Below are 143,791 nucleotides of genomic sequence, written 5' to 3'. Positions count from 1 at the left end.
AGTTGCAAAATGTTAGCTTGAGCCTGTGAAGTGGTATATTTAGCTTTTGTTCCATATGTTCAAAAGCTGAAAGGAGCTGTCCACAACACTAGAAATGACGTTTTTAAGGCTGAGAATGCATCGTCAAGCAAGGCTCGGGGGTTCAAGTGAAAATTTAGTTGCTCGGGAGGAGCAAACAGGGTTGCTCATAATGTTTACTCTGGGGAGGAGCCGCCGATCAGAGCTGTAACTCATAGGGAAGTCCGTCTTTTCAGAGCTAAGAAGCTTTACTGATGTTTAATTCAAAGGTTGGTTCACTCGGGGGTTCACTCGGGGGAGAGGCTGGGGAGGTTCCAAACCATCATCCAACGCGTCCCAGCTAGCGAAAGGCTCTTAATGCCGCCTATGAAGTGTTGGAAATTATAGTTTGCAAATTCATTGGATTTTATTAATGGGTCACTTAGTGTGATTCATGAGTACTTGGACGAATTCGGGTTACGAAGTGAAGGTTCATATATTTAATGGATACATTTGAGTGCAAGACAAGTAATGTATATGGAAGTGACCATACATGGGTGATGTTTCATCTCAGAGTTACGTCTAATACGAAGGGTTCTGACTCTTCAATAGTGTCCATTCATGGGTGATGTTTCATCTAAGAGTTATGTCCAATACGAAGGGTTCTGACTCTTCGATAGTGTCTATTGAGTGCATATAAATAGAGATGCTATAGTGCTCAAATGATTAATCAAAAAAAAATTCCAGAAATTAGAGTGAGAGTTAGGAAATTCCTCGATTTTGCTAATTGAAGGAATTCATAAGACTTCGTTGTATCCCGGGAGAACCTTTGCCTTAACCCTCTAGCAACTAAAGTGTGAGGGCAAATAGTTCTCTTTGAAAAACGTCATTCACGCCTCGAATCATATCGTGTTAACCCCACATCGCATCCGGATCGATCGTCTCAACACATATCTCCAACAATCAAAGAGAACTATTTAAGATGGCGACGGAGGCTACCACCGCATTCAAAGTGATGAACCAAGAGTTCGTGAAACTCGATCGATTTGACGGCACAAACTTCAACCGCTGGAAGGACAAAATGTTGTTCCTCCTTACCGTCTTAAATGTGGCGTACGTTTTGGACCCGAACTTGCAACCCTTGGACGATCCCGCCCCCGATGCAACCCCCGAGGAAATCGCAAAGGTGACCGAACTCAAGAAGAAGCGCGAGGAAAACAAATTCACATGTCGTGGACACATCCTCAACACTTTATCCGATCGACTGCACGATCTCTACATGTCGATGCAATCCCCGATGGAGATATGGAAAGCTCTTGAGGAGAAATACAATACCGAGCGGCAAGGTACCAATAAATTTTTAATGATGAAGTATTTCGAATTCAAAATGCTCGATAGTGTCCATATCATGGATCAAGTCCATGAACTACAAATCCTTGTAAGCAAGCTTCGTGACTTGAAAGTTATTATTCCGAAATCGCTACAAGTCGGGGCTATCATCTCTAAGTTACCCTCGTCTTGGAACGATTACCGGAAGAAACTCCTGCATATGGCGGAGGACTTCACTGTGGAGAAAATACTTAGGCATTTGCGTATTGAAGAGGAAACTCGGAAGTGCGATGCGGTGTATCTTCCCTAAGGTTCTAAGGTGAACCATGTGAGTGAGTACAAGAACTCCAAAAAGGCAAGCGAAAAGCTACGTCCGAAACCAAGGACATGCAAGACAAGAAGAGAAAGTCTCGCAATTGCTATCATTACAATAAGAAAAGGCACTACATTAAGGATTGCAAACTTTTCAAAAAGGAGAAAGATGCCACAATTTCCAAAGCCAATATGGTTGAGGACATAGACTTAGTAGCCATGGTTACAAGAGGAATCGAGAGCTTAGAGATTGGTATGATTACCGAACTCAACATAGCCATGACCGATAAGTCCTATAATTGGTGGCTCGACTCCGGAGCTACTGTCCATGTGTGTAACGACCGGCAATAATTCAAGAGCTATGAACCAGTGGCAAACCGTGAGCTACTTATGGGCAACCATCAATCGGTCAAGGTGCTCGGTTAAGGGACAGTGGAGCTCAACTTTACATCCGGGAAGAAATTGACCTTAATCAATGTGTTGCATGTTCCCGATGTAAGAAATAATTTACTGTTCGCGAGTCTTTTGTGCAACAAGGGGTTCAAGGTTATATTAGAATTCGATAAGTTAGTCTTGCTTAAGGGTGATATGTATTTGCGAAAGGGATATTGTAGTGAGGGCATGTTCAAGTTGAGCATTGATATGAATAAAGCTAATTCTTCTGCTTATATTGTTGAATCTTATCCTTTATGGCATGCGCGTTTAGCACATTTTAATTTTAAAACATTACAATATATGCAAAAGAATGGTTCCATCAATTTAAGTGATGATAAACTTGTGGATAAATGTGAAATTTGTGTTCAATCAAAAATTACCAAAAAATCATTTTTTAAAAATTGTGAAAGAAATTCACAAGTGTTAGATTTGATCCATTCGGATGTTTGTGAATTAAATGGAATTCTAACAAGAGGTGGAAAACGATATTTTATCACTTTTATTGATGACTTCTCAAGATTTACTTATGTGTATCTCATGAGGAGTAAAGACGAGGCTTTTGGTATGTTTAAACGTTTCAAGAATGAGGTTGAGAATTTGTTTATCAAGAAAATCAAAGTGCTTCATAGTGATAGAGGTGGTGAATACTTTTCCAATATATTTGATATATTTTGTGAGGAATAAGGTGTGGTACATGAGTGTTCCGCGCCGTATACTCCGCAACAAAATAGTTTGGCGGAAAGAAAGAACCGTACCTTAGTGGATATGGTTAACTCAATGTTGTTAAATACTAAACTTACATATAACCTATGGGGTGAAACATTATTGACTGAGTGTCATATCCTTGATAGGATACCATCGAGAAAATTCAAGGTATCTCCATATGAGTTATGGAAGGGTCGGAAGCCAAACTTAGATTATTTTAAAGTGTGGAGGTGTTTGGTTTACTATAGAGTTCCCGACCAATAGAGAACAAAATTAGGACCAAGAGCCATTAAGGGTGTATTCGTTGGATATGCCCAACATTCTAAAGCTTATCGTGTTCTTGACTTAGTGTCAAATACGATAATTGAAACGGGAGATGTTGTATTCATTTAAAGTAAGTTTTTCGATAATTCAGTGGATTCGGAACAAGAATATGAATCAATGATCTCAAGTGATCAAAACAAGAGACCTCTTTGTGACAATAAGGATACTGAGTCGAGGAAAAGTCAAAGAGTGAGAAAAGAAAAAGACTTTGGTCCTGATTTCATATCCTCGCAATCTCTAGCGTATCTCGTTGAGGGAGATAGAAAATCCATAATTAGGAAGATCCCCATAATGCTTAATGTGGAAGGTGATCCACAAACCTATGGTGAAACCATGGCTTCTAGGGATGCAGCATTTTGGAAAGAGCCGATCAATAATGAAATGGATTCAATGTTGTTCAACAATACTTGGGTCCTAGTTGATCTTCCTCAAGGATCGAAGCCTATCGGGTGTAAATGGGTGTTTAAAAGGAAGAATAACCCAACCGGGGGTTCTCCGACTTTTAAGGCTAGATTGGTGGTAAAAGGATTTAGACAAAATAAAGGCCTAGATTATTTTGACACCTATGCACCGGTGGCTAGGATGACTTCCATTCGAGTCCTTATGGCACTTGCATCTATCCATAAGTTACATGTGCATCAAATGGATGTTAAGACGGCCTTTTTGAATGGTGATCTCAAAGAGGAAGTCTACATGGAGCAACCGGAAGGCTTTGTGCTTCCCGGGAATGAACATAAGGTATGTAAATTGATCAAGTCATTATATGGCTTGAAACAAGCGCCTAAACAGTGGCATGAGAAATTTGACTCGGTTATTTTGTCATATGATTTTTCGCATAATTGTGCGGATAAGTGTATTTACACTAAATTCACTTATAGGTACGGTGTAATTATTTGTCTCTATGTGGACGATTTGTTGATCTTTGGGGCGAATTTGGAAGGTGTTCGTGAGACCAAAGAGTATTTAACCTCGAATTTTAAGATGAAAGATCTCAACGAGGTAGATACGATCCTAGGTATAAAGGTGCAAAAGCATGAAAGGGGCTTTGCACTAAGCCAATCTCACTACATCGAGAAAGTATTGGAGAAGTTCAAACACTTGAATATCAAGGATTCAAACACTCCATTCGATCCGAACTTCAAGTTAAGTGAGAATAATGGCAGGGCTATAGCGCAATTAGAGTACGCTAGCGCAATTGGAAGTCTAATATATGCAATGCATTGCACTAGATTCGATATCGCATTTGCTGTGTGCAAATCGGCGAGATTTACAAGTTGTCCTAGTACCGATCATTGGAAAGGAATTTGTAGGATTCTTGATTATCTTAGGAAGACCAAAAATTTGGGATTATTCTATGGTGATTATCCCGCGGTACTAGAAGGTTACTCAGATGCAAGTTGGATTACGAGTCTAAGTAACAATAAGTCCACATCATGATGAATTTTTACGATTGGAGGTGGAGCCATTAGTTGGGCCTCCAAGAAACAAACTTGTATCTCACATTCAACCATGGAGGCTGAATTTATAGCCTTGGCGGCTGCCGGCAAGGAAGTGGAATGGCTAAGAGATCTCTTGCTAGATATAAAGTTGTGGCCACAACGTAGGTTCGCCATTTCCGTATATTGTGATAGTGAATCCACCATGTATCGAGTGTACAATAAGGAGTATAATGGAAAGTCTAGACATATAAGTTTGAGACATGAGTATATGAGACAATTGATTAGGGACGGTGTGATAACTGTTATCTATGTTATGTCAATTAATAATTTAGCGGACCCATTGACGAAAGGTTTGTCAAGGGATTTGGTTAAGAGTACCACCACTAAGATGGGTTTAAAACCATTCTAATCGCGTCATTGATAATGGGAACTCTACCTCATTCTAGCCAAAAGTTAGTTTTGAGGTTCAAAGGGTAATAACAAGTTATCGAATGACACCGTGCACTAAGAATTATGATTTAGTGCTTGAGTTTTAGGAGGATGAGTTTTACTCTTAATGGATGGACATGAAGTGGTGCCGCTTCAACGAGAGTTTTCTTTATGGTTTCTCTAGTATATGTTCATGAAACGGGATGAACACATGGCCATAACGGTGCTAAAGCAAATAAAACTCTTACTCAAATACTTTACGATTATGTGTGCGATTTTTCCGGTATTGACTTTAAGAGTGATGGTTCAAGTGACTAGCCACCAATCACTTTGTTGATACTTTGAGAGTTTGCACTAAGGGAGGGTTCAATCTGTGGACACCACTTCTTTATGCATGATCGTTGTGTACTAGTGTTATGGAATTAGCAATCTAGTGGGGGATTATTGGAAATTATAGTTTGCAAATTCATTGGATTTTATTAATGGGTCACTTAGTGTGATTCATGAGAACTTGGACGAATTCGGGTTACGAAGTGAAGGTTCATTTATTTAATGGATACATTGAGTGCAAGACAAGTAATGTATATGGAAGTGACCATTCATGGGTGATGTTTCATCTAAGAGTTACGTCCAATACGAAGGGTTTTGACTCTTCGATAGTGTCCATTCATGGGTGATGTTTTATTTAAGAGTTATGTCCAATACGAAGGGTTCTGACTCTTCGATAGTGTCCATTGAGTGCATATAAATAGAGAGGCTATAGGGCTCAAATGATTATTCAAAAAAAATTCCAGAAATTAGAGTGAGAGTTAGGAAATTCCTCGATTTTGCTAATTAAAGGAATTCATAAGACTTCGTTGTATCCCGGGAGAACCTTTGCCTTAACCCTCTAGCAACTAAAGTGTGGGGGCAAATAGTTCTCTTTGAAAAGCGTTATTCGCGCCTCGAATCCTATCGTGTTAACCCCACATCGCCTCCGGATAGATCGTCTCGACACATATCTCCAACATGAAGTTCCCCGAAAAGAGGTGGCAAAGGGTCCAATATCCAAAGAATCCTCGACGTTTAACTCGTACACAAAAATGCCATGAACAACGGCGACGACAAATGGCGAGACTCGTGGTCAGCCAACAAGGTCTCCCCGAGCATGGAGAGCGCCAAGGAGAGAGGCTTCCAGCGAAGATGGAGCTAGATATACACTAGCAACCAAGTAAGGAAGAGGCATCCCCGGTTAGCAAGACTTCCGCGGCTAAGGAGTCGAACAAAGGGAAAGGCCATAGCTTTGTGTTAGAGCGAGTCACAAAGATTTTGATCAACAACGGAGTTATGATGCCTATGAGCTCCGTGGCTAGACTCAACCACACAGACTAGGATCTCGTCAAGGCAGGAGTGGCGATCACAGACTTTAAAGAAACTGTGACCAGTACTCAAGGGGCTCTTTCGATTGACATCAAGGTAGGATCAAAACTGGTCTTATGGAATGAGAGGGCTCCCCGAAGTCGTCCTAGCTGAGCTTAGGAAGTCCTAGCTGAGCTTAGGAAGGCAGATCAGAGTTACAAACATGAGAAAGCTTGATCATATCAAGTATCCTTCAGCCCCATTAATCTATGTCTCGGCCCACATTGCTTGTTGCACCCCGGCTGATGAGTATGCCCATCATTGAGGAGGAAGAATGAATACTCATGGAGATAAGATGGCGGCCGAAACCACAACTACCATTTAACGTCTTTTGAACTTCTATGAAGAGGAGGCTCGAGAGACTGAAATTTCGAAGCCACAACCAAAGCGGATATGGAACAAGTGGATTCAGAGATTGGGCCGAATCACAGCCTTGATAATGCTGCCAACTAAAATTGTCTTTGCTACCATGTGATCACAGGCGCTACACATGCTTAGTAAGGCCACGATCAAGAATGAAGTGGCCGATCGTCTTATTCTCGACCATTATTTTTCAGATTCGAGCAGTTTTGCGGGAAAATTGATATCATTTTCTGCAGAGCTTGGATTTTGATGATTCAAGATGCTACGGAAAGCTATTTTCATGATCTACAAATTTTAAATTTTGAGTTTTTCCCAGTTCAGATCAGAATATGCTTGAAATTGAAGTTAATGTCGAGCCAAAACAGAGAAAAAAAAAACAGAATTAAGTGCAACTCGCTTGTTATGCCCAACTCATCTACAAGGCTATGCTACTAGCCATGAGGTATATCATCCTTTCCCTCAAGTGTTCATCAAGTTTCATTCATCATGAGGTCATGCCGCAAATTATTATTACACATGTCAAGTGCCACTCAATTCAGTTCCGCACGACTAGACTTGTGGGGGCTATTGTTTACATCCATCTTCCATAATTCATGAAGATTGACGAGTCATGACTTGGAATCAATAATTGTGATGATTTTCCCGAGCTTTTGGATGTGTTGATCCGAGTTCGGTGAGCGGGCTGTGAGCATCATGTGTAGGCCGGGTCGGATTGAGGTCCCAGTAGCAGAGGAGTTTGGGCCCAAGACTCGTGTGAAATTGGCCCAGTGCGAAAAAGCCCAAAGGGAGGTTCATATTCAAGAGCCCATCATTCCAATTACGTATGTATGGGTGCGCGCTTTACATTCAACGGAGGCGGCGATGGGAGATTATTTTGCTCGGCGACCGAGACATTATTCTTGGAGAGCAAGCACGGAATATTATCCTGGTATTTCTGCGTTATCTTTGATTTTATTGAGTCGAATGAGTCGTATATTGCTCCGATTTTATTTGATATCTTATCTTCTAGTAATTTAAGTTGTCTAGGAATCTATTCCCTATTTGATTTTATCTTGATATCTTGTAATTATAGGCGTATCCATTTAGAGATATTTTCTAGGATTTTATGTACGTGCCTATAAATATGTTTGTCGAAATTCGTTGTAAAGGTCCCGACCAACACGTCAATCGTATCATTTACTTGTCTTTTCCTTCCTCGCACTTCGTTTTTACCTATTCTTTATTTTCCTTCCACTTTTATATTCCAAGCACCCTACTTTTATCGCACTTTACTTTATCTCCAACTTTCAATTCCTTGCACCTTACTTTACCACACCTTTCAATTCCCATACTGTCTTTCTTTCAACTGATCCCTTGGGGATTGAAGTAAATTCGTCCTTGGAGCTTCCGAGCATTCAAGGCGGGGATTTTCAACTTCTTCGGCAATGTTTGCCAAGGCTACTCTAAAGAATTGGGGTTCACTTATATAGGTGGACTTTCTCAACTTAAGACTCAGCTTCTTGAGTTGAGTTTTTAGCCGAGATATTAATAAGCAGGCTCTATAGCCGCTTATTTTGTTTCGGACTCGGATTCATGTTTGTGCGCGGATATTTGGTGGAGATCTCAAAACGGCTAAATCCAAGAGGCGTGAATTGTCTGAGGCGCACTATCCTTTTGGATTTGGAAACTTAGTGGCCGTTCAATTCCGTGGACTTTCTAGGGCCATGATACACGCTTGTATCGGTGGGGCGAGTTAGTGATACGTCAATTCTTGGAACCACTTCCTGGCACGCTTGCAATAACCACACCCGTAGCTGAATTGGTGTCTTGACGTTTTTTATGTGATCAACACCTCCTTTAGCCCAGTGTCACCAAATGATTTGCTATAATAAAATATTTTTAAACCCCCCATCTCTCTTTTTCTGTTTTTCATAGTAAAAAGAAATAAATGACTTTACCTACCAAAAAGAAATAAAGAAATAACTTTGCTAATTGGAACTTATTTGGTTTCATTTTATTTTTTTTGAATGTGTAGTATGGTATTCGAACTCAACGGTTTTCGACTAATTCAATTCAAAGCCATGTTGGTCCATTAAGATTGTGTATCTTCTTTATTGGCAAGACTCGGATTTGAACTTTATTTAAAGGGAAGCACTGGTCCACTTGAATCAATTTATATTAGTTCACATTCCTTCTTTACTAGGACGTTCTTTTTTAAAAATTTTTTAATCATCATTTAATATACCTAATCATTTATAGCTTTTATTACTTTTATTATTAACCAATCCCACAAAATCCTCAATTTCTTATCAAGCGCTTTTCATTTTCAATCAAATTATTTTTATTTTCTTATTTAAAAATAATTTAAATTTAGTCAAAATGAAAGACCACCATGTTTTAGTCGTAAAATATATAATTTCTAATTAATAATACATGATATGATACAATAAGAATAATATTGTAATTTAATTGTAAGATATGATTATTCGAAAACATTATCATATAGTCCAGCGAAGCGCAGGTGTACCACTAGATCATCTCATAGTGCAGATAGCCACACTATTCTCTAACATCGTCACATAGCATAGCATAGCAAAATTAACAGGAAGAATGGCTAAGCCCTCTGAGATCATCGTAATTCGGCTAGTTGGGTTGATGTTCACAGGTATCACTGCAGGTGCCATGCCTGTGAGAACCCAAATTTCGTCTCGTTAAGGCCCGCATGCGCGCGATCCGATCGCGGGGCTTGGGAGTGTCCACCTTCCCGTGAGGACGCGTGACGAACACGCATGAGAAGAAGTCGTCACTACCTGTTTACGACCCGGAGGTCGAGGGCTGATGAGCTACCCAGGTCTAGGGGTATTGGATATACCTAGTTACTAAAGCATATGGTCATGCGGAACCCGAAGTTCCGAGCTTGGGGGTTCTGTTACGTGTAGGCCTATATCCCGCACGCCCTTTCGATAATCTGTTTGCCTAGGGCTTGTCGTTTTTACTTATTTACCGCGTGAATTAGGTTGCGGTCTCCTTACCCGTTTTGACACCGTAAATTCGATTAAACGATCAATTGGATCAGTTCTACTCTCGAACCATTCGCTCATCAACCAGGGTCCTTACAGTTGATAAATGAAAGTACAAATGACACCCTCACACTGTGTTCTCAAAGAAATGCAAAATACAGACACGATACAATACATGGGCTTGGTTGGTTTGCATTAGGCCAAATATTCCGCTCGTGCTCACCGTGAGTTTTTTTGAATGACCGAAAAATAAATTAAAGTAACGCGGGCTCAAAGAGCTGGGGGTCGGCTTTGACCAGACCAACAGATAGTAAAAGAGTCACTCGACTCTCGAGATAGCCGTGGGATTGGTCGAGCTCCCGTGTAATGTTCGACCACGACTCGCTTACTCGATCCGAATCGTCTTTCACATATACACTACTAGAAGCAAAGTAGTGAGTTGAGGTAAGACCACATTCCGTACTCGGGTTGCGCGCGCTCGATGTGTATGGGCGTTGGACTCGTGATCGATGGTTTTGGGGCGTTGAACACCGTGCAAGTTGTTTCCTATTGGCTCAGACCCGAACCGCAATCAAACAGCAAGCAGCAGACAGAAACAAATAAAAACAGATAAAAATAAACAAAAACTAATAAAAGCAAATGGATACAGACAAGTGGTGTGCTTAAGTCGTGTTTACGCGATTAATTAGTTATTAGCCGGGGTTGCTTAGCAAACAATTCCCTAGCCTAAATAGAACAAGAAATGCGTGGTGCTAAGTCAACTAAGAGAATGTGAGTTTGTTTTAAACTGTTCGGCATGATGACAGTGCGGCTTTTACAGATTATGCCAAGAACGTGTTGTTACCTGAAAGCCTAAAATCTATCCATTTTTGCCTAATTGCCCGTGTTCGATTATGTTAAGTGCACAATTAGTCCAATTTTGTGTTTTATGATAGAAGAACCCGTTATAAGTACAAACTCAACGAAACAGGGGCACGAAATGCCACGAATGTACCAAGGCTTACAACCTTTCATGGGCCATCCTCGCTCGTGCCTCTAACCCGATTCCTTAAGCGCTTGGAGCTATGTTATGATAACAGAAATACTTCAATTGGGTGAAACGGGTAATGCAGATGAACCTGCGCCTACACAGGCCACTCGACTACTCCCAATTGGTAATGCTTCAATTATGCTAACCCTAGGAGTGTTAGTAAATTAAAAACCGATGACATTGCCCTTGGATTTTAAAGAAGTTTGCGAAAAGTGTGAGATTATGTAATGCGAGCCACCTCGGCATATAGTTGGCGTCAACCAGTCCCTTGGATCTTTCAGGGTTATGGTTGAACCTCGAGAGAGCCAAAAGAGCGATTTGTCTGCTTGGGAGTTATTCGAAGAAGATTCCCATATCACGACCTGAGCAGCCTGAAATTAGGTACGTTCTCGAGTCACGATACGCAAGTCTACCCAGGATCCCATGCTACATCGGACCACGTGTCTCGCTTATTTGCAAAATTTGGGTTCAGAAAAGGGCACAATCACCCATTCTTAATCTATCGACTCGGTTACCGGATATTTAGCCAATTTACTTGCCTTGCTTAAAGTCGAGTGATTTTCTTAGCCGAATTATACATCCCATTTTCCATGTGTGAAATTATTTTAACGATTATGGACTTGTGCTTTGAGCGCACAGGTTCACGAAGCGATTTGTGACACGAGGATCGAGACAGGTCCTCGATGGCCAAGAATGCTCGATGCGCTCTTGGGCCCTCGTGGGCCTGAGACGGTTCTCGATACCCAAATCCATGCAACTTGTTTAAATTAACGTGCTCAATGTGCAATTTTATCGTCTTGTTATCGATAAAATGGGAAGTACAATCATAACCAATCCGAGCAAAGACTTTAAACCGAAGAAAAGAGGCCGCTCTAGACCCGAGATGGGTCAAGGAGCTCTCGGCCCACCTACTCTTGAGAAAGGCCGGGATGGTCCTTGACCCGTAACGGGTCTCGCTCTGTCTCTTTGTCTCGGTTTTAATCGTTTCTCGCATGCATCATGTGTCAAACGCGATAATAAAGCATATCAACTAAGTCGGTGCTGGTTTCAATCGTTTCTCGCGTGCATCACATGCCAAACGCAATAATAAAGCATATCAACTAAGTCGGTGCCTCCATGCTCACGGGAAAACACAAGCAAACGATCAAGCATGCTTAAAAACACGATATTAAACTGAGTCGATAAAATGATACTGACTCATGCATCGACAAAACGTAAAAACACGAGAAAATGGCTAAGTTCGAAGAAGATGAGGCCACTGTTGGCTCAAGAGAGCCATGGAAGCTCTTGGCCAATCTCCTTGGAGGCATGGTCGAGAGGCCACTTGGCTTTCTTGAGCCGGGATGGTCTCTTCGACCTCGAGTCCCGTCATGCAAAACATATTACACGCATCCACACACGCTTATACATCATTACAAGTTGAGATAACCAAAATAAAAAATGAACTAAACGAAACTTGCAAGAAAACCAGTCGGGGACCTCCTTATCACCCCACAAACCTAGGCAACTAAGAGTCCTAACTTCTCTAAGTCATAAGAGTGTTATACCTGTCAGCACCCCATTTTGACCCACCGGCTTCCTACATGAGAATCCCCGATCAAAGCCAGGGTTCCTATTCATCACCCGGCAATCGAAGGCGAACGTGCAGTCACAGAGTCATGAACGACAGGAGAAGAGCTGGGTCCATTAGAAAAGCAGAAGAGAGCAGTCAGAAGAACTTACAGGCAAAGAACCCCGACAACAGCGGAGCCCGCACTGTGGCACTATTCATCACCGAATCACTGAACCACCGAAAGGTGCCCAATATGGGACTTTAAAAATCTCTCTCAGTACCAAAATGACCAATGACACATCCGGATGTATTTCGGAGGTGTCCTGCTCAAATCGGGACACCCCAGTCCTTCACAAACGCCTTTTCTAACAGGGCTCCCGGGGCTCGCTCCACTGACGAGTAAACGGCACCCCAAAACAGGCCTACAGGCACCCAGGGACCACTGGGGTCGTGGAACGAGCCTCAAACGACCTTTCGGAACTCTACGGGGCTCCTTGAATGACGTTTCAGTGGTAGCCAATGCCTCCCGGTGAATCTTCAGGGCACATTCACGGAAAACAGAGATCGCAACGATTCCCGAACACCTCGAGACATTCAGCGAGCATTGAGAAAACCCCCGTCACAAGTCCCTAGGCCTTCTCAGGCTAACGGTCTTCGGCCGGAGGCGACAAGCCAATGATCTCCCACGGGGCAAAAAGGGTCACCGAAACGAATATCAAGATGTACAAAGAGCAATCGGGGACCGGGGGCATTGAACTCCACTCCGAACGTCCGAACAGGGCAAAACCGGCCCTCGAGGAGCCGAGTCGCCCGAACATTCGTTCACACGACGTATGGAGATATTAGACTCATTCAAATCCTCTTCGTTCAAGCATTCCAAATCTATAAATTAATCGGACATCGGAGATCGGACGCGCGTTCAATCAAGTTTTAAGTTTTTTCCGGCTTTTCTCTTAATCGAATGGGACCCACAATTCAGCCATGCCAAGCCACTAAGCCGCGGCTCAACCCCAAGCCACGGCTCAATCCCTAAGCCACGACTCAATCCCAAAATTCGGTGGCTCAAACTCAAGAAACTGCCTCCACCACACAAATTCAAATATCTCTTACACCTTCTTACACCTATCTCCCATCCATCACTTCCCATCACCTCCCATCCACTTTTCCCTAACTTCCCCTACACTCAACATGACAATTTCCCCACCCTCATCCATTTCCAAAATTCGGAACCCCCTAAGCACCCCCTCTAATTGCACTTAAACTCATTAATTTGGCTCATTAAGGCATCCTATAAGTGCCTAATTGCAAGGCACTTTAATCACAACTCACCATCCATTCTCTCTCAAGCTCTCTCACTCTAGAAAATCCTCTCAAGCCCCTTAGAGCTCAGCATTTTTCAGAAATTCATCCAGTTTTCCCTCAGCCAGAAACCAAGGGAAAATTGCCGGAAAACTCAACCGTTTTCCGACGACTGCCACTCAACCCGAACCAAACTAGACCAAACTTTATATCCCACATGTATTCGACCTCCCGAGTCCATTTCCGGTGTTAGTTTCGGCATTTGAAGCTTCCAGCATGCAGTTCCAGCCCAGTCCAGAATCGGGTCCCTAGGGAGTTTCCCGGTTTCTAGGCGAGTTCTTCCTTCCCGACTTATCCGAGCCTCAAACAAACTACATATCCCACATGTATTCGACCTCCCAAGTCCATTTCCGATGTTAGTTTTTCAATTTGAAGCTCCCAGCAGCCCGAACCAGCTCTGTCCAGAACCGGGTTCTGTAGGTGTTTTCACGGCTTCCCGGGCTTCACGGACATTTCCACTACCTCACGACTATGGCGAGTCGTGCCATCATTTCCTAGGGGTTCCTCATGACCCTCACTCTCCCCCGTGACAAGGTGGTCGCGTGCCGAGAGCCGCTCAACCGCGCACCACCGCCATTTCTCACTTTTCTCCCTCCACAGATTTTTTCCAGTTTTTACCGGTTTTCTTTGCATCTCTCAGGAAAATCGACATGTCAAATCTTCACGAAACCACTGCAGGCATGATCCTCAGTCAGTTAGGAGTCCAATGCCACCGGTCTTGCATCAAAAGACCACCGGAAACCTCCCGTAGAGTCGTTTCTTCATCGGGTGCCAGTCGGGTCTGTTCCTCTGGTTTTCTTTTCTAACCCGAACTTTGCAGGAACGTACAGGTCAGCTCGGGTTGAATCTCACTACGAGCCACCTATCACCGTGATCTTCACTCAGTTAGGAGTCCAATTCCACCGATGTTGCACCAAAAGACCACCGGGAACCTCCTGTAGACCCGTTTCTTCGTCGGGTGCTAGTCGGGTCTGTTTCGTCCCGACTGGGTCTGTCATTTTTTTACTAACCCGACTTTGTTTTTGATTTCCGGAAAATCTACACATGCTCTTCTCCCGAAACCACCACAGACGCGATCCTTAGTCTCTTGGGAATCCAACGCAACTGGCCCCGCGCGAAAATTCCATCCCGATCAACCGATACGGCCCCGACAAGCCAGACTGCCAGTCGGGTCTGCCAGTCGACCCGACTGCACCGGTTCGGGTCTGTTCGTTCCAGCCGAGTCTCCCGACTCCCTTTGCCACTTCTCTGACTCTTTCCTCGTATTCCGAGGCTAGGTAACACTCCTCTACGACTTAGAGAAGTTAGGATCTCTGATATTCGTTTGATATGAGGTGTTAAGGCGTTTAACAAGTTGAAATGCATGCAAGTTTACGTTCTTACCTACTCCCATGCAAATGTACGTCGTTTTCCGCGTGTAATACGTTAACATGACGGGAAAGAACTTAAATCGGGGTTGAAGATGTCGCCTTGACCCGTGTGAGCCACGGAAACTCACGGCCATTCCTCATGGGAGGTGGCCGAGAGTTTCTTTGAACCACACGGGTCCAAGGAATCCTCTTTCGCCTCGAAATAAGTCGGTTCCCGTATTTTCCATTTCGTCGTTGTATGAGTCCACGCCATTTTATTGATTCCATTATATATCATTTTTGTGTTTGTATTGCATGTTTATTTGTGATTCCAAGACCATGGTGGCATCGACTTTGTAAATATGTGTGTTCTTATTATGCTTGACGTCTTATGCATGCAAGAAACGATTAAAATCGATTCTTGGAATTGATTGCAATTATATTTTTCGTTTAAATCATTAGCTTCACGATTAATTTACATGTTAGGCACATTGACCCCGAACAATCATCTCATTAACCCATAATAATCAAGGCTTAACTCCTCAATCACTAAACCACCCCACAAACGAGAAATGGGACGTGTCATTTAATTAATTAAATCATTCGGCTTAAATAATTGGATGAATCGAATGTCAATTTGTAAACGCATCGACGGATCACCAAATGGTGGAAATGCCCTTTTAAAGTCCACAATCTCAAATTCGGAATTTTCGGATTCCGCATGACCATTGCCTTAGCATTTAGGTGTACCCCGTACCCCTAGACCCGGGCGACTCAACGGCCCTTGACGTACGGGTCGTAAACAGTAAGTGGCGACTCCTTCTCACACGTGTTCCCGGGAAGGTGGACACTCCCAAGCCGCGTTACATAGGCATCGCGCATGCGTGCTCTGACGAGATTAAATTCGGGTGCGCACAGCTTGGCGACTCTGCTAGGGACTTCTAGAGGGTTCGGGCTCAATCCCGTTTGCTTGCTTGCTTGTTTATTCACTGCTTTCCGTCGTTTACCGCTTATCTACTTACGCACATTTATTTCACGCATGCATTGCATATCATGCTAGCTTTAGGTGCCTTGTCCGAAATCCCACGGGCGCCAAAATAGGAAGCTAGGTTAGTCAGAGGTTTCGAGTAAGGGAACGGATCGAGTCGGCTATGCCACCGAACCGGCCCCCAAAGATCCTCGCTCGATTTCAAGGAATTCACACCTTAAGTCGGGAGCCCCCATCCATAGATAGCATGGTCCTTGTAGCACCGAACCATGCATCGTGCTATGCCTCCATGCAAGCCTTCAACCTGACGCCGACAACAGTCCATCGAGTCGGCCTGCGTGCCACTTGAGTCTTTTCTATTTCAAGAGCGATGTACCTTGTAATTTGTACCAAGCCGTGGGCATTTACTTTTCTCTGCACATGTGCATCATGCAATTTTCAAAACGCACTAGGATGTCGTTCACATTGACAAGTCCTACGCAGATTTTTCTATCGTCTTAGTAAGGGACGCCTTGCTCGGCCTCCTGCCGGCATCTCGACATAGTCCGTTAGCTCACCAGGACCTCACCAACCTTCCACAGAATGAGGAACTCGTCGGCCAACTACAACCTCGGAGGGAGCTCACCCAGACCCGCGCCAAGCAGCAGAGATGCGGTCAGGAGCTCGCTTGAGCGAACGCCACCCTAGAGAGGTCTAGGAAGAGGGCTCGTAGAGGACCATACATGCACTATATGATAGATATCTTCGCAGGGCCCTCACCTAGAACCGGTGCTTTCCGAGGCCGCGCTCGCTCAAATCCCGAATGTGGTGGCAAATTGGCTTAAGCCTCTATTTTATAAAATTTGCATTGTACTTTGAACCTTTTGAGTCAATGTGAAAGACAACATTAGCTTTTGAAAACTCATGCATTGCATGCATCCTATCCATTTACTATTTTACACGACAATTAACACTACCACACGATAGACAAAGTTATGACCGCTTTTGTAGGTGGACCTCTCATGGTCCTCACCCTTCCTCCACGGCGAGACGATCAGTAGCGCAAGGGCCAACAATCCAAGCAACACTAGCTCCCCATTAATCCCGCGCAATCGACTACGTCATTGCATGGTTGAGCACACGTCCCTCCATGCTACAAGTGCTTCCGTTAGCACAACTGAGCATGCTCTTTCCGCGTCGTGCGAGCACACCCCTACCTTGCCCATGCACGCATCCTCGACACACCTTGTGCATGTCTCTCAGTGCGCTCGCACGACGCCTACCAGGCTAGTTCAATCCCCTACGCCCTTACGCTGAAATCGCGAATATAGTTTGCTCTTTCATTGTTCTCTTTTCCCATTGTAGGAAATTCTACACAAGAAGACAGCCTGAATGCTGATCGACCACAATTGAGACAATAGACGTCTCTCATCCTTCCAGCTCCTTGGGATTTCAACACTAAGTCCCCATCCCTGCTCCACAAAGCAAGACCGCAAGCAAATCAGCGCCACCGCATTGCAGCGCCTTGCGCTATTCCTCAGCATTGACCTTTGCTTTCGCATTTCTTGCACTTTCCTATCAACCCCGTATTTACTGCATTGGGCTTCGGCCCCGCATCGGGCTCCAGCCCTACATCGGGTTCCAGCCCCGCATTTGCTGCATTGGACTTCGACCCCGCATCAGGCTCCGGCCCTGCATTTATTGCATTGGGCTTCGGCCCTGCATCGGGCTCCGGCCCCGCATTTATTGCATTGGGCTTCGGCCCTGCATCGGGCTCCGGCCCTGCATTTACTGCATTAGGCTACGACCTTACATCAGCCTCCGGCCCTGCATTTACTTTTGGGTTTCGGCCCTGCGTCGGGCTCTGGCCTCACTTTTGGGCTTCGGCCCCGCATCGGGCCTCGATCCTGCATTTACTGCTTTCGGGCCTCGGTCCTACATTTACTGCTTTCGGGCCCCGGCCCAGCATTTACTGCTTTTGGGCTCCGGCCCCGCATTTACTGCTTTCAGGTTTTGACACCTCGCATTTACTGCTTTCAGGCTCATCTAAAATCCAAAATCGACTTGGATTCAAATTCATCCAAGCGATACTCCGAGGAGCAAGTCTAATCCTTCAATCGCAAAAGATCACAAGCAACAGCTCCGGCGAACAGAGCATGGCCCTGCCCACTCGCCGCGAAAGTCACTAGCACGGTCACATCTCCGACCGGAGAATGATCCCTGCCCACCCTCCACTGTGGCCATCAACTAGCCACTGGGGCAACATGCACTCTTCCCTAAACTCTCTTTTACATTTATATGCATTCCCAAACAAGCTCTCGGCATAAACGAACCCTTCACGGGTGCACTAGGACAGCCCCAAAGACGCCCTATAGGTTCTGTCGGAATTGTTCGATTTGTCTGTCCTCGTGGGATCCGGCTCCTCGAGCCCTCCCTAGGACGGCTGCGCATGCCAACCCGCAATCGGGGAAAGTACACCTATGTGGCCCCTAGCCACGGTCTGCCCACTCCAGGGTGGCGATGACTAGATCTCGGAATTGAGTGTCCCCCACGCGCGGTACCCCACAGGTCGCACGTTGGACAAGGGGATTTTCCTATGGGTCCACTCCACATTTCTTACCGCATATTCCACCGATCAATCACCTAATGCATCATCTTCTTTGTCATCTCTCACAGGGACACGCCGGTCACAGGCAAAGAACGATACACAAGTTCACATCTCCCTGAGAATTCCTCTCGGACCCTTTCCTCATACTTCGACGAGGGAGGTTTCCGACGAATATGTACCCCCCACGAAGCCGAAGATAGAGACAATCGAACAAACCGATCAACCTCGAAGCATGCGTCTCCATCAAGATCCAGCGGCACCTCAGGGCAAATCGGGCCTTCCCCACTGTAAAGAACTATCGCTGACAACATGCAATGATAAGCCCTGAGGCAGGACACAATCGGCTTCAAGAGCGCCTATCCTCTAAGGGGCACCCTCCACGGGAGCGATAACGCACGATCGGGAACGACAATCGTACAAGGTGCCCGGCATAGATCACAAAGACCGGGGCATCCCCGTCCAACATTCACGCGAAGGCAACCTTAGTCACCCACACTCCTAGGGCAATTTTATTTTTGTTTTAGACAATAGGGGAAAGGACTTGTAAAGTTTGCAAGGACAAAAGACGCGAAGTTCGACTTTCGAGTGCATAAGAATCAAACTTCTGAGAAAACCAGCCATCACAAAATTGGGCTAGGACGACGAAGTACATCAAGTCTCCACGGGGCTAAGCAAACGAAAATGGCCTCGGCGATGAAAAGTCGAGGAGTTTCAAACAAATACAAGGGGCACAATACAGACCCCAGCTGCGAAAAAAAAAGAGCGAAAAGACGTGGGAAAAACCCGCCAACAAAGAAGAAAAAAACAAAGCGAAAAGAAGCGGGAAAAACCCGCCAATGAAGAGAGAGAGAAAAGGTGCGGGAAAAACCCGCCAATGAACAAAACAAGGCACCGCCGAGATATAAAACTCCGGCACCGCCAATTCGAAAAAGAAATCAACAAACCCCGACAAAAAGGGGAGAGCAGCAGACGCTACACCTCGACGGAGACAGAACGTAATGCACTCGGAGGTCGAATCATTCAAACCCTTCGCCCTTGCAAACTCGAGAGGCAAAAGAATCAAGCCCGCTAGGTCAAAAACCCCTCGGGGCGACCTAGGCAAAAGCTAGGGCAAAAGAGAGGCACGACTGAAAATCCCGAGGCGGGCGGTCGTGACAAAAGGAGAGTTCATCCCCTTTAGGTTGAGAGGTACGGCCCCGAGGCGGGTGACCGTAGCAAAAGGAGAGTAAAATGAGAGATAAACAAAACAGTCACCCTGGGCCTTCGCACACTGAGCGGACCAGGGATCCCCAAGGGAAATGGACAGGTTATCTACTCCAACACGATTCCCGATCGGCTCCCCAACGTAGCTCAACCGTCCTAGGCGATTTCTTCCTCAAGCACGGTGCACAAGCAGGCACTCCATTTGAGCAATTCGCAATAGCGTACAGGACAAGAAGTCGAAATAAGAGGGGGGTACATCTCACGGCAGGCTTGAACCAGTGTATCCTTTCAGCCTTGGGCAACGTGCTTCCCAAGCTTTCTCTTTTCTCTTTGTCATTGCACAACTCCAAAACGGGTCACAACCACCCTTCAATCGGCTACCACAAAGCCAAAATCCTAGACATTTTTTTCCGGGAGTCTAGTCATAACACTCTGAAAATGACTAGACCGAGGTCTGACCAAAATTGAACAAAATTCCCCATGCGGGTTACAAATGCAGCCGCCCTACGGCACCTTGATGAGAAGGGTCCTAAGCTCACGGGCGCGTCGAACAACCGATAGAGCCGCTTGGGCACCTTTGAGAACGTCTCGATATGCCCATACAAGGCCAACAAGAGCCCCGGAGGCCTCACATCGGGGCCTCTGAAAGCAGGACCCCAATTCACATCACCAAAGCAAAAACTCTCCACGGGTTGCCCAGGCGACCCGAAACTAAAGAGCATGCGTTACAAACACTTTCTTTTACCTGTGCTTATAAATCGCTAGTAATCCCATGACTTACTAATGATGTCAGGATCACAGGTACAACAAACACAATAACTACGGCGGACTCTGATTTCCGACCCCTTGGGATACGTAGGCGCTCTACCCTAGAGCTCGAGTCCCTCATCGCATGACCTGGGCATCCCCAGCAAACTACAATCGCCCCTGCGATAAAGCCAGCACCTGGCAGAGCAACAAGCAATCGCCCTAGCGGCAAAGCCGACTTCCGGCAGACCAAACACACCGCCACCCCAAGGGCAGAGCACCGACGAAGCAACTTCATCGCGACGCGCATGGAACCCCAAGGGGCATCTCCTCCTTAACGGACTCATATCTGTCTCACGCGACAGGTCGTGCTATCGATACGCCAGAAGTCGTCGAGGGATGCGCCACGCCGCCCAAGCCAACGATGTTTAAAGAAGGACAAACGATGGAGGGTCGTTATCAGCTGCCGCACGTGATGCAATCCAAGCCCAACGCCAAGCAAACCATGTCGCCTGACGCCTTATGCGATCCCCGAGCAAGTGTCTCGGGTCTGTCCCAGTTTTCAAATTCCAGTTCGGGTCCATCTCAGTTTCAAATTTCTGTTCAGGTCTATCCTAGCCCTTCGGGTCCATCTCGGCTTCAAATTTCTGTTTAGGTCTATCCTGGCCCCTTCGGGTCCATCCCGGCTTTAAATTTCTGTTCAGGTCCATCCTGGCCCTTTCGGGTCCATCCCGGCTTTAAATTTCTATTCAGGTCCATCCCGACTTTAAATTCCTTGTTCAGGTCCATCCTGGCTCCTTCGGGTCCATCCCGGCTTTAAATTCCTTGTTCAGGTCTATCCTGGTTTCTTTCAGGTCCATTCCAGTCTTAACTTCCAGCGCAATATCTCGACATGTCCAAGCAAGGTACGAGCAGCCATAGGGGGGAAGCGGTATCAGAGCTATCGCCAGGCCCAAAAAGGGGGTGCTTGTTATGGTCTTTGGCTATATCCTCTAACCGAGTATGCAACCAAAGAGGGGCAAGCTGTCAGCACCCCATTTTGACCCCCGACTTCCTACATGAGAATCCCCGATCAAAGCCTGGGTTACTATTCATCACCCGGCAATCGAAGGCGAATGTGCGGTCACAGAGTCATGAACGACAGGAGAAGAGCTGGGTCCATTAGAAAAGCAGAAGAGAGCAGTCAGAAGAACTTACAGGCAAAGAACCCCGAAAACAGCGGAGCCCGCACTTTGGCACTATTCATCACCAAATCACTGAAGCACCGAAAGGTGCCCAATATGGGACTCTAAAAATCCCTCTCAGTGCCAAAATGACCAATGACGCATCTGGATGTATTTCGGAGGTGTCCTGCTCAAGCCGGGACACCCCGGTCCTTCATGGACGCCTTTTCTAACAGGGCTCTCGGGGCCCGCTCCACTGACAAGTAAACGGCACCCCAAAACAGACCTACAGGCACCTAGGGACCACCAGGGTCGTGGAACGAGCCTCAGACGACCTTTCGGAACTCTACGAGGCTCCTCGAATGACGTTTCAATGGTAGCCAACGCCTCCCAGAGAATCTTCGGGGCACATTCACGGAAAACAGAGATAGCAACGATTCCCGAACACCTCGAGACATTTAGCGAGCACTGAGAAAACCCCGGTCACAAGTCCCTAGGCCTTCCCGGGCTAACGATCTTCGGCCGGAGGCAACGAGCCAATGATCTCCCACGGGGCAAAAAGGGTCACCGAAACGAATATCAAAATGCACAAAGAGCAATCGGGGACCGGGGGCATTGAACTCCACTCCGAACGTCCGAACAGGGCAAAACCGGCCCTCGAGGTGCCGAGTTGCCCGAACATTCATTCACACGACGTATGGCGATATTAGGCTCATTCAAATCCTCTTCGTTCAAGCATTCCAAATCTATAAATTAATCGGACATCGGAGAACGGACGCGCGTTTAATCAAGTCTTAAGCTTTTTCCGGCTTTTCTCTTAATCGAATGGGACCCACAGCTCACCCATGCCAAGCCACCAAGCCGCGGCTCAACCCCAAGCCACGGCTCAATCCCTAAGCTACGACTCAATCCCAAAATTCGGTGGCTCAAACTCAAGAAGCTCCCTCCACCACACAAATTCAAATATCTCTTACACTTCTTACACCTATCTCCCATCCATCACTTCCCATCACCTCCCATCCACTTTTCCCTTACTTCCCCTACACTCAACATGACAATTTTCCCACCCTAATCCATTTCCAAAATTCGGAACCCCCTAAGCACCCCCTCTAATTGCACTTAAACTCACTAATTTGGCTCATTAAGGCATCCTATAAGTGCCTAATTGCAAGGCACTTTAATCACAACTCACCATCCATTCTCTCTCAAGCTCTCTCACTCTAGAAAATCCTCTCAAGCCCCTTAGAGCTCAGCATTTTTCATAAATTCGTCCAGTTTTTCTTTTGCCCGAAACCAAGGCAAAATTGCTGGAAAACTCAACCGTTTTCCGGCGACCGCCACTCAACCCGAACCAAACTAGACCAAACTTTATATCCCACATGTATTCGACCTCCCGAGTCCATTTCCGGTGTTAGTTTCGGCATATAAAGCTTCCAGCATGCAGTTCCAGCCCAGTCCAGAATCGGGTCCCTAGGGAGTTTCCCGGTTTCTAGGCGAGTTCTTCCTTCCCGACTTATCCGAGCCTCAAACAAACTACATATCCCACATGTATTCGACCTCCCGAGTCCATTTCCGGTGTTAGTTTTTCGATTTGAAGCCCCAAGCAGCCCGAACCAGCTCTGTCCAGAACCGGGTTCCGTAGGTGTTTTCACGGCTTCCCGGGCTTCCCGGGCTTCCCGGACATTTCCACTACCTCACGACTATGGCGAGTCGTGCCATCATTTCCTAGGGGATCCTCATGACCCTCACTCTCCCCCGTGACAAGGTGGTCGCGTGCCAAGAGCCGCTCAACCGCGCACCACCGCCATTTCTCACTTTTCTCCCTCCACAGATTTTTTCCAGTTTTTACCGGTTTTCTTTGCATCTCTCAGTAAAATTGACATGTCAAATCTTCACGAAACCACTGCAGGCATGATCCTCAGTCAGTTAGGAGTCCAATGCCACTGATATTGCATCAAAAGACCACCGGAAACCTCCCGTAGAGTCCTTTCTTCATCGGGTGCCAGTCGGGGTCTGTTTCTCTGGTTTTCTTTTCTAACCCGAACTTTACAGGAACGTACAGGTCAGCTCGGGTTGAATCTCACTACGAGTCACCTATCACCGTGATCTTCACTCAGTTAGGAGTCCAATGTCACCGATCTTGCACCAAAAGACCACCGGTAACCTCCTGTAGACCCGTTTCTTCGTCGGGTGCCAGTCGGGTCTGTTTCGTCCCGACTGGGTCTGTCATTTTTTTACTAACCCGAATTTGTTTTTGATTTCCAGAAAATCTACGCATGCTCTTCTCCCGAAACCACCACAGGCGTGATCCTTAGTCTCTTGGGAATCCAACGCAACTGGCCCCGCGCGAAAATTCCATCCTGATCAACCGATACGGCCCCGACAAGCCAGATTGCCAGTCGGGTCTGCCAGTCGACCCAACTGCACCGGTTCGGGTTTGTTCGTTCCAGCCGAGTCTCCCGACTCCCTTTGCCACTTCTCCGACTCTTTCCTCGTATTCCGAGGCTAGGTAACACTCTACGACTTAGAGAAGTTAGGATCTCCGATATTCGTTTGATATGAGGTGTTAAGGCGTTTAACAAGTTGAAATGCATGCAAGTTTACGTTCTTACCTACTCCCATGCAAATGTACGTCGTTTTCCGCGTGTAATACGTTAAAATGACGGGAAAGAACTTAAATCGGGGTTGAAGATGTCGCCTTGACCCGTGTGAGCCACAGAAACTCACGGCCATTCCTCATGGGAGGTGGCCGAGAGTTTCTTTGAACCACACGGGTCCAAGGAATCTTCTTTCGCCTCGAAATAAGTCGGTTCCCGTATTTTCCATTTCGTCGTTGTATGAGTCCACGCCATTTTATTGATTCCATTATATATCATTTTTGTGTTTGTATTGCATGTTTATTTGTGATTCCAAGACCATGGTGGCATCGACTTTGTAAATATGTGTGTTCTTATTATGCTTGACGTCTTATGCATGCAAGAAACGATTAAAATCGATTCTTGGAATTGATTGCAATTATATTTTTCGTTTAAATCATTAGCTTCACGATTAATTTACATGTTAGGCGCATTGACCCCGAACAATCATCTCATTAACCCATAATAATCAAGGCTTAACTCCTCAATCACTAAACTACCCCACAAACGAGAAATGGGACGTGTCATTTAATTAATTAAATCATTCGGCTTAAATAATTGGATGAATCGAATGTCAATTTGTAAACGCATCGACGGATCACCAAATGGTGGAAATGCCCTTTTAAAGTCCACAATCTCAAAACATCGAGACGCATAACACGAACGGAATTAGTGTCTAGGGAGCGCTCACGCACTATGACTCGAGTCCGGACCCGATTTGAGGCGGCTCATGTCGAAGTGTGCGAGTCCTCTTTAGACCTCTTCGTGTCACGCAATCTCAATTTTACACATGCAGCTCACAAATTTTATCGTCCAAGGGCATAACCGTCATTTCGTGATACGCTGACATTCTAGGCGTTAGGGAGACCGAAACACCTCGATCTATGAACGAAAACGGGCAACCCGTTCAAGTGCGAATTTCATTCGTACGGCCCATTTCGTTCACTTTCGGTGTTTCTATCTTCCTATCGTAGATTCGGTGGTGAACATTTTATTTCAGTTACAAAATATGAAGAACCAGATTAATCATGCACTCGACTTAAACGAACATTAGATAATGGATAGATGGCATGCTAGGTTCCAATCTAGAGTCAAAACACAAGTTTGGTTAATTCGGTGAAACCATAGTGACACTTAACCGAATAAGAGCTCTAAAACAAATCCACTCATGTAATCGGCTTAGAACCATACTCTAGCCCACCATCTATGTTTGCCTAGGCTAGACACATTATTTGTTAATCAACCTCGGCTAACAACTGATTAAATCACGTACATTCGACTTAGCACACAACTTGTCTGTATTCACCTACATTTGTCAGTTGTTATCTGTCTTTCATCAATTTTATCAGTTTTCTTCTGTTTTCCATTGTCTTTTACTAATTTGTTGCGATTCGGGTCCGAGCCCATAGGTTACGTGTTGCACGGGGTCCAACGCCCCAAATCACCGAACACGAGGTCCAACGCCTCCTAATTCACTGAGCGCGTGCAACCCGAGTGCGGAATGGGATCTAGCCTCGAGTCACCATCGCGCTCCAAACATGGCCTATGTGAAAGGCAATTTGGATTGGATGCGTGAAACGTGTTTAGATATCACCCGGGAGCTCAATCGGTCCAACGGTTGCAGTGGGAACTAATCGGTTCTCTTGCAAACCGTCGATTCGATTGGACCCGACCCCCGGCTCTTTGAGCCCGCGTTGCCTTAATTTGTTTGTCGGTCATTCAAAATACACGGTGAGCCGGAGCGGAATATTGGCCCAATGCAAACCGATCGGGATCAATTTACTTATTTAGTTACACTTTGTAATTATTCGAGAGAACATTGTGAGAATTTTATTTGTACACTCACTCATTCATTTGTAAAGATCCCCGATCGGCGAGCGAGAGGTCCGAGTGTCGAACCGGCCAAGTCGGTCTATTGTTACCAAGAGGTGAGTAAGCTCGAATACTCGCGGTTTCGGTTCACGCAAGGAATCGACCATCACGGTTCGATGAACTGTAACGCTAAGATAGTGAACCGATTCCTCGACGTACAAGCCTACTCATCTTTCGGATTCTTGGCCCAACTTGATCAATTCATCGACTTTACGGTGTCAAAACGGGCGAGTCAAGTGCAACCCTAAATCACGCGGTAAATAAACAAAACGGCAAGCCTAGCAAACTAGAGTACCGAAAGGGCGTGCGGGATATAGGCCCGCACGTAATAGAACCCCCGAATTCGGAATTTTCGGTTCCGCATGACCATTGCCTTAGCATTTAGGTGTACCCCGTACCCCTAGACCCGGGCGACTCAACGGCCCTCGACGTACGGGTCGTAAACAGTAAGTGTCGACTCCTTCTCACGCGTGTCCGTCCCGCGTCCTCGGGAAGGTGGACACTCCCAAGCCGCGTTACATAGGCATCGCGCATGCATGCCCCGACGAGATTAAATTCGGGTGCGCACAATACCTAGCCTCAAGGCTTGAAGGAGAGTCAATGAAATGAGGGGAAGCAAGGCTGGATGCACGGGTGCAAGTCTGGACCCGAGGGGAACAAGGTGCACCCAAGAGGAAACCAGTTAGCTCGGGATGGTTTCTCCAAGTCGGCACGGGGTGGCTCGACTTCTAAGAGGTTTCTAGATGTGACCGTGGGTGGTTCATAGCGTGCATGGACCTGTGCTAACCCAAAAAGCAAAGAAAGACCGGTGAGATCTCAAGGGACCGAAACTATTTTTTAGAGTTCGGAAAGGAAAAAAGTGAGTTCAAGTGTGCTTTGTTACGATGGCACGGAGGCTCTTCACTCCAAATGGACACCTGTGGATGGTTAATAATTTGACAAAGGTCAAGAGGCAACCCGCACAAGGGGGAATAGCTTGGACCAAAGGATGGTTACCCGAGATCGGGTAAGGAACCCGTTACTATAGTGGGCTAGAACGGGTAGAAGGAGGTTTCAAATGAAAAAACTAACACCACAATGGACTCGGGAGGTAAAAAACAAAGGGGGTATGAAGTTTGTTTGAGGCTCGAGTTAAGTCGGGAGGCAGGACTCACCTAGAAACCGGGAAAATCCCCTAAGGATCCAAATCTAGACTGAGCTGGAATGGTGCCTAGATGACCCCGAATGGAAAAAATAACACCACCAATGGACTCAGGAGGTCGAAAACATGGGGGGTATATAGTTTTTTTGGTGTTTGGGCAAGTAGGATGGCCGGTCGCCGGAAAACGGTTTGTTTTCTGGCAAATTTTGGCTTGGTTTTGGTGGTTACAAGGGGCTAGACGACCAGAGCTTTTGTCGACTGCTCTTGAGAGGATTTTGAGTGAAATGCTTGAGAGAAAATGCAAGAAAAGAAGTGAAGAAGTTGTCTTACTTTTGTGCTTATATAAGAGGGCTTAATGGTGCAATTTTGGCAAAATTAGGTGCAATTAGGGAAAAATTATAAGGCTGGCCGAATTTGTGAGCCAATTAGGGGGAAGTATTGGTAAAAAATGGTGAGAGGCAAGTTGGCATGGATGGATGTAGAAGAAAAAGAAGCGAAGTGCAATTTGAATAGGGCAAGTTGGCCAAGAAGGGAATGGCGGCTAGCTTAGTGTGTTTGTGGGCCCTACACGGTCAGCCAAGGTGTGTGGTGGCTAGCCATGGTGGGCTCGTGGGTCATGCATGGTTTGGGGTTGAGTTGGGAAAGTTCAAGTCCCGGTTGTTCGCGTGCTCCAGTCCCAGGGTTCAAATGAATGTTGAATTGGTGATGCGCGCGGAAAGATGATTTTAATGAGCCCAACATTGTCATGTTAGGACACTTGGAAATGTTTGAGTGGCCGTGGATCCCACATGGCTTGGGGGATGGATTGGGAAAGCTCGAGTCCCGATTAATTGCACATTCGAGCCGCGTGGCTCAAGTGAGCACTGAATAAGCAATGTGTGTGCAAAGGCGACTCGAATGAGCCTAAATGTGCTTTATTCGGGGTACTCGAGGATGTTTAGGTGGCCTAGGGTCTCGGGGGTTAATTTTTCTCGGTTCAGATGACCGGAGAAAAATTGACCATTTTTGTCGCCAATTCAGGTATCTAAGTGTTGTACTGCTCATTTTAGCGTATTCTGCGTTTTATGCTGGTCAAATGACAATTTTGCCCCTGCCGGAGGTCAAGAGTTGGTTTTGCTCAATTCGAATGACCGGGGCCAAATTGGCCATTTCTGTCACTTGTTCGTGTGTCTGAGCGCTATACTGCTTGTTCGACATGTTCTGCGCTTTAGGCGAGTCAAATGACCATTTTACCCTTGGAATTTGTGGTTGGTGCTCACATGGTGCCCTGTAGGTATTCTGACGTGTCGGAGACACTTGTGCTCTCTATTCTGTCAAAAATGAACCCCGACTATTCATTGGGCGCGTGCGCTTGAACTCATTTTGAATCTGCACGGGGGATGTGAATGATTCCTTGAATGTGCTCAAGGCAAATATCTAGTTTGGCGCCAAGTGTTCCAATTTGCTCAGTGATCTCTGTTTTGTTGAAAACGAGCCCCGAGGTTTTGCTGAGCGCGTGCGTTTGAACCATTTTGGATTTGCTTGGAAGATTTGTATGATTTCCCGAATATGCTTGAGGCAAATTTTTAGTTCGACCCCGAGAAAGGTTTTTGGAGTCCCACACTGAGTATTTTCTAATGCTTTTGTCAATCACTGAAGAATAGCACTATAATGAACCGGTTTCTATTGTCTTAGAATCAAATGCCATTTTTGGTCTCTTTGGGTTGCTTTGATACTTTTCCTGTAACTTGTGCTTCGTAGTCATGTGCTTGCAACCCTGGTGATTCAACTATGAATAGTAGTCCGAGCATTACTGAGCTTTTGTTCTGTCATGTCTGTCAGGTTGTGGTCGGATTTGCTATCGATGCTCTCTTTGGGAGCCGGTTGACCAAAATGGGGTGCTGACAATGCCAATAACCCATACCGCAGCAGCGGCCACTGAGTTGTCGAACCCCCAGGTACCGACCAACTTAGGTTAGACGTTAATGAGTTAATTTACTTGATTTGATTTATTGATTTTTGTTTATCTTTTGTGTCATATAGGAAATCAACTCCCTCACTGTAAAAAATTTTGTATGTTGTGGCAAATTCTCTTGCTATGAAGGAAATTTTATCACAAGAAAATTATATTGTGATAAAAAGGTTAAATTATAATAAATAAAGTCTCATAGTACACATACTTAATATGTATGTAGATACATATATATTTATATGTATACACATATCTTCAATATTGCGTGAGCGTCACAAACCAATTATTCTCATAATAATTAACATATATGTATATATGTATTTTCATATATTGTGATAAGAAGGTTAAATTATAATAAATAAAGTCTCATAGTACACATACTTAATATATATGTAGATACATATATATTTATATGTATACACATATCTTCAATATTGCGTGAGCGTCACAAACCAATTATTCTCATAATAATTAACATATATGTATATATGTATTTTCATATATTGTGATAAGAAGGTTAAATTATAATAAATAAAGTCTCATAGTATACATACTTAATATATATGTAGATACATATATATTTATATGTATACACATATCTTCAATATTGCGTGAGCGTCACAAACCAATTATTCTCATAATAATTAACATATATGTATATATGTATTTTCATATATTGTGACATAAGGAATGTTATACTTAACATTGTATAACGTTTTCATCGCAAAAATAAGTTTATCAATATAACTTATGTTGATAAACTTATTTTTGCGACTCACTGTTATTTTGTCAAGATACAATTATTAGGACGAGCTTATTTTGACAATACTCGTAACAAATTATTCGCTATTTTCGTGGCATGAAATCTTATTTGTTATTATGCTTGTTGTAGCGACTGCCATCCTGGAAGACTATTGCGTCCCGAAACGGAAGCCATGTTGTCGCATTGCTGATGTTCATGCCCTAGCTGTAGCGACTACCATCCCGGATGATGGCTATTGCTTCCCCAAAAGGAAGCCATGCTGTCGTGTTGCTAATATTTAGGTCCCTGATGCAGCGATTGCCATCTCGGATGATGATTGTTGCGTCCCCAAAAGGAAGTCATGCTGTTGCGTTACTAATGTTTAGGCCCCTACTACACCGACTTCCATACCGTACGATTACCGTTGCTTCCCCAAAAGGAAGCCATGATGTCGCGTTACTGATGTTCAGGCCCCTACTACAGTGACTTCTATCTCGGATGATGACTGTTGCGTCCGCAAAAGGAAGCCATGTTATCACGTTGCTGAAGTTGAAGCCCTTGCTGCAGCGACTGCTATCCCAAATGATGACTATTGCTTCCCCTACGAGAAGCAGTATTGTCCCATTGGCTGACGTTTAGCCCCATCTTGCAGTGACTGCCAGCTCGAACAACTGCTGCTACTTACCTTAATGTGTGGTCATATTATCCCAGTTCCAAAACTTGAGTGAGTTGGTCCCCTTGATAAGTAAAGTTGAGTTGTCTGTCATTAGGGTACGTATATTTGGGTATATAAGTGTGTTCTGATAAGTACATAAGTGTGTTGTTGTAAGTTTGAAAGAGAATAAGAGGGTGTTTTGTGTGTGAAATTGAAATGGGTTGCTAATAATACGATCATTAGTAAATTCTTAGGGGTTAATTTTCTGTTAAACTAATTTGGACTCGATTCATTTTTTTGTAATCAGACTCCCCGAAACAGAAATCCACGGGCCTCTGAAAGCATCCGAATGCTCATTTTTTGCCTATGACGTCATATTTGTTGGAAATTATAGATTGCAAATTCATTGGATTTTATTAATGGGTCACTTAGTGTGATTCATGAGTACTTGAACGAATTCGGGTTACGAAGTAAAGGTTCATTCATTCAATAGATACATTTGAGTGCAAGACAAGTAATATATATGGAAGTGTCTACATTAACTAAGTGTTCATGTAAGATCATTAATTGCTTATCCATGGGTGATGTTCCATCTAAGAGTTACGTCCAATATGAAGGGTTCAGACTCTTCAATAGTGTCCATTGAGTGCATATAAATAGAGACGCTATAGTACTCAAATAATTATTAAGAAAATTCCAAAAATCAGAGTGAGAGTTAGGAAATTCCTTGATTTTATTAGTTGAAGGAATTCATAAGGCTTCTTTGTATTCCGAGAGGACATTTGCATTAACCCTCTAGCAACTTTGTGTGGAGGCAAATAGTTTTCTTTGGAAAGCGTCATTCGCGCCTCGAATCCTATCGTGTTAACCCCACATCGCCTCCTGATCATCATCTCCACCCATTTCCCCAACAATCAAAGAGAACTATTTTGAGATGGCGACGGAGGCTACCACCGTGTTCAAAGTGATGAACCAAGAGTTCGTGAAACTCGATCGATTTGACGGCACAAACTTCAACCGCTGGAAGGACAAGATGTTGTTCCTCCTTACTGTCTTAAATGTCGCGTACGTTCTGGACCCGAACCTGCAACCCTTGGAGGATCCCGCCCCCGATGCAACCCCCAAGGAAATCGCAAAGGTGGCCGAACTCAAGAAGAAGCGTGAGGAAGACAAATTCACATGTCGTGGACACATCCTCAACACTTTGTCCGATCGACTGTACGATCTTTACATGTCGATGCAGTCCCCGATGGAGTTATGGAAAGCTCTTGAGGAGAAATACAACACCGAGCGGCAAGGTACCGATAAATTTTTAATGATGAAGTATTTCGAATTCAAAATGCTCGATAGTGTCCCTATCATGGATCAAGTCCATGAACTACAAATCCTTGTAAGCAGGCTTCGTGACCTAAAAGTTATTATTCCAAAATCGCTACAAGTCGGGGCTATCATCTCAAAGTTACCTTTGTCTTGGAACAATTACCGGAAGAAACTCCTGCATATGACGGAGGACTTCACTGTGGAGAAAAAACTTAGGCATTTGCATATTGAAGAGGAAATTCAGAAGCGCGATGCAATGTATCTTCCCCAAGGTTCTAAAGTGAACCATGTGAGTGAGTCCAAGAACTCTCGGAAAGGCAAGCGAAAGGCCACATCCGAGACCGAGGACAAGCAAGACAAGAAGAGAAAGTCTCGCAATCGCTACCATTGGAATAAGAAAGGGCACTACATTAAGGATTGTAAACTTCTCAAAAAGGAGAAAGATGCCACAACTTCCAAAGCCAATATGGTTGAGGACATGGACTTAGTGGCCATGGTTACGGGAGGAATCGAGAGCTTAGAGATTGATATGATTACCGAACTCAACATAGCCATGACCGATAAGTCCTATAATTGGTGGCTCGACTCCTGAGCTACTGTCCATGTGTGTAACGATCGGCAACAATTCAAGAGCTATGAACCAGTGGTAAACCGTGAGGTGCTTATTGTGCGCACCCGAATTTCATCTCGTCGGGGCACGCGTGCGCGCGCCTATGCAACGCGGCTTGGGAGTGTCCACCTTCCCGGGGACGCGCGACGGACGCACGTGAGAAGGAGTCGCCACTTGCCATTTTACGACTCTAAAGTCGAGGGCCGGCAAGTTACCCGGGTCTAGGGGTACAGGGTACACCTAATTGCTAAGGCATATGGTCTACAAAACCCAAGGTTCCGAATTCGGGAGTTCTGTTACATGCGAGCCTATATCTCGCATGCCCTATCGGTACTCTAGCTTGTCTAGGCTTGCCATTTTAATTTAATTACCGCTTAATTAAGTTCCGCTCATCTTACGCGTTTTGACACCGTAAATTCGAAGGAACACTCCGACCGTCCACTCTCCGACCGGGATTCTTACATGAATGAATGTACAATATAAATCCTTACATTGTCCTCTCAAATAAATAAAATACAAGTTACAACAACTGAATCCCGATCGAATTGCATTCGGTTATTATTCCACTCGTGCTCACCGTGTGGCTTGAAAAGACCGAAATTGAAATTAAGATGCGCGCTCAGTGTTAGGGGGATTGAACCCCGTGATCTACGATTGGGGCGTTGGACCCCCTATGAATCGTGCCCTAAAGGATCGGGCTCGATCCGCATAGCAAACGAGTGCAAGAATGTTAACAAGCGGACATAAATAAACAAACTATGGGATCTTGTTATTGCCGAATTTACGTGAATTAACCAATTATTAACCGGGGTATCTTGGCATACAAGTCCTACCCTAAAGCAAACAAAGTGGGTACAAGGTGCGAATCGATCAAGGATCGCCTCGGGAGGGTATTTCGCATTTGGCATTATTTTCAAGGACTTGACGTACGTGACGTCTGTTGTCAAATCTTGTGTTCGTGGGTTGTTTTTAGAATTGTTCTATGTTGTGACACTATGGTTGTTACAGGTTATTACCGAACATTGATTCCGCCCGTACATCCTAGAACCTAGTGCTTATCCCACTATTGCCCATTTTGTCTTAGCCGAGTATACAATTAATTCGGTATTTGTATTTTGAGCTAATCCACCCGAACTAACTACCCGAGACTATGCTAGAATAACAAAAATTCATCGGTCGGATAGGGCGGGCTATGCAGATGAACCTGCGCCTAGATAGGTAGCCCATTCCTACCCTGATACCGCATGTTTCTCTTATTCTAACCCTAGGGGGGTGTCGCTAGGTTGCAAATAGACGATTTTGCCCTTGAGATAAAAATTGTTTTTCGGGAAAGAGAAATTACGCGGTGCGGGCCACCTCGGCCTGTGACCGGCGCTAACCGATCCCCTGGACCTTCCAGGGTTGTCAAGAACCCTAAAAGAGCCAAAAGATCGGTTAATCTATCCGGAAGTGATCTAAGAAGAACTTCCACGTCCCGACCTGAGTTTCCTGAAATCAGGTGAGGCCTCGAGTCAAGACGCGCAAGTCCTTCCTAGACATCCATGTCACATCGAACTACGTGTCTCGAGTTTTATAAAATTTTGCAAGTTTTGAGGAGGGCACAAACGCATGTTTGCAACCTATCGACGCGTGTTACCGGTTTATTACCAATTCGTACAAAATTATTAGGGCCAAGTGAATTAATTAATCGTGTGAACGTCAAATTACCCCGTTAGTGAAATTATTGATTAAATTAATTAATATTTTGCCAAATGCTCTAAATATTCGGGTTTCGGACCATCGAGCCGATCATTGATGGACCGTCCGATGTGAATCCTAATTCCCGATCGCCTTAGGATTTAAAAATTAATTTTAGGTCGAGTTTGCAAGATTAACCCGGTTCATGTGAGGTTTCGATTTAAACGATAAAGCATTTTAAGCACAGATCAAGAGCATATCACCACATCAAGCACGGCGAACATACAAATTTACATAACCGGTGCCGCCATGATCATGAAACACATACAAACATACACGCAAACACGATATCAACGAAATCGATAAAACGGCACCGATTCATGGAAAGCGAAAAATCATGCAAAGCACACACGTTGTCATGCCGTATACATATAATTACAAGAATAAAATATTTAAACATGGCACACACGCTGTCGGTCGGTGATCCAAGTAGGAAAGAGCTGGATGTCTTTGGAAAATGTTCAGGACTGATTTGAAAATTCCGAAAGTTAAGGGACTGATTTGCAAACTCCGAAAAGCTCAGGGACTGATGTGAAAATTCGAAAGGTTCAGGACTAATGTGAAAATTCCGAAAAATTCAGGAACTGATTTGAAAATTGCAAGAAGTTTAGGGACTGATTTTAAAAATTCCGAAAAGTTCAGGACTGATCTGGAGATTCCGAAAAGTTCAGGGACTGATTTAAAATTTTCGAAAAGTTCAGGACTGATATGAAGATATTAAAATAACCGGGACTTGACTGGAAACAATTTTAAAATTCAGGGCAGATCTGAAAAATAAAAATTGCGTCCTCTGTACTGAAATGAGACAAAACGAAAAGTTCGTAAAATCGAGTTTGAGACAAATCCGATCACCCGTACAGCCCAATAATATTCATTTCACATCATATTCATCCAAGTAAGCATTAATATTCAGAAGCGGAGTCCTAAACATGCCACTAAGTTGGGGATTTACCTAGTTCGGGAGATTGGGGGTGAATCTGTAAAATAAGAAAAAAAAATTAAGAAAAAATTAAAAATTCGCCGGGTAATTGGGCTGTTGAGGGAGGATTGGGCCGGACTGGGCCCTTGAGATCTGGGCTGGGTCGATTGGGTTGTTGGGCCGAGTTGGGCTGTCGGTGTTGGGCTGGGCGTCGGCGGACTGGACCGGGCCGAACGGGCCTGATGCTGGGCCGAGCTGGATGGCTGGACCGAGCCGGCGTCTCTGGAGAAACCCGAAAAATAAAATCGACCAGGTTAGTGTACGGGAAACCGAGAGCAAAGGGGTCGAGGGAGTTAACGGGGTCACGAGCTCGAGGAACTCCGGGTTTCCGAGGGCGTGTGAGCTGAGGGAGATTCCGGAAATCGAGCTCTGGAAGAATCAGTGTGATAGCTGGAGTTTTCGGAAGTTTCAGCCGTGGGGGGGATTCGGGTGAGCTGAGGGAGTTCCGTTCGGATGCTATCGAGCTGAGAGAGAGCGTGGGCTGGGGAAATTTTTCCGGGAGAATCGATGAGCTCCTCGGGATTTTCCTTCGTCTGTGAGCTCCGACCGTCTTTTGTGTCCGTCCGCTCCCTTTTTCCAGCTGCGGGTTTTTCTTTAAAACCGAGAGGGGGAGAGAGAGAGAGAGAGAGAGAGAGAGTCGGCGTTTGCGTGTCGGAGATCGTTGGCGTGTGCAGGGAAGTCGCGTGCGCAGAGGAGTTGGCGTGCGGCAGGCTCGGGTCGGATCGCAGCAAGCTCGGTTCCGACTCTGTCAGGAGGAAGAAGAAAAGAAAAGAAAAGAAAAAGAAGAGAAGAAAATAGGAAGAAGAAGAACAGGAAAACAAATGATGAAGGAGGAGTAGCGGTCAGAAGTCAGTGACTTCTGACCGTTGCTGACTCTTTTTTTTTTTTTTTTTTTTGAATTTCAAAATCGACGCGCGTATAAATTTAAAATCTCGTCTTCTTGATCAGACGTCGGAAAAATAATTCGAGACCGCCATCACGCTCTGAAAAATTTGACGATCGATATTATGCGATAAAATTATTTTCAATCTCGAATTTTGTCCCGAATTTTGAAAATTGACGTCGATGTACATGAAATTCGAAAACGTCCCCAAATAGTATTATTTTTGAAAATTTATAAAATTGGTGTTAAATCAAGAAAATATCATTTTCAAAAAGTCGTGAATACTCAAGTAATTAATTGGAAATACTTCCCTCACAGGTGGCAAAAACGACGATTCTGCCCCTCTGAAGCCGGTGGACCAAAATTGGGTGCTGACACTTATGGGCAACCATCAATCGGTCAAGGTGCTCGGTCAAGGGACGGTGGAGCTCAACTTTACATCCAGGAAGAAATTGACCTTAATCAATGTGTTGCATGTTCCCGATGTAAGAAAGAATTTACTGTCCGCAAGTCTTTTGTGCAACAAGGGGTTCAAGGTTATATTAGAATCCGATAAGTTAGTCTTGCTTAAGGGTAATATGTATTTGGGAAAGGAATATTGTAGCGAGGGCATGTTCAAGTTGAGCATTGGTATGAATAAAGCTAATTCTTTTGCTTATATTGTTGAATCTTATCCTTTGTGGCATGCTCGTTTAGCACATTTTAATTTTAAAACTTTACAATATATGCAAAAGAATGGTTACATCAATCTAAGTGATGATAAACTTGTGGATAAATGTGAAATTTGTGTTCAATCAAAAATTATCAAGAAACCGTTTCTTAAAAAGTGTGAAAGAAATTCACAAATGTTAGATTTGATCCATTCGGATGTTTGTGAATTAAATGGAATTCTAACAAGAGGTGGAAAACGATATTTTATCTCTTTTATTGAAGACTTCTCAAGATTTACTTATGTGTATCTCATGAGGAGTAAAGACGAGGCTTTTGGTATGTTTAAACGTTTTAAGAATGAGGTTGAGAATTTGTTTAATAAGAAAATCAAAGTGCTTCGTAGTGATAGAGGTGGTGAATACTTTTCCAATAAATTTGATGTATTTTGTGAGGAACAAGGGGTGGTACATGAGTGTTCCGCGCCGTATACTCCGCAACAAAATGGTTTGGCGGAAAGAAAGAACCGTACCTTAGTGGATATAGTTAACTCGATGTTGTTAAATGCTAAACTTTCATATAACCTATGGGGTGAAGCATTATTGACTGTGTGTCATATCTTTAATAGGATACCATCGAGAAAATTCAAGGTATCCCCATATGAGTTATGGTAGGGTCGGAAGCCAAACTTTGATTATTTCAAAGTGTGGGGGTGTTTGGCTTACTATAGAGTTCCCGACCAACAGAGAACAAATTAGGACCAAGAGTCATTAAGGGTGTATTCGTTGGATATGCCCAACATTCTAAGGCTTATCGTGTTCTTGACTTAGTATCAAATACGATAATTGAAACGAGAGATGTTGTATTCATTGAAAGTAAGTTTTCCGACGATTCAGTGGATTCGGAACAAGAATATGAATCAATGATCTCAAGTGATCAAAACAAGAGACGTCTTTGTGACAATAAGGATACGGAGCTGAGGAAAAGTCAAAGTGCGAGAAAAGAAAAGGACTTTGGTCCCGATTTCATGTCCTCGCAATCTCTAGCGTATCTCGTTGATGGAGATAGAGAATCCATAATTAGGAAGATCCTCATAATGCTTAATGTGGAAGGTGATCCACAAACCTATAGTGAAGCCATGGCTTCTACGGATGCGGAATTTTGGAAAGAGGTGATCAATGATGAAATTGATTCAATATTGTTCAACAATACTTGGGTCCTAGTTGATCTTCCTCAAGGATCGAAGCCTATCGGGTGTAAATGGGTGTTTAAAAGGAAGAATAACCCAATCGGGGGTTCTTCGACTTTTAAGACTAGATTAGTGGCAAAAAGATTTAGGCAAAATAAAGGCCTAGATTATTTTGACACCTATGCACCGGTGGCTAGGATGACTTCCATTCAAGTCCTTATGGCACTTGCATCTATTCATAAGTTACATGTGCATCAAATGGATGTTAAGACGGCATTTTTGAATGGTGATCTCGAAGAGGAAGTCTACATGGAGCAACCAGAAGGCTTTGTGCTTCCCCGGAATGAACATAAGGTGTGTAAATTGATCGAGTCGTTATATGACTTGAAACAAGCGCCTAAATAGTAGCATGAGAAATTTGACTCGGTTATTTTGTCATATGGTTTTTCGCATAATTGTGCGGATAAGTGTATTTACACTAAATTCACTGATGGGTACGGTGTAATTATTTGTCTCTATGTGGATGATTTGTTGATCTTTAGGACGGATTTGGATGGTGTTCGTGAGACCGAAGAGTATCTAGCCTCGAATTTTAAGATGAAAGATCTCAGCGAGGTAGATACAATCCTAGGTATAAAGGTGCAAAAGCATGAAAGGGGCTTTGCATTAAGCCTATCTCACTACATCAAGAAAGTATTGGAGAAGTTCAAACACTTGAATATCAAGGATTCAAACACTCCATTCGATCCGAACTTCAAGTTAAGTGAGAATAATGGCAAGGCTATAGCGCAATTAGAAGTCTAATGTATGCAATGCATTGCACCAGACCCAATATCGCATTTACTGTGTGTAAATTGGCGAGATTTACAAGTTGTTCTAGTACCAATCATTGGAAAGGAATTTGTAGGATTCTTGGTTATCTTAGGAAGACCAAAAAATTTGGAATTATTCTATGGTGATTATCCTACGGTGCTAGAAGGTTACTTAGATGCAAGTTGGATTACGAGTCTAAGTGACATTAAGTCCACATCGGGATGGACTTTTACGATTGGAGGTGGAGCCATTAGTTGGGCCTCCAAGAAACAAACTTGTATCTCACATTCAACCATGGAGGCTGAATTTATAGCCTTGGCGGCTGCCGGCAAGAAAGCGGAATGGCTAAGAGATATCTTGCTAGATATAAAGTTGTGACCACAACGTAAGTTCGCCATTTCTGTATATTGTGATAGTGAATCCATCATGTCTCGAGCGTACAATAAGGTGTATAATGGAAAGTCTATACATATAAGTTTGAGACATGAGTATGTGAGACAATTGATTAGAGACGGTGTGATAACTGTTACCTATGTTAGGTCAATTGACAATTTAGCGGACCCATTGACGAAAGGTTTGTCAAGGAATTTGGTTAAAAGTACCACCGCTAAGATGGGTTTAAAACCATTCTAATCGCGTCATTGATAATGGGAACCCTACCTCATTCTAGCCAAAAGTTAGTTTTGAGGTTCAAAGGGTAATAACAAGTTATTGAATGACACCGTGCACTAAGAATTAGGATTTAGTGCTTGAGTTTAGGAGGATGAGTTTTACTCTTAATGGATGGACATTAGTTATCATGAAATCCACCTATATGGACATGAAGTGGTGCTGCTTCAACGAGAGTTTTCTTTATGGTTTTTTCTCTCGTACATGTTCATGAAACGGGATGAGCACATGGCCATAACGGTGCTAAAGCAAATAAACTCTTACTCGAATACTTTACGATTATGTGTGCGACTTTCCGGTATTGACTTTAAGAGTGATAGTTCAAGCGACTAGCCACCAATCACTTTGTTGATACTTTGAGAGTTTGCACTAAGGAAGGGTTCAATCTGCGGACACCACTTCTTTATGCATGATAGTTGTGTACTTGTGTTCTGGAATTATCAATGGGGGACTGTTGGAAATTATAGATTGCAAATTCATTGGATTTTATTAATGGATCACTTAGTGTGATTCATGAGTACTTGAACGAATTCGGGTTACGAAGTGAAGGTTCATTCATTCAATAGATACATTTGAGTGCAAGACAAGTAATGCATATGGAAGTGTCTACATTAACTAAGAGTTCAAGTAAGATCATTAATTATTTATCTATGGGTGATGTTCCATCTAAGAGTTACGTCCAATACGAAAGGTTCTGACTCTTCGATAGTGTCCATTGAGTGCATATAAATAGAGACACTATAGTGCTCAAATAATTATTAAGAAAATTCCAGAAATCAGAGTGAGAGTTAGGAAATTCTTCGATTTTGCTAATTGAATGAATTCATAAGGCTTCGTTGTATCCTAGGAGGACCTTTGCCTTAACCCTCTAACAACTTTGTGTGGGGGAAAATAGTTCTCTTTGGAAAGCGTCATTCGCGCCTCGAATCCAATCCTGTTAACCCCACATTGCCTCCTGATCGATCGTCTCCACCTATTTCCCAAACAGTATTTACCGAAATCGCGATGCATGAGAGTGCTTCCATAATTCCCATTAACCTCCTGTATTGTAGATTCATAACTGATCAATATTTATGAGCATTATTATGAATCGTACGTTCGTCCATCCGATCCTCGACCATAAGACTGAGGAAGACGGATAACTTGCATTGATCGCGAGTATACTCAGAATTATGGTTACGGATTCACAAGCCCCTAATGCAACTCTTTGTTCAATTCACCACTAATTAAAGCCATTTTGCTCTTCTTTGCAACTTTGACAAATAAAACGCGCAAAGGCACAATCTTCTGCATTTACTTCCATCAACTTTCTAGTCTTTCCAAAGCAAAATATCTTCGAATGCTACCACTCTCAAAGCGAACTTTCTCATTATATCTTCCGATGATATGAACAAATCTACAATCCCCTGGCCCCACAGTCCCGAGAAATGACCAGACCGTCCCCTAAATCAAACCTCACGGCCGGGAACATTATCAAACATGGACACCCATGAACGGACGATGAGGTAGACTAGAATGTGAAAGCTTTGTATGCAGATAAACCATGATCAGAAGTTGAAGCTGCCGACTACTGAGGATCCATTTGCAAGATCAGCAGCAAGTACAACACCAAAGCCGAATCTAAAGTTGATGAAGAAGAGATTAAGGCTGGGAAGAAAAAGGCCAGGGCCATCTACAAAGTCGTGGAGGCATATCTCTTGGGGGAACCCTCATGCTTGTGCTTAATTTTGTATTACGAAATGCAAATTATATTATATAAATTGATCTTGAATGAAAGGCTAAATTCTCAAGATAATATTTCCAAAGACAGTGATAGTCAACGGAGTGGAGACACACTAGACTGCTCGTCTAGACACATCGATGGAAGGAGTTGAACGAACATGAGTCCTTCCGTGTGTTAAAAGTTAATTTGTAATTTTCATTAAAGTAAATTCTAGAGAGTTTGAGAAGCCTTCTGTCCTTGGAGTCGGGTCAGTCTTAATGAGTCTTTGGAATTGTGTTAGTGTCTTTATGTCTTAAGAGTTGTATAAATAGATAAGTCTGTTGTGTGTGGGATTTGAACGTAAGAAGCTGCCCCCTTCAATGAAAAATTAAAGAAAATTCCTTCTTGAGCCCAAAACCCCCTATTCCTCCCTGTATTTCTCTGTTTATCCCCAACACCATGATTCCAAGGGAGCTTATTTTGGCTCTCATAATCCGATCAATTTGTACGTGTATAATAATGAATTTGAGGTTCATCTGGTCCTCACCCTGAAGAATCCGGAAGATAGAAACTTGCGTCAATTCCGAGTAAATTCGGTGATTCAGGACTCACTATAGGAGCAGATCACTCCCGAATTTTAGTCAACAATTCCCCTACTTAATATCATTTATGTTTCCATTTATTTGCCCTGTAATTTGGCTAATTTATTATGTAATTATTTCATTCATTATTCAGTCGGTCAATGTATTGTATATATACACCACACATTTGTATGAAATAATTCAATTTTCCTTGCTCTCATTCTCCTCTAAATGGTATCAGAGCAGTAAGTACTCAAACGAGTCAATCCACCAAAATGTCCGAGAGCACCGAGCAAACACCACAAATTCTTTCGTCCACTGGGTGCGATCATACCAGCACTAATGCACCGGATCCCATCAGAACTCAAACTGTTCAGGATTATCTTCAGTCAGTCAAGGCCATTGCAGATGAACTCGCCTTAGCCGGGGCACCAATTACTTCTGATGATGTAACTATCCATGTGCTGAACAACATTGGCCCCGAATTCAAGGAGTTGGCAGCAGCTATCCGTGCAAGAGAACAACCTATTGAATTTGAGGAGCTATATGATAAGTGGACTGATTACGAGCTTTTTCTTCAGCGAGAAAGCTCTCACACTAATGGCCAACTGATCACTGCAAATCTTTCTCAAAAGAAGGGTGGGGCCAATGACAAGTTCCGCAAGAATCAATAGAATCGCGGAAACAATTACAGCTCCGAGAGGGGCTCCTCTCCATGGCATGAGAATGCTTGAAGACAAGATCAACCCTTTCGAGGTCGCAAGAACAACCATAATGGCATTAAATGCCAATTCTGAGATCGATTTGGTCATGCAGCTAAACAATGCTTCCGGCTCCGTTCTAATTGTCCAAGCCCTTCGGCCAACTACGCATCATCAAGTGATTCTTTATCCTCCAAGTGGCTCATCGACTCCGATGCTTCTCACCATGTGACAAATGACCTTGGCAAGCTATCTATCCATAGCGAATACTCAGGTCCTGATGAAATACACGTTGGAGATGGTACGGGTTTGGATATCACTCATACAGGTTCTGCATATCTCAAATCCCCTTCCACTTCCTTTAGACTAAATAACGTTTTGTGTGTTCCCAGCATGCAAAAAAATCTAATCTCCGTTGCAAAGTTCTGTAAAAATAATAGTGCCTCCATTGAAATTTTTTCCAATCATTTTCTTGTAAAGGATCTCAATACGAGGGCGGTGCTTGCACAAGGGCAGAAAAGATGATGTTTATGAGTGGCCCGGCTCGCAAGCAAGGTCTTCTCCTGAATCAATGGCTCTTGTTGGCTTGAAGACTTCCATGGTTGATTGGCACAATAGATTGGGTCATCCTTCACTTCGTATTCTTGAGTCCTTAGTAAAGTCTACTAATCTTCCAATTTCATCTCATGAATCTAGAGGTTTCTTTTATAATTCATGTCATAGCAATAAAAGCCATCAACTTCCATTCGGTATCTCTTCTTTAATAAGTCGTGGTCCTCTTGATGTTATTTACACTGATGTTTGGGTTCCTGCCCATATTACTTCCATTGATGGTTTCAAATATTATTTGATTTTTGTTGATCATTACACAAAATATATTTGGTTCTATACCATGAAATATAAATCAGATGTTTTTGCCCTTTTTCAAAAATTCAAAAGTCAAGTTGGGAATTTCTTTAAAACTTCCATCATTACTATTTACTCTGACTGAAGGTGGTGAATATAAAGGACTTAAATCCTATTTTGAATCTCATGGTATTACACATCTCACAACCCCTCCGCACACACCGCAACACAACGGCACAACCGAACTCCGTCATCGGCACATTGTAGAAACGGGTCTTACATTGTTACATCAAGCCTCCATGCCATTAAATTATTGGACCTATGCTTTTCATACGGCTGTCTATCTCATTAACCAATTGCCCACCCCAATTCTGAACCATATCTCACCATTTGCTAAGCTTTTCGAGGACGTCCCAAATTATCTCAAACTTCGAACTTTTGGGTGTCTGTGTTATCCATGGCTTCGTCCTTACAACTCGCACAAATTGGAAGTTCGGTCTCAACCATGTATTTTTCTAGGTTATTCACTCACTCAAAGTGCATACCATTGTTTAGATCTCGTCACAGGACGTATATACACATCCAGACATGTTGTGTTCAACGAAAATTATTTTCCTTTAACTAATTTGTCTCGGTCTCTTCCGCTCATCACTTCTTCCAATCATGAAGCTTAGGATCCTACCATTCCTCCTATTTTCCAAGTGCCAATCACTCATGGTTCTCATACTCTCATGTCACAAGAACAAGGTTCAGGTGATGTTGCGGCTGCTACTTCATCAACTTCATCTTCATCTAACTTTAACAGTGAAGTTTCGTTGCCCACTTTGAGTCCATCACCACCCCCACCACCTCCTCCTCATCCCAGTCGATCTCATCCCATGATAACTAGGTCCCAGAATAATATTTTCAAGCCAAAACAGCTTCATCTCACTACTAAACACCCCTTGCCCGAATTTCTTGAACCGACATGTGTTTCGCAAGCTCTGCGTGATTCAAAGTGGAGAATGGCTATGTCAGAGGAATTCAATGCACTGGTGAGGAATCACACTTGGGACTTGGTACCTGCGAGCAAACTTCAAAATATCATCGGATGCAAGTGGGTTTTCCGTATAAAATGTAATGCTAATGGTTCCATTAACAGGTACAAAGCAAGATTGGTTGCTAAGGGCTTCCATCAACGGCCTGGATTAGACTACACCGAGACTTTTAGTCCGGTTATCAAGCCCACTACTATTCGCGTGGTACTCAGCTTAGTTGTATCCTCTGGCTAACCAATTCGACAATTGGATGTTAGCAATGCTTTCCTTCATGGCTCCAGTGATGAGGAGGTATATATGGTCCAACCCCCTGGATTTGTTGATAGTAATCACCCAACACATGTTTGCAGACTCAGAAAAGCTTTATACAAACTTAAACAAGCACCTCGTGCTTGGTACCGGGCATTGAAAAACTTCTTGATGGACTATGGTTTTACGAACTCCAAGGCCGATGCATCTCTGTTCATTTTTAAAAGTGGTAACACTTGGATATATTTTCTTGTCTATGTGGATGATCTTCTTGTTACGGGCAATGATCAACCGTTGTTTAACAATTGATTAACGCCCTCTCTAGTCAATTCTCCATCAAGGATCTTGGCATGCTTCACTACTTTCTAGGAGTTGAGGCAGCTCCGACACCCACTAGTCTCTTTTTAAGTCAGCATAAATATATTAGGGAGCTTCTTGAACGAACATATATGGCTGGTGCTAAAGAAGTTCATACGCCTATGTCTTGTTCAGATCCTCTTTTACTTCATGATGGCTCTCCTCCTGCTGATGCAACCAAATTCCGCCGAGTAGTGGGCTCACTTCAATACCTATCCCTCACTCGACCAGATATTGCATTCTCGGTTAACAAGCTCTCTCAATATATGCATGCTCCTACTCAGAATCATTGGACTGCTATCAAGCGTCTTCTTCATTATTTGAAGCAAACAATCTTCCATGACCTTCATATAAAGAGACAGTCTTCTATTACTCTCAAAGCTTATTCCGATGCAGATTGGGCGGGTGATAAGGATGATCACGTTTCAACCTCGGGTTATCTTGTTTATTTGGGTGATAATCCCATCTCGTGGAGCTCGAAGAAACAATGGTCCGTGGCTTGCATAAGAAGGCTTATATTATGCAATAACAACATTTCATGAGAGAATCGAATGATCTCAGTGATGCTAAATGTTTCTGTAAAGGTTGCTCATAGAGCAATCTCTTAACTTCACATCATCTTTTAAAACAGCTTTACCTGTGCAAGAACAAGCTGCAAACGGCCGACTAACTATAAAAAAAAGGTCGCCAAGCAGTCCCCCGAGCCTTCACCATCTGTGACATAAGAAAATCCTAAAGAATACGATAAACTGTGGTTTATGTACAAATGAGATATTATCAATATTTATGTGCATAGGCAATCACCTTGCTTAAATAATGAAGCATCTGAGTAAATAGTTCCTCTGGGGCAATGACATAATAACTGCCATCAATCAACATACAAATCGATCCACGGAAAATGCGTGAGCGCTCCATGGAAAATGAGAAGGCCCTAACTCCCCTGCATTGGTTACAGAAAGGAAGCATACATATTACTCGGACGTTACAAAGTCTACTGAGTGAAATTAAAAGAAAAATCACCCCACACTGACTCCTCTATATTCACTAGATGATAATAGAATGGTTGGACCTGATTAGATATTGTTGAATTAATTCGTATATATTCTTTCAACATTTCCAAAAAAAATGTCCTGTCATTTTGCCTCACATCACGAATTTCATTCTCTTATCTGTTATCCCGATTCTTGGCCTTTTCCCAGGACAGGAGGCAGTATAACTTTTCAATCAAAAACCCCAACCATTCCGAAGACTTTCACCTAGAAAAGGACTTACACTAGAAATGCAAAGTACGATCGAAAAAGACCCTCATCAACATTCAACATAGGAGTTACAACAATCTCTCCCCAACCCCAAGTTGCGTCTCGTCTCCTTCGATGTTGCATTCTTTTACAGTATACTAAAATTAGTAATTTGAACCTCTTACGTTAATTATTAACTCATTTTATCTCTGCCCCAATTACGTAGGTTAGCCAGCTGGAGGCCAGTGGAAATAGGATAGCCACTGTTCTGTGCTATATATTCATTCATCTGATAGTCCTTGTAGCCACAATGTTCTCTGATAACGTTGCATAGCATAGAATAGCATAGCAAATGGGAAGAATGGGTCAGTCCTCTGGGATCATCGTAATTCTGCTAGGTGCTGGGCTGATGTTCATGTTTACCGCCTCAGCTACCACGCCGGGAAACCATGCCACAGCAGCGGCCACAGAGTTGCCGAACTCCCCAGCACCGGCCAACTCAGGTTAGATATCAATGAGTTCGTTTATTTGATCAAGTTATTAATTGTTGTTCATTTTTCTTGGCTAATAGATGAATATTGTTTTTATTGCTAGGAAATCAGCTCTCTCTGCAGTGATTGCCATCTCGGACGACTTTTGCAACCCCGTGAGGCCATGCTGTCGCGTTGCTGATGTTCAGCCCCCTACTGCAGTGACGGCCACCCAAGACGACTGTTGCCACCCCAAAGGGAAGCCATGCTGTCGCATTGGCTGATGTTCGGCCCTCCCATCCCAGACAACTGTTGCTCCCCTGATGTGAAGCCAGGCTGTCCCGGTTCCAAAAGTCGAGAGAGTTGGTCCCGGTGATAAATAAAGTTGTCTGTCATTAGGGGTACGTATATTTGGGTATGTAAGGGTGTTGTGATAAGGGTGTCGTGATAAGTTTTAAAGAGACCAAGGGGGTGTTTCGTGCGTGAAATAATGGGTTGCCAATAATATGATCATTAGTAAATTCTTAGGAGTCAATTTTCTGCTAAACTAATTTAGACTCGAATCATTTTTTTGTAATCAGCTTCCCCAGAACAGAAATCCGTGCACCTCCGAAAGCACCCGAATGCTCATGCTTTAGCTATAACGTCTTTACCAAAATCGTGATGCATGAGCGCTTCCATAATTCCCACGAAGCTCATGTATTGTAGGCTCATAACCGATCAATAGGTTGGAAGATAGATAACTTGCACTGATTGCGAATATACTCAGAACCATGGTTTCCGGATTGGCAAGCTCTTGATGCAACTTTTTGTCCTATTCACCTCTCTAAAGCCACTTTGCTCTTTGCAACTTTGACAAATAAAACATGCAAGCACAATCTTCTGCATTCACTTCCATCAGGTTTCTTATCTTAAAGCAAAACATTTCGGATGATACCCCTCTAGAAAGCAAACTCTCTCTTTATATCTTTCCAGTGATATGGCCGAATCTACGATTCCCCAGCCCCACAGTCCCAAGAAATGACCAGACTGTTCACTTGATCGAACACTCATAGCCGGGAACGTTATCAAACATCGACACACGTGAATGGATGATGAGCTAGAGACTAGCTAGAATGTGAAAAGGAGATTATTTTCATGTCCCGCACTTTGGCTCTTCATATTATTCCCTTCCACAGTCGCACCACAAAAACTGCTTCAGTCTCACCTTCCTACAGCTCCCTTCCTCTTCGGTGGGCTCATGATTCTGGTTCTGGAGGTAGAGGTATGGCCTCCAGAACGGCATTGTTCATTTATTTGATGCACTAATTACCGATATTAAGCTGTAACTGCATATCTTTTTTCTGATATCGATTGCCCTTTTGTCCGGTATAGAAGCCTCGAGTCACTGAGATACAGGTCAGGATCGACTGCCATGGATGTGTTCAAAAGATCAAGAAGGCACTGCATGGAATAAACGGTGAGATAACAAACCAACTACAAGCTGCTTTGCAGCTATTTCAGTACCCAACAATTGAGATCACGCGTCAGAGCTAATTTGTATTCCGTAGGAATATATGATACCTGCTTCGACTTACCCCAACAGAAGCTGACAATCATCAGTTGGGCTGATCCCGGGAAGCTGGTCAAAGCCATAAAGAAGTCGAGAAAAACTGCCACCATATGTCCCGATCCCAATCAGCCCGCTCAGCCACCAGAGCCACCGCTCGAGGGTGGCCAGCCACCCCCTGAAGCAGCAAAGCCCTCAGACCATCCACCACCCAAGGCATCCTGGCCGGCAGATCCACCCAAGGACCTACCAACACCTGACAATCCACAACCACCAAAACCCGAGATCCCACAAGGAGAGGCGAATCCTACTAGCGGCACTAAGGAACCAGTATTGCCCCCCTTCGGGCAGCAACAGGATGGAGATGTTTTCATGATAAGCTGGCCGAACAATTACGGCTACAGACAACCTTGGTTTGGACAGCCCGTTGAGCTGACTGCCCCCTTCCATATAACCCACAGATACAACACCTGCATGCCTTTCCCTTTATGTTACTGAATACATCGAGTCACCTGCAAAGTACCCAAACTACTATGCCAATGGAGGAGCAGCAGGGTGTGACCGTCACTACAAGAGTAAGAGCTACAGTAGGGTGAGTAAGAACGTAGCATCGATCTTGAGCGACGAGAATCCACACGCTTGCAGAATAATGTAGAAAGAATAACAGGTCAGTACTCAACGAGAAAGAATGAAGGGGGCAAAAGGGACTTCTACACTTCCGAATAATGAGATAAATGTATTGATCAATTGTATTCTCAAGCTTCTGCAAGCTGTAAAGGAACCAAAGCCAGGGGTATTCAGCTCTTCGAACATAAACTAAAATGGGATGTGGTTTCATTACAATATCATGATCCCACCCCTAACAGCTTTGTGGGTTGGAAAATTTTCGTACAATATTGTTGTCAGATTGCCTATTGAGCTGAGTGCTAACCTATTCCTCCTCATCATTGTCCGTACTTAATTGGGACTCATCCTCTTCCTGGCCATAGTACATATCATCAACCTCATCATCATCATCATCATTATCCTCACTGTCACTCCCGTTGATTTGGTCCGTCTGCACTGGGTCCTGAGCTCCATTCTGAGTTGTCTTGTTAACCTGTTTAAAAAATACATTGAAGAAACAGAGAAATGGAGATGAAACCTTTTCGGGGCATCAGAGATAATGGAAAAGCAAAGAGAACATAATACCATAAGATTACAATGTCTATGTGCTATACTATTCAGTTCCCCTGTTTGTTAGTTCATCTTAGCAAATAGACATTGCTGTCTGCCTAGAGGCACTTTTACAGAACATCTTAAATAAATGGCTCAACAACACATATCACTTTGATAAGCATAGTATATTTAGGACAAGGCTTATATCATGCAATAATAACATTACTGAGAGTATCGAATGATCTCAAGGAAGCTAAATGTTCCATAAAGGGTGCTCATAGAGCTTCTCCTAACATCACATCAGCTTTTAAACAGCTTTACCTGCTCCAGAATAAGCTGCAAACGACCAACTAACTGTAACAAAGGTTGCAAAGCAGCCCCTCGAGCCTTCACCATCTGTGACATAAGAAAAAATATGATGTAATCAGCAAAAACTGTACTTAATTTACAAATGAGATATTATCAATATTTAATTGTGTAGCCCATCACCTTGCTTAAATAATGAAGCATCTGAGTAACTTCCTCTTGGGCAATGACATGATAACTATGATTAATCAATATGCAATTGATCCACGGAAGAACTGCCTTTGCACTACGTGACCTGTCGAAGAATCACCAGTCTTCTCATTACTACACTTGTAAAATCCTCGCCAGTTGTAAATTGCCTAAAGATAATATCTAAATTCACAATAAAGATAACAAAGAGCAGACCTCGATTGCCAATCGGCAATAAGAGTTTCTAGTAACCCATACGCTTCGGTCGGAGTCATAGACAAAATGGCAGCTCTCATCTTTAAAAACAAGAAAGGCAAAATAATTAAGAAAAAACATTTATTAAGATTCAGGAACACGAGGAACATACAAAGAAGTTTTGAGTGATATCGTGCTCTCAGAAACAGACCTTCTTGGGTGAAAGATTAGCATCAAAATCTATTCTCTTGAATGCAGAAGAATCAACTCTGGATTTAGAAGTCAAAGAATCTCCATCGAGTATACCGAGTGATCTCAGCTGGTCCTCCATGGAAATTGGTTTCGTAGTGACTTCTACTTCAGAATCATATGCAGCAAAAGACCAACAAGTAAATCCTAAAAATACTAGGAAAATAAATGAATAAATAAATTATAGTAAACTAATAATAATAACTCAGTTTGATATATGTGAATGAAAGACTGGACTTCTCATCAGCGTTATAATTAGTGTAATATGACGGAAAGCAAGATTATGACATAAACTGTTTTATAAGTACCTTGGCTCTCTTCAGACTTAGCTTCGCTCCGGCTTTTTACTAAATCAGCAATTACCTCATCAGGGTCAAGAGCAAGATGCCACTGTGTTTTGTCCCTCTCATTAAATTCAACTAACTTTGGAATAGGAAGCAAAGCATCCTCTGCATTTGCTCGATCCAGTGCAGACACTGTTTAGACGAGAATGAACATGTCATTAGAAAACATAATGAGGAAACCACTCATACAATTGGTAAACTAAAGGTCTATAGCACCTAAGTGGTAACACATTGAACTAAATGATTACATTAAGATCAGGGGAAAAAGAGAGAGAGAACCTAACGAGAGAGTCAAATTTATTTTAATTTATCACCATCTTCAGATTGACTCAACAACGATATTAGAAGAAAGGGAAAATGGCCAGAAAGATCACAACAGACGATAAATCACTGTAAGCACCAATATTTAAGAAAAGCAACTCTAGAAAATCTTTAGTTCACTAAAATTCAGAGATAAGTAGTCTAACTGAGCACTTTAATAAAAGGATGCTTCTCCTGAGCATCAGGATGTCCAACCATATAAAGCAAATCGATAGCAATAGCTAAATAAAATCGACGCTTACCTTTGTTATCAACATCTCGCGCTTTCTTAGATAGAGTCAGAGATTGACTCATAGGCAAGAGAACCCCATCTGAGGAGCTCCTCAACTTCACATTTTCACCTGAACTAACTAAAATTTTCTGGAACAATGGCTTTACTAGCAAGCCAAAAGCAACAAATATTTGTCCCGATGAAGCACTCGCAATGCCCTGCAATTTTGCAGCAAATATAGTAGATGTGATGGCACGGGTCTTGCTGGACAAATTCTCCTCGTTGGATAAAGAGATTTTCGTGGGAACTGCATTACGCAATTCCTCGATATCCTTTGCACACCAAAAGTAACAGACACCAGTCACAGAAATTGCCAGGACATACAGACCCCGATTATCGATTTCACTACTTTGATTGATTCTGCAATCAATTGAGACAGCAGGGTGCTCCATTGCAAGAATGCAGTCTGCCGATTGCTTCTTCCCACCACCAACTCTCCACATAGCAACATATCTTTCGCCAACAGCGGAGGAAAGAATATAATTCCCATCATCAGAAAAGATCATGCAGCGAACAGCTCCCTGTTAACGTCCAGATTGCTTATCAACCAATAATACAGCTGAAATCGAGTACTTTGCAATTGATAAGAACGTAAGCACTCACAGGATGACCGGAGAACTTTTGAATCTTCTTGTGGTCTGTGCTACTGAGTATCTTCAGTTGTGAAGCTGCGGTAGCCACCATCCTTCCATCTAAAACAAGAAACCATACAAAAATATCAGTGAAGTATAGATTCTGCTAGCTCAACAGTTGCTGGTTTAGTGGTTTGATAACTAGCTCAATATCACTCATTCAACATCTTTTCATGCTCTTTTCTTTATTATTAATGATATAAATAAGTGGCAACATGCTGCAGCATCATTGCAAGAAGTTACAGGATATTTAAAGACTATACACACCTGGTGAGATCGTCATAGCCGATATTGCTTTTGTTGAACCTCTGAACTTCTGCACAAGATTTCCTGTCAGGAAATCGATTTCACATATCATGCCATCAGCACCAGACGTAAAAATGTGCGAGCGCTGCTTAGAAAATGAGATGGCACTCACACCCCTGCATTGGATATAAAACGGCATAATATTACTTGGACGCTTCAAAGAGTATAAAGTGAAAACTAAACAAAAATCATCCCGCATTAACTGTTCCATACAAAATAATAATAGCACAGGTGGACCTGCTAGATATTGTTGAATTCTTATACATTATTTCTACATTTCCTAAGAAATTCCAGTCATTTGGCGTAACATCACAAATATAACTCTCTTAGAAGCAGTATTTTTTTTTCAATCAAACCATTACGAGGACTTAAAGTGGACATGTGAAATTGCTTAGTTCATCAACATTCAACATAGCAGTGACCAAAAAATAGAAATCAGCTCGATAAACTAATCACAGAAGGAAAAATAAATCTCTACATCAGTCCACTGACCATAACCTGTTTGGCAAGAAACTCACCCCGGATGACAATCACTGACTCTCCACTTCAACTGACCAGCAGACACATCAAGTGCCAAGACATCACCACTACCAGTTCCTAAAATTAACAATGAGGAACCGAGCTTTCTCTTCTTCTGCAATCATCAGTATCAAAAACGACCAACCCACTCAAATTACATTAGTAACAAATCAGATATTCTTAGAGAAACCACAAAAGAAAGGAAGCCCTTCCAATCACAACTGTATCGAATTCAGACCTTTCCATCGACAGCTAACCATTTCATGCACGTGTAATCAACAGAGAGGTGACCTCTATCAGATTTAATGTATGGGTTCGTCTCATCACTTCCGGTGATGTCTGCAAACTCTGTCTGAATCTGGCCTTTCACAGTGTCCCAAATCTAAAAGACAATAGAAACACATAAAAAGATAAAAATCCAAAATCATTACCATATAAAACATTATCAACCTCTATTAGCTCAGGCTGGAGTTTCCGAAAACCGAAAATCCAATACTCGCATTAACCCCGTAAATGAACAATTTTTAACCACCAGAATGATTTTTATCCAATATATATAAATAGGAATTAAGCTGAGATTTCAAACTAAAATGGCAGAAGCCATGTAGAAGAATTACATAATTTGCCATCAATGGTTTGCCAATCAATTATATTAAGCAGAAAAAGGGCACTGCCTGATCAAGAACAAAGGAATTATAAAAAAAAAAAAAGAAGGAGGAAAAAAAAACTGAAGAAACCTTAATCCGGCCATCTCCGGAGCTGACGGCCAAGAAGTCCAGCGACGGGCTAAACGCCGTCAGGATGTCTCCGATGTTTGAAGAGCCCATGACAACAACCGATGGCAACACTCCTGGAAATCGCCAAACGAACGGGTGGCTGAGTCTCGAGTGGCAGCTGGCTCGACTCACTCTTGTAGACGAGCTTCAATGGATAATTGACGGAACAGGTATGAATCGGAAATGGCAGCAGAGAGACGGCCGCCGGAAAGGAGGGAATTTCTCGCGCAGGGAAACGGCCGTTCCTTCGTCAGGGTTTTTCTCGGGTTTATGGCGTCGGAGGGAAGGGGAGGCTCAACCAAAACGACATGTCGTACGAGGCTTCGCAAGAATGTCTTTAACTTACTTTTTGGAATAACGAAATAGCCCCCTAACTTTTGGGTTGGATTCTTTTTCCTCCTAAACTTTTAAAATTTTTTGTGCCAGCTGCATGTGAAATCATGAAGGCAGCTCGAAGGCCAACTCCAGCATACCAAGGCCACGTTCTGCCTCGGAATGGGCTAAATCGATCCTGAGCGAGCTCCGTTAATGAAACCTCAGCATGGATGTAACCAAGCTAGGATGGTTGGTCAAGAAGGCTAAACAGTTTATAATATACATGACGATATTTCGTGATTTTTACAATATCGTTCATCTCGACCATAAAAGAAGTATGATTTAGAATATTTATGAATGGTATGCGTTTATCAGTCTCTTTATCTTTGGAAGTTTCTGAACTTCCAATGGCGTTTTGCTTATTCAGAAAAAAAAATTGAAGAAATGATATATGCAAGTTATGAAAAGAATGAATTCAATGAAAAACGATGAATTCACTGGGAAATTCCCTTCAAATTATATACCACTGTTTCTCATTTCATATCAAGTAAATCCCTTAGACCAGAATTTACACTGAAACCTGAACTCATGACGATGCCGAAGAACCGAACTTTACCACCAATCTAGTAAGAACACAAGAGAAGAACCATCCTTTTCCCAATCCAATCACTACCAAAACTTTCCTTACAGCATGAATGAAAGAAATGGGAGAGCTGTACAAACAATTCACTTGAAGACTACTACAGCTTAAGGGATATGCGGAACCTGAATATGGAGAAACAATATGTGCGCTTTGGAATGTACCGGGCTTATTGCAAAGAATGTGGCCCAAATGAAGCTTGGAATTTGTCGATTTGGTTTCCTTTGCTGCGAATGATTGGTTTTTTTTACTATAAGGCTTCTGCACGGCCGATGCTAGAACTCTGACTGAATATGCGCCCCGACCAGGAGGAGTTCAAGCAGGGGACCCCAACTTGGAGCTCAGGACAGGGCTCAGGAGAAACCGAGGTGGAATGTCCAGACACATTGGAGCAGCTCCATGAGGCTGGTAATTCAGAAGTGATGGACAAGGTGATGTTTGATAGGCAGATGGAGGTGAAAGGTGATTCCCTGATTCCGGTGAACTCTCCAGCAATGGAGATGTTTTTCCCTGTCACATTCTGTATGAAGATTTTATTGACTGCTGGAAGAGCAAAAGGATCGAAGTTGTCATCAGGGTGTGTCTCGCACTGGCCTGTGGCACTGAATGCAAGGTGGACATCTTCCATTTCGAGGCCCGATATGGATATGTCCGTAATGTACCCTCCTCGGCCCCTCGTGGTCCGAAACTCAACCCCACTAGACGAATGGTAAAGGTGCGCCCCCTCGATAAGGACCTGGGAGATCCCACCTGACATCTCGCTCCCAAAGGCAATGGTGGACCCTGCAGAAGACTGGAGGTGGACCTGCCTGATGTGCAGGTTAGTGGTGGGCATACCGTAGGAGATGCCATATTCATCCCATCCGCTCTTAAGGGTGATCGAGTCATATCCTGTGCTAATAGTGCAATCTTCTATGCACACATTATCAGAAGAATCTGAGAATCAAAATTAAGAATTAAGGACAAGTCAGGCATGTTCATGATCAGTTTATAAACATTTGCATAAGGAACATCAATAACTTGTCAACCATGGAGGCCAAATTCTACAAATGAAGCAAAGAGGGTATCCTTCGAGATTATCAGAAATTCTAGCAGCATGTTAAAAAATTCCGACCCAAGGAAGGATTGCTTGTAACCTGGGGCAACACCGACTGTGAATGGGGACTCGGGTGGAGCAGAAATCGAAATGTTCTGAATATGCACATCGCTGCAATAAACCCAATGCATTCCTCAACTTCAGTTAAAAATTTTGTCCAAATCATTGCAGCAACAAAAAAGTACAAGCATGACTCCAGGGGGCTCACCTACAATAGACTGGATGGATGTTGTAGGCAGGGGCATTCAAGAATGTGAGGTTAGAGACGACGACTGACTTAGATGACACGAACTCAACAAGGTGGGGCCGGCTATAGTTCAATGTCTTATTGTTGAACCAGTTCCACCACATTGAGCCCTGCCCATCTATTGTCCCATTATCACCTATATAACATAATCACAGTTCATCAGTAGACTGTTCCAGTGAACCAGGGGGACTAGTAGTCAATCCCATTAGTGTATGGAAAATTGAAGAGGGAAGTTCGGGCATACCCGTTATTACGACATCGTCCAACATATATCCATTTATCAAGCTTCGGTATCTTCTTCCAGGAAGCTCAATCCCCCGCCCATATGAGGGCAGAGGTTCGACAACATCCCAATGAGTTGGGTCCTAATTGAGTTGCAAAACCTCAAATTATGTCTTTTCAAGAGTTTGTGAGTAAAGACTGCTCAACTTTTTTGAATGACCCCTTGCAAACTAATCCAATTATCTATCAATTGAAGCTTGTAAGTTTAACAGTCATAGCTCATGCATGATTGAAGACAGGTGAATGTCTAAAGCATGAAGTAGATTAAATTGAAGGCAGATAAGAGGGTGGACGGACTCAAACTAGGCTGATACCAGACTCAAACTAAGCTGATACCATATCAATGTTGTGCACAGACAAAAATAGGCTGATTACATATCTCAATTTTTTCAATGACCGCTTGCCGACTGATTACGAAAATAAGCAGGGCTGGCTGTAATTGTTATACCTGAGACCCAAGAACTACAGCACCTTTCTCCAGAAAGAGAGTGAGGTGGCTCGTCAGGTTGAAACTGCCCGTGAGCCACCGGCCAGGGGGAACATAGAGCTGGGCACCGCCCTTGTCCGCGAACGACTTGAGGTAGAAGATCGCATTTTGAAAGGCAATGGTGTTTAAGGTTTTCCCATCCCCTACAGCCCCAAACTCAGTGATGGACACACTGTGGGGCCGAGGATCCAATGCCACCTTGTAGTCACACAGCCCACCATCGCTCTCCTCGCCACTTGCCTCGATTGCATTGCTCAGTGCCAAAAGCAAGAGCAATGCTACCTGAGACAAAATATATTGACACAAATGCAGAAGAAAGAAATTATCTCTCCGAAGCCTTTTAAAGAACAGGAATTCCATTGATTAATGTGGGACACGTATAGTACGCAGAGACTGCAATCTCATAGAACTTTGGTTACATTTGATATGGCCTATAGCTGAACTGCAAATGACTTCAGGATCATAGAGAGATTGGGAAACACAAAGATAAAACCCGTACGCCACATGACAGCATTTCAACAGAAATAATAACTATCCAGGAAAGAAAAATAAGGCATAGCAAAAGTCTAATTGCTATTGCCAGCTACTCCTTCATGCATGAGAAGTACGAAGTTTTACTGAATGAGTACAATGTACAAATGACAAACAACTAATGTGCAATTCTGAGAAGCTAAGGATGACTTTTGTCCACCTGTCTTGAATTTTTGTCAGCAGAGATACAGAAATCATGCGAGCAAATTTAACTATAGATTGAAGGAGATTATGAACATTCAAGTCTCTCAACTTCAACAGCGCACAAGTCAATTTCATCAGAATCATTTAAAGTAAAAGGAAGCCAAAAGCAATCAATGTCATTGTTTGAGACTCCAGTACAAGAACTCAGACAGACAGAATCCAACACAAGCACTGGAAGAAGAAGAAGAAGAAAAAGAAGAAGAAGAAGAAGATGATGATGATGATGATGATGAAGAGGAGTAACCCAAAAGTGGAGAACCCAGAACAAATTTCAAGGAAACTAGGACGACCCAGATGAATTGATACCAGAATTGGTTGATTTGGGAAGAAAAGGAAAGAACTTGGACAATCCCCAGAAAGAAAAAAACGTACTTACTAGCATCTTCCTCAGTCAAAAAGCTTCTCTTTCCCTCTCTGAGCAGCAGAGACAAGAACCGGCCAACAGAGAAGAGAAACACTATTGGGCGGCAGAGCAGAGCAAGAGGAAAAAGGAAAAAGCAGAGGAGAAGAAAGAGAGAGAGAGAGAGAATCAGCAGTACCAGAAAAAAATAAAATGGAAGATGAGGGAAAAAATTAGAATAAGAACTAAGAAAATTGGGGATACTGAAAGCTCTCTTCCTGGATGTACGTTAATTAAAGGCATTAATGGCATATAAATGGGACATGAATTTGTGTATGATTTGCTCCCCTCTTTAAAAATCGACGAAATATTTCACAAGTGATAACCAATCAAAATGCATTGTGAGTGAAAATTTGTGGGATCGCTGTGAATCTTGTTTATTATATATATGCATTCTTACACTCCATTAAGTGGTTGAGCAATAATCATCAAATATTTGTCCAAATCGATCGTAGTTGCCATTTTGGATACATTGACCGCAATGGATTTTCCGATGGCAAAACGAGATTTTTCAACCACATAAGGCCTTTCTGGTCAGTCCATGAGAGATCTCTCAATCTTGCCGTCACCTATACTTGAAATGCAGGAAAATGGGACATGAACTTGCAAATGATGTTTTCTAGTATGATAAGGATCGGAAACCTCTGCTAGCTATGACACCGTTAGGTTTTGAAAGAAAAAACGAGACTCTCATGAGTAACAGTCAAATTTAATTAATCTCATCAGATCCGTTTGACGCGAATCTCAACAGTTAGCTGCACCAACAGTTAACTTAAGAAGACTGAAATCCTATATAGCAAGTGTTTAAATAACGTAAGCAATTCATTATTTTTGTTAAACTTTTTTTTCCTTTTGCCCTTGCTTCCAATATGAGAGCTTTCACATGCATGATTTTTTTGGTGATTTTTTTTTCAATGTGCACCTTGTTATCCAAGAGCATAATCAGTCTCGATTAATCCAGTCTAATCGGGTCGACCCACTAAAAAATAAAATTCTTTTAAGGTGAACTTTACATGCATCATTTAAGTTAATATAATGAAGAACAAAGAGGGGGAGAAAATTTCTAACATTGACAAATGCAGTGGAATAATGGGAATAAAATAGTGAGTTGTGAATCGACCGAAAAGAAAATTGTGAAATTGTGAAAAAAAAAATAAAAAAAATAAGAAGACGACGACATTAATTGGTTCTAATAAAATTAATTAATTTTCCGACTAATGAATATCATTAATCAATAACGGCTCTCGCCGACAGAATTGTTTTTAACGGATCTTCCTTCCTTCCTTCCTTCCTTCCTTCATTGACAGCGAGAGAGAGAGAGAGAACGCTTCGGTAGGAGTGCGCTGTAACAGTGTCCTATGTTTCGCCTGCATTTGCTAAAACCTATGATTAGCTTAGCTTAGCTTTGCTGCACCATCAAAGCCCATTTTCTTTCCATTTTTCCTTTTTCTTCTCCCAATTTCACGATTCCCTTTCTGCAACACCAATTTCATAATCAGGATGGTTGAAATTCTGGGGCGTCTTACTTCATATAGTAGTTCGGTATTCCAACCTTGATATGAGAGACATATCATGCATCAGGAGTCATCGAGCCGTCTGCGTAGTCTTGCTTTAAATTATTGAATACAGATTACGCGGCATGAGTTATTAGATATCTTAGCCAACAATACGGTATTGCTACATCTCCATTGCATCAAATAAGATAAAAAAAAAAAAGGAAAAGAAAAAGATACACATTTACGTTATGGATGCTTTCGATGGTAAGTAAACCTACACCTTTGATATGAGACCACGCTTACCTCCTGAAAATTTTTGTTTGGTAGTCGAAGCACATGGCCCCCTCTATAAAGATATATAGGTCTCCATCTACAAATTAAAGACAAAATGTCCTCAATTATTTGCCATAGTTATTTTAATTTATTTTTGGATTAATTACCCAAAAAAACACGACATTTATATTTTTTTCTAAATAACATTTAAAAAATAGCACAAAAATATACAACATTTGCATTTTTTTTTGTAAATATAGCTCGACATTTTAAGAGTAGCACAAAAATGCACGACCTTTGTTTTTTTCCTAAATATAGCACGATCTTAAAAAATAAAACAAAAAATCACGACATTCAGGTTTAGTTGCGATTCTAGTACGGCGTCAATTATTCGTCAAATGTAGCGGTAACAGTTAACAGCGCCTAATGGTACAACATGATTGAACGAGTGGGTCTCATATATTTTTTTTAATTTTAAAATAATTCCAAAAAAATAAAAAGTTAAAAAAAAAAGATTTTTCCTTAAAAAAAGAAAGAAGCGGATTGTAGATTGCGGAGGCCCAATCGGGAACTCACCGTCAAAATGAAAAGGCCCTCAATTTTGGGGCTCTTTCGATTCAGACAACGAGTGCCCCGATTACGACCACTGCCCATATAATTGGGGTCCTGTTGCAGCCGGCGACCACAATTAGGAGATGGTAGCCACTAACGCAGCTAACACCGTCAGCCCCCTCCCCCTTTCCTCTTATTAAGTTGAACTCCCCTTTCTTTTCTTTTAATTTTATTAATTTTCATAATTATCTTTAATTAAATAAAAACTTGTTAGGTCTACTCGTCCAATCATGTTATGCAACATGACATCGTTAGTTCCACATTAGCCGTTACTATTACAATCAGACGAAATAATTGATGTCATGCTAGATATACAACTAAATCTGAAAGTCATGCCTTTCTGTACATGCTATATTTAGAAAAAAAAAATGCTAAGAACTTGTCTTTCTATGCTATTCTCAAAAGATCGTGCTATATTTAAGAAAAAAAATATAAATGTCATATCTTTCCATACTATTTTTCAAAGATCGTGGTATAATTAGAAGAAAAGTATAAAGATCGTACTTTTCTAGTGATTAACTAATTCTTTCTTTTTATTTTTTAGATGCATGGCACCCCATGGGAATTTCGGTGGGGAAAGGTATTGTGACTTCTTGAGGTGCGGCTAAAACCTTAAAAACAACAAAAGGAAAAGAAAAGAGAAAAATAAAATAAAAAGAAAAGAAGATGATGGGATCACTTTTTTGTCATATGATGAAGAACCGATCCGAGCCGAGCAAAGAGCGGCTGTTTTGCCACATCGGCTGATGTCGGGGGTCTGTTGTACGGAGGGTTCGGTGCCAACCCGCGGCTGGACGATCAGCCAATCTAATTTCATTTTTAATTTTTCAGCTAAAATAATCATTTTTAATTTAATTTATTGGGAGTAAAAATGAAACTTTGATCTTACATCCTATTTTATATCGTACCACATTGTATACTATTCTTATAAGAAAATTTTGACTTTGTAACTACTTCCTTATCTATAAGATGATTAAAAAGATGAAAATATCCATTATTCGTAGTTTATAATAACACAATTTGAAATAAAGGAGAAGCGTCCAAGAATAATATTATGCAACTTTTTCCGTATGCAGCCTTATATTTGAAAGAGCAAAAAGGGCCAAGCTAATTGAAAGATTTTCATTCATAACCCTCAAACTCAAGACCTTACTTAACGGTGTGTGTGGATTGGGAGTAAAGAAGGGGGAGGGAAGGGAAGGGAAGGAAAGGAAAAGATTTCCCTTGGTTTTATCATTTTAATGAAGGGAAAAGAGGATGGGGAAATTATTTACCTTTATTCCCTTCCAAACCCTAATTTTCTTTCAACCCCCGATTTAGGTTCGAAAGGAGGTGAAACAAATAATTTTTCTCATTCCCCTTCTTTTCCCTGCAAAATAATCCAAGCAAGGTTAATTTTTTTCATTCCCTTCCCCTTACTTAGCTATATCTAAATGAGATAAATTTTTACCTTCCTTTTTCCCTTCCCTCCGTCCCGTCTCGTCCCTTCCCTCCCCTTCCCCTTAATGAATCCAATCCAAATAGAGTGTAAGGGAACGAGCGCCAAGTCAATTTGAGCAAACTCACATTGGTAATAATATGATCTATTTAATATCAGTCTCTCCTCTCTATATCTTTTCACTTGTCAATCTCTCATCATTGTGTTATTTCATATCTCAACCTCCAATCTCATGTTCTATCGTATTATTTTTTTCTTTCAAATTTTATCTCCAAGTTTTATTTTAAATCTTCCTCATTATTAATTTTTTTTCTTTTAAATCAATCCATCTACGACCGTTTTGGAAAAAAATTATTGTGGCTATCGTGCGATACATGCGGATAGAATCGAGTAAATATGAAGTTGGAAATAGAAGAATTTATTAAGGGAACATAAGAATATTAATGAGGTGGTGGGGGTGGAGGAGAGGAGGCGAGCATGTGGATTGACAGGGAAAATGGGTCCCACCTTCAATCATGGCAAAATGGGTGCTAAGACTGTCCTCCGCAATCACTTGACAGAACATTAACACACACTCATTCACCCGCACAGCATAAAATATAATATTAAAATAATATTACCCATAAATTCATGCATTTTTATTTATAAGTATTTTAATTAGCTTTTACTTATTAGCTTAGAATATGTAATACTTATTAAATATTTATTTCATCAAATATAGGAGGAAGAGAGAGAGAGACAATGTGTTTGTTGTGTTTTCTCCCTTTGAGCCCTTAAAAATTCCCCCACCCCCAAACCTGAACCCAATTACACATCCGTTTGTATAGAGGAAAGAAATTTTATAAACGAGTTTTGAAATTTTATATAATTTTTCTTTCTCCTTACCATTACATGTCATTTTCCTCGAATCCAAACAAAGCATACATGTTGATTATTATCGAATTTCTATCAATCAACAAACACGATGACCCAATACAAGTGAGAATCTTTACCATCGGACATGATATAATACTTGAGATTCCATCACTGTTGAATGAACCTTGCAAAGCTTGCACTCTCTAATCAAATCACGAGAAAATTTGAGATACCATACAGATCACGACAACTTAAAATTTTCAAAATAAATATGATGTATTGTCACAACAAGTTAAAATTTTCAAAATAAATATGATATATTGTCACGATAACTTAAAATTTCCAAAATAAATATGATATATTGTCACGACAATTTAAAATTTTCAAAATAAATATGATGTACTGTCACGACAATTTAAAATTTTTAAAATAAGTATGATGCATTGTCACAGGAAAGATTGTTGGGTTGTACCTTCTCAAAATTTATTAGAAAAATCATCTTAGCTTCCTGCAGATATGTAATTGATCTTTTTATTGATGGTTCTTCTCTGATCCCATTGTACGTCTTCTACGAGCAACGTATAGATATTCAATAGCCTATATCACTTCGATTAACAATATTCCTCGAGCTGAAAAGCTCTGTTTTATGATCCATTTCGATTTATACACGAATCTGAATCCGAGTTAAAATTTCCTACCCCCAGGTCAAGTGATCACCCATGCCCCCAGACACCTTTTGATATATAGTGCTGTTGCATTAGTGCAGGGGAAGTTGTTCGAGACAGGGAGCTGATTATTCCTTTGGATGCTTCTATATTACTTTACGTGGTCCCATCTGGGGAACTTGTATTTGGGGATCACCTTCACTTCAAGATGCATATGTGTTATTTTTAATAAATCGAAACACCTAATATAATCAGTGTCATTATTAGTTCTTTTTTATGGTTTAAAAGAGGAAACATAATATATATACCCCGCTTAATAAGAAAATAAATTCTAGATAATCTTATTTTATCACTTTGCATGAGATAATTTTTATAACAAGGTCACAATAGATGGACAAATGGACTTATCGGCAGGGATGGACCGAGGAGGGACTGAGGGGCAGTAGTTCTCCTAAAATCACGACATTCAATAGAAATTTACATATTGTTCTTTTCCGGATAAAAGAAATATATGTAAATTTTATACTCCCATTTGGCCCCCCAAAAATTCAATCCCCCTCATCTAAATCCTACTTCAATCCCCTGCTTATCAGCAAACAAATAGTAGCTCGCAATACATTATTATTGGTTATACTCATTGCATTATTGCAAAAAAAAAAAAAGGACTAGTAAGATCTTCTCTTTATTATGTGTTCAGTGGTGAATAACCTACGAAAACTATGAATTACATTAGCAGCATCCTATGATTAACTTGTTTGGACAAAGGGATTTGAAGGAAGAGGGAAAGCATTTACTCAAAGGTTTTGGAGGATCTCTCTATTGACAGCGAGAATTATTTTTCTAAAAGTTTGTTTTGTTTTCAGTTGACTCCTCTTCTCAAACAGGGGTTCAAGTATTCTAAATGAAGAAAATCACGATTGAGAGAGCTTATACCATTTAGCGAATCGACTCTACTTGAACATGAATTAATCAACGCCCTTCCGTATATTGTGACGCATATAGAAAAAAAATTCTTTTATCTTTAATTCAGGTAAAACTTTCTAGCGAGGAAGGATTTCTCCATCAAGAATTATTTTGCTAAACAAATCATATTATCTTAAATTCAAGCAAAATCCTCTTGATTGATTTTTTTTTTAAGAAATATTACTCCCCGTTCAAGTCATGTCCTCTCTCTTCCCCTCCATATCCTTCGAGTCGAATAAGTGTTAAGTATTAACTAGTCCCCTGCCGGCTCTTATAATGCATAATATATTTGTGAGAAGCAGGCCCTTATTTTTTCCTATAATTATTTTCTCATAAATTAATTTTAAAAATACTTTATAGTTATGAAATTTAATAATTTTTATTGTATAACAAATTTTGAAAAAATACAAAAAATTCTTGCTCTTTCTATAAACTAATACCGGGAAACGAAAGGTTTGTACATTGGAAACTTCTAAAATTGCCAAAAAAAGCTAATGTACATTGCAAGAGTCGCGAAGTTTACTTAATTAATCAATCCACTAGTCACATGACTCGTTCGTTGCATGGGCATTCGCCTTTCTGTTTTAGTTAATATTTATCAATTAAATTAATGAAAATTAATGAGATTAAAAATAAAAAATTTAACCAAGAGTAAGGTCACTTTGTTGCAAAGCATTTGCAAAACCATGTAGAGGAACATTAATATTATGTAGACAGATAACAAGTTATATCACAGACAAAACGCTAAACAATTATAAACATCAGTTACCTAAAATTTGGGCCTCTGCAGAAAGATTAAGTTCTAAAGATTTTTTTTCCCCAAGAATTTGGGCTTTTGCAAAAAGATATATGTTAGAGACCTAACTTTTTTTTTTTTTGGGTGAGGATAAGCTTTTTCAATTATAGTGGTCAACCAATTTTTCATTCTATGAAATTTTAAAGAATAGTATATAATTCGAAAAAGCTCCACATAATGTATTTGACAAAAGCTTTTAAATATCTAGAGAAATTATCAATTGAAATTATTCCATTTTTTATTTTGACTTTTAACATGATTCTTTCTTGAAGGCTACTGACCATGAGGGGTCTATATCTCATCTAATATGATATAAAATTTTGAGATTTTTGGTAATTGAAAAATAATTGATTTAGGAGAAGAAGAGGGAGAAGGAAACGTCAATCAGATTAAAGGAATGGGAAAGATGCTAATAAGTGTTAGTATAACATTTCAACAATTAAGGTAGAATTCTTTTTTCGGTTACAAGAGAAGCCCGTGAGTTTAGTACAATGAAATATAAATCCTAAATATCTAATAAATGGACACGGATAATCCCACTTGAGTATCGACCCATGGATCTTTTGGTCACTAGATGAAGAGTACGGCACTGCGCTATATCCTTTTTGATAGGTATAAGTTTTTAATGGAGACACTAAAGGTCAGTCAATTACAAGTTGACAAAATGCTCAGGAAACCTACTGGAGATTTTGGTCTCACAAGCGAAAAACTCTCATTGCAAGAATAAACTTTTATAACATATAGATTAGCGTTTGTTCTTCACCTCTATAAAATTGTTTACAAAATTAGCAAGGATCAAGTATTCAGTTTATTGATTTTTCTCCGCGATACGTTATTATGAGAATGATTTTATATTTACTCTTTTATAAAGAAAATTTGAAAGAGAGGGGAGGGAGGGGGATAGGAAAAGGACAGCAACATCTTCTTCCTGTATTACAAGTCACACAATTGAATGGTTAATTATTAGTATGATGCTGTTTGTCCAAATCTGCGTTAAGCGTGGGAAACAACTTTAGAACGAATGCAATTGTTCTGTTTATATTGACATGCAAGCCAAAGTCCTATTAGCTTCTAAATATAGGAAAAATAATGTTGGATCCATATATATATATATATAGCACTGATAAAAAGATAGCATAATTACACATGTTCTCGTCTGAAATCAAGAAGTTCCAATTATAATTCATATCGGTGAAACTTTTCGTGCTCTTCTATTTTTTCTTTTCATATTGTTAATTGATTCACGGGCTTCTCTTTCTAACCCAAAAAAGAAAAAAATTATCAAGTAGTTTGATGTCATAAGCAAGTCAAGGTATTATGACCAAATAGTGTAATGAATCCTGGCAAGAGTTTTTAAGAGCGCGAATATGAAATTGACTTGATCAGATCGAAAACTGAATACAGATAATTTGGTAATCAATCAAGATGACACCAGAATTTCTTCATGAGTTTGATAATCTAGCTCGATGTTAACTATAAACAAATTTAGGGCTCCTTTTTTTTGGGGGGGGTAAATAAATTAAGGCCTTTTATAATTAATTCATTCTAGAAATTAGTGAATTAATATATGTTGTCCCTCCCAATCGTAGGAGAACCTTTTTGATAGTTCACTCATAGGAGAACCTTAGCTAGATTTGGTGTGAATGCTTGGACTTAAACATTCCAATGACAACCGGGCAATTGTTCTGGGCAGCAGCATATACCATATACAATATACATATATATATATACTTATATATATGTATATATATGCAGCGACAGCCTAGAAAAGGACACGACAAAAAGCAAAGAGAAGATGAGTGTCGAAGAAATTAAGAAAGCATGCAGCTGTGACAGCTAATTAACGTGAACACGGGCCGCTAACTAATGACGGCTCACTGATCTATCTTTTGCCTCGATGAATAGCTTTCTGATGTCATATATATGTCATACTTGAAAACTTGTTGTCCGAATGATAATCTACGTGCTGTTCGATCTCAATCACGGGATGAATAAATCCATCAGTTATTTTCAACTGGGAAAAAGAGCGAGACGCAGAATTGAGGCATCGGCTCGAGATATCACCGCCGCTACTCACTCACCAATTTCTATTGACACAAGGTTTGGGAAATTCTAAGGTCCCCCGGGGGAAGTATAATCTCAAGGCCGTACAATTGCTTGAGGCATATATAATACCCCAAGGTAACATCGAAGATTACATTAAAAAAAAAATCTACATACCGTCCCTTAAGAGATCGTTTCGATCAAGCGGTAAAAAAAAAAACAACTAGAAAGAAGAGTTTCCATTTGTTCCCTTAACTTAACCCAGTCGATTGAAACTTCTTATTCAATGGATAAATACACTTGTCATTCCTAATCGAAATTATTTTTAGTACGATTTCTTTCTGTTTGTAGCAATACATTAAACACATGTTCATGCCTTCATGGTCCCACCTATACATGTACGAGCTTATCTTCTCTGACACGAGAATCTATATAAGTTTACTTGAAAAAAAATGACGCATTTTCATAGGGATAATATGGTACCAATTCTATTGGGAAAAAAAATTTCAAGACTATGCGATTTTAATCTTAGATGAAACAATTTTTGGAAACTTTATGGTGCAATTAGTACTTCTTTACATTGAATTAGTTGAAAGTTTAAGTTTATCTAAGAAAATTTATGTTGTGAAAGCTTCGCTTCTTAGCAGGTCAATCCAACTGAACTGGATTAGTCGTGACTCAATTTGACTTTTGGATATCAAATTTCACACCGAGAAAAATTTAAGTTTATTTAAGAAAATTAGTATCTATATAGTATTGGAAGGAATCCATTTCTATATCTATACCTGTGTACAATATATAAAAGCCGAAACAATATTTCGAGAAGTGCTAAGTAAGACGAATGTACTCTCTCATAGAATAACTTTTCAAATAATCACTAATAAAAGCGAGAAACTTGGCGCAAAATTATGGTACCGTAGAAAGTTCAAAAGTTCAATACTTAAATGATCGCTTTTCTCAGTTGATACACCCACTAGAATTCGGAAAGATATTTTGATCAGGAAAAAAAAAAGCATCAAATTCATTCTTCTTTCTCTTCGTGTTGTCTTTCCTTACTAGAGCTAGATAAGCAAGAACATGGATAATGGATAAGATGAAGAAGAGAGTGTGATCTCTGAAAACTACATGCAAAAGCACTGCTAATTGGTACCACCTCGATTCTTTTTGAGGTATAATCAGATTATTCTTTTGATAGATGGGTATAATCAGATGATAACTACGATAATTTTGTTAGTTAAAATATAAATAAAGGTGCAGTAAAGAACAACTGATTGCCATAATGTGAAAAAACTCCCATCATATACACCTCTCGACTTTAAAAATACATATCCTAAATGATCGAAGTAGGGATATATCCCTGAATCAGAAAATGAAACTGATGATTATAAATGGGAATATAAACGCAAGGGAGCTTATTGAAAATTGTCGCTTCCAGCCACGGACGTGACGAAACCTCGAATATGGAAATTACTTCCTTTGGATCCATCTACTCAATCCCTAACAATCTTGGGCCAACAAGAATTATATTTTATGAAATTCAGTATGTTTCAGTCGATCGTACAATCTAAAGCTATATTATGCTCATGGACAAATCACACGGTGCTCCTTATAAAAAAAAAAAAAAGAATCTCGAGGTGCTAAGCCGTGCATCTTATGATTTAGATGGTTAAAATGACTACGACGACGTGTTGTATCGATAGTACTTCGAGTATAATGTTCTCGGGATACTGCCACAACATCTTGAGAGCCCCGAGTAGTCTTCCTCTTTACACATCTGAACAAGTTGTAGATGGACAGATTAGGCAAAGTGTGTGGCCAATCTCCTATCTTTGGGTAAGAGACCAAAATAGTCCAGCCTTCCCCTCTCTGTCTCTGTTCCCCCCAATTCCCCCCTGAGACTTGATGAACTTCAAGTGCACATGCTTTGATCCTCCATTAATGGGGCTGGGCCCCACCAGGTAGGCCATCATTTTGTCTTATTGTTGGACTGGCTGTCCAGTTCTAGCTGTCCTTGAGAAATTCGGCCATGCCTAAATCTGGACTTGTCGGGCCGATCGATTTTGAAATACGAGTTACAGTTATCGGTTCAAGTTTCTGTCTCATGGATGCAAGAACTATGTCGTCATCGATAGGAAACCGGCATTTTGTCTTATTGTTGGACTGGCTGTCCAGTTCTAGCTGTCCTTGAGAAATTCGGCCATGCCTAAATCTAGACTTGTCGGGCCGATCGATTTTGAAATACGAGTTACAGTTATCGGTTCAAGTTTCTGTCTCATGGATGCAAGAACTAATTCGTCGCGGTGTAAATCGATAGGAAACCGGCATTTTCTATTCGGTATCCTTTTTCTGTGGTGCCAAGAGGGCACTATGTTGTCCATCCCTGCTCGACATGGTGTCCTCCCACACCACCGTAGAAATTCGGCGAACTTTCACTGGAGGTCAATCGAACCAGATAAATAAGAAATGGACATGACATGAGTTTGTACGTACTTATTGGGACACTGTAAGGAGATTTCTTCGCCTCCTCATTGATGGGCCTTCTTCAGTTGAAGATAAAGAATGGTCTGGGCCGACAGATCCGACCCGTTTCCAGCATCGGGTTTGACAACTTTTGGATCTAGGGAACGACAAAGCCCGCAACATATAGCGATCACAACATTCAAATTGAGCACGAAGCAACGTGCTGTATTGATCGGTATATTTCTTTACGGACCCATGGTTCGATTTCCTCATTTTTGCTTGTCGTAATAACGATTGAGTAGAGACAACTAAAAACTGAATTACTCAGCATCGTTGGTCCTCGGAGTACCCTCTTAAAGCCTCTCGACTTGACTTGATCTTTTATCACTATTCTCATGTGCTTTATTTACCACACACAAAGCAAAAACCACGTTCACCTTGTTGCAAGTAGTGGCTCTAGCTTCATGATCAATGAAAGAGATGGTATATAAATTATTAGGTCACCTTGTAACTGTACAATTATTAGGCCGTCTCCAGCCCGCGCCAAAGGGGTGTCTTCCTTGCCATGTGGCAAGGGAGAGAGACGCTGTGGGACACGCGTGCCATCTCCATGCAAAGACGTCGGGTAGCCGCCTAATTGGCTACTGCCGCGTGGCAGTTCAGTGCCGGTCTCCTTTAATTTCTTTTTTAAAAAATTGGTTGTTGCCACGGCCTAATCATTTATTCTTTTTTATTTCGTTCATAAAATTTTCCTATAAATACCCAACAAAATCTATTTAAAATTCACTTCAATTTCTCTCAACTTCTTCTTATACGATCAAAGAAAAAATAGCCGATCCAAATTAATTTCCGAGTGCTCCCAAGTTTTACATGTAAAATTCGGATTTGCCGCAAAATCCAAATTCTGAAAATCCCATCTCTCATCCAAATCCGAATTTTTCGCCATCCAAATTCGAATTTTCCCTCTCAAATCCAAAATTTTCCCATCCAAATCTGAATTTTTCCTCTCCAAATTTGAATTTCCACAACCAAATTATCATCATCCTGAGTTTTATCATCATCCACTTCTTTCTCCGTATTATGGACATGCATGTTCACCCTCCCAATTTATGGGTGCCACGGGGTCCGTATCTAGAAGTGTTGTTGGCTCCGATCAAACCCCACATTCGACACCGGGGAGTTCACCGTTCACTCCTTTTCCATCTGGGGGCCTAGAGGGTATCGACCTCAATGGTAATGATGTTGAGGTTGTTGAAGGTCAAGACACGGTTACTCGCAGTTCGAATAAATGACAGTGGAAACAAGATGAGCTGCTAATCGGTGGGTAGCTATTATATGGGAAATATTCCATGGTCAGCGACTATCAAACCGCCGAGCAATTCTGGGACAAAATCCATGAACATTTTCGCCAACACAACAACGGCCTTTTCTTGAATAAAACAAAACACTTCTATAAGACCTAAACTGCGTGAGCTTCAAAGGGTGCCACCAGACTGTTGAGCGACGTTGTTAAAGCGGAGCAAATGAAGACAATGTCATGGAGGTGGCGTACCAACTATTTAAAGATAAGCACAATATAAAATCAAATTTCATTTCCTGTTGCATTGGAACATACTTAGGAATGAGCTGAAATGGAGAGCACTTTGGGATCCAACTGATAGTTCGAAGAGAACTATGACAAATACTTTCGGGGTTACACAACATCATCCAACCCCGATGAAGATGTGGCCCCCCTACCTTGTCCAAAAGGCAAAGCGCAACAAAGAGAAAGAAAAAAGGTAAAGGTAAAATATTTTCTTTCTACAGATGAGGCGGTGGAAGTTATCTCTGTCCAATGTGATTCGAGAGCATCCCTGTATGAGCGCATGAGGAAGCTTAACGTAGAGGAGTTTGAGATGAGACACAGGGAGTTGGAGGCGAGAAACAAGGAGTTGGAGGCCAATAAGGTCGAAGTCGGCCTAAAGGGGGAAGAACTTGAGATAAAGAAAAGTCATGCCCAGAGGATATGAAATTATTGTTGCATCTCATTTCTGTAGACAAGTCTATCATGTCTCCGAACACATGTGCCATTCATGAACAGTTGATAGCATATTTGTGGAAAAGTTGTACCCCTTTAATTAGCCATGTAGTTATAATTTCCGTTTCAATCATATTTGTAATTTCTAGATTAATCGAATTGTGTACCGTTATAATATCATCCATTTAATGAAATTTAATGGGTGTATTTTTCTTTTTTCGTCAGGTATTTTTTTAACGTTATGTAATATTATTTTATTTTAATGATTTTTAATTAATTGGCATAGTTTTTATTTTAAATTTTCATAATTTATCTTATTTCTTTTGTATTTTTAATTATGTTTAATTAATTTAATTAATTAAAATAATTAAAAATATAAATTAATTATATAATAGTAGTTATATGCATTTAATTAATATAATATGTATGTGGGGCCGGATCAGAGACACCAAAATCAAGAGACCCATTGGAGTATGTTCTCTCTTTTTAATGGAGTTTATCTCTGTCTGACGCGATCCCTATGTGGCAGTGTGGGTCCCAATCCAGAGACAACGGTGGAAACTCATACATCGCAGAAAGCCATTGTATTTGGTTTTAGAGTTGAGTTGAGTTAAGTTTTGATTTTAATTGGTTTTGTAATGATTGTATTGTTGAATTATGAGAAAAAATGTGAAAAAGTAATAATTGTATTGTTGAATTATGGAAAATGTAATGACTAGTAAAAAGAATTTAGTATTAAAAATTGAATTGAATGGTTAAAAAATTGAAAAAAATGGAAAAATAATAATTGTGTTGTTGAATTGAAGATAAATGTAATTAAGTGGAGTAGAGTTTAAGAGAATTTTTGAAAACCAACAGGCCTAGTCCTCCAAGTTTTTTGCTGAAGTCTTTTCGCTCCTCATTCTTTTGTTTCTCGAGCAATTTAGTCCTCGTTCAACTCTCAAGCATTCCCCTTATACGTATATTTAAATTTGGGACGGAACTCACGTACGTGCAAAACAATCGCTTTCGCTTATTCCTAAAGGCATGATACCCTCAGTGAGACATAACGGCATTTATGGAGGTTCGGTAAAAGTAATTACAGTAAATATGAAAACGGAAAAATGAATCAATGCTCGAATTGAATAAATGATTGTTCTGGTCAAGAACGAACACAAGAAGATCTACTCCTAGAGAGTCCTCCCCCTGCCTTGCCCACAAAAATGGGAGAGTCCCTCTTCTTTGTCCCAATCCTCTGCCCACACTTTACCCCACCATTATTTTCCATCCCATTAAAGCCCCAAAACTCTCCCAAGTTTTCATTCATGACCCTTGTCCTCAGATGCGGGTACCCGTTAAAAAGGTAGTGTGATGGGTCAAAGATCGGGGACTCCTTGCGTGCCCCTAGGCTATCGAGCTTGGCCCGGAATGTCCCAATGCAGGACGAGTTATTGACGAAGTGCGGGAGCTCTCTCCTCAACACAGCGTTGGCCCTCAGACAATTCTCTATTACTTTTGCTTCCTCTCTGAACCGGTCCTTGATCTCATTCAGTCCTTGGAATGCCCTCAGGGACCTTGTGCCCTTGTTCGGGCTTGGGGGTCCCGGGGCTGTTGTCGTGTAGGGGATTCTATTGCATTCCCAGCAGTAGTACCTCAACTTTTCCGAGTCGAAGGCCTTCCTCTTGGTGGCGTCCGACAGGCATGCATGCGCCTATAAACAGAACGAGAATTTTCCGTGAAATCACTATCTTTTGGGGATATATAGAATTTGAAACAGGAGAATCATCGGAGGTGAATTTAGGAAGAATGAAGAGAAAAAGTTCCATGATATCTCATTGTGGTTGAAAGTACCATGTGACTTAACAGTAGTATATATGCAGATGTTAATGTTTTCACGAGAAGTCTCTCATATGACCAAATTCAATTCCTAAATGAAGAAAAATTAAATGTCTGCAATTCTTTTGTGCTGTTAAAGTAATGGTCACGAGGATTGGTTAAACCCGAAATATTAATTCAACTTTCGTGTATTAATATTAATCCAACTTTCGTATATCAATGTCTGCAATCCAGGATTGCTTTTCTTTTTCTATTAAGCCGATATTGAGATGTGAAAAATTATAATCTAGATTCAATCTAATTAAAAATTACATTGAATTTGCCATATGGAGCATCATATTTGTATATAATTTTAAAATATAAAAATAAAAATCTAACCGAATAATCTCAAACCCGATCGAATTACTCCAGGATAAATCAAAATTTCTCTGTAACAAGCAATAGATGCAAATCTACATTGTCATGGGAAGAACAATATGAACCGTGATTGCAGAAAATGCATGACTTACGCACTCAAGAATCATCAAGAACTCTTGTTAATGTCGACTTCTCGAGTCAATGAATTAATGGCAGTATATTGCTGAAATGCTGGCCATCTCATCAGAGAACTCAATAGAGAACAAGAAAAACACGAATTAGAATGAGAAAAACTTACCTCGGAGATAAGCTTGAAGGCAAATTCAGCTTTGGGATGCTTGTTCTTGTCAGGATGAAGCTGCAAAGCTGCAATTTGGGGGCCAAAAAAAACACAAATTGAAAAGAAAAGTTAACATTAACGATCACGTTTTCTATTTTAATAAATATAAACATAAATTTAATCCAAATATAGAAAAAAAAACATAATTGTACAAACTCACCTAGCTTATGGTACCTCTTCCTGATAATATCCAGCCCTGCATTTTCATCCACCTATATGTACATAATTAAATTTGAATCCACAAAAAGTTGAAAACTTTGTCAAAACCAAAGAGGATTCAAGAAAATGCAGAAACTGTTCCTCGACGCAGATCGAGTAAGTCGTGGACATTCCGTGAGAAATTAAACATACTCCGAGGATGTGGTACCAGTCGATGAATGGCGCTTTCCTGCGATCGTAGTTATGCGAGTGAGCACACCAGATGGCGCGTTTTGAGATGGAGCATATCTCAATCGTGAGCCGGGTTTTGTCCGCGTCCAGCTCGCCCATCGATTGGTTGATTCAAGAAAAAGAAAACAAGAAGATGAAAGAGTTGTTTGTGGGCAGTCTCTCTTTTTTATGTTTTTTTTTTGGGGGAGAGAGATTGGATGAATGAATTTAAAAGCAAAGGTGACAAGTGAAGGAGAGTGATAGAGCGGTTAAGGAGAGAGAGAGAGAGGGAGAGATTTGAAAGTGGTGCAGTTGGTGGGAATTTCACGAGAGATTGGGAGAGACGAAGAGGAGGAGAGAGCTTTTAACGTTGTTTTGGCCACGTGGCAATAATCGAAATTTCCTCTCGAGAATTTTGAGGTTTGATTGATTCTACTTTGCTTTCTTAGTAGGCATTTTGCTTGATTTAATTATTTAGATGTAAGGTAGTATATTATTTATTTCTAATTCTAAATGCATCAATCAAAAGGAGATCATCCATGCCATACTCGGTCTAGAGAATTCACAGGAATATATATTGACTCCAATGAGATTTGAACTTGGGCATGGACTGTGGTATGCCACGTACATAACAATCAGGACAAATCCTTGAGGTCTGTGATCGACATTTATTCGCACGAACTAGCAGTTTAAATTAAAAATGCAAGTTAATAAAACACGAGATATGATATAGTTGATAAACTGTGCCTTGTGTTAGTAAACATGCAACATAAGATTCTTGATCCGATAAGTTGTTTAGTATGAGATAATCCATTTGGATTACTGGAGATCTGATTTTAAATTCCTTGAGTCCCGTAGATTTTTATGTTTGACTGTAGAAGATTATGGGTAATCTGAATACCTAAGGTAATTTACTTTCCCATTTAACTGGTCATATAACTTTCCCAACAGGGCTATTTAGATTACTAGTAATGTAAAATATTACCAATCCATACGAAATATGATAATGAAAATTACTGGTAATTTAAAAAGTGCGAGTCTATCTCAGCGAAACTCCAAAAATACCACTAATCTTCAATGGTAATACACTAAACGCTACTCAAAAATATCGCATTGAAATAAATTTGAAATGTAACTTGGCCATTGGCAATTCCAAGAAAACCAAAAATCAAGGTGTAGGATGATTTTCCTTTTTGGTTTTTTCCTCTTAGTTTGACTATTTAGTGAGATGCGATAAAACTTTGTAATCTTCGATGCATTGAGAAGCGGGGTAGTTTGACTCTTTCTTCCTCTTTTATTTCCAACATTTACGTACGGATTGTTCATCTCATTTTAGCCTAATAATCAGTCGATTTTCTTTTCCTGTTTCTACTTCATAGATGTTAAATTCGTAGAGTATTAATTTATAGCTTAATTTTCTACGAAGATAATCCTAGCAGAAAGAATATATTGTAAAGTTAGATATTGAAGATCTTCATTTTGATTCTTTCGAATGAGTATTGTCTAGCAGTTGCATCGATCTACTTCGTCTTATTTTAATGAAATTTGCGCTACCGCTCAGTGAAAATGTCACTCAATAAAGTGTCTACTGATCAAATAGCTTAGTGAAAGAAAGAGCACAGAGAAATGAGAAGTTTTTTATGGTCAATAAAAATATGCATCTGCTAAAATTATGCCTTTAACTTTCAATAGTTTTAATGATTGTTAAATTAGTAAAGTTATTTTGTGATAGGTAGTTTTGAGAAAAAGAATGTTACTTCAACTATCACCCTCCTTTAAATCGTAATATAAATATAGATATAGATTTAAGATCAACATCTAAAATATAAATCATATATATTGTTATCGAACGCCATATATAAGATAATTTATATATTGATACTGAACAGGTTGGCACTTTTTTTTCCCTCGCTTTTCTTTGGCACATTCCTAATTTTTTTTCTGGTGAAAATTTAAAAGGAGGTGCGCAAGATGAGGATTGCAAGCGCCTTTTTTTTTTTTTGGGTGAACTACACACCTCTAATTTTAGCCAACACTTTTTTGCCTTTTCTTTCTTTAAAATTTCCTTTATATAATTTCCTTTCCTTATACTTTACTCAAGTTAAGTTCCATTCCATCTCAGACGCTCTTTTCCAATGCAACTTTCATTTGTGTAACACACCATCTATTTCGCCAAAAATGTCTCCTCGTTGTGGTTTCCTTTTCCATTTTTGATTTTTTTTCACTAATATATACTCTTTCTCAACTATTTATTATGTCCGGCAGAAACAAAAGAAACTATTTATTATGAATAGAGCAAGTCAGGAAGATGATTTTAACATTTATAAACTGATTTTGAGGGAACAACACCGCCCAAACTAACTTAAGTGGTTCGAAAAAATTTTATTCTTGGATGACAGAGCTGATGTTTTTTTTTTCTCGGAAAAAATGGATTCAAGTTCCCCTAATTGACTAACATACTCCTTTTATTATTTGCTGTACCAAATTACCCCTAATCCCATATTATGACTTTGATAAATATGGTTAGACCCCCTAATCACTCTCTCATATCCATCTTTTCCTTTCTTAACTCAGGCACACATTGCACCTTTTGTAAACTCTTATATCTTTTGTCAAAGGTTTACTAAATTTCTAACATTATTAGAAACGTATCTAAAATACTTATATCATATAAATTCTTATTTAAAGAAGATTTCAAATATTTCCTATCTATTGAGTTTGACTACTCTTTTGAAAATCTCAATATCAATCAAAATATTTAAAGGAGCCAAATCTTTATATTCATATAAAATAGTTGTCACTTGAAGGCAATAATATATCACTGTAAATTACCAAAGAAATTTAAAATCTAGCCACTATAAGTAATTTTAAAATGATAGGATTATGGAAGCCTGTGGGATGGCAATATGAAGTTTAGATGCGCTCTTTTAGTTATTTATTACCTTTTTACAATTATTTTGTTATTCATTTTTAGTTTAATGTCTATGTTCATAGCAATTATACGGTGAATTTTTTCATTAATTCTATATTAGATATGAGTTGCCTTTATTCCAATAATAAACTTAAATATTTGCAACATTTGGTCATGATTCTAGTTTATACTTTTTCTTTTTCATTTGGTTTCATAATCTTTTAATTTATGGATTATTAGTTTAAATAATACCCATGATTTTTCAACTTCTATTATGAGTGTACGATTAGTCAAATCATATAAACTCTTAATGTATTATTGCAACTAAAATAAGTTCAACTTAATACAAAAAGTTTCTCTTTTTTTTTATAATTCTATAATTTGTTTCAATTTCCTGGCATATCGCAAAGCAACAATATAATCGGGAATAATACGGGTTACAAATATACAATTAGATGCAGTATAATTACCAAGTGATAATAAATTAAGAAAGGCAATGATATACTTGGAAGAGTGATTTGTATTTCCATATTCATCAAATCATCATAAAGATGTAATTGAGGGTAATTTGGGACAACAAACAATAAATGGAGTGTATTAGCTGATTAGGAGGTGGAAATAGCCCCAGCCCAAACTTTTTTATGTAATTTCTTTTTTTCATTTCATATCCTCATGCTCATCATGCACAATAAAGTAAAGCTGCATGCATTTCGGGAAGACAAAAAAGAGCAACGAAAAAGAAGAAAAATTATATGTTTGGAAAGATCTACTGGAAATCTTAAAGGGAAAGTAGAAAAAACAAAAAAATGACAATTACCAAACAAAGAAAAATAATAATAATCAAATTTGCTAAGGTTTGATCAGCTCCGCCAATTCAATCTTTAGCTAGGGGTCACGGGAATCCATAAGAATAGGTTCCTATAGTATATGGAGACAAAGTTCCAAATTCCAAATTACCAAAGGTTGCATTGAGTTCAACAACTTAAGTTGGAAAAATTGATAGGACAAAGTGTAGTTGTTAGGACCCCCAAGAGCTACATGCTAAATTTACGCAAATAGATGGATTTTCATTTTTTTTTTCCAATGAAAAATCAGGGCGAAGTCCAAAAAGTTAATTTAAAATTACAAAGAATATAGACGGGTCAAGGAGACTTCTATGACATCTCTGACAACGCAACTTCACAAATCAAGAATTATGAGATTGCTGAATAGTGACAAATATATCCTTGATGTACTGACAATGATGAGAGGTCTTATGCACCATTAGCGGCAACTCGAGAGCTTAATTTGCTAGTGAATCTGCACAGTTATATGCTCTCCTGTTATCGAGACAAAAGTTCCTTGACCCTATTCATTGGATATGTCCGATTCTCCCAAAGGAAGAGGTCCTCGGCTCCTCGCTCTTGGGGGCAAGAGTGCTTCAACATGATCTTGATGGAAACACTTTCTCATGCTCAGATTGAGTCCATCCTTTTCATTTTGCTGTGAACAATGATCGGTGCGAAATACAGGAAATGTTTTCAGAGCCACTTAAGATTGGGAAGCTCCCAGAGCCACAGAGATTCCAAACTTTTTAGAAGATTTCGCTGTTTTCCCGGGAAGATATACTCCAACTGATTGCACCTGCTGAAAGAGAAATCTGTCAACTGGTTTAAGTCCATCAGCATCAAAGGACACATACGAGTGATATCGTGGCAGTCCTTTATAGAAAGTTCAAGTGTGTTCTTAGGAAGAAAGGATAGGCCACCAAGGCTGTTGCTGATCTCGATGCTTCGCTTCTGCAATTGCACATGGAAAAGGGTTGAGATTTCTAAACCGACCCGAAAGTGGAATTCCTTTAGAACCCCCCAGTGCCCTGAATTTACGTTACTCTCAGGGGCTTCCAAGTCTAGGAATTCAATGTTGAGACTCACTAAGTGATCAACGATTGTGAGTTCTTCCACAGTGGCTTCTATATTGTCTGATCTTGCAGGCCATCTCCACCTGCTCCCGAGCATCGAAAGGTCCTCGAGAAGGGTGAGCTTGGAAAAGATCCCTCCAGCCACCAGATTTAAATTTTTTGTCTGAGATAGGTTGAGGGTCCTGAGATTTCTCAAATTTCCCATCTCGCTTGGCAAAGGTTGAGGGTCCTGAGATTTCTCAAATTTCCCATCTCGCTTGGCAAAATTTCAATCCCTGTGTTTGAGAGGTTGAGTACCATCAAGTCCTTGAGCTTCTCAAACGATGATGGCTGCTGCTTTAATCTCGTGCAATCCCTTAGAACCAAGGAGCGCAAATTTATCAATTCAGAGACAGACACAGGAAGAACTTCTAAGCCAGTGCGGGACATATCTAGGACCTTCAGTGCAGGCAAGTGACCGAAAAAGCAACTCGAGATGTTCTTCAGGGCATGGTTTTCCTGAACCAACAAAGTCGTCAGCTTCGGACACCTTGGTTCTCCCAGCAGAACAGGAATGTTATTTTTCATCAATGATATCCTTTCGAAATTATTACTCCATTCTTCTCCCTGCAACGGCTTGTTTAAGCCAATCCCGGGTTTGACGATAAACCGATTCTGCACTCTCGTAATGTTAATGGCCATGTCCCTCTCGATATTGTGCATCTTCATGCATTCTGCACTGTTCTCGTTAAAAGCTGTCTCTAAAAAACGGGCGTTCTTCAGTTCATTGATGATAACAGAACACTCGTCATTCTCCGCTTCCCTGTTCGGGTAGTCACCAATCAGGCCTCCTGCAACCCAATACTCGATCAGCTCTGAGAGATTGATTCTGTAGTTGTCGGGAAATAAAGCACAGTACAAGAAACACTCTCGAACCATGTCATTTCTTAAGCTACTGTAACTGAACTTCCCGTGTTCAAAGACTTCGCTCTCGATACCCCTTATCTCGTTTTTTGAGCTCCTCCTCAGCTCGAGCAAAGCATTTCTCCATTCCCTTCTATCTTCCACTTCTCTCATGGCTGCTCCTACTGTGATGATGGCAAGAGGGAGACGCCCGCATTCTTCTGCAATGAGTTTAGCGTTCTTCTATGCTTCAGGCCCAAATGCAATACTGCAGCCAAGTCCGACTCGATCTCTGAACAGATTCCACGCCTCCTCCTTTGAGAGAAGATCGACTTTAACCACTCTTTGAACCTCCACTCCCCTGCAGACTTCCAGTAACCGAGTGGTTAGCACTATTTTGCAGCCGTTCGACTGCTTGGTTCGGGAATTCAGATCTTATAGAGAGGATACGCTGTCCACATATCGTCTAAGATGAGAACAAACTTTTTCTTCTGCCTAAAGTTCAACAACTTAACCGCTCATCCAGTTTCATCCTCATCCTCAAGGAATGGATCAAGCTTCAAAGTCCTAGCAATATCAGATTGCAGCTTCTTAAGTATAAAGCTTTTACCCATATAACAGAACCAATGGAATTGCTCCACACGAGACAATTATTTACATGCATCATGAGGGTCGTTTTTCCCACTCCTCCCATCCCATAAACTCCGATCTTTCCCAAATCATCGCCCATTAAGGATTCCCAGATCACCTAGAGATTTATCTCGGCTGCAATTTCTCCGATCAACTTCTCTGCAGACAACATCTTCCCATGCTTGGCTGAAAGATCAAGTAACAATCCATCAGGAAACCGGTCACTCTCCTTTTAGTTTTCTACATATCTGATCTTCTTCACGATCTTCTCCCCGTACTCTCAAAAAACAGTTGGGTATACACTTTTTCAGTTCCTTATCGACTTCAGATTCTATCGTTTCAACTTAAGCATTCATCTGTTGGACATTCACGAGGCACAGCTGCACTTCACTCTTTGGCTTCCTCAATCTGGTGAATTCAGCAATCTCTAACTCTGAGCCTATATCATTGTCACGACTGTTAAGTTCTCTCATCCTGCTCCTCAGTTTGTCGGCTTCATTATTCAATCTTGTCACGTGCTTGAATTGTTGGGAAAGTTCTCCACACACCGAGCTCACTGGGGACAGAAAATTCAATATGCCAGCAACAACACCTGCAATCTCCATCTGCTGGAAACAGTGTCATGTTAACTTTTGAGAATCAAACCGACACAGAAAAAGGGGACTTGAAGATGAACATGATGTAAAATGATTTAGCGCATTAGCAAACTGCCATGTTAAATATCATCATCCGGCAATTGAGAACAAGCTCTTGGTCATAAACTTAGCTGTGCAGTGAAAAGGAAAGCAAGCAGGCTAAGTTAGCTCAGTTTCTGATCTGAAAATCAAAACGATAAAGCTACAATCCTCCATCCGAGATGGATCTTGAATTCATCCTGCTTAATACATACCTTAGAACTGATCTTCTTCTTCCTTTGATATCGATGCTTTCCTCTGTTCTAATCGAAGGATGTCATGGGGAATCGAACTGACATTGTTGTTCTTATCTTTTATTTTATTTCATTTTATTTTTACTCAGAACATCGATTGTCGTTCTCTCTCAGAAAGTGACTTTATTGACATTTTATTCAGAAGGGAAGACTTCTGACATGATTCAATTCCATTTTCCACATTTTGTGGTACTATTGGCATCTATCATATCCTATATTGACAGGGGACTGTTATTAAGCTTTTTATGATATTCTGCACCAATGATTGAATCTAATCATCTCTGCGCTTTCGTCCCATATCTCTGATTACTCTTTGACCATGACCACATGTTTAATTCAAGCCTTAAGGTCACCATGTTTCATTTTCCTCTGATTAAACCGTTTCGTGTGACAATGGACGACCATTTCCATAGATATATGATCACGCAATATCATTAATGTTGAGTTGCAACCTCCGTCGCCAGCAAGAACTCACCGGCAAATATAGAGGAGCATAACTGTGACGCTGTAATTCATTGAGATTGTGACAGAATCCATTTCACATCATCGCCTCGTTATTCAATATTAATTATCAGGTGACAATTTGAGCAACCTTTTGACTGTTTAAATTGGCCCGTTCCCTTGCGTTTTCAGCCTTCAGGAAGAATCAACAAGTTTTTAATGCTACATTTCCCAATTGCAGGATACCTTCCTTCAAAGTTAGATCCCTTTATTTCGGTATTAACCATGGTAACAGGATTTCAGAAACTCAGGAGGCTCCTCTTCCATGATACCTGATCTTGATATCTCTAGGTACTTGCGGATGGTCGTTTTGCGATCAGCCAAATAGGTGTGATCAAGAAAATTGTCATAGGCAGCCCCAGCAAGATTATTTGCAGCCAAGACACTGCATAACATGGGAAACAGTTTGCTTAATAAGAAGGAAATTGACAAGAAGCACATCTCGTCATTGTGGTGTCGGGTAGTTACAGAAAAGTTGCACAGCAACAATATATGCTGAAACTGAAAGCTCCAATAAGACTTTTCTCCTCCCGACTCCCAACTTACTCACTGAATTACATTTTGATACGGCTTACCCGACCATCCCTACTCAGTGAAACATAGATACAAAAGTAATGTGCAGAAAAGCACTCCGACATGTCAACATCTTTGTTGTGCAAAACTGTCTATTGCACTGACAATTCTATGGAACATATGTAAACTGATCATGAACCCAGCAATTATATTTTCCATTCTATCAGGTGCCAGAAACATAAATATCCATTAACATAAAAGAAATTTCAAATTTGTATTTGAAGCTTAGAACAAATATCTTTTGTGAAAACCCAAAATTCTATTATCCCAAGTTAGAAATTAACAGTGTCGAAGATACATACGACAAGGTAAAACATCATCCCGCCAGATCTTATCAATACCATATAGTCCATAGTATGGGAAATAGATCTCCTTGCTTCCTGCAAGATAATGGAAAGCATCAGCAAGCATGTATTAATGGATCTGGAAAGGCTCTTCAGGGGTTGCTCATCATATAAAATAAGTTGCAAGCAGATATTGACAAGAAGTCAAGAACAATTGCCAACAAACCCTGAACCTCCTCCGTGAAATCTAAGTAGCAAGTTCTCTTAATCTGATGAGATTTCATGTAACCATATAGAGTAAGGACGGTTCAATGAAGTAATACAACTTAAATATGCTCTGAGGCTTGCTGTGAAATTGAAACTTCGAAGAGGTGCTGATATTCGGCATAAATACTCATGAATAATGACTACTTTTTCAGAGTCTAAACAAAGGTGTGGATTGAAACGACTGTATGCTGCAAGAGAATGTGTTGACAAGGTGGCCCAATTTTTATATGGTTACCCAATTGCACAAATTGATTGACATAATCAAGACTATTCAGAGGTTTCTACTTAATTCAGAAACTAATCAACATGCATGTAAACAATATCGTCGATGTGGTGAGAATGAACTACCTTTACATCTGACTCGGAAGAATTCCTCATCACTATAACGAGCTAGAAAAATCACCTGCAGCCCGTTGGTACCACCAATCGGAACTTTAATCAGCCGCACGAACTGGCTAGGCATAAAATACAAAGAGAAAGCACTATAAAATCATTTAAACATGAAAATGTCAAATTTTTACGCGCAGCTTGATTGCCATATGGATTTTCATCAAGTATGCGAGGCAAAACCTGCAAGGGACAAAACTACCATTGAAAACTCTTCATCTAAATGTGTGTGTGTGTGTGTGTGTATATATATATATAAAGCAGATACACTAATTAATCAAGGGGAATTTACCAGCCAAATGATAAATTTGATTAAATGGCGGGAAGTAAATTAAAAACGGTAAATAAAATCGACAAGGAACACGACAATCATGCAAAAAAGCGATTTCGATTCCGAACCCTCTAAACAACTCCCCCATGGAGTTAGATTGGGAGTACAAACCCAATCCGACTCAGGTTCCATAATCCCGAGTCAGATTGGGAACCTGAGTCGGATCGGAAAGAAACAGAAGAATTGAAAATGTATGATACAGGTCTTCGACAAACAGAGGTGCAGGTGCTAGTTGTATCCTTACATCACCAGAAGGAAAACAGCTAAGGATGCAATAGTACTGTCCTAACGAATAATGAAGCAGAGTATGAAGCTTTGGTGCTGGGACTTATGATAGCCCATGAAGGGGGTGTTAAAAGGATTCAAGTTAAAAGTGACTCTCAACTTGTAGTCGGGCAAATCTTAGGAGAATGTGAAGTTGACTAGGTCAGGGAACGTGCACCTCATGCTTCTCTCCGCTTGAACAGACGCAAAACTGTATCATTCACACATGGATACTGTTATTCAGGCTGTGGAGAAAACCAATGAATGTACTGTCAATTCCTGTACCTGAGAGGAGAGAGCCGAAGCCACAGATTGAGATGTGGCCTGCAGAGGAGGGGAGCTTCTCGAAGTCGGACTCGCCAGTTCTCTCAGTTTGAGATGGTCCATCGCATGATTACTGTACGTCGTGATTGGCAACGTCTGCTGAAGTGAAAGAGCTGGATGAGAGAGCTCAGGGAGGGGAGTAACACAAGAAGGCGACATGAACTGAGACCGAGGAAGGTACAGCTTAGAGTCCTATGCACCATTGAACAACTTGAGAGACAAATACATCTTTGAAGGACTGACAACGATGATAGGTCCTATGCACCGTTAGCTGACAACTTGTGAGTTTGATTCGCAAGTCAATCTGCATAGCTATGTGATTTCCTATAGGGGTGCTAGACATCCACTACAGATTATCAAGATTAAAGTTCCTGAACCTATTTGTTGAACGTTTCTGATTCTCCCAAAGGAGTGTGGTCATCGCTCTTCCCACCTTCCGAGCAAGAGTGCTTGGACATGATCTTGATAGAAACACTTTCTCATGATCGGATTGAGTCCATCCTTTCCATTTTGCTGTGAAAGGATGGACTCAATCCAAAAATGCAAGCAAACTTTCCGAAAAAGCAAATTGTCTGATTGATTATGTGATGACTGAAATGAGAAAACTTTTTTGATCTTTTTTCATTTCATATCTTCATACTCATACACAATAAAGTAAAGCTGAAATGAGAAGGAAAATATATATATATATATGGAAAGATCTAATCAAGGGCTTGGACTAAAAACCTTAAAAAGAAAGGTGAAAAAACAATCAAAATAGACATAACACAATGGCACATACCCTCACTAGATAACTATGTTATTCCAAATTGGATATTCAGGTGGGACTATCCATGTCTATTTGTTAGATACTAGTGAGGAAACCACGTATGTTGCACGTGGAGTATATGTAGAAATTTTTGTGCCATATGTTAAGAACATAAAAACATCATTTGAAGAGGTTGACTAAGGGCTTTGCCATGTTAATACATCATATATCACATTACGTTTCCTTTAAATCCTCTAAGATAAATAAACATAGTTAGCTTGAAGCATTTTTTTACTTAGAGATGTCAAATGTGCCCTTTCATAAATTCCTACTTTTTGTCTCTAATTTATTTGTTTCCCTCTAATGCCTCTTCAAGGCTTCAATTCCCGCCAATTCCCTACTCTTTTCCCATTCCATTGATGGTCATGGTGATCACTCTCAATCTATACATACATCCCTTCCCACAGTCATACCACCTAACCCTATATTTTTCCCTTCCTCTCCTGCACCGTCTCCCTCTCTCTCTCTCTCTCTCTCTCTCTCTGCTTTTCATCCCCAAACCAGACAAACTTCCTGGTTTGCACAAATTACTCTAATGAATGGTGCATGACTACGACTCCAAACTGTGATGAATCAATCTTTGATTAATCAATAGATTACAAAAAGTGAGAGACTTTTCTTTTTCTGGATCGACTAGCCATAAATAGAAAGCACCGAGGAAGAACGAGAGAGAGGAACAAAGAGGCGGTGAATATGACTCTGAAAGTGAGAGCGAGGACTAAGTTATAAGGTCTTCGGAGATGTGAAAATTTTTCTTCATTTAGTAAGAAACTCAAATACTCTTTATTGTTCGACTCATGATTTCAAGAGTTAGAGGGAGAAAACTCAGTTTGTGGGCCGTTAATGGAAACTTGATGTAAAGATATTCATTTTACGAGACTCTTATATGTTTAGACTCTTATGATCACAAGGAAGACGTAGGAATGTACATAACTCATGTTTGTTGAACAATTCAACAGTTACATCAATTTAAATCTTCTACGGTTATGGTAAGTAATGAATTTTGACCTACACTTTTATCTGATTCCTTCACCTTGTGAAATTCTATTAATTTCTGAAATAAAAATTCATTTTGTAAGGTTTCCATAAACATGAAGATTCATGGGTTTCTACATAAAGAAGTAACCTGTTGAATTTGACCAAGCGAAGAGTTCAAGACCTTGTAGTTACTATGTATAACCACTTTGAGAGGTACGTGACATCCTGTTAATACCTTTTCTACCACTTTTTTATCCTTCCATTACTAGAAACTGGGACATCTCTTATTAAAGGATATTTTCACCCTGTTTCATTGACACTCAGGCAACATATGATAATTAATATTTTTTAGGAAAATTATCAAATTTTATTTTTTTGCAAGTAGTATTTAAGCAATTTAACTGGCATTAATAATATTAATTTAGAATCACAAAAATAAAAATTTCAAATTATGGCGTAGCATGTCACCTTATCTCTCTTTACCCAAAAATATGTCATCTTATCTCTATATATATATATATATATATATATTAGAGTATTTCAGTGCAGTTGTTAATTAGAGTTGTATTTTTGACTCTGTGGATGAATTATAATTATTTTGCTCTTTTCCGATACCTATAAAAATTTTATATCTTTTTTGATATACAATCTTTTTATATATTTTTTACCTTACTCTTTGATTTGTATCTCTTTTTGCTGGTTAATAGGCAATGTCACTGGCCATCTCAAAATAAGTCAAAGACCAATTATATATATGAGTACTGCATAGATCGTATATGCCTTTTCCATTATACTAGCAGCAGTAAGTGTCCAAGTTGTACGTTGTTTACATTCCATTATTTTAGTGAGACATCAAATATTATCAATTAAAACTTTATTATTGATGCTATGTCATTTTAACTTGATAATTCTTTCGACATCTTGCATGTGCAACGCGTTTGCTTCTACACTAGTAATAATAAAAGAATAAATGTACCTCGGAATCCATGAACAGAATTTTTGGATGGTTCCCCAACCTTTTGAATCTTGATATTCTTCTACAGTTCCTCTTCGTAATACTTTCACCTTTATAGTCCAACTTCTATCAAATGCCTTCAATGAAATTATTGGGATATATCCCTTTTCATCCAAAGTTTTTTTCTTGTTTCACAGTAAAGAAAGGAAAAAAAGAGAAAAGAAAAGGAGAGTATAATTAAACATTAGAAGGAAAGCTATGAGAACAAAGTTAATAATAGGTGGAAAACATCAAAGAGGAACAAATATAAGTAACACATAACTTGATCAGGTTTATATAAGTTTTTGTTGAAATAATGAATTCACCCTACCCATAATGTTTGGCATAGAGGAAGAAGAAGCAATTGAAGCGCAAGTCGGAGATCCACATTTAGGGGCTGTATTGATGATGTTGCTATTCTTTCTATTACCGATATCTTCAGACTCCAGAGAGCACATCATTTTTCTCTTCCTTTTAGTTGAATGGCTGAGGACAATATCTCCAATATTCATTGTGAGGTTATTAGTACCTTTGGACAATGCCACTGAGCATGACACTTTTCTCTTCCTCTTGGTCGAACTACCGTAGACAGTCCAATCCTCTTTCATAACAGCGCTGGACTCCACAGAGCAAGCGACTTTTCTCTTCTTCTTGTTCAAACTATTGGGCATAGTCCTTTTCCCATTCATGCGAGGAGTGATCATTTTTTGACACAGAAGTACTGGACATGTATGTGGGGAAAGTTATGGATGATAATGAAAACATTTGATGTGCTTTATAGTGTGTGAAGGGATGTCAGCGAAACATTATGAGATTTCATGTTCAAATGGTTGAGACTATTGGGATCGTCATTTTTTCTCTTTTGGGAACTGCCGAAGTATGACTCAATAGTTTGATGGTTGTATGGACAGTTACAGGTGAGGAGAATCATTCAAAAGTTGCCTTCTTCTTTTTTTTTTTTTAAAAAATATTGTATCTATCCATTCGTTGTTATTAATTTATTATCAATAAAATAAAATACAGGAACAAAAAGTGGAAAGGAGAGATAGAAAGAAAAAAAGAGTAACCCTAAATCTATGGCAATTATGCATATATATATATATATATAATTAGATATTCTGATAAGTCATTATGACAATTATATTCATCGAAGATCTATGGCAATCATAAAAAATAAGATCCGACATATATATATATATATATATATATAAAGAGCCTACACCTATACTAATCGTGGCGTTTTATAAAAAGATTTCTATTTTTTTAAATCATTTTAATTTTTTATTTTAAAAATGATGTAATAAAATTATAACAATTTTAGCCTAATAAAGATAATGAAGTAATGTGGGAAATGAGTAGTGCGGATCCGAGTACTTTTTTTTTTCATGATACCCAAACTCTATCATGTATGGGACAAGTTCCAATATTTTTAAATCGAACCCTACCATGTTGGAACCTAGAACTGGAATCTACCGGGATCCTGAATTATACTATAAGTTTTGGGTACCCTGTTGGAACATGTTTTTTTTTTTTATCTTCAAGCACAATAAATGAAATAAATAATTAAAATCGAAACGATCTCATTCACAATCACACAAAACAAATAAATGTCAACATAGATTAATCAGATCACATCCATCAACATAACTAAAGGATTATGTAGCTTTCCTTAGTAGTATATAATAGACAAAGCAAATACACAACTAAAAGATTATGTAGCTATTTAGCATAAAAATAATGATGTAGCTCTTTTTAGTAGACAAAGCAAATAAGCTCTCATTAGGATTTTGTAGCTACTATATCACAATTATGTAAATATAAAATAATTTTTCAAAAAAAAAAAGGTCAGGTACCTGTTCCGTGGGTATCTCGAATGTTGGAACCGGAACCTATTTTCACCGGTTCCTTAAATTAGTACCCGGACCCTACTCTAACAGAAAGTTCCAACCGATTCCGGGTATACCCAGTATCCATGCACACCACTAGAAATGAGAGAGGAAAAAGGGAGTGATAGTGGAGGAATAGAGCGAAAGTTGTGGGGCAGTTAACCTGACAGTTAAAAGTGAGGCATGATATTACTAATGAGCCTTTAATTTCTTTCTAATCCAAAGGTTTTGAATTAATCTCTCATGGGCAATATGGGAAAAGGAAAGTTACCCCAATTACCTTTCTTCTTCCAATGCTATATACACGAAAGTAAGATACGTGGTAGTCTCGGACAGATGGAATCAGAAGGCTCCGTTTCTATATATTTTCTCGATTTTTCAAGTTTTTAAAATTTTAAATTATCTTTTATTGTAAAATTAGCAACAAAATCTTCAGGAATAATTTTCGATTATAATATCCCATTTGAAAAAAGACCGAGAATATTACAAAATCTTTTGGATAATATGGTTATCTCTAATTAAAGGCAATACAAATTTTTTGAATGGAATTTTTTTAGGTTTAAATTTTTTTATTTCCGAAATTATTTTTAATAAATTTTTTTTAAAGATATCTTGTCATAAAATCTGATTTCTTGATGTCTTTAATTTTTATAATTTATATAACATAATGTATTTGAAACAAATGAAAAGATTTGATTATATATAAATATTATTCAATAATCTTGAATTTTTAAAATACAAATTAATATTTAATCACATATCCATTTATGTATGGAAATTTCTCAATTTTTTTAGTTTTGAAAATTTTTAAATTATATTTTATTATAAATTTAAGAACAAAATCTTCCGGAATATATTTCGGTTATATAGTCCCATTTAGAAAAGATCGAGAATATCACAAATTCTTTTGAATAATATGGTTATCTCTAATTGAAAGCAATATGAATTTTCTGAATGGAATTTTTCAGGTTTTTATTTATTATTTTAGGAATTATTTTTAATAAAAAAATATTTTTTAAAGATATTTCTTCATGAAATCTGATTTCTTGATGTGTATAATTTTCATAATTTATATATATAATATAATGTATTTGAAATAAATGATAAGATTGTTGGGAATTGGTGTATGCCCTAGAGGCAATCTATAATCAGTTCTGTAATATGATATCTATTTCATTATAAAACGAGGCATTTCTGTTATTGTGTAGATTGCGCTAAATATGATTTTACACAATAATGTCCTTGGAATAGTATGTTCAATAGGCATCAAGTGTGACTTGATTGTGAGATCCTATAATTACCGAACATTATTCCTAAATGTCCATAGTCAAAGTATTATCGTTAATTAGGACAACGATAATACGGTTAGACTAGTGTGGGTGTTAATTGATGACCAAGTCTCACAGGTCATGGATATGGAGATATCAAATCACACCACATGTATACATTAAGAGTAATGTGTGTTGGACTGATCCGCCATGAGATTGCTACATGGGTTGTTACGTGACTGTCATTAGCATATCTCAAAGTGACTATAGTGTAATGGTCCTTTGACTTGAGGTCACCATGGATTCCTACATGTAATGTCGTATATTTTGATACTGTCAAACGCCACCGTAACAGGCTGGTTATAAAGATAGTTATTGGGTATGCCACAAAGCATGGAAAAGAATGTGAGTGACCAAGATAGGATTTGTCCCTCCTACGAAACGGGAGCGATATCTCATGGCCACTTGGTGGTTAAGTCTAAAAGCGTATGCATACCCAAATGAGTCGATATAACGATATCGAGCTCATTTGTTCTGATAGACTTACCCGGTAAACCAAGAAAGAGAGATATTGAGCCATACAAGAATCTCATCGACCATGCCTTGGGCTCAATAGAGATATAGAGGACAATGGATTATATTACACGGTAATATAGGTCACGAGGTTCGTCGAGAAATTGACTTTCCGATTACTTGAGTAACAGTGATGCATTGCTAGATGCCGCTCACTGTTTGTAATATTGAAATAGAGATTTCGATATTACTGTCAACGTAATTAGGAACCTACAGGGTCACACACTACGACTAAATTGACGAGATATTTTGAAACAAATAAAATCGTCTAATATAGATTAGATGATTTATGGTGCGACCGATTAATCGGATATTTAATAAGATTAAATCTACCGATTAATTAGACCCGATTTATTAGATTAAATGGACCAAATTGATGCACGATTAATATGATGACACATGGCTTTTATGTTAATAGACATGTGTATGGACACATGTCATGTGAGGAGCAATCTAATTTTAATCCCACATCGGTGGGACTTTAAATTGCTCCCCCTTAACTGCTTATAAAAAGGGGCAGTGAGGTATTATGTATATGTGTGTGAATGTATGCTTATATATATATGTGACAGTACGCATATATATGTGATATATATGAATGCATAAGCATATACATACATATAAGTGTATACGTGTATAATTGTAGGAAAAGTCAAAGTTGAATTGTTCAACTTTAATTAATCCTACCAGTTTAATAAATTTCGGGTGTCGCATCAGTGTTTTTTTCGAGTGTTGGTCGCTAGTACCGCCGATCTCGAAGACTCGTCGACAAAGTCGGTGTGGATACCGGTAGAGGCGTCACGCGTGGGACGCTTGGTCGACAGTTTTAAAATTCCAGGTACGCTTTTATTTACTCTTATTCTTCTAGTAGGTCTTGGAATTAGTTTCACGGGTATGAAATTTTGAATTTCTGTTCCTTTTTCGCTTCCGTTGCGCCCCGTGAAACTAGCAATTGGTATCAGAGCCTAGCTAGTTAGAATCTGAGTAGATAATAGCATAAAATATGATTTTATGCTTGGTACTGGTGTGATTATGTTTGATATTTGCGGTGCATGACTGTTAGACTTGGACTATGTCCTAGTTGTGTTAGTATAATAGTTATACGTGTGGACTATTATGTAATGGTTACATAATAGTGTAAGGTGAGATCGATTAAATGTTAATAAAATCCCTCAAAATATTAAGTCCATATCCTTCCACCGTGTAACGCTCGTCAAGACCAAGATCGATGAGTGCGTAGACCTTGCCTTCGCAGGATGCCCTCATCTATCCTAGTAAGACGTTGTGTTTACCAGTGGGTCGGACTTAACTGAGCAAGCCTAATAGGATTAGGAGTTCAGAGGCATGTAGTTGGGCATCGATCTATAAGATAGATTTGAATAAGGAGTTATTCACTCAACTAATCAAGAGTTGCATGTGATGCAATTGGGAAAGTGAGTTCCCTACCTAAATAGCCAGTTTTGGGTGAATCAGCCATCGCTGACTCAGAACTTGGTGAGATATGGATCTTGAACTACTATGAGAATAATATTCTCTGAATCAATGTTCAGGGTCATTGATTTGATATAAATAGTTGAAGCAATATTTAATAAAGTCCTCATTAAATATTGTAGTGTCATAATACTTATTTTGCATATTTCTGTGGTAGTTACCATGGCAGGGAGCACTTCTAGTATTTTCTGTTTGCGATCCGTCCTTGATAAGGACAAACTGTCAGGGAATAATTTCCTTGGTTGGTATCGAAACTTGAGAATTGTTCTCACCCAAGAAAAGAAACTATATGTCTTAGAGCAACTTCTTCTTGCGCCACCACCTGACGATGCCCCCCAAGCAGAGAAACATGCTTATAGTAAGCATCATGATGATGCCGTAAACGTCGGATGTCTCATGTTAGTCACCATGGACTCGGAGCTTCAGAAGCAACACGAGAACATGATGGCGTACGATATGATCGTGCATCTCAGGCAGCTCTATCAAGAGCAGGCCCGACATGAGAGATTCGAGATCTCTAAAGCACTTTTTCAGGCAAGGTTGACTGAGGGTAGCCCGGTGGGTCTTCATGTACTCAAGATGATTGGGTACGTCGAGACTCTAGGACAACTGGGATTTCCTCTGGGTCAAGAGTTGGCCACAGATTTAGTCCTACGGTCGCTGCCCAGCAGTTATAGTCAGTTCATTATGAGCTATAATATGAATGACTACAATAAACCATTGCCTGAACTGCTTAACATGTTGAGAACAGCTGAGCATGATATCAGCAAGGGGATGTCCGTTCTAATGGTCCAAGGGACCAAAAGAAAGGGCAAGGGCAAGAGTAAAGGCAAGAAGGCTAAAGGTGCATCCAAGTTTGACTTGGGTGCGTTGAAGCCTAAAGCCAAGGTGGCGAAGGATGATTATTGCTTCCATTGTGGCAACACTGGACATTGGAAGCGGAATTGTAAGGTATACTTAGAGGAGTTGAAGAAGAAGAAGGGAAGTGAGACTTCCACTTCAGGTATCCATGTTATAGATATTAATGTATCTACTACTTCTACATCTTGGGTATTAGATACCGGGTGTGGTGCTCATATTTGTGGAAATATGCAGGACCTAAGGGACAGTAGATTGTTAGCAAAGGGCGAGGTGGACCTACGAGTTGGAAATGGAGCAAGAGTTGCTGCATTAACTGTAGGGACTTATCACCTGTCTTTGCCTACTGGGCTAGTATTAGATCTTAACGACTGTTATTATGTACCTGCTATTAGTAGAAACATAATATCTGTTTCTTGTTTGGACAAGAAGGGATTTTGTTTCACTATCAAGAACAAGTGTTGTTCTATGTACATGAATGATGTATATTATGGCAGTGCACATTTTAGTAATGGTCTGTATGTTCTTGATCTAGATACGCCTATTTATAATGTGGAAACCAAACGGCTCAAATCTAATGATTCGAACCCGACTTACCTCTGGCATTGTCGTTTAGGCCATATTAGCGAGAATCGCATCTCTAGACTCCATAAGGATGGATTACTAGACTCGTTTGATTTAGAATCGATCGAGACATGCAAACCTTGCTTAATGGGGAAAATGACTAAGGCCCCTTTTACCGGAAAAGGTGAGCGAGCTACTGATCATCTGGCTCTCATACATACCGATGTATGTGGACCAGTGAACAAGCTTGCTAGAGGTGGGTATCTCTACTTCATTACATTTACTGATGATTTCAGTAGATTTGGATATGTGTATTTGATGAAACACAAATCTGAATCCTTTGAAAAGTTCAAAGAATTTAAGAATGAAGTGGAGAATCAGTTGGGTAAGAATATTAAAGTTCTTCGATCAGATCGAGGAGGTGAATATTTGAGCTATGAGTTCGCTGACTATCTTAAACAGTGTGGGATTTTATCTCAACTGACTCCACCTGGAACACCACAGTGGAATGGTGTAGCAGAGAGGAGGAATCGAACTTTATTAGATATGGTTCGATCTTTGATGAGTCATGCAAACTTACCTGACTCCTTCTGGGGATATGCTCTACAGACAACTGCTCTCATATTAAACAATGCTCCGTCGAAATCAGCTGAAAAGACACCATATGAGATGTGGTATGAGAAGCGTCCCAAGATGTCTTTTCTAAAGATATGGGGTTGCGAAGCTTATGTGAAGAGATTGTCTTCGGATAAGCTTGGCCCTAAATCGGACAAATGTTACTTTGTGGGGTATCCTAAGGAAACTCGAGGATACTATTTCTATAATCCCATCGAGAGCAAAGTGTTTGTCGCTCGAACTGCGGTATTCCTTGAGAAAGAGTTTCTCTCCAAAGGAACTAGTGGGAGGAAATTAGAACTTGGGGAAGTTCTACCACAAAATGACATTGACCAATCGACGGGTAATGTTGCAAAACAAGTACCACAAGGTGTTGTGGCACAATCTTCTGCACATGTGACACAGGAGCCTCGTAGGTCTAGTAGGATACGTCATGAGCCCGAGAGATATGGATTTCTCGTGACTCAAGACAATGACGTATTGCTCATAGATAATGATGAGCCTACAACCTATGCGGAAGCCGTAATAGACCCTGACTCTGAGAAATGGCTGGAGGCCATGAGATCTGAGATGGAGTCCATGTACACTAACCAAGTATGGACTTTGGTTGATCCACCTGAAGGGGCAAAACCCATTTGGTGTAAGTGGGTCTTCAAGAAGAAGACTGACATGGACGGTAATGTGATTACCTTTAAGGGACGACTTGTGGCAAAATGTTTTAGACAAATTCATGGTGTTGACTATGACGAAACCTTTTCTCCGGTGGTTATGCTTAAATCCATCAAGGTCTTGCTTGCAATTGCAGCTTATTATGATTATGAGATCTGGCAAATGGATGTCAAAACTGCTTTCCTGAACGGGAAGCTCCTCGAGGATGTGTATATGACACAACCTGAGGGTTTTGTCGATCCACATAGTGCCGGAAAGGTTTGTAAGCTACAACGGTCTATTTATGGGCTGAAGCAAGCTTCTAGGAGCTGGAATCTTCGTTTTGATGATGCAATCAAAGAGTTTGGTTTCATCAAGAATGAAGATGAACCCTGTGTTTACAAGAAGGTTAGTGGGAGCGTAGTGATCTTCCTGGTGTTGTATGTAGACGACATACTTCTGATCGGGAATGATATTCCTTCCTTACAGTCTGTGAAGACTTGGTTGGGAAGGTGTTTCTCTATGAAGGACTTAGGCGAAGCTACCTACGTGCTAGGTATCAGGATTTATAGAGATAGATCCAGGAGACTGCTTGGCTTAAGTCAGAGTGCATACATAGATAAAGTGCTTCGGCGCTTTAGCATGCAGGATTCTAAGAAAGGGTCGCTGCCTATGTTACATGGCATAAGCCTTTCGAAGGCTCAGAGTCCTTCTACTCGAGAGGAGAGGGACCGCATGAATAGGATTCCATATGCGTCGGCTATTGGATCCATCATGTATGCTATGTTATGCACTCGATCCGATGTCTCGTATGCTTTGAGTATGACGAGTCGATACCAATCAGATCCAGGTGAGAGACACTGGATCGCAGTAAAGAACATCCTTAAGTACTTACGAAGGACTAAGGAGATGTTTTTGGTATATGGAGGCGAAGAAGAGCTCGTTGTAAGAGGTTACACCGATGCTAGCTTCCAGACCGATAAGGACGACAGTAGATCGCAGTCAGGGTATGTGTTCTGCTTGAATGGAGGTGCTGTGAGTTGGAAGAGTTCCAAACAGGAGACAGTAGCCGACTCTACCACAGAGGCCGAGTATATTGCTGCCTCTAACGCTGCAAAAGAGGCGGTTTGGATCAAGAAGTTCGTGACAGAACTTGCTGTGGTTCCTAGCATCGTAGACCCAGTGGATCTCTATTGTGACAACAATGGAGCCATTGCGCAAGCTAAGGAACCCAGGTCTCACCAGCGATCCAAACATATACTCAGGCGCTTCCATCTCATTCGCGAGATCATCGACAGAGGAGATGTGAAGATATGCAGAATACCAACAGATGAGAATCTCGCAGATCCACTTACGAAGCCTCTTGTGCAGCGCAAGCACGAGGCTCACACTAGATCTATTGGCATAAGACATATGCCAGATTGGCTCTAGTGCAAGTGGGAGATTGTTGGGAATTGGTGTATGCCCTAGAGGCAATCTATAATCAGTTCTGTAATATGATATCTATTTCATTATAAAACGAGGCATTTCTGTTATTGTGTAGATTGCGCTGAATATGATTTTACACAATAATGTCCTTGGAATAGTATGTTCAATAGGCATCAAGTGTGACTTGATTGTGAGATCCTATAATTACCGAACATTATTCCTAAATGTCCATAGTCAAAGTATTATCGTTAATTAGGACAACGATAATACGGTTAGACTAGTGTGGGTGTTAATTGATGACCAAGTCTCACAGGTCATGGATATGGAGATATCAAATCACACCACATGTATACATTAAGAGTAATGTGTATTGGACTGATCCGCCATGAGATTGATACATGGGTTGTTACATGACTGTCATTAGCATATCTCAAAGTTACTATAGTGTAATGGTCCTTTGACTTGAGGTCACCATGGATTCCTACATGTAATGTCGTATATTTTGATACTGTCAAACGCCACCGTAACAGGCTGGTTATAAAGATAGTTATTGGGTATGCCACAAAGCATGGAAAAGAATGTGAGTGACCAAGATAGGATTTGTCCCTCCTACGAAACGGGAGCGATATCTCATGGCCACTTGGTGGTTAAGTCTAAAAGTGTATGCATACCCAAATGAGTCGATATAACAATATCGAGCTCATTTGTTCTGATAGACTTACCCGGTAAACCAAGAAAGAGAGATATTGAGCCATACAAGGATGTCATCGACCATGCCTTGGGCTCAATAGAGATATAGAGGACAATGGATTATATTACACGGTAATATAGGTCACGAGGTTCGTCGAGAAATTGACTTTCCGATTACTTGAGTAACAGTGATGCATTGCTAGATGCCGCTCACTGTTTGTAATATTGAAATAGAGATTTCGATATTACTGTCAACGTAATTAGGAACCTACAGGGTCACACACTACGACTAAATTGACGAGATATTTTGAAATAAATAAAATCGTCTAATATAGATTAGATGATTTATGGTGCGACCGATTAATCGGATATTTAATAAGATTAAATCTACCGATTAATTAGACCCGATTTATTAGATTAAATGGACCAAATTGATGCACGATTAATATGATGACACATGGCTTTTATGTTAATAGACATGTGTATGGACACATGTCATGTGAGGAGCAATCTAATTTTAATCCCACATCGGTGGGACTTTAAATTGCTCCCCCTTAGTGCTTATAAAAAGGGGCAGTGAGGTATTATGTATATGTGTGTGAATGTATGCTTATATATATATATGTGACAGTACGCATATATATGTGATATATATGAATGCATAAGCATATACATACATATAAGTGTATACGTGTATAATTGTAGGAAAAGTCAAAGTTGAATTGTTCAACTTTAATTAATCCTACCAGTTTAATAAATTTCGGGTGTTGCATCAGTGTTTCTTTCGAGTGTTGGTCGCTAGCACCGCCGATCTCGAAGACTCGTCGACAAAGTCGGTGTGGATACCGGTAGAGGCGTCACGCGTGGGACGCTTGGTCGACAGTTTTAAAATTCCAGGTACGCTTTTATTTACTTTTATTCTTCTAGTAGGTCTTGGAATTAGTTTCACGGGTATGAAATTTTGAATTTCTGTTCCTTTTTCACTTTCGTTGCGCCCCGTGAAACTAGCAAAGATTTTATTATATATTTAGATAGATAGATATAAATATTATTTAATAATCTTAATTTTTAAAAATAAAAATTAATATTTCATCGCATAAATATTAATATCAAAATAAGTATATATTAGCATATGTATTTTGAAAGGAGTTTTCTAGGTTTTTTTATTTTTTATTTTCGGATTTATTTTTAATTAAAAATATTTTTTAAAGATATCTCATCATAAAACATGATTTCTAGATTGCTTTAACTTTAATAATTTATATAATAGGAATGTATTTAAAATAAATGAGAAGATTTTATTGTAAATATATATATTATTTAATAATCTTGAATTTTTTTAAAATAAAAAGTAATATTTCATCACATTATTATTCACATCAAAATAAATATATATCAGTATATATTCATACATAATATTAATATATTAATATATGGTTACTTGTACAGTTTTAGTATATGTATATGAAGTAAAAGTATATATAAATCATATGTAGTTATAGATATCTATTTTCAAAAATAGATTAGATAATATTTTATAGATATATAAATTATATTTTGTTTTCAAAACAAATTAGATTTGTTCACTGAAAAAAGGAATATAAATCAAATTATATTCTATCAAGATTTTGTAAAATAGTTATAAATAGATTATCATATACAACTAGAAGTGAACTCTCAAAAAATATATCTATCTGTAGATGCAAGTTAGTTGATTAAATTTTTTCATCTCTTTAAAGGTATTGCTAGCCCTAAACATGAAAGTGTCTGTTTATTTTATTCGTTGTGTTTCACTTATGATTCTCCAATGAGTTTTTCTTTTTAATTTTTTATTATATATATTTTTTCAGGGTAATGTAGACAGATAATCAATAATTGCTAAGGTCTGATCAGCTCCACCAAATCAATCTTTAGGGATCACGGGAATCCATAAGAGTAGGTTCCTATCGTTTATATAGGAAGACAAAGTTCCAAATTCCAAATTACCAAGATTGCATTTAGTTTTACAACTTGTGTCGAAAAAAAAATTAATAGTTTGGTCAAAGTGTAGTTGTTAGGATCCGAAGAGCATAAAAGGGTAAGAAGGCCCTCTAGACATCTCCGAAGAGTACGGATTCGGCCCTGAAGGACCGGCAATGATTCTAGAGCTTGACATGCGAGCTCTATGCACCCCAAGCGGCAAATTGAAAGCTTGACGGGCGAGCCAAGCTATTTCCTTTCCTATAGGCGTATCGGATGTCCACTACCCATTATCGAGATAAAAGCTCCCGAACCATGTTTGAACACTTTCGATTCTCCCGAAGAAGGAGAAGTGTCTTGGCTCTTCCAAGGGTGCTTTGACACGACCTCGACGGAAATCAGTGTGATTCCATCCTTTCTATTCCCTAGTGAACTGATGATCGGGGCAAAAAGTGGAAAACGGTTCCAGGGCAACTTTGCTGCTAATGATAGCTGCACCCTACTTTTAGTTCACCTCATTTGCATCACTCGTCTATGCTTTGAACCATCTTAACTATGTCTTCTCGTATAGGAACCCAAACACCTGCACAAACTTCTTTACCTTCAGAGAGGATCTCGTCTCCCACCTTTCCGGAAGTCAGGCCACATAATCATGATACCTCACAAACACTGCAAATTTTTAACACCAAGGAAAAGCAAATTTTCTCATTTATTCGATTAGTTATCAGCAGCTCTTTGAGCAAACTTCATGAAGTATCGCTTCACACAGTCATCGTCCCACTCCAATTTAGCCAACCATGATGTCGCCCCTGCAAAGTTCTGAAGAGACTCCGGTAAATTCAAAGACGAAAATGGCAGCTTCTTAAGCATCTGGCACTCCAGAATGACCACTGAGCTTAACGAACAACATATAAGAATGTCTCTGCAGATAGCCTTGAGGTTGGGCAAGTAGTCCAAGTGCAAGCTCTTCAGCTTTGGAAGAATCACGACATTTGCTTTGCCGATGTAAGCGTCCTTCTCATCCGATATTATAATCTCCTCCATTGATAAGCAGCTGCAGATTTCGATCTTTTCGAGGCTTTGAAGTTGGAGCAACATTTGGGTCGAAAACAGGCTCTTGAGACTGCTACAGTCGTAGACAGTCAGGGCCTTCAAGTTCTCAAAAGTTCCGGGTAGAAATTTTTCCTTACAGAATGCCTTAAGATTGGGAAGCTCCCAGAGCCACAGGGATTCCAAACTCTCGAGAAGATTGCGGTGTTTTCCTGCGAAGATATACTCCAACTGATTGCACCTGCTAAGGGAGCAATCTGTCAACTGGTTTAAGTCCATCAACATCACAGGAGGCATATGGGTGATATCGTGACAGTCCTTTATGGAAAGCTCAAGTGTGTTCTTAGGAAGAGAGGATACGCCACCAAGGCGATTGCTGATCTCGATGCTTCGCTTCAATTGCGCATGGAATAGAGTTGAGATTTCTGAACCAACTCGAAAGTGGAATTCCTTTAGAACCCGCCAATGCCCAGAATTCACATAACTCTCAAGGGCTTCCAAGTCTAGAAATTCAATGTTGAGACTCACCAAGTGAGCGCAGAATGTGAGTTCTTCTATAGTGGCTTCTTCATTGTCCGATCTTGCAGGCCATCTCCACCTGCTCCCGTGCATCGAAAGATACTCGAGAAGGGAGAGCTTGGAAAAGATTCCTCCAGCCACATGATTCAAATTTTTTGTCTGAGATAGGTTGAGATTCCTGAGATTTCTCAAATTTCCCATCTCGCTTGGCAAAATTTCAATCCCCGTGTTCGAGAGGTTGAGTACAATCAAGTCCTTGAGCTTCTCAAACGATGATGGCAACTTCTTTAATCTCGTGCAATCCCTTAAAACCAAAGAACGCAAATTTATCAAGTGAGAAATGGACTCAGGAAGAACTTCTAAGCCGGTGCGGGACATATCAAGGACCTTCAGCGCAGCCAAGTGACAGAAAAAGTAACTCGAGATGTTCTTCAGGGCATGGTTTTCCTGAACCAGCAATGTCGTCAGCTTTGGACACCTTGGTTCTCCCAGAAAAACCGGAATGTTATTTTTCATCAGTGATATCCTTTCGAAATTCTTACTCCATTCTTCTCCTTGCAGCGGCTTGTTTAAGCCAATCCCAAGTTTCACCATGAACCGATTCTGCGCTCTCGTAATGTGAATGGCCATGTCCCTCACCATATCGTGCATCTTGATGCATTCTGCACTGTTCTCGTTAAAAGCTGTCTCTAACAAACAAGCGTTCTTCAGTTCATTGATGATAACACAACACTTGTCCTTCTCCGCTTCCCTGTTTGGGAAGTCACCAATCAGGCCTTCTGCAGCCCAATACTCGATCAGCTCTGAGAGATCAATTCTGTAGTTGTCGGGAAATAAAGCACAGTACAGGAAACATTCTCGGACCATGTCATTTCTCAAGCGACTGTAACTAAACTTCAAGCGTTCAAAGACCTCAGTCTCGATGCCCTTTATCTCGTTCTTTGAGCTCCTCCTCAGCTCGAGCAAAGCAGTTCTCCATTCCCTTATATCTTCCACTTCTCTCATGGCTGCTCCCACTGTGACGATGGCAAGAGGTAGACGCCCGCATTCTGCTGCAACGAGTTTAGCAATCTTGTCTGCTTCGGGCCCAAGTACAATACTGCAGCCAAGTCCGACTCGATCTCTGAACAGATTCCACGCCTCCTCCTCTGAGAGAAGATTGACTTTAACCACTCTTTGCACCTCCATTCCCCTGCAGACTTCCAGTAACCGAGTGGTCAGCACTATTTTGCAACAGTTCGACCTGCTTGGTTCAGGTACTCCGATCTTATAGAGAGGATACGATGTCCACATATCGTCTAAGATGAGAACAAACTTCTTCCTCCGCCTAAAGGTCTCCAACAACTTAGCCGCCCGACCTGTTTCGTCCTCATCATCAGGGAATGGATCAAGCTTCAAAGCCCTAGCAATATCAGATTGCAGCTTCTGAAGTTCTAAAGCTTTTGATGCCGTCACCCATATAACAGAACCAATGGAATTGCTCTGCATGAGACGATTATTTACATGCATCATGAGGGTCGTTTTTCCCACTCCTCCCATCCCATAAACTCCGATCTTTCCCAGATCATCGTCCATTAAGGATTCCCAGATCACCTCGAGATTTCTCTTGGCTGTAGTTTCTCCGATCAACTTCGCTGCAGACAACATCTTCCCATGCTCGGCTGAAAGATCAAGTAACAATCCTTCCGGAAACCGGCCACTCTCCTTATGTTTTTCTATCTTTCTGGTCTTCTTCACAATCTTTTTCCCGAGCCGTACTCTCGAAAAACAGTTGGGTATACACCTGTTCAGTTCCTTATCGACTTGAGATTCTATTGTTTCAACTTCAGCTTTCATCTGTTGGACATTAACAAGCCACAGCTGCACTTCACTCTTCGGCTTCTTCCATCTGGTCAGTTCAGCAATCTCTAACTCCGACCTTATGTCATTCTCACGACTGTTAAGCTCTCTCATCCTGCTCCTCAGTCTGTCAGCTTCATCATTCAATCTTGTCACGTGCTTGAATTGTCGGGAGAGTTCTCCAGGCACCGAACTCACTGGGGACAGAAAATTCAATAAGCCAGCAACAACACCTGCAATCTCCATCTACTGGAAACAGTGTCATGGTATCAGCAACTTTTAAGAATCAAATGGTACAAAATGAGGGATTTGAAGATAAATACGATGTTCTATGATTTAGAGCACTAGCAAACCGCCATGTTAAATATCATCATCCAACAACCGAGAACATGCTCTTGGTCATAAACTTAGCTGAGCAATAAAAAGGAAAGCGAGCAGGCTAAAAGTTAGCTCCGTTTCTGATCTGAAAATAAACATGATAAAGCTATAATCACCATCCGAGACGGATCTCGAATTCATCTTACTCAGTACATACCTTAGAAGTGATCTTCTTCTTCCGTTCAGCAGTGGTTGATATTGATGCTTTCCTTAGTTATAACTGAAGGATATCAATTGGAATTGACACTGACTGACATTTTTGTTTTTATATCTTTTTTATTTTATTTCAAATTTTTGTCTGAACTTCAGTTGCCGTTCTTCCTCGGCAATTGACCTTTTGTATTGCAGGGAAGACTTCTTGGACATGATTCAATTCCACATATTCCACATTTCGTGATATTATTGGCATCAATCAATTTCTATACGGACAGGGGACTGTTAGTAATCAACTCAAAATCCTCCCTTCTGGTGGCTACTTCTGATTCTGGATCAATGACTATTATCTCTGTGTTTTCGTCCTGCATCTCCGATTAATCTTTGACCGTGACCACGTGTTTGGCTCAAGATCACCTCAATTCATTTTCCTCTAGCAGCAGTGCAATCTCTAATGGTTACGAGTAAACTGTTTGGTGTGACAATCGGCAACCGTTTTCATAGGCATATGATCACGCAACATCCTTAATGTTGAGTTGCAACCTCCGTCAGCAAAGATGGAGGAGCATAACATAACGCAGACAACATAATTCATTAAGAACGTGACAGGATCTATTTCACATCAATTGCCGTGTTATTCAATGTCTCGTGACAAATTTAGATGGTTTAAATTGGCAGGTTCACTTGCGTTTTCAGCTTTCAGGAAGAATCATCGAGGTATTTAATGCTATAATTCCCAATCGCAGGATACCTTCCTTCGAAGTTTGATCCCTTTCTATTGGGATATCAACCACTGGAATAGGATTTGACAGACTAAGGAGGCTCCTCTTACATGATTCCTGATCCTGATGTCTCTAAGTACTCGCGGATGGTCGTTTTGCAATCAGCCAGATAGATGTGATCAAGAAAATTGTCATAGACAGCCTCGCCGAGGTTCTCTGCAGCCAAGACACTGCATAACATGGAAAACAGTTTACGTTAATTATAAGAAGGAAATTGACAAGAAGCGCATTTCCTTTTGTGTTGTTGGGAAGTTATGAGGTGCACGGTGAAAGAAGTTGACAATACATGCTGAAACTGAAAGCTCCAATGAATCACATTTTGATATGGCTCGGCCAACCATCCCTGCTCTGGGAAACACAGATGCAAAAGTAAATGTGCAGAAAAAGCACTCTGACATGGCAACATCTATGTTGTGCAAAGCTGCCTATTGCTTTGACAGATGGTTTTGGACAGTTGAGAGCAATACTACGGAACATATGTATCAAAAGTCCTGTTTATTGGTGGCTCATACTTGGCAAGACGTAAACTGATCATCAACCCAGCAGTTATATTTTCCATTCTATCAGTATCAGCTACCAGAAACATGAATATCCAAGAACATAAAAGAAATTTCAAATTTGTATTCCAAGCTCAGAACAAATATCTTCTGTAAAAAACCCAAAATTCTGTTATCCCAAGTAAGAACTTACCAGTGTCCAAGATACATACGACAAGGTAAAACATCCCGCCAGATCTTATCAATACCATGTCGTCCATAGTGTTGAAAATAGATCTCCTTGCTTTCTGCAGGATAAAGGAAAACATCAGCAGGCTTGTATTAATAGATCGGTAAAGGCTCTTCAGGGGTTCCTCATCAAATAAAATAAGTTGCAAGCACATATAGGTGAGAACAATTGCCAACAAACCCTAAACCTCCTCTGTGAAATCTAAGTAGAAGGGTCTTTTAATCTCATGAGCTTTCATGTAACCATGAAATCTAAGTTGTTCAACGAAGTGGTACAACTTATATATGCTTCACGCAGCCTACTATGATATCAAACTGAAGCTCAGAAGAAACATTACAATGCAGCACAAATATGAGTAATAATGATTATTTTCCTTTTCAGAGTCCAAACAATGGCATGGAGAGAAACAACAGTACATTCCAAGAGAATACGTGGCCCAGTTTTTATACGCCGACAGAATTGCACAAATTGATTAACATACTCAAGACTATTCGGAGTTTCTACTTCATTCAGAATCCCATCAACGGGCACGCAAACAGTATCTTTAATGTTGTGAGAATGAACTGACCTTTATATCTGACTCGGAAGAATTCCTCGTCGCTATACTGAGCACAAAGTACCTGCATGGCCAGACATATAATGCAAAAAGAAAACACCATAAAATCATTTAAACATGAAAATGTCAAATTTTTACGCACAGCTAGATTATCGTAAGGATTTCTCATCGAGTGCGTGAGGCAAAACCTGCAAGGCACAAAACTACAATTTAAAACTCGAAATGAAACAGAAGATTAAACGAATAGGCAAAACAGGAGTTGGTAGAGACTCACGGCAAGAAATCCAAACTCGAGTTCCCTCTTGATAAATACAGTAATCTTCGTTCATCAGGGAACAAGCTAAGTTAATCCAAAGTCAAAAGCAGATACGGTAACTTAGTCAATCGATCAAGCATTCGAACAAGTACCCGAATTGGAGAAAAACGCAAAAGAATGGAAATGCAGTGATTCATGTATATAATACCTCCGACTGCTTAATCTCAAAAACAGTAACTATGAGAGTCTCGCCTTCACATGGACGCTCAGACTCGAAATATCCTGCAGCATTATCGATATTCAAGTCGATCGATCAGAAGATAGCTTACACATTTCCAAATTTCCGATTTGCAATTGCTTAAGTTCTCTATCAAAGACGGTTCAGATAGAGAACCTTAGTTTCAGGCTTGGCTATGACACGCTCGAAGCAAATCGGAGCAACATGAGCAAAGACGCGCCAGAAGCCGTCAACCTCGCCACTCTGAAGTTGACCAGGTCGGGAACGTGCGCCTCGCGCTTCTCTCTGGTCGAACAGACGCAAAACTGTATCTTTCACACATGGACGTCGATACTCCGGCAACGGAGAAAACCAGTGAATGCAAGAGTAGGTTCCTGTACCTGAGAGGAGAGAGCCGAAGCCACAGATTGAGATGCGGCCGGCGGGGGAGAGGAGTTTCTCGAGGTCGGACTCATCGCAGAGCTCACTCAGTTCGAGCTGGTCCGTCGTATGATTGCTGGACATCGTGATCGGCAACGTCGACCGGCCGGAGCGCAAGAGATGAGGAACACAAGAAGGCGAAGTCAAGTGAGACCGCAGCGGAAGGTATGGCGCGTGTGGCAACGCGCGACGGAAGTGCAGGGAAGGAATTGGATTTCTCATTCTGACACTATTTACAATTTCATCCGTAGAATTAGTGCATTTATAAATTCACCCTATAACTTTTTTGACTTTCTCGAATTACAATTTCATTGTCATTGCCTTACTTATCTGTAGGGCTGAGCAAAACAACCGGCTGCCCGAAAACCTGATTCCAATCGCCCTGAATTTTCGGATCTTCTAGAGCACGGCTCAGTCCTAGGGTTGGTTTCTTATCTTTTTTTCGGTTTCGATCACGGGTTCGGGTTTGGAAATTACATCCCCGAAAACCCCGATCCAAACTTAATTTGCATAAACTTTTAACTTGTTTACATATGAGGCTAATCCCCCACTAATCCAGCCTAGCCCCATCAATCAATACATCTTAGCTTATATCTGAATCTCACTCCCTCTCCCTGTCATCCTTTACTTCACAATTCAAACTCCAAATCATTTCCTCTCTTCATCTCTTGCCTTGGCTGTGCCTCGCGATCACGAAGGAGACAATCCCCGAAGATCATTTTCGTTTCTCCACACACTGTGAGGTTAAGAACTAAGAACAAGAGCTCTTTCTGATTTTGTTTCACTTTTGTTTAATATTCTAAAAAAAATATTCTTCTAAATCGAGAATCCAACACAAATTAAGAAAGAAAAATAGAAAAGTATGATTATTGCTGAGGGGACCTAAGAGCATCCGCCGTGCAGGGGCCAATTTCGGGAGCCAATTCCCCTTTTAGGGGCTCCAAATGTGGCCATGTAAGCAAAGTGGCACCTAAGAAAAAACTTGCACTCCCTCTACAATGCAAGTCTTATTTTGTGATACTCGTTGATTCCTACTTGATTTTTTTCAATAAAAAAATATTTACATATTTATTAAATTATTATTATATTTACTTAATTAAAAGCATTTTAATTTTTCGATTTTAATTAAAATTGTAACTATTTAACAAAATAATTATTAACAGTTGAATGGGCCACACCTCTTTCAACCGTTATATATTTAAAAAAAACTAAACAGGACAAAAGGCCTGACAGGCATAATCCCTATCACGTGGCACACTCCGATCGGAGCATGCCGCCAGCCTTGGGCTCCCGCAATGAGAGGCCATCGGGGCCGGGCCAATTGCCATGTGGACCCAACTGGCCCCAAAATTGGACCCCCGCTGCGGATGCTTTAAAGCCTTGTCGAAGGCTACTAACTCGTCGGTGAAGTTGCTTGGGCCCACTGAGGGGGTGTTGGACTCCTCTGAGGACCAAAATCCCCTCAATGATGTGATTTTTTTTTTTTTAGTTCGAGTTGGTTCCCCGATTGGATGTTGGAGACTTCATCGGGAGGCACTACATCCTCAACGGGGTTGCCGGAGAACTTCGTAATATTAACCCCAAATCGACCTTGCCTTGGTAATCATCTTTCTTCTCTCTTTTTTTTCCTTGTTTTCTTTTTGGCTGAGTTGGGCTCTCAATTTCGAGACTGGGGGCTTCATCGGTAGCTAGCAGCTCCTTGGTGAGGTTGCCAGCAGCCTCTATGCTCCCAAAAACCTAATCGAGGAGCCGACGCCATGTCACTATCAGAGACGTCCCCTTTTTTTTGCCTTTTTTTATATTTAGTAAATATTCAAAGTTTAGGGCGCCACTCGGAGAAAACGATACCCGAGATGTGGCACATCAGTAATTAACTGTCAAACTATCGATTTGACTTAATTTATGAAAAATGTAATGTTACAATTTTTAACATTTGATGTTAAACGTTTAATTTTATATGAAAAATCTTAAAGATGAGCTCACCCGCAAAGTTCAGAGGAGTATAACTGTGACAACGTAATTCACTACAAAGTCTTGCCAGAAGCTATTTCACACCGATTGCCTTGTTATTCGACATCAGAGCAGAACATCAGAATATTTTTGACCGTTTGAATCAGCAGATTATGCGTTTTCAGCCTACGGGAAGAATCATCTAGGTTTCTAATGCTACAATTCCAGTCTGCTGGATACCTTCCTTCGAAGTTAGATCCCTCTCTGTTGATGTCAACCACCGTAACGGAATTTCAGAGACTCAGGAGGCTCCTCTTCCATAATACCTGATCCTGATGTCTCCAGGTACTCGCGGATGGTCATTTTGCGATCCGCCAAAAAGGTGTGATCAAGAAAATTGTCATAAGCAGCATCACCGAGGTTCTTTGCAGCTAAGACACTGCAAAACATGGAATGCAGTTCTCATTAGAAAAAAGGAAACCGATGGGAAGCCACACATTACTCATTGTAGTGTTGAAGAGTTACATGAAATGTGCAGAGGGGAAAGACATTTACGAGATCTGCTGAAGCTCAAAGCTCCAGTAAGATTTTTGTCTTGTGAGTCCCAGCTTACGAAATCACTTTTTTTTTTCCTTAACCACCCATAAACAGTTTCAATGAACATAGATATTACAAACAGGTTTGATATTGGCTCAACCTACAATCCCTGCTCAGGGTAATGAAGATACAAAATGAGCAGAAAAGCACTCCGACATGGCAACATCTCTGTCACGCAAAACTGTCTATTGCTCATCTTCTTGGACAGATTAGAGCAATAATATGGAATATATGAATCGAAAGTCTTGTTTATGGCTCATACTTGGCACTATGTAAACTGATTTTCTGGCCCAGCAGTTACATTTTCTATTCTATCAGGTGCAAGGAACATGTATAACCCATAAAAAAGCGAAATTTCAGATTTGTATACGAGGCTTAGTGACAAAACCAGAATTCTTTTATCTGAAGAAAGAGTTTACCAGTGCCGAAGATATGTACGACAAGGTAAAACGTCATCACGCCAAATCTTTTCAATACCATATCGCCCATAGTGTTGAAAATAGATCTCCTTGCTTCCTGCAGGATAATGAACAGAATTAACGAGCTTGTATGAATATATTGGTAAAGGCTCTTCAGGGGGTGCTCGTAAAATATAAAAGAAGTTGCATCCCATATATTTATAAGAACAGTGGCAAACAAACCCTGAACCTCTTCTGTGAAATCTATGTAGTATGTTCTCTTACCCTCATGAGCTTTCATGTAATTGTATAGCATAAGGATGGTTCAATGAAGTAGTGCAACTTGTATACGCTTTATATGCGGCCTCTTATCAAACTTAAAATCCGAAGAGACACTGGTATGCAGCATAAATACTCACGAATGACATGGAGAGAAACAATGGCAAAGTTCCAAGAAACTATATTCACAGATTAGCCAAATTGTTACAGTCACACAGTAGAAAAAAGTTGATTATTATACTCGAGGATATAGAGAGTTTCCATTTAATTCAGAAACCCATCAACATGTATGCAACAATATATTCTACATGAAAATGACTACCTTTACATCTGACTCGGAAGAATTCCTCATCACTATAACGAGCACAAAGCACCTGTAGCCAATTGTTACCACTAATCAGAAATCCAATCAGCAGAATACAAAGAGAAAGTTCCACAAAAACATTTAAACTTGAAGAGGTCAAATTCCACATACAACGAGATTATCACATGGCTTTCCGTCAAGCGTGTGAGGCAAAACCTGCAGGGGACAGCTACATTTAAAAACTTGCAATGAAACAGAAGCTTACGAGAATTGGTGAAACAGGTGATGGTAGAGAGCAGAGACTCACAGCGAGAAATCTAAACTCGAGTTCCCTCTCGATGAATGCCGGAATCTTCCTTCATCAGGCAACAAGCTAAGTTAATCGAGAGTCGAAAAGCAGATGCACTAATCAAGTTAATCAATGAAGCATTATAACAAGTACAGGAAAATGAAGCGATTCATGTATACCTCAGACTGCTCAATCTCAAAGACAGTAACAATGAGAGTCTCCCCTTCGCATGGCTCCACGCTCAGACTCGAAATCTCCTGCAGCGTTATCGATATCCAAATGGATCGACATCAGAAGATAGCTCACACATATCCGAGTTTCCGACTTTCAATTGCTCAAATTCTGTATCAAAGACGATCAGATAGGGAACCTTAGTTTCAGGCTTGGCGATAAGACGCTCGAAGAAAATCGGAGCGACATGAGCAAAGACGCGTCGGAAGCCGTTGAGCCTCGCCACTCTGAAGTTGATCAGGTCGGGGAACGTGTTCCTCGCGCTTCTCTCTGCTCGGACGGACGTAAAATCGTACGATTTACACGTGTACGTCGACATTCAGGCTGTGGAGTAAACCAGGGAAGGTCATGTCCGATCATGTACCTGAGAGGAGGGAGCCGAAGCCGCAGATTGAGATGTGGCCGGCGGGGGAGAGGAGCTTCTCGAAGTCGGACTCGTCGCGGAGTTCACTCAATTCGAGCTGGTTCGTTGCATGGTTGCTGGACATCGTGATCGGCGACGTCCGCCGAAGAGTTGGACGGTGATCGGCGTGCAGGGGGAGGAGGACGCGAGTAGGCGACGTGGAGGGTGACCGAGGAAGGTGGGGCGCGTGTAGCAACGCGCGGCGGGAGACCGGGGAGGGAATTGGAGGGAATGAAGCGAGAGAGAGGCGAGTGGTGGAGCTCATGGAGAAGAGGACGGCGTCAGGGCAAGCAGATGAGAATTCGATGAATCTTTGGCTTGGGGAGAACTTATTCTATTTGCAATTTCATCCATAGAATTATTACTTTGACGAATTCACCCTAAAACTTTATCATTTGTTAGGATAAATTTCACACTCGTGCCCCGCCGGGAGGCCTCCACACCCCCCAATAATTGCCGGCGACCATATATGGGTTTTGGCCGGGCGGCCTTTCTCCTCAACCCCCTTTTACGGTTTTTTATATTTTTCCTTCCATAACGCGATCGATGCTCACCCTTCACAACCGTGCATTGCTCTCTTCTCCGATCGACGATAAAGGTTATTGGTCGAATATCGACTTTCGATGGATCAAGTCAAATTTGGTCAGATTTATGTATGATCCGACCAGATCTATTGTATCTTTTCATTCTCCTAAATTGGCCTAGTTCTAGCAACTTAGGAGGCGGCACTATTTAGGATTTAACCAATGCCCCTCTCTATCAACCTGCCTTGTCTAAGTTGAGATAATCTAGTTATTTCTATGGGGCATACATCGTGCTCAAGTATGACTAGAGATCCCTCCCATTTTGCTCTTGTGTGGAGATTGGACTAAATTTATGGGAACTATCTATACTTTTGTACTCCTATATAAAGGAAACCATTGGTATTCCATGGTAATTATCTTAGTAGTGATTTTACTAAACTGCCCTCAATAACTCTAATTATATTAAAAATAAGAAAAATAGCATATCAAATGTACGGATAAAATTTTAATTTTTCATAACTTTGTATCTCTCCCCTCCTTTGCCACGTGTCCCACTTTCCCTTTTTCCCTCTCATCCCCTATCGTTTCTTTCTACCTTCTTTTTTTTCGCTGAATAATTCAAAATATATATTAATCAAGAAAAGTACCTACAAAAGTCCTGAGGTCAGGATACTCTTCAAAAATACAAAGTGAATGAAAATTTGACCTAGAACCAAGATGGCTTAGGTCATGAATAAGGGTATTATCGGACCTAGGAAACCAAGAACATAACCAATTCGAGAAAATATTAAGAGTCAAGATAATATCAGAGACTATGATTCTAATTTTCCATGGGGAAGAGCGTGGGTTCAAAATGACTTCCACTAGTAGCAAAGCGTCGCAACGAAACCAGATCTTTGTGGCTCCTCTTTTTGCTGCAATGTTGAGGGCAAGGAGTGCAGCTTTGGCCTCAGCTTGGAGAGGTGAGTCTTCATGAGAGACTTGGAACCATGAGAGCAAAGGCGGTGTCTTCGGTTGCTGCAGGACTCCAACAAGGCATGATCTGCTACTATTCCATGCGGCATCCGAACTGATGATGTTCCATTCCGGCCCAGAAGGATTTTTTGAAGCTTGGAGTTGTAGAGGTGCTTCGAAAGGGATCCCATTTTGCTTTCCGATGTGTCCTCCATGTCCATCCCTGCTATGATTCGTAAAGTGGTTCTTGATGCTCTTGATGGTTTCATGGAGATCGACATGTTTTCCTGCATAAACAACTTTATTACGATAGTCCCATAAATGATATAAAGTGATAGCTACCTTCTTTCCCTAGCAGTGCCCCACCAAAATCTTCTTGTCATTTTGTCAATAGTGTTTAAGGTGGATTTTGGAAGTCGGAATAGTGACATTGTGTAGATCGGGGTGCTATTGATTACTGAGTTGATGAGGGTGGCTCTACCCGCCCAGGAGAGCGCTTTTGCCTTCCATGATTCCAATTTGCACTTAATTTTATCAAATGAGGAATTGGAAGGATTCTTTTCTTTTCCTCTTTATGAAGAGTGGATTGCCTAGGTATTTGGCGTTGTCCTTCAGCTTTTTCATGCCGAGAATGGATTTGACATTTCTTCTCTGTTCTGCCGAGGTGTTTTTGGAGAAGAATAGGCCTGATTTGGTGTAGTTGATTTCTTGGCCCGACCAGGAACATAATTTATCGAAGATGTCCTTTATATTCCTAATGTTTGCTTCTGATGCTTTTGAGAGGATGAGAAAGTCGTCTGCAAACATTAAGTGGGTAATTGTGGTTTTCCCCTACTAATTTGAATGCCCTTGATGATTCCATTGGTTTCAGCCCTGTAGAGTAGTCGTGATAGAATTTCCATTGAGATAACAAACAGATAAGGTGATATTGGGTCTCCCTGTCGAATACCTCTGGATGGTGAAAAATGGCCGTAAGGTGATCCGTTAAGCAGGATGGAGAATGTGGTTGTGGAGATGCATTGATAGATCCAAGATATAAAGGTTGGGTGGAATCCTAGCATTTCTAGAATCTTAATAATGAAGATACATTCCAGTTTGTCGAAAGCCTTTGAGAAGTCAATCTTCATTCCGACCCATCCCCTTCGTGCTTTGGTTTTCTACATTGTATGAAGGATTTCTTGTGCAAGAAGCCCGTTCTCGTTGATCCATCTTCCTTCAATAAAGGCAGTTTGGTTCGAGGAGATGATTTTGCCAAGCAAAGGTTTAATCATATTTGCAATGATTTTTTAGATGACTTTGTAGCAGACATTGCAAAGGCTGATAGGCCTGAAGTCTTTGAAGGTGGAGACACCTTGGCATTTTGGTATAAGGCTGATAAAAGTGTTATTCTATTCCTTTAAGATAAAGCCCGAGGTGAAGAAGCTTTTGACTGTTGATATGAGTAGTGGCTTCACCGTTTCTCTGTAATGTTTGTAGAAAAGGGATGGAAAGCCATCAGGTCCCGGGACCTTGAGGTTTGGGATTGAGTTAAGGGCCATCATGATTTCCATATCATCTGGGATTTGGATTAGCCCTTCGTTTTTCTGGAACAGTCATGGTATGGTTGATTAGGTCTTCCATGTTTTCAGGTAGATCAGGATGAGAAAAGTTGAAGAGATCTTGGAAGTTCATTAGGAAGTATTGGCCTATTCCTTCATGATCGTGGCACCAAACTCCATTATCAACTTTAATGGCTGTTATGTGATTTGCCCGTCTTCGGATGACAGTAGATAAGTGGAAGAATTTAGAATTTTTGTCTCCTTCTTTCGACCAAAGTTCCATTGACTTTTGTCGCCATATAATATCCTTCCTCAATAGGTTTTCCTCAAGGTCGGCGATGAGCTTTTCTTCTTGATGTTTGGAATCGGGAGTGAGGTGTCTTGATTGAATGTCTTTTAGCTTTTTTAGGATCCCTGCAATGTTAGAATCACAGTATCCGAAAACCTCTATATTCCATTTCCTAAGATCTATCTTTACAGCCCTAATTTTGGAAGAAAGTTGGTATGCTTTACTATCATTAACAACTTTGTTCCAAGCATTCTTGACTATATCATGGCTAGTATGGTCTCGGGTCCAGGCTTTTTCAAAGCGAAAAGGTTTGGGTTTGTGTGAAGATTCCATCCACAATTTTACTAAAATAGGGTTATGGTCTGATCGGATTTGTGGAAGGTGAAGAACCATTGCTCTAGGAAAAGTGGTTCTCCATTCATCGTTTGCAATAGCCCTACCAAGACGTTGTTTTATAGAAGTAAGGCCTAGTCTCTTATTTCTCCAAGTAAAACGATTTCCAGTGAAGCCAAGATCGACACATCCCGAGTGACTAAGAAAAGCATCCAAGAAAGATCTAGAAGATGTGGCAAAGTTACGACCGCCTTGTTTTTCAGAAGCGACACAGATTTCATTGAAGTCCCCTACAATCAACCAAGGTTGGTCAACAGTATTCACAGGCCCAACGGAAGCAAAAAAGGAACAGAAATTCAAAATTTCCTACCCGTGAAACTAATCCCAAGACATACTAGAAGAATAAGAGTAAATAAAAGCGTACCTGAAATATTTAAAATTGTCGACCGAGCGTCCCACGCGTGACGCCTCTACCGGTATCCACACTGACTTTGTCGACGAGTCTTCGAGATCGGCGGTACTAGCGACCAATACTCGAAAGAAACACCGGTGCGACACCCGGAATTATTAGACTTAATTGGACCTAATGAGTTGAACAATTCAACTCAATAATCCCATTTTATATACATACATGTATATCATATATACACATGCATATATGTTGTATGTTACTCTTTCAGCTCAATACACTGCCATGTATATATAATGGCTTGGGGGGAGGATTTCAACTCATTTGACCGGTGTGGGACAAAATCAATCAAAGTCCCAAATTATATATATATATGTAAGGCTGTATATTCGCCCCCTTTTTATAAGTAACAGCGGTGACGAAAACGTAAACTCCACCGATCTATATATCTCTATATATATTACATACATACACATTGTATCGTGTATCAATGCTATCCATTTAATCTAATAAATCGAATATAATTAATCGACAAATTTAATATCATTAAATATCCGATTAATCGGTCGCACCATAAATCATCTAATCTCTATTAGACGATTTTATTATTTCAAAATATCCCGTCGATTTAGTCATCATGTGTGACCCTGTAGGGTCCCAATTACGTTGACAGTAATATCGAAATTTCTATTTCAATATTACAAACAGTGAGCGGCATCTAGCAATGCATCATTGTTACTCAAGTAATTGGAAAAGTCAACTTCTCGACGAACCTTGTGACCTACGTTATCGTGTAATATAATTCATTCGTCCCCTATATCTCTATTGAGCCCAAGGCATGGTCGATGACATCCTTGTATGGCTTAATATCTCTCTTTCTTGGTTTATTGGGTAAGTCTATCAAACAAATGAGTTCGATATCGCTATATCGACTCATTTGGGTATGCATACACTTTTAGACTAAACCACCAAGTGGCCGTGAGATATCGCTCCCGTTTTGTAAGAGAGACAAATCTTATCTTGGTCACTCACATTCCTTTCCATGCTTTGTGATATGCCCAATAACTGTCTTTATAACCGGCTTGTTATGATGGCGTTTGACAGTATCAAAGTATATGACATTACATGTAGGAATCCATGGTGACCTCAAGTCAAAGGGCCATTACACTATAGTCACTTTGAGATATGATAATGACAGTCACGTAACAATCCATGTAACAATCTCATGGCGGGTCAGTCCAATACACATTACTCTTAATGTATACATGTGGTGTGACTTGATATCTCCATATCCATAACCTATGAGACTTGGTCATCAATCAACACCCACATTAGTCTAACCGTATTATTGTTGTCCTAATTAACGATAATACTTTGACTATGGACATTTAGGAATAATGTTCAGTAATTATATGATCTCACAATCAAGTCACACTTGATGCCTATTGAACCTACTATTCCAAGGACATTATTGTGTAAAATCATATTTAGCACAGTCTACACAATAACATAAATGCCTCGTAATATAATGAAATACATGTCATATTACAGAACTGATGATAGATTGCCTCTAGAGCATACACCAAGTCCTAACAATCTCCCACTTACACTAGAGCCAATCTGGCATCTGTCTAATGCCAATAGATCTAGTGTGAGCCTCGTGCTTGCGCTGCACAAGAGGCTTCGTAAGTGAATTTGCGAGATTCTCATATGTTGGTATTCTGCATATCTTCACATCTCCTCTGTCGATGATCTCGCGAATGAGATAGAAGCGCCTGAGTATATGTTTGGATCGCTAGTGAGACCTGGGTTCCTTAGCTTGCGCAATGGCTCCATTGTTGTCACAATAGAGATCCACTAGGTCTGCGATGCTAGGAACCATAGCAAGTTCTGTCACGAACTTCTTGATCCAAACGGCCTCTTTTGCAGCGTTAGAGGCAGCAATATACTCGGCCTCTGTGGTAGAATCGGCTACTGTCTCCTGTTTGGAACTCTTCCAACTCACAGCACCTCCATTCAGGCAGAACACATACCCTGACTGCAATCTACTGTCGTCCTTATCGGTCTGGAAGCTAGCATTGGTGTAACCTCTTACAACGAGCTCTTCTTTGCCTCCATATACCAAAAACATCTCCTTAGTCCTTCGTAAGTACTTAAGGATGTTCTTTACTGCGATCCAGTGTCTCTCACCTGGATCTGATTGGTATCGACTCGTCATACTCAAAGCATACGAGACATCTGATCGAGTGCATAACATAGCATACATGATGGATCCAATAGCTGACGCATATGAAATCCTATTCATGCGGTCCCTCTCCTCTCGAGTAGAAGGACTTTGAGCCTTCGAAAGGCTTATGCCATGTAACATAGGCAGCGACCCTTTCTTAGAATCCTACATGCTAAAGCGCCAAAGCACTTTATCTATGTATGCACTCTGACTTAAGCCAAGCAGTCTCTTAGATCTATCTCTATAGATCCTGATACCTAGCACGTAGGTAGCTTCTCCTAAGTCCTTCGTAGAGAAACACCTTCACAACCAAGTCTTCACAAACTGTAGGGAAGGAATGTCATTCCCAATCAGAAGTATGTCGTCTACATACAACACCAGGAAGATCACCACGCTCCCACTAACCTTCTTGTAAACATATGGTTCATCTTTATTCTTAATGAAGCCAAAATCTTTGACTGCATCATCAAAACGAAGATTCCAGCTTCTAGAAGCTTGCTTCAGTCCATAAATAGACCATTGTAGCTTACAAACCTTTCCGGCACAATGTGGATCGACAAAACCCTTAGGTTGTGTCATATACACATCCTCGAGGAGCTTCCCGTTCAGGAAAGCAGTTTTGACATCCATTTGCCAAATCTCATAATCATAATAAGCTGCAATTGCAAGCAAGATCCTGATGGATTTAAGCATAGCCACCGGAGAAAAGGTTTCGTCATAGTCAACACCATGAACTTGTCCGAAATCTTTTGCCACAAGTCGGCCCTTAAAGGTAATCACATTACCGTCCATGTCAGTCTTCTCCTTGAAGATCCACTTACACCCAATGGGTTTTGCCCCTTCAGGTGGATCAACCAAAGTCCATACTTGGTTAGTGTACATGGACTCCATCTTAAATCTCATGGCCTCCGGCCATTTCTCAGAGTCTGGGCCTATTACGGCTTCCGCATAGGTTGTAGGCTCATCATTATCTATGAGCAATACGTCATTGTTTTGAGTCACGAGAAATCCATATCTCTCGGGCTCATGACGTATCCTACTAGACCTACGAGACTCCTGTGTCACCTGTGCAGAAGATTGTGCCATAACACCTTGTGGTACTTGTTCTGCAACATCACCCGTCGATTGGTCAATGTCATTTTGTGGTAGAACTTCCCCAAGTTCTAATTTCCTCCCACTAGTTCCTTTGAAGAGAAACTCTTTCTCAAGGAATACCACAGTTCGAGCAATAAACACTTTGCCCTCGATGGGATTATAGAAATAGTATCATCGAGTTTCCTTAGGATACTCCACAAAGTAACATTTGTCCAATTTAGGGCCAAGCTTATCCGAAGACAATCTCTTCACATAAGCTTCGCAACCCCATATCTTTAGAAAAGACATATTGGGACGCTTCCCATACCACATCTCATATGGTGTCCTTTCAACTGATTTCAACAGAGCATTGTTTAATATGAGAGCAACTGTCTGTAGAGTATATCCCCAGAAGGAGTCAGGTAAGTTTGCATGACTCATTAAAGATCGAACAATATCTAATAAAGTTCGATTCCTCTTCTCATCTACACCATTCCACTGTGGTGTTCCAGGTGGAGTCAGTTGAGATAAAATCCCACACTGTTTTAGATAGTCAGCGAACTCATAGCTCAAATATTCACCTCCTCGATCTGATCGAAGAACTTTAATGCTCTTACCCAACTGATTCTCCACTTCATTCTTAAATTTTTTGAACTTTTCAAAGGATTCAGATTTGTGTTTCATCAAATACACATATCCAAATCTACTGAAATTATCAGTAAATATAATGAAGTAGAGATACCCACCTCTAGCAGGCTTGTTCACTGGTCCACATACATCAGTATGTATGAGAGCCAGAAAATCACTAGCTCGCTCACTCTTTCCGGTAAAAGGGGCCTTAGTCATTTTCCCCATTAAGCAAGGTTCGCACGTCTCGATCGATTCTAAATCAAACGAGTCCAATAATCCATCCTTATGGAGTCTAGAGATGCGACCCTCGCTAATGTGGCCTAAACGACAATGCCAGAAGTAAGTCGGGTTCGAATCATTAGATTTGAGCCATTTGGTTTCCACATTATAAACGGGCGTATCTAGATCAAGAACATATAAACCATTACTTAAATGTGCACTGCCATAATATACATTATTCATGTACATAGAACAACACTTGTTCTTGATAGTGAAACGAAATCCCTTCTTATCCAAACAAGAAACATATATTATGTTTATACTAATAGCAGGTACATAATACCAGTTGTTAAGATCTAATACTAGCCTAGTAGGCAAAACTAGGTGATAAGTCCCTACAGTTAATGCAACAACTCTTGCTCCATTTCCAATTCGTAGGTCCACCTCGCCCTTTGCCAACGATCTACTATCCCTTAGGTCTTGCATATTTTCACAAATATGAGCACCACACCCCGGTATCTAATACCTAAGATGTAGAAGTAGTAGATACATTAATCTCTATAACATGGATACCTAAAGTGGAAGTCTCACTTCCCTTCTTCTTCTTCTTCAACTCTTCCAAGTATACCTTACAATTCCGCTTCCAATGTCCAGTGTTGCCACAATGGAAGCAATAATCATCCTTCACCACCTTGGCTTTAGGCTTCAACGCACCCAAGTCATACTTGGATGCACCTTTAGCCCTCTTGTCTTTACTCTTGCCCTTGCACTTGCTTTTGGTCCCCTGGACCATTAGAACGGACATCCCCTTGCTGTGCTCAACTGTTCTCAACATGTTAAGCAGTTCAGGCAATAGTTTATTGTAGTCATTCATATTATAGCTCATGATGAACTGACTATAACTGCTGGGCAGCGACTGTAGGACTAAATCTATTGCCAACTCTTGACCCAGAGGAAATCTCAGTCTTCCCAGAGCCTCGACGTACCCAATCATCTTGAGTACATGAAGACCCACCGGGCTACCCTCAGTCAACATTGCCTGAAAAAGTGCTTTAGAGATCTCGAATCTCTCATGTCGGGCCTGCTCTTGATAAAGCTGACTAAGATGCACAATCACATCGTACGCCTTCATGTTCTCGTGTTGCTTCTGAAGCTCCGAGTCCATGGTGACTAACATGAGACATCCGACGTTTACGGCATCATCATGATGCTTACTATAAGCATCTTTCTCAGCTTGGGGGGCATCGTCAGGTGGTGGCGCAAGAAGAGGTTGCTCTAAGACATATAACTTTTTTTCTTGGGTGAGAACAATTCTGAAGTTTCGATACCAATCTAGGAAATTATTCCCTAACAGTTTGTCCTTATCAAGGACGGATCGTAAACAGAAAGTACTAGAAGTGCTTCCTGCCATGGTAACTACCACAAAAATATGCAAAATAAGTATTATGACACAACAATATTCAATGAGGACTTTATTAAGTATTGCTCCCACTATTTAATTCAAATCAATGACCCTCAACATTGATTCAAAGAATATCATTCTCATAGTAGTTCAAGATCCATATCTCACCAAATTCTGAGTCAGCGAGGGCTGATTCACCCAGAACTGGCTATTTAGGTAGGGAACTCACTTTCCCAATTGCATCACATGCAACTCTTAATTAGTTGGGTGAATAACTCCTTATTCAAATCTATCTTGTAGATCGATGCCCAACTACATGCCTCTGAACTCCTAATCCTATTAGGCTTGCTCAGTTAAGTCCGACCCACTTATAAACACCACGTCTTACTAGGATAGATGAGGGCATCCTGCGAGGGCAAGGTCTACACACTCATTGATCTTGGTCTTGACGAGCGTTACACGGTGAAAGGATATGGACTTAATATTTTGAGGGATTTTATTAACATTTAATCGATCTCACCATACACTATTATGTAACTATTACATAATAGTCCACACGTATAACTATTATACTAACACAACTAGGACCTAGTCCATGTCTAACAGTCATGCACCGCAAATATCAAACATAATCACACTAATACCAAGCATAAAATCATATTTTATGCTATTATCTACTCAGATTCTAATTAGCTAGGCTCTGATACCAATTGCTAGTTTCACGGGGCCAACGGAAGAGAAAAAGGAGCTGAAATTAAAAATTTCCTACTCGTGAAACTAATCCCAAGACCTACTAGAAGAATAAGAGTAAATAAAAGCGTACCTGGAATATTTAAAGTTGTCGACCGAGCGTCCCACGCGTGACGCCTCTACCTGTATCCACACTGACTTTGTCGACGAGTCTTCGAGATCGGCGGTACTAGCGGCCAATACTTGAAAGAAACACCGGTGCGACACCCGGAATTATTAGACTTAATTGGACCTAATGAGTTGAACAATTCAACTCAATAATCCCATTTTATATACATACGTGTATACCATCCTGAATTTTTGGGATAAGAATTTTATTAACCGTAATCGAAACTGAAACCGAATTAAAAGAATAAAACTGTCCCGAGAAATAATTGGTTTTACAATTCAGTTAACCGAACTGAACCGAACATTGAAAAACTTTTAAAGATGAACTTATGATTTCATTGAGTTACATTCATCCACATACTCGAAACACTAAAAAAAATTAGTTGAACAAGATGCCTCCATAAAAGGGAAGTTAGAAAAGAGTCCATCTAAAATTGAAATTAGAAATTATACTCTCTTTTTTTTTTGATAGATGAAATTTTACACTTTTTACCACACTTTTTAACTTCATTAAATTAAAATTTCCAAATTTCATGTATATTATATATAATAATGTTATAAATATATACATTTTGGACGGGACAGTTAACTGCGATTTTTTAATTTTGAAAATCATAATCATCCCTAACCAATTTTCGTTTTGAAAATCCCAAATTGAATATTTCCCATAACCAATAAATTCCCTTTTTTTTTTCCTCGGAAAGGAGTGGTTTCTCGGGACGTTTAGTTATCTGCATTTTTTGCAGAGCCCTAGCAGGGACCTAGTTTGGAAAATATTCCATAAATAAATCTTTATGGCAAATTTGCCGGAAAATCCGTCGCCACAACCCGAACAATTCCGATCCTTCAGTACTTCTCCACACTCGGCTGCGGCTCTCCGGTCGGCTTCGCCATGGACGTCTCCGTGATCGGTAACCCGATTGCAGCCTCCTCAGTCCAGAGGCCGGGATTCGTGAAGCTCCTCTGCGGGTCCAACATCCACATGCCGCTCCCCGACGCCTCCTCCGACCACTCACAAGCCGCGGTGCAGCCTCTCAGGGCCTTCACGCCGCCCCAGGCGAGGTCCAAGTCCCGCACGATCCGCCGCAGCAGGTGCCGCAGCAAGCGGCGTCTCTTTAAGGGGGATGATTCCGGTGGTGAAGAGGACTTCAGGTACTACGTCGATCTGAGCAGCGAAGATAACTTCTGGTACTACCTCAATCCCAGCGGTAACGGCCCGACCGGCGGAGGATTCGCCTTCAACGGCGGAAGCGGGGGAGGCGGAGGGGGGGATTCCGATCGATTCGATGGCCGGAACTGGGAGGATCCATCTCCTCCAGCACCACGGAGCTCGAGTTTCGTAATCAATTTCTTCCAAGAGGTTATTTACTGGATCGCGTTCTCGAACTGCTTGCACTTCGCGATCAAGAAGGTCATCGGGATCATCGCTGGAGCAATCGTTAAATCGAAGGTACTGATCGCACTTCCGACAATCTTATAATTGGATTGACGATATTCCTCCAAGTTAGCATTTTTATCAAATTCAGTTGAAGAAGAACTCGGCCTAAATCAGTTGAATTGGGCTCACTGTAAAATATATGTACAGTTCGAATTATATATGATCAAATGGTATATATAAAAAAAAGTTGAGCCTTTAGCTCATTTGCTTGAATATGTTGAATTTTTGTGCTGTGGGAATGACTTGTTAGACCACATTTGGATCGAATAAATCGGCTTGGAAAAGGGTCCAATGGTACTGCTTTCGTTTCCATGATATAGGGGGTGCGGGTATAGTCTGTTTATCATGGAATGCTATGTGAACAATGTCCATGGGATTCTTTGATCGTTGCATCGATACTTTTTATTGTCTATTTTGGTGTGGTGACTTGGTGAAGCTGCCATTCTCATGACATAACCCATTAGGCGAAACTAATAGGCAGTGTTATTGTGCAATCGATCTGTCGACAAATGCTTGTGCTGTAGGGAGTTCCCTTGGTGTCCTGATTGATTAGTTTAAGATCATGGAGCTTTACAGTGGAGAACTCTGTTCCCCTTAATGTACCTCTTTATGAAGCAACCTTTGTGGCTCTATGGACTAAGTACCCGGTCGAAGAAGGTTTCCCCGATGGATGGGAGAGGGGTGGACCGGACATGGAGGCTCGGTCCCCTCTCTCTGTTCCATAGAGCAAACGTCGTGTGTTACCACATCCCTGCTGCTTTTATTAGAGCAACACAAGACCTGGGTCAGCTGATGAGAGTCATCTCACCTTTATTTTCCACTGATAAACTCAGTAGAGTATTTGAAATCCCTAAGCAACATATGATGGGTCATGGTCAAGCTCGGCCGGAAATAGTGTGATCAAATGATGCAGGACAGCAATGGCAGTTTCTAGTGATGACAATTAGAATGCAAAGTTAAACTTACCGTGTTCAGATTAAAATACGAGCAGGCCACGGGAGCGATGGTTTGTCGACGTGGTAATGGGAAGGCAATATACAGTTTCTTTCGAAACCCTATTGCAATGGCTTCTCGACGGGAGATGTGTAATTCATGAAAAATAGTTCCGTATGCTTAACATTATCATTATAGGGTGGCTACACCGGCTCACTCGAGCATTTGGGCCTTATTTCCAAACCTCCAGAAATTCACGACAATGCACAGCAAGTGTCTAGTAGACTATCTATATATTAGGCTGAAGAACTCTCCCAGACTGGTGAGTGGCTTTTCTTCTCTTCTTTTTTTCCTTTTTCTCTATTGCAAATGAGCTATCCTGCTTCTGCTGACCAAATACGCCGAATGAGAGATAGTGGCACATGCTGTAATTTTGAGAATACATATTAAATATATATCAAGAGTTGTTTAGTATGAAATTCATGTAATATATACATCCTTATAATTATCAAATTAGTTTTTAAGGAAATATTAATCTAAAATTTGAATACTTTTATATAAGGTCATTAGTTTTATTTTATGAAAGAATGAGAATCAGAGTCTGTCGAAACTTTTAAATTTTTTTCGGTAGGACAAAACTTTTAATTTTCATTATTTGCTTGCATACCTTTTTTTATAATTGATGAGCTCATCATCAATCGAATGGAGAACTCTCGTGAGCTCTTATAGAGGAGTCTAAATTATATAATATATAAATTCTTTCGTTCTTATTTATTTTGCGAATAATATGACCAAAATATGGATATGGTTTTAGCAACACGTTCACAAAAGCAAATTAAGCAATTAGATGTAAGAACTTACCTAATGATCACTCTATATTCGTAATATCTTCTTGTTATTTTCTTGGTCTCTTGCTTCCTCAGTAAGATTTGATAGTTTCCAGAAATTGGAGAGCATGGAGTATTAGAGAAATAATTAAGGAATATTGTTGCATTTAAGTACGTCAAGTTACAATGCTTTTATGTTGACATATTTAGAGTGTCCATTAATGGTGTCGTGGCCAATTAATTAAAATATAATACTTAATTATTAAGATATAAAACCTAATTGATATCGTGCGCATCCGAATTTCGTCTCGTCGAGGCACGCATGCGCGCGCCTATGCAACGCGGCTTGGAAGTGTCCACCTTCCCGGGGATGCGCGACGGACGCACGTGAGAAGGAGTCGCCACTACCTGTTTACGATCCGAAGGTCGAGGGCCGGTGAGTTGCCCGGGTCTAGAGATACGGGGTACACCTAAAATGCTAAGGCAATGGTCTGTACGGAACCGAAAATTCCGAATTCGGGGGTTCTATTACGTGTGGGCCTATATCCCACACGCTCTTTCGGTACTCTAGCTTGTCTAGGCTTGCTACTTTAATTTAATTACCGCTTAATTAAGTTCCGCTCATCTTATGCGGTTTGACACCGTAAATTCGAAGAAACACTCTGACCGTCCACTCTCCAACCGGGATTTTTACATGAATATATGTATAATATAAAAACCTTATCTCAAATAAAAGACAAATTACAATGACTGAATCCCGGTCGGTTCGCGTACGGCCATTATTTCACTCATGCTCACCGTATGGTTTTAGAAAAGACCGAAAATTAAATTAAATGCGCACTCAGTGTATGGGGGGCATTGGACCCCGTGATCGACGGTTAGAGGCGTCGGACCCTGTGTGAATCGTGTCCTAAACGATCGGGCTCAATCCGCATAACAAATAATTGTAAAAAATGTAACAAGCAAGCTCAAATAAATAAACAACAGGGTTTTGTTATCGCCGAATTTACGTGAATTAACTGATTATTAACCGATGTATCTTAGCATACAAATCCTACCTTAAAACAAACAAAAGGAGTGATAGATAGGGCATGTAGCATTCGACATCATTTTAACGGACCCGACAGACATGATGTTCATAGTCAAGTCTCGAATGTGTGGGTTGTTTTTAGATTATTCTGTATCGTGACAATATGACTTTTTACAGATTAAGAGTATTTTCACCTAAAACCCAAAACCTAACCCTCTATTTGACTATTGCCCATGTTTGATTAAGCCGAGTTTGTGATTAATCTGTTTTCCCGTCTTTTGACACATTCTAAACACAAACCTACGCTAGGATGACGGCAGGACAAGAACCGGTAGTCATGTCCTTGAATCGAGAAATATGTGTGTGCATGAAAAATCAAGATTACGTGGTACGTATCTCGGTGCTCTTGAAATTGTGAATTTTAAAAGGGCATAACTAGCTGTCGACGCGATTATAAATTATTAATCAATTCGTACAATTCATTTAAAAGAGCCAAGTGATTTAATTTAGCCAAATTTAACGTCCCGATTATCCCGTATCTAGAATTTTAGGTTAACTAGAAATTTACCGAATGCTTTAGTCTACGGATTTCGAGTCGTCGAAATAGTCATTAGTTGACCACCCGATAAACTCTAATTTCTGACATGATCACATTGTATATAATTACAAAAAATAAAATATTTAAATGAGGCACATACATTGTCGATGGGTGATCCAAGTAGGAAAGGGTCGGATATTTTTAGAAAATGTCCAAGGGACTTAATTGAACGATTTTAAAAGAGCAGGGACTGATTTGAAACTTCGAATGAAATTTCGGGGATCGATTTGAAAATTCTGAAGAAATTAGGGACTGATTTGAAAATTCTAAAAAATTGGGGACTGTGTAAAAATTACTGAAAATGTCCTAGGACTTATTTGAAATGAATTTGAAAATCTGGACTGATCTGAAAATAAAAAAATGGCCCCAGGACTAAACTGAAACAACTTGGAAAGTTCCTTGGGATGCTTGAAAAATTCTAGGAATTCAAGGGCTGATTGGAAAATAGTAAAATGACTGGGACTTGATTGAAAAGAATTTTTGAAATTCGGGGCAGATCAAAAAACGGTGAAAAATAGTCCCGGGACTAAACTGAAACAATTTGGAAAGTTCCTTGGCATGTTTAGAAAAATTCTGAAAAATCCAAGGACTGATTGGAAAATAGTAAAATGATCAGGACTTGATTGAAAAGAATTTTTTGAAATCAGGGTAGATCTAAAAAAATAAAATGCGTCCTCTGGACTGAAATGTGACAAAATAGAAAGTTTGTATAATCGAGTTCGGGCAAATCCGATCACCCACGCGACCCAAGAATGCTCATTTTCACATCATATCCATCAAGCAAGCAATAGTATTTAGGAAAGGAGCCCTAATCATGCCACTAAGTCGAGAATTTACCTAATCCGGAAAGTTGAGGGGCTTCTCTGTAAAATAAAAAAAATCGCTGAGCGAATCGGGTCGGAGCGGCTCGGATCAGACCCGCCCGAAGGAGAAATCGTTGGAAAGAGCACTGGGTCGGACTGGGCGCGTTGGGCCGAATGGGCCGAACTTCGGGGCTGGACCTGCGAGGCAAAGGAGATGGGCCGAGGCCCGTTAGTCGACGGGCGGTCAGGATCGCCGGGAATGGCGGCGACGGCGCTGCGGGCGGCGGTTCTCGCCCCTGGATGCTGCGGTGAGGGCCGGAATGGACGTCGGTGACGGTTCTGGACACCGCCGACGCTTTGCCGTGGTCGATCTGGGCCTCACCGAAGTTAAAACGGTCAGGATTGGGGGGAATTTCGCGATTTTTCGGTGATTTTTTCCGAGTTCGTCCTATCCAAAAATTCCTCCAAACAAGAGCCAATTTTTCGTTTTTTCCTCCTGGGTTCTCTTCGTCCTCATCCCAATTGCTTTTTCTGTCCATTTAATTGCAATTTCTTCCCCTTTTCCGTTAAGATTTCGGCTGATTTTGGAGAAAATCGGGGAAATCGCGATTTGGGGATCTCCGGGCCGGTGGGGATCGCCGGCAGCCGGTGAGCGCTGCCCGGCCTGCCCGAACGCTCTTTTTTTTTATAAGAAAAGCTGATAAATTGGGAAATGACAATTTTGCCCCCCGGAGCCGATGGACCGAAATTGGGTGCTGACAGCTTGCCCCTCTTTGGTTGCGTGCTCGAATAGAGGATGCAGCCAAAGACTATAAGAAGCACCTCGTTTGGTCCTGGCGACTGTTTGACAATTCTCCTCGTTTTTGCTAATACGTGGGCCTGTTGCAAAATAGTAAAAAACTATAAATTAGTAAATGTGGACGCATACTTGAAAGATATTAAATGTGGACTAGAAGTCCAGAAAGCGATATGGACACGAAGTCCGAAAAGCAGTAAAAGTGGACACGAAGTCCAAAATGCAGTAAATGCGGGCACAAAATCTGAAACGTAGTAAATGAGGATATGAAGCCCGAAACGGAGTAGGTGCGGACACGAAGTCCTGAAAGCAGTAAATGAGAACACGAAATCCGAAATGGAGTAGATACGGACACGAAGTCCAGAAAGCAGTAAACGAGGACACGAAGTCCGAAAGTGGCGGATGAGGACACGAAGTCCAAAATATAGTGGACGCGGACACAAAGTCCAGGATGTAGTAAGTGAGGACACGAAGTCCAAAAATAGTAAATGCGGACACGAAATCCGGAAAGCAATAGATGTGAACACGAGGTCCGGAATGCAATAAATGAGGACACGAAATCTGAAATGCAGTAGATACGGACACAAAGTCCGAGAAGAAGCAAATGAGGACACAAAGTCCGAAAAGTAGTAAATGCGGACACGAAATCTGGAAAGCAGTATATGCGGACATGAAGTCTGGGAAGAAGTAAATGAGGACACGAAGTCTGAAAAGTAGGAAATGCGGACACGAAGTTCGGAAAGCAGTATAAGCGGATGCGAAGTCCGAAAAGCCGTAAATGTGGACACGAGGTCCGAAATGCAGATGCGGACACGAAGTCCGGAAAGAAGCAAATGAGGACACAAAGTCCGAAAAGTAGTAAATGCGAACACGAAATCCGGAAAGCCGTAAATGTGGACACGAGGTTCGAAATGTAGATGCAGACACGAAGTCCGAAAAGCATTAAATGAGGACACGAAGTCCGAAAAACAGTGAATGCGGACACGAAGTCCGAAATGCAGTAAGTGCGGACAGAAAGTTCGAAAAACAGTAAGTGCGGACACGAAGTCCGAAATGCAGTAGATGCGAACACGAAGTCCGGGATGCAGTGAATGCGAACACGAAGTCCGGAAAGCAGTAAATGAGGACACGAAGTCCGTGGACGCGAAGTCCAGAAAGCTGTAAATGTAGACGCGAAGTCCGGAAAGCAATAAACGTGGACACGAAATCCGTGGACACGAAGTCCATAAAGCCGTAAATGTGGACGCGAAGTCCGGAAAGCAGTAAATGTGGACACGAAGTCCGTGGATGCAAAGTCCGAAAAGCTATAAATGTGGACACGAAGTCCGGAAAGCAGTAAATGTGGACACGAAGTCCGTGGACGCGAAGTCCGGAAAGCAATAAATGTGGACACGAAGTCCGTGGACGCGAAGTCTATAAAGCTATAAATGTGGACACGAAGTTCGTGGACGCAAAGTCCGGAAAGCAATAAATGTAAGTTGATAGGAAAATGTAGGAAATGCTGAAGCAAAGATAATTGCTAAGGAATGGCGCAAGGCTCTGAAAAGGGAAGCTTGGCATTGGGTCGGGGCAAGCAGGTATGGTGCAGCAGTAGGCGTGGCCTGCAGTTTGTCGCGTGATTAGGTGTATGCTGGATGACTTGTGTCGCGCGCTTGGCAGGGATGGTCTAATCACTGTGTTCACCGGGGATGCTGTTGCTTGTGAATGTTGCCATAGTGAAGCGGTGCTGTGGGTTGGACTAACTCTCGGGACCAAGACGCATCTTGTCTCTGTGGAGAGTGAGGATTGCACGTGGCTCTCCCGCAGAGATGGGCAACAATTTCCATTAGTCGTGTGAACGGTGGTATACGCTGAATGTGCAGGGCTGAGGCTACCCCAAATGTGCTGATCTGCCGAAGGCCGGCCTCGCCACTAGGGCGGTTGCTCGTTGCTCTGCCGGATACTGGCCCTGCTGGGATGGTTGTGCTTTGCTAAAGGCCTGTTTTGCCGCTGGGATGGTTGTGCTTTGCTGGAGGCTTGCTTTCCCCTGGGGCGGTTGTGTGTTTGATTCGCTGGAAGCCGACTCTGCTGTTGGATCAATTGTTTGTTACTCTTGCTGGCAGCTGGTCTCGCCGCTGTAGCGATTGCTTGCTGGGAATGCCCTAGTCTCGCCACTGGGACTTTTGCTTGCGAGGCGGTTGTTCGTTGCTTCGCCTGGGGTGGTTGCTCGTTCGCCGGTTGGGGTGGTTGTTCATTCGCTAGGGACCGGCGTCTTGCGATGCGGGACTCGAGCTCTGAGAGCGCCTACGTACCCTCTTGGACAGGGGATCAGAGTCTGCCGTAGTTCTTGCGATGCTTGTGATACCTGTGATCATGGCATTACTAGTAGATTATAAGAGAAATACTAATAAGTGATGGACACAGGTAAGCATGAAAATGTTGCAATACGCATATCTTCAGTTTCGGGTAGCCTGAGCAACCCATGAAGATTTTTGCTTTGACAGTGCAAGTAGATCCCGTTCTTGGAGGCCTAGATATGAGGCCCCCAGAGGCTCCCGTTAGCCATGCATGGGCATATCGGGACTTCCTCGACGATGCCCTACTAGCTCTACCATAAGGCGACTGCGTTTGTTTAACACGCTCGTCAACTTTGGACCCTTCTCATTGGGGTGCCATAAGGCGACTGTGTTTGTAACCCGCACGGGGATTTTTTTTTGCCCAGATTTGATCAGACTCGGACTGACCATTTCCAAAATGCTATGACTAGACCTCAAAAAGGAATGTCTGGGATTTCAGCTTTGTGGTAGCCTGTTGAAGGGTGGCTGTGACCCATTCTGGAATTATGTAAAGACAAACAGAAAAAAGAAAGCTTGGGGGAACGCGTTGCCCCAGGCTAAAAGGATACACTAGTTCACGCCTGTAGCGAGATGTACCCTTTTTCCTATGTTCTTCTATTGTGTATGCTGTATCAAACTGCTTGGATAACATGCTCGGTTTGCCCACTGTGCTTGAGGAGGAATTCGCGCTGGACGTTTGAGCTGTGTTGGAGGGCTGATCAAGGATCATGTTGGAGTAGATAATCTGGCCCTTTCCGTTGATGATCCTTAGTCCGCACGATGTGTGAGAGACTAGGGGGTCAATTTTATCTATATCTCATTTTGCTCTCCTTTTGCTACGGTCACCCACCTCGGGGCAGCACCTCTCAACCTAAAGGGGAAGAGCTCTCATTTTGCCACGACCGCCCCAAAGGGTTTCCGGTCATGCCTCTCTTTTACTCTAGCTTTTGCTTAGGCCGCCAAAAAGGAGTTTTCTACCTAGCGGGCTTGATTCTTTTATCTCTCGAGTTTGCAAGGGCGAAGGTTTCTAAGGATTCAACCTCCGAGTGCATTGTTTTCTATCTCCGTCGAGGAGTTGTGTCTGCTGCTCCCCTTTTGTCAGAGTTTGTTGATTTTTCAAGATTGGCGAAACTGGAGTTTTAAATCTCGGCGGTGCCTTGTTTTGTTCATTGGAGGGTTTTTCCCGCGTCTTTTCTCTCTCTCTTCATTGGCAGGTTTTTACCGCTTTTTTTTGCTTTTTTTTTTCTTGCTGTTGGGGTTTGTTTTGTGCCCCATGTTTTTGTTTGAAACTCCAAGATTTTGCATCGCCGAGGCCGCTTTGGTGTGCTTCGTCTCGTGGAGACTTGTTGTGTGTTACTAGCCCTATTTTGTGAGGATCGGCTTTCTTAGAAGTTTGACTCTTGCGCACTCGGAAGTCGAACTCCGTGTCATTTGCCCTTGCAAGCATTACATGTGAATTTCCCCTGTTGTCTAGGAAAAAAATGTCAAATTGCCCCATGTGGAATAGGGAACCGAGGTTATCTCGGCGCGAATGTTGAACAGGGATGCCCCAGTGTTCATTTGTTGAAGTGGCCCGTGGTAGGCGTCTGGTGTGATGTCTCCGATCATCTCTTGTTGTTCTTTCCAACGAGTGCCTCTTGGAGGGTGCACGCTGTTGAAGCCACTGGATGTTCGAGGAAGACGGTTGCATCAATGCTGAGTGATCCGCTCGATTGTCCTTGTTTTCGACTTCATAGGGGGGTACCTCATCGTCGGACACCTCCCTCGTCAAAGTATAAGGAAATGGTCCGAGACAAGTTCTCAAGGAAGCGTGAACTCGTGCATCGCTCTTCGCCTGTGATCAATGTGCCCCTGTGAAGGATGACAAAGAAGACAATGCATTAGGCGATTATGCGGGGAATATGTGGTAAGAAATATGAGGTAGTCCCATAGGAAAATCCCTTTTTGTCCCGCGCGCGACCCATGTGGTGCCACGTGTAGGTGACATTTGTTTCTAGGAATCTAGTCATCACTACTCTAGAGTGGTTAGACCGTGACTAAAGTCACATAAGCATATTTTCCCTAGTTGCGAGTAAGCATGCGCAGTCGTCTTAGGGAAGGCTCGAGGAGTCGAGTCCCATGAGGACAGGCGAGTCGAACAGGTCCAACAGAACTAATAGGGCATTGCAAAGACTGCCCTAATGCTCCATTGAAGAATTTGTTCATGTCGAGAGCCCATTTGTGGGAATGCATTTAAATTAAAGCAAAAGAAAGTTTAAAGAAGACTGCGCATGTTGCCCCCGTATTCAATCGGCGACCACAACAGAGGTGGATGATATCCATTCTTTGATCAGAGGCATGATCGTGCTGGTATCTCCTGCGATCGAGAGTAGGGTCATGCTCTGCTTGTGGAGCTGTCACTTCCGATCTTTGCGGCGAAAGGATTAGACTTGCTCCTCGGAGTATCGCTTGGATGAAATTGAATCCAAGTCGATTTTGGATTTCAGATGAGCCTGAAAGTAGTAAATGCGAGGTGTCAAAACCTAAATGTAGTAAATGCTGGGCCGGAGTCCAAAAGCAGTAAATGTTGGGCTGGGACCCGAAAGCAGTAAATGTAGGACCGATGCCCGCTACTGGGCCGAAGCTCAAAAGTGGGGCCGAAGCCCGATGCGAGGCCGAAAACCCAAAAGCGGGCTCGAAGCCCGATGCAGTAAATGAGGGGCTGGAGCCCGATGCGGGGCCGAAACCCAATGCGGGGCCGGAACCCGATGCAGTAAATGCGTGCTCGATAAGAAAGTGCAAAAGATGCAAAAGCAAAGGTCAATGCTGAGGAACAGTGCAGGGCACTACAAAGAGGTGACTCTGATTTTTCTTGCGGTCTTGCTTTGTGGAGCAAGGATGGGGACTTAATGTTGAAATACCAAGGAGCTTGATGAGAGACGTTTGTTGTCTCAATTGTGGTCCCTCAGTATTCAGGCTGTCTTCTTGTTGAGAATTTCCTGCAATGGAAAAATAAAACAATGAAAGAGCATAAACTGTTCAGGATTTCAATGCAAGAGTGTAGGGAAGCGAACTGACCTGGTAGGCGTCGTGCGAGCGCATCGAGGGACGTATACTGAAGATTCGATACGGGCAGGGAGTGATGTGCTCGCACGACGCCTAGTGACGCGTTCTGTTGCATTGAGGGAGGTGCACAGGACAGGCCAAGAAACGTGTTGGAACACGTGGAGGCATAGAGGAATGATGAAGACTGTAGGTTGTCTACCAGCGAAATTTGGCACAATTCACCTGTCATGTGGGAATGCGTGGTAGTTGCAAAATAATAAATAAACAGAATACATGCGATGCATGAGTTTTGAAAATACTAATGCGGTCATTCACCTTGACTAGGACGGTTCAAAGTACAATGCAAGTTTTGAAATTGAAGTCCTAAGTCGATTTTCCACTGCGCTCGGGGAGCAAGCAACCATCGCCATGGAAAGCCCTAGTTCGAGGGTCTGGCGGGGGTGTCTATCCTAGGGTATATATGGACCCCCGCGGGCTCTTTTCCTAGACCTCTCCAAAGCGGCGTTTGCTCGTGCCAATTCCTGATCGCGCCTCTGTAGCTCGGCGCAGGTCTGGGCGAGCTCTCTCTGTAGCCTCTGATCAACAAGCTGCTCGTCCTTCTCTGCGACTTCTCGACGAAGACGATCTCTTTCAGCTCTGAGATGAGTGAGCTCGGCTTGGATGACCATATTCGGAGTGGGAGTTGCGCCGGATGAGCCGCCGTCTCCGACTCACGGAGAGTTGACGAGATCCTCGTGTGCTGCTGGACCCCATCGGTAGAAGCGAAGGATGTATTCTTCTGTAGCCTGGAAATCCCGCTCATCAAGGGTCGGATGCTCGGGGAAGTATGGACGCTCAGTAATCACAGTTCGCCACGCATCCAAGACCTGTTCGACGTTACTTTGGCGATCTGCGGGTATTTGATCCTCCCGCCAAGTATGTTCAAATCTAGTTCGTGCCGTATCCTCGGGGATCGTTTGTAAGCCACCGAGCTGTCTCACTACTCGGGCCGGAAAATAAGTGGTGGACCCCACATGACTCATGAGTAGGACTTCATAAAAATCAGGACACCTAAGGGCCGTGGGTCCGGGTGGCATCCACGCGGCACGCTACTTGAAGCCCCTAGGTGCTATTTCACGAAAAATTTTGATCCACTCAGAGACCTTGCGTTCTTCCACACGCGGGAGGAGTAGCAATCGAGAAATAATTGACTCTGGACCATTAAAATACATAATCGAGCGCACCAAATGCAGATGGTTTGCGTGACTTTGGAGCCAAATTTGTAAAAGCATAGGGGATTCTCTTATCCTTCGGTCGCATGTTCTCAAGACGCGGTCGAGGGACCGGATGGTCTCAGCCACGAGGGCTACCTCATAACCACGCCCTCCGACCACTTGGAGGACAACGCTAGCCAATGCCGCATCGATGAGACTATGTGAGCGAGGGAATAAGAGGGTCCCAAAGATTAGCAATAGAACAGCATGACATAAATCCTTTCGAAGAAAATCCCCCTAGACCCTATGCGCTCGGGACTCAATAAAAAAGAGGAGTTTCTCGATTGCAATTTCCGTGCTGCCGGAGTATGCGAGTTCAGCATTCAAACTAGTCGTAGGAACCCCGAGTAGGCGTGAGACTAGGGTTAGTCGGGCGGTGTGGAAATTGGGTTCTACAATGCCGTGGACAACTGCGGTTCGACCGATGAGTGTCTGGTACTCCTCGATAGTTGGCATGAGCTCGGTACCCTGTATGTCGAAAACGGTGCGACTTGGGTTCCAGAATGCTATGGCGGCTTCGAGGAAATTCCAATCAACGTGCCGAGTAGCCAGCAAAGGGATATCCCCTACGAACGCAGAGATGTAACGGCAGTCAACTGGGCGTAATGCTCTCCATATACGGGTAATCTCCTTGAGCGGTGGTGTGACTCTGTCGAGGCGCGGGCAGGAGACCGGGCGTGACATCCCTTACCAAGATGAAAGGAAAATCGACTTAAGACTAATCAATTCGAATGACACCCTAACTTTGAAATTGGATGATGCATGCATGTAGAAAATAAAATGCCCACGGCTTAATGAATAGTATTCATCGCACATCTCTCTCAAGAACAGAAAAAATTCAAATTGGCGCGCAGGCCGACTCAAGGATTGTTGTTGGAGTCGGGTTGGAGAATGGCGTGGAGCTTCTGCAGAATGCATGGTTTTAGTACTACAGGGATCGTGCTACGTAAGAATGGGGGCTCTCGACTCAAGGGTGTCAATTTCTTGAAATCGGGCGGGAATCTTTGGGGGCCTAATCGACGGTCCAACCGTGCGACGTACCCTTACTCGGAACCCCTATCTAATCCGTGTTTCCTAAAATCGATCGTGGGACGCGACCTGTAGGTACCTGAAGCTAGTATGATATGCAATGTGCGTACGAGAAATAAAAGTGCGTAAAGTAGATAAGCGAGAAATTGCGAAAAGCGATAAATAAACAAGCAAACAAAGCAAGCGGGAACGAGCCCGAACCCTCTAACATCCCCAGCGGAGTCGCCAAGCCGTGCGCACCCAAATTTCGTCTCGTCGGGGCACGCATGCGCGAGCCTATGCGACGCGGCTTGGAAGTGTCCACCTTCCCGGGGACGCGCAACTGACACACGTGAGAAGGAGTCGCCACTACCTGTTTACGACCCGAAGGTCGAGGGCCGATGAGTTGCCCGAGTCTAGGGGTACGGGGTACACCTAAAATGCTAAGGCAATGGTCTGTACGGAACCGAAAATTCCGAATTCGGGGGTTCTATTACGTGTGAGCCTATATCCCACACGCCCTTTCGATACTCTAGCTAGTCTAGGCTTGCCATTTTAATTAAATTACCGCTTAATTAAGTTCCGCTCATCTTATGCGTTTTGACACCGTAAATTCGAAGAAACACTCTGACCGTCCACTCTCCGACCGGGATTTTTACATGAATATATGTATAATATAAAAAACCTTATCTCAAATAAAAGAAAAATTACAATGACTGAATCCCGGTCGGTTCGCGTACGGCCATTATTTCACTCATGCTCACCGTATGGTTTTGGAAAACACTAAAAATTAAATTAAATGCGCACTCGGTGTATGGGGGCATTGGACCCCGTGATCGACGGTTAGAGGCGTCGGACCCTGTGTGAATCGTGTCCTAAAGGATCGGGCTCATTCCGCATAACAAATAATTGTAAAAAATGTAACAAGCAAGCTCAAATAAATAAACAACAGGGTTTTGTTATCGCCGAATTTACGTGAATTAATTGATTATTAACCGAGGTATCCTGGCATACAAATCATACCTTAAAACAAACAAAAGGAGTGATAGATAAAGCATGTAGCATTCGGCATCATTTTAACGGACCCGACAGACATAATGTCCATAGTCAAGTCAAGAATGTGTGGGTTGTTTTTAGATTATTCTGTATCGTGACAATGTGGCTTTTTACAGATTAAGAGTATTTTCACCTAAAACCCAAAACCTAACCCTTTATTTGACTATTGCCCATGTTTGATTAAGCCGAGTTTGTGATTAATCTGTTTTTCCGTGTTTTGACCCATTCTAAACACAAACCTACGCTAGGATGACGGCTTGACAAGAACCGGTAATCATGCCCTTGAATTGGGAAATATGTGTGTGCATGAAAAATCAAGATTACGTGGTACGTATCTCGGTGCTATTGAAATTGTGAATTTTAAAAGGGCATGACTAACAGTTCTTGAACTGTCGACACGATTATAAATTATTAATCAATTCGTACAATTCATTTACAAGAGTCAAGTGATTTAATTTAGCCAAATTTAACGTCCCAATTATCCCGTATCTAGAATTTTAGGTTAATTAGAAATTTACCGAATGCTTTAGTCTACGGATTTCGAGTCGTCGAGATAGCCATTAGTTGACCACCCGATAAACTCTAATTTCCAACATGGTCACATTGTATATAATTACAAAAAATAAAATATTTAAATGGGACACATACATTGTCGATGGGTGATCCAAGTAGGAAGGGGTCGGATATTTTTAGAAAATGTCCAGGGGACTGAATTGAACGATTTTAAAAGAGCAGGGACTGATTTGAAAATTCGAATGAAATTTCGGGGACCGATTTGAAAATTTTGAAGAAATTGGGGACTGATTTGAAAATTCTAAAAAATTGGGGACTGTGTAAAAATTACTGAAAATGTCCTAGGACTTATTTGAAATGAATTTGAAAATCTGGACTGATTTGAAAACAAAAAAATGGCCCCAGGACTAAACTAAAACAACTTGGAAAGTTCCTTGGGATGCTTGAAAAATTCTAGGAATTCAAGGGCTGATTGGAAAATAGTAAAATGACTGGGACTTGATTGAAAAGAATTTTTGAAATTCAGGGCAGATCTGAAAAGGGTGAAAAATGGTCCCAGGACTAAACTGAAACAATTTGGAAAGGTCCTTGGGATGTTTAGAAAAATTCTGAAAAATCCAAGGACTGATTGGAAAATAGTAAAATGACCGGGACTTGATTGAAAAGAATTTTTGAAATCAGGGTAGATCTAAAAAAATAAAATGCGTCATCTGGACTGAAATGTGACAAAATAGAAAGTTTGTAAAATCGAGTTCGGGGCAAATCCGATCACCCACGCGACCCAAGAATGCTCATTTCACATCATATCCATCAAGCAAGCAATAGTATTCAGGAAAGGATCCCTAATCATGCCACTAAGTCCAGAATTTACCTAATCCGGAAAGTTGAGGGGCTTCTCTGTAAAAAAAAAAAATCGCCGAGCGAATCAGGTCGGATTGGCTCGGATCGGACCCGCCCGAAGGAGAAACCCCCCGGAAGAGCGCTGGGCCGGACTGGGCGCGTTGGGCCGAATGGGCCGAACTTCTGGGTTAGACCTGCGAAGCAAAGGAGATGGGCCGAGGCCCGCTAGCCGACGGGCGGTCGGGATCGCCGGGAACGGCGGCGACAACGCTGCGGGCGGCGGTTCTCGCCCCTGGATGCCGCGGTGAGGGCCGGAATGGAAGCCGATTATGGTTCTAGACACCGCCGACGCTTTGCCGTGGTTGATCTAGGCCTCACCGGAGTTAAAACGGTTGAGATCGGGGGGAATTTCGCGATTTTCCGGCGATTTTTTCCGAGTTCGTCCGATCCAAAAATTCCTCCAAACGAGAGCCAATTTTTCATTTTTTCCTCCTGGGTTCTCTTCGTCCTCATCCCAATTGCTTTTCTGTCCATTTAATTGCAATTTCTTCCCCTTTTCCGTTAAGATTTTGGCCGATTTTGGAGAAAATCGCGGAAATCGCGATTTGGGGATCTCCGGGCCGGCGGGGATCGTGGGCAGTCGGTGTGCGCTGCCCGGCCCTGCCCGACCTGCCCGAACGCTCTTTTTTTTTAAGAAAATGTGATAAATTGCGAAATGATAATTTTGCCCTCCGGAGCCGATGGACCGAAATTGGGTGCTGACAGATATAAATTTCAATTAGATGTAGATTGACATTTCTATCCTTACGATATTACAAAATTTACCATCATGGCTCCATTTATAGTTCTGTTGTCAAGTTTATATATATTTATAGATTAATTTGTTATCAAATTAAATAAATTACAAATAAAATGCTCCATCTTATATACCATTTAAAATAATAATGACTCATCCATTAAATTATAATAAAGCTTTATCTCTTATTCGAATTAATTAATTATGAAATTAAATTAAATAATGTTATGAAGAATTTCTCATAATTACAAATTAAATATTCCATATTGTATACTATTTAAAATAATAAAATAATGACAATTCATCTATTAATAAACTGATAATAAAAGATTAAAACAACAACCTCGAATTTCTTAGCTAGAATTAATTAATCAATTAAACAAATAAAATAAAGTGTGAACTATCTTAATATGTTAGCTAATTTAATAGTCAAGAATTACACAAATGAAATATGCTCAACGCGTAGTATTAGCTAAAGTAGGGTTACAAGAGAACTCTTGCTTAACTGGACGAGTGGTCCAACAATGACGATTCTTGACCTTCTTTATTTTTATGCTTTTTTTTTAATCTATTACTCTTTTATTTCATATATTTGATCCTTGAATTTTGATTTATCTTATTCTAATTCTAATATTGAATTGTTAATTCTATTTTTTAAATTGTAATGTCTCGCTAATTAACTATCAAGAAAAAAATTACGAGCAATTAATTTTTGATGAGCCCATCCAGAATTGGAAGCATTTAACAAAGTTCTAATTTTAAAAATTCGACAGACTTTAAATTTGACATACCAAAGAATTCAATGTAACATTTCCTAACTGATTCATCATAATCTTTTCCTGTTTGGGATAAGTGGTGTTTTACTTATCCAAAACTGTGTTTACAGAGGAAACCACCAATCCAAAGCTAACATCTAAATAACATTAACAATCTGTAATGCCTAGTGTATGAACTAATGAAGAATTTATAGCTTGATAAGAAAACTAGACAACAAAATATTCTTTATCTTCACCATTACAATTATCCACACTCTGTAAGCTTCATTATTACAACATCCAAATTGAGATTCATCATAATTTTATTAATGCAATAATCACATTTACAAAAATTTTCTGTATTTCCATTTTATTTTTGAATTTTTATATAATGCCTTAATTTACTTAATTCTTAAAATCTATATATTTTACATCTATTTGTTAATTCAACCATTCTTACGTTATAATAATTTGATATAGTTCATACCTATTGAATAAGAATAGATGACATACATAATATGAAGATTATAATTATATTGAAATTATTATTATTTAATTATGAATTTAATTGATTCATTATCTAATATCTAATTCCTTTATAAAATAAATTTGTGGCAACGTGCAGACTATTTATACTAGTATTTAGCTAGAGGAGAGTTATAAGGGAACATTTCTAAGCCATCAACTAGCATTCAATAGAATTAATATATATCTATATATATTCACTAGTAGAAAAGCGCGTGTATTGCATGTGGTACTTCTTTTGTAGTGCAACAGTGATTCTAGGCACAATTTAATACTGCATATAATAAGAGTTATATATCCTCATAACATTAATTTTTTGAGAGATGAACATTTGAGGCAATTCATGTGGCAGCCAAATATTCCACCTTCCATATGCTTTTATTTCAATTTAATTCACAACGAGATTAAACAAAAGAACTCATCAATTTCATAGAAGCACAAAGAATCTGATCATAAAAATGACAAAATGTGAGGAGAAATCTATTGGAACTAGTAGTTTATATTCCATTCCGTGGCTGATTTGGTTATGCTGACAGAGGGTTTATAATTATTTTGTCACTCCCATTGATTTTATGATTTGACTCGATTGAAACCTAATGAATCGTGGTGGTGTAATTTATTCCTTGCTATGGCTGATTCACTGTCGAATTCATATCACATGTGAGTTGGGTTGAGCTTTTGAGCATTCACTTACTGCCTGTTCCATGATTTCATCAACCCATTCACGAATATTTTCGGATATTTTACTATGACTCTCATGGTTAAAAGCTTTCTCAGTCATCTCGAGAATCATATAACGACTTAAGCTTCTCCATTCTATCTTCTTTTGGCTTATGGTCATGTTCTTATCGTCGGTTTTAATGGTTGGGCGTAAAGGCGAGATCCTAGTTAAGCAATTATACGCTTTCAACTAATCCACAAAGAACTATCAGCATTCAGCATTCGGGGTCAATCTATGCTAGAGAGCTACTACATATCTGTTTTGGTTGTGCAGAAAATCTGAACATTTCTGTTCTCCATGGGTGATTGATATTGTAAATAATGAGGTCAAATTCGTATTCCCTATTCGCTCGTATTACTGAGCTGATTTTTCTGTATTGTTTAAATATTGCCACTGCTGAACAATCAAAGCTCTGTGTATATCAATAGTAAATGCAAGTTTTCATGTCCTCTCCATATCTTTGCTGTTTTAGCTCGGAGGTATGTGGACGATAAACTTCAATGGGATTCACCTTAAGATGCATCTTTTCTTTGGTCGATCATATATATGCCCGGATTATGAAAATTGGCGACTACAATCAATATAGGGTAAATTACACTGGTGGTCCAAAAAGTTTTAATAATGTATCAGGTTGGTCAAAAAAGTTTTTTTTGCTATTTAATGGTACAAAATGTTTCAAAGTTGTAACATGATAGTACAAACCGTTGTCTTGCCATTGACATTGGTGGACTTTTAAGTTAATTAAAGAAATATTTTGTACCATTATGTTACATCTGTAAAACATTTTGGACCATTAAGTGACAACTTCAAAAGAGTTTGAACCATCATGTAACGTTCCACCAACTCCTAAAAACATATCAGAGCCATGTGTTGGCCACGTTTCGGCCACGTCAGCTTTGCTTGACGGCGTCAATGGTGAGATAACGGTTTGTACTATCATGTTACAACTTTGAAATATTTTGTACCATCAAGTAGCAAAAAAAAACTTTTTGGACCATCTTGATACATTATTAAAACTTTTTGGACCACCAGTGTAATTTACCCATATATAATTAATAAACTTTTCCTTTATAATGATAGATCCGACTCCATTCTACAAGAAAGGTATTTGGCGTATTTACCATCTTTCTTCATGAAGCGTATTTATTAGTCTATGGTATCTCACTACAAGAAAAACTCCTTTTAGAAGCAATAAAATTTGCTTCTAAAAGCCATTTATTTGTCTCTAAAGGTATTAAATGCAAAAGTGTAAATTACCCCATTTTTTACCAATTTGAGTTGGTTCAAGTGATTCGGTGCTTGTTCCACTTAAGTAATGTCTCGAGTTCAAGTCCTTGTAAATGCAGTAAATCCATACTGTAAGAGTTTTTCTCCTTAGTGAGCTGATCCGACTCTACTGAATTAGTCAGAGCCTAATTGGGCTTCCGGATATCAGGGTTTACATCGAAAAAATTGCCCAATTTATATGTTACTTTAGAGCTATAGAAGCAAATTAGCAAAAAATAACTATAAGCCATTAATTAGTACTATTGGTATTAATTAAATTTGTCTCAAATAAAGAGATATGGTAACAAATTTTGCTGCTAAATTTATCATTTCATTCAATCGCAATTGCATATATATAGTTTTTTAAAAAATACGCCAATACTTTTAACTCTAGTTTATCGAATATTTTTATATTGTGTCTTGAACCCGATTCGAATCTATGACCTCTAGCCTAATATTTTTACTCTCGCGTCTTTACCATTACACCACCAATACATCTTTGAATTGAATTACATTTAATTTATATATCATAACAAATAATGTCAAACCTTTATAAATATGTAAAAATTTCAGTTATAAATATTTAAAATTAATAAAATAATCAATAAGTACATAGAACAGTACCCTTGATCTTTTTCCCCCCTCAAGGTTGTAATCTGAAGATTGTTCAATTATCCAAAATATAAGAAAATATCATATCAACACAATAGTTTATGTAAAATACACAAAATATTAGTTTAGTACACCAATAAATAAATAAAAGACATCTAACAACATGGATATCAATTAATTCATGCTGAATAAATTTTTTATGTCTTGGTAAAAATAATCTATCAAACTTACGACTTTTTATCTGCTTGCTCTGTAGATAAAATTTATTATGTTGGAGGCATATTAGAATTAGGTATAGAGGCAATTATATTTTATCTCTAATATAAAATATTAGGGGCAAATAAGATGAGATTTAAAAGCAATTAAATCATTTATATTTTAAAATAAAAATTGGCAACAAATTATCTATATGCCTCTATTATTATTATTATTATTATTATTATTATTATTATTATTATTGTTATTATTGTTATTATTACTACTACTATATTTATGAAAGTGTGAAGCTCATTTTTGTGTTTCTCGATTTTTTATAATTCTCATTTTGCCCTTCAATGTATCTAGACACCTCCAATAAGTACCAGTTCCGCTCATTCAATGTATGTGGAGAATCCCGTAATCTCTATTGCAATTTTTAAATGCCTATGAAAAATATTTTAATTAATACCTCTTAATTATTCAAAAACATGACACTTCAATTTATGGTGGCTTTTCATCAAGTAAGGCCATTCAATTGAATAGTGCCTTTCTAGAGATTAAATGATAGAATTTTCTTTTCCATAATGCATTTTTTTAATTCTTGAAAAAAAACTTATTTCTTTAATAAACTGCATTTTTTTTCATTTTTACCACATAAAATCTTCAATCAAATAATCAAATATTTCCTTTTCACATGCAAAATTAACGTTTAATTTTAAGTTACATGCAATACATCACAAATATTATATCTTAGGGAAAATGTCCCCATATAGCACAGTTTTTACCGTATTTTCACTTCCTAGCACGTTTTTGAAAGTTGTCACGATCTAGCACGAATCACCATTTTATTCCGGAATCTAGCACACCATTAAACTCCGTCTAAAAACCATTAAACACTGTTAGACAGAGTTTAATGGTGTGCTAGATCCGGGAATAAATGATGATTCGTGCTAGATCGTAATAACTTTTAAAAGCGTGTTAGGAAATGAAAATAAGGTAAAAATTATGCTATATGAGGCTATTTTCTTTTTTCTTTTTTAATTTGAAGATTCACTGCCCAGAAAAATATGAAAATTAGTAAGGAGCTTTATAATAATATCAAGAACATGGGTTAAAAGTTTGAACTATTTTTGAGATCGGATGGTTCACAAAAACTATCAAAATCAAAATACCAAAAAAATGGGTAAATATTTTTTATCTGAAGATTCACCATCCATAAAATTTGAAAATATGTTTGGAGCTTTATAATAATATCAAGAACATGGGAAAAAAGTTTAATCTCGTTTTGAGATCGGACGATTCACAAAAATTATCAAAATCTGAACACCGTAAAGATAGGTAAATATATTTTATCTGAAGATTCACTGTCTAGAAAAATATGAAAATATGTGAGGAGCTTTATAATAATGTTAGGAACATGGAGAACAATTTTCATCTTGTTTTGAG

General features: G+C 40.7%; 10 protein-coding genes and 1 long non-coding RNA gene across 22 annotated transcripts; 3 read left to right on the top strand and 8 right to left on the bottom strand.

The window, feature by feature from the left end:
- The first annotated feature begins 979 nt into the window (after positions 1-979).
- On the top strand, positions 980-1,636 carry LOC116203281. Its single transcript, XM_031534959.1, has one exon. The coding sequence runs from the start codon at positions 980-982 to the stop codon at positions 1,634-1,636; it is 657 nt and encodes a 218-aa protein (XP_031390819.1).
- Positions 1,637-31,639: 30,003 nt separating this feature from the next.
- Positions 31,640-32,617, top strand: LOC116203272. The gene has a single exon (XM_031534948.1). The coding sequence runs from the start codon at positions 31,640-31,642 to the stop codon at positions 32,615-32,617; it is 978 nt and encodes a 325-aa protein (XP_031390808.1).
- A 13,928-nt stretch (positions 32,618-46,545) lies between these two features.
- Positions 46,546-49,129, top strand: LOC116189256 (heavy metal-associated isoprenylated plant protein 22-like). Of its 2 annotated transcripts, none has more exons than XM_031518852.1 (4): positions 46,546-46,767; positions 46,859-47,998; positions 48,109-48,193; positions 48,285-49,129. In XM_031518852.1, the coding sequence occupies exons 2-4, from the start codon at positions 47,975-47,977 to the stop codon at positions 48,779-48,781; spliced, it is 606 nt and encodes a 201-aa protein (XP_031374712.1). In that variant the 5' UTR covers positions 46,546-46,767; positions 46,859-47,974; the 3' UTR covers positions 48,782-49,129. The 2 variants fall into 2 exon arrangements, with proteins under 2 accessions (XP_031374712.1, XP_031374704.1); XM_031518844.1 differs by having other exon boundaries at positions 46,551-46,767; positions 46,867-47,998.
- On the bottom strand, positions 49,000-53,848 carry LOC116189247 (WD repeat-containing protein 43). Of its 2 annotated transcripts, none has more exons than XM_031518824.1 (12): positions 53,511-53,848; positions 53,012-53,155; positions 52,773-52,888; positions 52,216-52,370; positions 51,920-52,008; positions 51,288-51,837; positions 50,689-50,856; positions 50,343-50,488; positions 50,153-50,232; positions 49,931-50,042; positions 49,763-49,837; positions 49,000-49,382 (listed from the first exon to the last, which is right to left on the bottom strand). In XM_031518824.1, the coding sequence occupies exons 1-12, from the start codon at positions 53,598-53,600 to the stop codon at positions 49,215-49,217; spliced, it is 1,893 nt and encodes a 630-aa protein (XP_031374684.1). In that variant the 5' UTR covers positions 53,601-53,848; the 3' UTR covers positions 49,000-49,214. The 2 variants fall into 2 exon arrangements, with proteins under 2 accessions (XP_031374684.1, XP_031374693.1); XM_031518833.1 differs by having other exon boundaries at positions 50,343-50,485.
- A 505-nt stretch (positions 53,849-54,353) lies between these two features.
- On the bottom strand, positions 54,354-57,991 carry LOC116192700 (probable polygalacturonase). Of its 3 annotated transcripts, none has more exons than XM_031521312.1 (6): positions 57,728-57,991; positions 56,578-56,898; positions 56,092-56,212; positions 55,809-55,983; positions 55,641-55,711; positions 54,358-55,440 (listed from the first exon to the last, which is right to left on the bottom strand). In XM_031521312.1, exons 1-6 carry the CDS (start codon positions 57,731-57,733, stop codon positions 54,755-54,757), a joined length of 1,380 nt encoding a protein of 459 aa, XP_031377172.1. In that variant the 5' UTR covers positions 57,734-57,991; the 3' UTR covers positions 54,358-54,754. The 3 variants fall into 3 exon arrangements, with proteins under 3 accessions (XP_031377171.1, XP_031377172.1, XP_031377173.1); XM_031521313.1 differs by having other exon boundaries at positions 56,578-56,894; positions 57,724-57,859; XM_031521311.1 differs by lacking the exon at positions 57,728-57,991 and having other exon boundaries at positions 54,354-55,440; positions 56,578-57,695.
- Positions 57,992-72,408: 14,417 nt separating this feature from the next.
- LOC116198301 lies at positions 72,409-74,620 on the bottom strand. The gene is made up of 4 exons (XM_031528594.1): positions 74,233-74,620; positions 74,042-74,093; positions 73,840-73,907; positions 72,409-73,059 (listed from the first exon to the last, which is right to left on the bottom strand). Exons 1-4 carry the CDS (start codon positions 74,368-74,370, stop codon positions 72,511-72,513), a joined length of 807 nt encoding a protein of 268 aa, XP_031384454.1. The 5' UTR covers positions 74,371-74,620; the 3' UTR covers positions 72,409-72,510.
- Positions 74,621-78,339: 3,719 nt separating this feature from the next.
- On the bottom strand, positions 78,340-81,676 carry LOC116209570 (disease resistance protein SUMM2-like). Of its 2 annotated transcripts, none has more exons than XM_031543282.1 (2): positions 81,463-81,676; positions 78,340-81,181 (listed from the first exon to the last, which is right to left on the bottom strand). In XM_031543282.1, exon 2 carries the CDS (start codon positions 80,115-80,117, stop codon positions 79,254-79,256), a length of 864 nt encoding a protein of 287 aa, XP_031399142.1. In that variant the 5' UTR covers positions 80,118-81,181; positions 81,463-81,676; the 3' UTR covers positions 78,340-79,253. The 2 variants fall into 2 exon arrangements, with proteins under 2 accessions (XP_031399142.1, XP_031399218.1); XM_031543358.1 differs by having other exon boundaries at positions 78,340-81,178.
- Positions 81,677-82,516: 840 nt separating this feature from the next.
- On the bottom strand, positions 82,517-85,032 carry LOC116214246. The gene is made up of 3 exons (XR_004158258.1): positions 84,394-85,032; positions 83,475-83,696; positions 82,517-82,955 (listed from the first exon to the last, which is right to left on the bottom strand). It is a non-coding gene; the product is annotated as an uncharacterized LOC116214246 (long non-coding RNA).
- Positions 85,033-99,868: 14,836 nt separating this feature from the next.
- On the bottom strand, positions 99,869-106,349 carry LOC116214211 (disease resistance protein SUMM2-like). Of its 7 annotated transcripts, none has more exons than XM_031549581.1 (9): positions 106,070-106,349; positions 105,846-105,974; positions 105,660-105,733; positions 105,470-105,535; positions 105,208-105,383; positions 104,604-104,697; positions 104,200-104,261; positions 103,136-104,083; positions 99,869-102,849 (listed from the first exon to the last, which is right to left on the bottom strand). In XM_031549581.1, exon 9 carries the CDS (start codon positions 102,844-102,846, stop codon positions 99,910-99,912), a length of 2,937 nt encoding a protein of 978 aa, XP_031405441.1. In that variant the 5' UTR covers positions 102,847-102,849; positions 103,136-104,083; positions 104,200-104,261; positions 104,604-104,697; positions 105,208-105,383; positions 105,470-105,535; positions 105,660-105,733; positions 105,846-105,974; positions 106,070-106,349; the 3' UTR covers positions 99,869-99,909. The 7 variants fall into 7 exon arrangements, with proteins under 7 accessions (XP_031405441.1, XP_031405466.1, XP_031405449.1 ...); XM_031549606.1 differs by lacking the exon at positions 104,200-104,261 and having other exon boundaries at positions 105,208-105,259; positions 105,338-105,383; XM_031549589.1 differs by lacking the exon at positions 104,200-104,261 and having other exon boundaries at positions 105,846-105,994.
- LOC116203263 lies at positions 103,960-106,193 on the bottom strand. Its single transcript, XM_031534939.1, has 7 exons — positions 105,830-106,193; positions 105,660-105,733; positions 105,450-105,514; positions 105,208-105,259; positions 104,604-104,697; positions 104,426-104,486; positions 103,960-104,083 (listed from the first exon to the last, which is right to left on the bottom strand). Exons 1-7 carry the CDS (start codon positions 106,191-106,193, stop codon positions 103,960-103,962), a joined length of 834 nt encoding a protein of 277 aa, XP_031390799.1.
- A 1,734-nt stretch (positions 106,350-108,083) lies between the features above and the next one.
- On the bottom strand, positions 108,084-112,845 carry LOC116203252. The gene is made up of 10 exons (XM_031534930.1): positions 112,629-112,845; positions 111,943-112,325; positions 110,522-110,894; positions 110,297-110,427; positions 110,106-110,183; positions 109,945-109,989; positions 109,809-109,853; positions 109,656-109,707; positions 109,076-109,172; positions 108,084-108,498 (listed from the first exon to the last, which is right to left on the bottom strand). Exons 1-10 carry the CDS (start codon positions 112,843-112,845, stop codon positions 108,333-108,335), a joined length of 1,587 nt encoding a protein of 528 aa, XP_031390790.1. The 3' UTR covers positions 108,084-108,332.
- Between the last annotated feature and the right edge of the window lie 30,946 nt (positions 112,846-143,791).

The sequence above is a fragment of the Punica granatum genome, chromosome 1, assembly GCF_007655135.1.
Source record: "Punica granatum isolate Tunisia-2019 chromosome 1, ASM765513v2, whole genome shotgun sequence".
Lineage (NCBI taxonomy): Eukaryota > Viridiplantae > Streptophyta > Magnoliopsida > Myrtales > Lythraceae > Punica > Punica granatum.
This window is presented reverse-complemented; position numbering and strand designations above follow the sequence as displayed.

Bases quoted from the DNA above. Each gene is read 5' to 3' on its own strand.
- LOC116203252 (XM_031534930.1), bottom strand. From the start codon at position 112,845: ATGTTTGCAGACGACTTTCTCATCCTCTCAAAAGCATCAGAAGCAAAC. The intron at 109,990-110,105 runs GTATACATGAAT...TGATGAAGGAAG, and splicing joins TTGAGATTGAGCAGTCTGAG to ATTCCGGCATTCATCGAGAG. The intron at 109,173-109,655 runs GTAGTCATTTTC...ATTATCCTGCAG, and splicing joins CTTCCGAGTCAGATGTAAAG to GAAGCAAGGAGATCTATTTT.
- LOC116189247 (XM_031518824.1), bottom strand. From the start codon at position 53,600: ATGGGCTCTTCAAACATCGGAGACATCCTGACGGCGTTTAGCCCGTCG. The intron at 53,156-53,510 runs GTTTCTTCAGTT...ATTGTCTTTTAG, and splicing joins CCGGAGATGGCCGGATTAAG to ATTTGGGACACTGTGAAAGG. The intron at 49,383-49,762 runs GTAAAGCTGTTT...TTTTTTAAACAG, and splicing joins TGCAGCTTATTCTGGAGCAG to GTTAACAAGACAACTCAGAA.
- LOC116203272 (XM_031534948.1), top strand. From the start codon at position 31,640: ATGGCGACGGAGGCTACCACCGTGTTCAAAGTGATGAACCAAGAGTTC.
- LOC116203281 (XM_031534959.1), top strand. From the start codon at position 980: ATGGCGACGGAGGCTACCACCGCATTCAAAGTGATGAACCAAGAGTTC.
- LOC116214211 (XM_031549589.1), bottom strand. From the start codon at position 102,846: ATGGAGATTGCAGGTGTTGTTGCTGGCTTATTGAATTTTCTGTCCCCA.
- LOC116198301 (XM_031528594.1), bottom strand. From the start codon at position 74,370: ATGGGCGAGCTGGACGCGGACAAAACCCGGCTCACGATTGAGATATGC. The intron at 74,094-74,232 runs GTATGTTTAATT...ATGTACATATAG, and splicing joins ACTGGTACCACATCCTCGGA to GTGGATGAAAATGCAGGGCT. The intron at 73,060-73,839 runs GTAAGTTTTTCT...TTCTGTTTATAG, and splicing joins CCTTCAAGCTTATCTCCGAG to GCGCATGCATGCCTGTCGGA.
- LOC116189256 (XM_031518852.1), top strand. From the start codon at position 47,975: ATGATTCTGGTTCTGGAGGTAGAG. The intron at 47,999-48,108 runs GTATGGCCTCCA...TGTCCGGTATAG, and splicing joins TTCTGGTTCTGGAGGTAGAG to AAGCCTCGAGTCACTGAGAT. The intron at 48,194-48,284 runs GTGAGATAACAA...TGTATTCCGTAG, and splicing joins GGCACTGCATGGAATAAACG to GAATATATGATACCTGCTTC.
- LOC116192700 (XM_031521311.1), bottom strand. From the start codon at position 56,976: ATGGAATTCCTGTTCTTTAAAAGGCTTCGGAGAGATAATTTCTTTCTT. The intron at 55,984-56,091 runs GTATGCCCGAAC...TATGTTATATAG, and splicing joins GGACGATGTCGTAATAACGG to GTGATAATGGGACAATAGAT. The intron at 55,712-55,808 runs GTGAGCCCCCTG...GGTTTATTGCAG, and splicing joins ATCCATCCAGTCTATTGTAG to CGATGTGCATATTCAGAACA.
- LOC116203263 (XM_031534939.1), bottom strand. From the start codon at position 106,193: ATGTCCAGCAATCATACGACGGACCAGCTCGAACTGAGTGAGCTCTGC. The intron at 105,734-105,829 runs GTCTTTGATAGA...ATAATGCTGCAG, and splicing joins TAAGGTTCTCTATCTGAACC to GATATTTCGAGTCTGAGCGT. The intron at 104,487-104,603 runs GTAAGTTCTTAC...TGTTTCTGGTAG, and splicing joins CGTATGTATCTTGGACACTG to CTGATACTGATAGAATGGAA.
- LOC116209570 (XM_031543282.1), bottom strand. From the start codon at position 80,117: ATGAGAGAAGTGGAAGATAGAAGGGAATGGAGAAATGCTTTGCTCGAG.